Raw genomic sequence first — 121,896 nt, 5'->3', positions numbered from 1 at the left:
AGCAAATTCTATGACAGTTTGTCATTCTGAATAGGGGACATTCCAGAAACTCTTGTAAATAGGAAAAACCTGTCCATACAGGAAAAGAATGAGTGGTAAGACAGCTGGAGGTAAAACAGAAATCTGAAGGAATTCCCATGTTTTTCTGTGAATGATTAACACCTTAGGTGGTTTTAAAACATATGACTTGAAATAATCTCTGAAAAGGCTGATGGGCATAAACTCCCCCTGAAGGTGCCAAGTGGAGAATCACGGAGAGCTGCGGCCCTCCCCCGTGCCTCCAGGGACCCGTAAGAGACGCCCGTATGACTGCACTGAAGTCTCACGCAAACATTCTCAAGTCGCTGTGAAATGCGTGACGCTCTCACCAGGAAAATGAGCCCTGGTCCCCGGGCTGCTGCAGACAGGACGTCTGAGGTGCCTGCCGCTCCTGAAAAGCCAGGTGGGGGGAGCGCCCACCCAGGAGAGAGCTCCCAACCAACAGCTGGATAGCTACACAACAAATACAGAGTTTATGTAAACTATTAAACCAGAAAAGGGACGCACGGGCAGTCTAATGCTGTTTTCTTTTTCCAAGTCTCCCGAGCCTGCTGCGCCTGAGCACCAGCGGGAGGCTGTGGCCACAGACCCCGCGGCCAGGGCTCCCCAAGGCTGTGAACCGCAAGCGTGGGGGGCACCAACAAACACAGCACACCCTCCAGGAAAAGTCATCCTGACCCTTTTATTGTTGAAATTAAAAAATAAAAGGTACTTAAATACAATGGTGAACATATAGGGCAAAACAGAACCATAAAATTTAATGTTGAATTAAGCAGTGAATTGAATGTTTGGGTCTCAAATTGGCTTTGAACCCAAAACCGCTTAAAAATGGGTATGTTCACAGTTAACGGCAATTGGCTTATAGGTGAGAGAATGGTCGAAGTTGTTCCAGTTGAACTTCCAGGGAAATTCTCTCCTCGAGAACATCCTGGAAAAGATGCAAAGGTCAAGTCATGTTCCAAAGTATATAAATATAAAAGCACGTCTAACAACAGTTCTGCTTCCAGAACACAACGTAGATGTGTCAAGAAGACTGACAGGAGACTTCTATTCCTATTTTTAAGACACTTCACTTTCAAAACGTAGTTTCTTTATATGTTTGTAATATTTAAAATATGATCCTAATGATTATAATTCTTTTATTACATAAATCAGGGTAATAAAATATTTTTTATCTAATCATTAGAAAAGCCAATATTTGTAAATTATGGGCATTAATGCATGAATTTTTCATAAAGCCTGGCCTCCCCCTGCAGTAACTGAAGATGGTTAACACAGATTCTTTTCTACAGCAACTCCTGGATCTCACTTTGAGTTTCAGCGTCATGAAGAACAGTCATCTTGCAGTCAAGAATTTCTCATCACAGTTGACTTTGAGTAGTCTTTTCACACAGCCACCAATTCCTATTTTCTTTCCTTTCCTTCTTCTCTCTGTTAGTACTTTGTACTAAAAGAATTACCTCTCTGTGTTTGGTACCATACTTCCTATTTTCTGTTTTGAGAGGTAATGAAAAAACGGATTTTAAAAATAGCTCCTTTATACTTGTTTCTGTGGTTTTCCCTTGTTCTTTAGAAAAACATGCATTAACAGCATTTTCGTCTTCAAGGCACAGCACCAGCTCAAACCTGCCCTTAGCTGGCCTTCTTCCTTCACAACAGATGAAAGTTATAATCATACAATAGCTACAAATGTCTTCTCCTTTGATCAAAGCAGTACACAAGGATATCATTCATTCAGCAGACATCGATCAAATGCCCAACACGTGCAGGTTCGGGGGACAGAAACAAGGGGCCCGAGTCCCAGTTTACACCTGCTGTCCTGCCTGCTGGTACACACCCTCCGCCTGTTCTCACACAAGTGTCCCGGTCTGGACAACATGTTACATGGTCACCCTATACAGAAATGATTATGACCTGACCTCAAGGAATTCAGTTTAGTAGGACAGAGAGACAAATGGGTCATAAATAATCACAAGACAGTGTGATAAGTGCTAGATGAAGGACATGAACATGTATGAGAATGAATCTAGAAACGTTCATTCTGCATTTCCGGGGACTCTTTTCTTCTCATCTCTGTGGCTTATAACATTGCTCCTCAAAATGGGCTCCACAGGCCAGCAGCATCTCCACCACCTGGAAGCTTATCAGAAATGTAGGACTCTCAGGCCCCACTCCAAGTATGAATAAGGATATTTATCTTAACGTGACCCCAGGTTATCCGGATGCATACTTAGGTTTGAGAGGCACTGGTGTAGAAGACATGAGGGCGTAATGATATTGGTGAGTCATAAGTGACTTTGGGGGTAATTTTTTTTCCTTAGAGATTCAAAGAAATGGTTAACGATAAGTAAGAAAAGCAAGCCCACACCTCTCAAGTATTAGATAACAGAGGTGCCAAATGGTAAGAGGGTTAAAGAATACACACTAGCCAGAAGCGCCATTTCTATTTAACGCTTCTCCTCTTTCTCTTTTTCTACTTGCAAGACCTAAATCCCCCCACCCTTCCTCTTTGTTAGACCTGTGTAAGTCCTTTTAATCAAACCTGGGTTATCTTTGATAAAAGGATAAATTAGCTACTGTCAAATTCTCTAAGAATTAGAGTGCTGAGTGCTATGTATATGATCTTGAAGGTACCTGAACCATATTTCTTTTAGGTTATTTTTTATGAAAGTTAAGGAAGATAACAGTGATGCCTTATATATGTGTGTGTGTGTGTGTGTAGGATAAGACAATGCATACCAGAAGTCAGTATAAAAAATTTCCTTTAAAAGATCCAAAGGCTTACAAAACATTTCAGGTACACATTTCTCTTGCTACATGGAAAGTTCCAGACAAGCATAAGAATTATTATATCACCTCTAATTTCCCCTTCAACTGAGATGCTCTGAGTCTATGGAATTTCCCAAATAAAGATTTAGAAATCACATTACCTTTAATTGTTGCTGCAATTCACTATTCAATCTGGCCAAAACTGTGTTGGTTTCCTTATTGCGTCTAATTGATGCCTGAATAGCTTTCTTATCTTTCCCCACAGATCTGAGGAGATAAAGGGGCAAAAAAACATAACCTTCATTTCTTATCTTTACATTCTCTCCATTCTTCCTTTTCTATTTCTAAATATGGAGAGTAAAAGGAGCAAGCCTTTTCCTCCTCATCAGCAGAGGTCAATCTCACCTGCTCAGTTTCAATGGCCAGTCAGAAGTATCCAAGCTACAGAAGCTTTAATGTTGTTATTGTTTTAATTCTTATTTTTCTATCAAGTCACCTCAGTGTAAGTTAAATAGAGAGATGGTCTAGAGCAGGCATTGGCAAATGTTTTCTGTAAATGGGCAGATAGTAAACATTTTGGGCTTCATGGGCTCTACAATCTCTGTCACACATTCTTGTTTTATTTCATTTTTTTCTTTTCATTTTAAACAACAATGTAAGACACAGTCTTAGCTCATGGACCATACAAAGCCAGGCCAAGGGCTGAACATGGCCCATGAGCCCTGGTCTGCTGACTCCTGGTCTAGAACAACTGTCGTTAACATACCATTACTCCATACCATTTATTTTTAAAAAGTCTGCACCAGGACTGTGATAGGGAATACAAATGGAATGGGAATTAAACTTAATAATGGAGAGGAAAAAAGGGGAAGAAAATTGTACCAACACATAAAAGAGAAAACTCTCAAGAACAGTTAAGAACCTTTGCTCAATAAAGAACTAGTCTGACTATAATTTCTTTCAGTTTGCCATTTTCAGTTGTGCTTTTTGTTCCTAGCAATTAAATGTGTTTGGAAATAGCATTGACTACCGAGGAATAGATGGCTGTGAGGCAAGAACAGCAGCTAAGACACCAGTCTTTTGAGTATGTTCATCGACTTCTGGCCTCAATTCATCTTCTGATTTTAACCTTCTCCGAACGGGTTTAGGTGGTGGCGCAAGAGGTGTGGTGCCTTTGCTCTAGAAGACAAGACTTTCATCAATAATGAGCATTTCTCAAAGACAGTCACTTAGCACTCTGACAGCATCTTTTTTGCTTTCTTTAAGCCGCTTGCTCTCCAAAATTTAAAAACTGCTTGTCCTACTTTAAAACAATTTATAGGTTTATGGTAAGAGGTAACTTAAATTACAACAGGAAAGGATGTTCCTAGTTGACACGAAAATCATGAATGCAACCTATAATACAAATGTTTTGTAAAGAGTAAGAAGTTCCTTGAGGTCTGAGTCTGTTTCAAGACTTACAGTTTTAACATACACGATACTTGCTCAATGTATCATTTAATACATTTAAAAAATGGAGCCTCCAGAAATAGGCATTCATTATCCCCATATGATTTGCTAGCCAAAAATCCTAAAATAGATCATCTTAATGAATAAAACAATTTATTATAAAGAAGTAGAAATCTAGGCAGCTCTTTTTTTAAAGAAGTCAACCCCTCACTAAGACGCACAATAATTGTGATTCTTGAAAATGAGAGGACATTCTGTTGGGGATTACAGATCTGTCCCAAACAGAATGAAATATTTCATTTTGTGTACACTGATATCTGTAATTTCCTATGAAATGCATACAAAAAATAAGGATTGACAGAAAGAAAGAAGGATGGCTGGCTGGAGAGATCTGTGATAAGGCAAGTACAACGAAATAATACAAGCAAGGTGGTGGTTTTACTGATGCCAAATGTAAAATTCTTTCAGCTTTTCCATGTTTAGGAATTTTCATAATAAAATATTGGGGGAAAAACTGTGCCTAAAACCAGTTAGAGAAAAAGCGATGAACACAGAGTATAGCACTAAACTTAATAGGTTGATAATTTTTCCCATTCTACTCAAAGTTGCAATAAAAGAAAGTGGACTTGACCTGTAGGGAAGTTCTACTTGGCGTATTTGGAAGGTGTGAGAGCCGCATACGTTCTGAGAACCTGTAGTGTACAGCTAACGTAGGTTTATGGAAATATCAGCTCCTACAATTTTTAAACAGGCAGACTTGTTCTGCAAAGACAGAATCTTTTACAATTAAAGGCAGGGGAATGGGTTAGATGATCTCTCGTGGACTTTATTTCTAAGATTTTCATCATTTTTAAAGTTTTAGGAAGTAAAAATGGCCTCAGGTAACTTTCTGAGGAACAGCATGATCACTACTGTCACAGACTCGCATACCACATTGGCGGGTGCGCCAGCAGCCGTCTTTTCTTCCATTTTATTTTCCATTTTGGCAACTCGAAGAGAACTTGCAGGATCAGAAGACTTCTCAACCTAGAGATGTATATGTTATCGCTCTTAATTATATATGTAACATATAATTATGCATCAGTATTTAATAGGTAACAAATTATAGGGTAAAACATTAAGAAAATCTTCATCCCGACCAGAGAGTGGCAGTGAGGGTGAGCAGCTATGGAGAAGCCTGTTGATGGCCTGTCTGCACCCTTGGGGGCGGTGGTGCAGCAGGCACACCGAGTGGCAGGGCTGGGTAGGTCCAGGTGGGAGGGGAACCAAACACCCCGGGAGAGAGCACCTGGGCACAGTGGGGCCTCCCATAGGACCACCCTTCTTCCTGGAGGTGCAGCCCGTGCCCCTGATGGCACGGGGCCAGGCAGAAAATTACAGGTTTGAAGTGACTAGCAGAAAAATTTCCAGGGATCAGATCTATAAGAAACTTTCATCTAAATTGTGCTAGTAGAGTAAACATGGAGTTTTTGATCCACTAGGGTGCCTCAGTCTGGGTTGAGAAAATCAGTCCTGAATTTCAGCATTCTGTTGGCTTCGGTGGGGTCTGGGATGTCTAAGAACTTTGGCTCCGGGAACACTGTCTGCAGGACATGTCTGGCATCCTGTAAACCGTCTGTCTGTCTAACCAGGGCAGCACACTCTCACAGAGACTGAGGGTGGCCGCTCCTTGGCAACCGTCGCTCAAGCACAGGCTCAGATGCTTCGCCCCTTAGCAGTGTGTTGGCTGGGACCAGGAGGCTGCCTGTCTTTTCCCACCATCTCTTCATACTCCCTGCCAAGCAGCCCTCTGTGGCCCGCAGGCACCAGAGGCCCTCACAGAGGCTCAGGAGCCCCGACCTGGGGAGTCTACCCACTCTACAAGCAGCAGCAGCACGGATTTTTGTCACTGCTGCTCCTCTGTCACACACAGGCTGTGAGCCTGGTATGGGAAGACTCCCAGCAGAAAGTCCGATGAACCCTTGAAAACCGACCGGCAGGACCTCGGGATGCTGCTCAGCGTCATCACTGTGCTCTTCTTTCACACTGGATGCGGCAAATACTTCGAACTGGCTGAAATCCGCAAAGTTGGGCTGCTCCGGGATCTGCTGCGGAGAGGTGCTCGTGTGGGCCAGCAGGCCGTCGGCGTCCCCGGGGCGGTGCACGGCGGCACCCGGCGCCTGTGGGCGTTGGACAGAGGGACAGACGTTTTGTTCACGTCAGTGCACACTGCAGCCTTCTCTTACTCTGAAAATGCATATAAAGGCGCTCTATTTTATGATCTATAAACTCAGAGAGGTCCAACACGGTTAACTTGCAGCTCCAAAAGGCTGTAAGTGAAAACAGTAAGATGACAAACCTGCACTCAAGAAGCTGCTTCTGGAAGATCCTCATTGGCCACCTAAGGGCATTGTGGGGAGGGAGGGAGCCTGGCCACCCTGGCTCTGCCTGCACCCTCGTGACTGTGGCTTTGCTCCTCCGTGCTCCTTGTACTTGGGCCACTGCACAGCAGTTTGTTCTTTAGAAAGGCTGTTTTTGTTTATCTTTCTTAAAAGGTTTCTATTTCTACTTTTAAAGCATGAAAACCAGCGGCCAATACTTCAGGCACACTTCCCTTTGATTCGCTCTCCGCACCTTGCTGGACCAATCCCTCTAAAGCCTTCAATCCAGAAACACATTTACTGAGTATCCACTTTGTGCCAGGCCCTATGGATACAAGCTGACAGTCAAGTGCAGGACCAGAGATAGCAAACAAGGAGCTCAGCAGAGCATGGGAAGTCTTACGGCAAAGAAAAGCACATGGAGTCCGTCCCTGATCCTTACTGACCTCCTGGGTGTGACACAGAAGCAGCTCTGCCCCTTTCTCTCCTCCCACCATCCTCCTGCTCTCCCATACATCCACCCCCCTTTCTCCCAGGAGAACGTGCCAGGCTCACCCCCCATCCCCGTCTTTGTGAGAGTCATACCTTCTTCGGAACGCCCTCTCCCCAGTAAATGCACCTTATCGTCAACTCCCTGCTCCAGTCTTCCTTCCTTCAAGTTCCATTCGCCTCCTCAATGTGGCCTTGGCTTGACAAGCCAGGGAGGCCTCCCAAAGCATTTTTACAGACACTTGCACTGCAACACTGTCTCTATTATAGTTACATTTAAAGGTCTGATTCATCCCCTAGCCTGAGCTCCTTAGGCCCAGACCAGCTCATTGGGCTTCATAGCTTAATCCCAGTAAAAGGATTTTTGCTTGCCCTTTACAAATTTTGGTAATTTTTTGATTGAGGAGCCGTCTTCATTATAAGAACCTAACTCAGAAAAATCAACCAAATTCATTCATGTAAAATGTAGTCAGTTACATAAAACTCACAGCTATGACAGAGAATCTATCCTAGAAGATTACAGTTTTGTGCAGATCAAAACAATTTTGACCTGGAAGTGGCTCTGAGATCCGATGCACTAACTGACCCAGGGAGAGGCTGTGAGGTCATACGAGGCAGTGAGAGACCCAGGCAGGAAAGGCCACCTGCTCCTCCCACTAAGCCCTGCTTGTCAAGGTGTCATCATTTGGCTCACTTTTAAACTTCTTTCAAAAAAAAACAATCCAGATCATTATTGGAATTCTCTCTTTCAAAAGACGACTTAGCTTTACTGAATGAAATGCTCCTTAGGAAAGACCATTAGGTAACTGCTTAACTTGAAGATAATTCTAGATAGAATCAAATACCGAACAGATGAGAGTAGGTCACAGGGACTGTGACAAATGCTACCCAGTGACGAACGCCGAGGAGGCACAATTACCTGGGAGGGCTGTGGCCTTGGAGGCACTGCAGGAGGGTGGGTGACGGCTCCAGCCTGCGGTTGTGCTGTGGGAAGACATGAGCCTCCTGTTAGAGGGCATACGGTCACTCTGGTCACAGAAGAAGAGGCCGCATGACTGGGCACCGTGACAAGAGATTTCTTGGGGGGCCTGGTAAGCATCTGGAAGGTGGACAGGATCTCATGTAGCTGTGTGCCCTGGCCCTCATGGCCAAATCGCAGGCCTCTTCTCAGGGCTCACTTCTATCACCTTGACTGCACGAGGCCCTCCTGCCTGCTCCCAAATTACTAGACACTCCTGGTTTCACTGCCCACCTCTAACTGCTCTTTAAGCCATCAAAAAGGAGATGTCCACGTTTTCACTTTTCATGTAACACTTCATCCTACCATCTTTCTGGAAAAGACTAGCAGATAACACATGGATGTTTCTTGGCTTGTGAGTCCAGCGGCCTGGAGTATTTCCCCTTGTCCTCATGACTCCAGACTCATAATGACTGAAACAGAACATCATCATCCTCTCCCAAACTTCCCTATTTCAATCACTGTTAACAGTCCTACCAGTTACATAAAAACAGAAACCTTAGGGTCACTTATGACCCTTCTCTCCTTCATCAGCCACAACAAATTAGTGACCAAGACCTATCACTCCCCTCCCCACTTAGTATCACCCCACATCTTTCTTTTATAATTTCCTGTGGCATCTCTCAGTTCCCAATAGGAAAAAAATTCCCTCTCATCTGTTATCGATTAATCCAGATTTTTTCTTCAGATAAATATAAAAAAATTAAATAAGAAATATTAAGAGGAAAAGACCATGATGCTGGGCTCGCTGGCCCTACCTGTGGTGACCGCGAAGGCCCGGTTCATGTCAAGGGACGAGGATCTGGAATGGGAGGGCTGAGGCCGCGGAGGGGGCGGCGGGGGGGCCGTGCTGTCGGGCGACGCTCCCGAGTGAGACCTGCGAAATTCACCCATCAGAGCTGGTCACCGCTGCTCACACTGGAGCGCCTTTCCTTTTAAGCACTCAAACTTGGCTAAACAGTAAAGAACCTAACCAGTTGTGACATTTGCTCAAGCAGTACATAAATACTACAATAAATAAAGATAGCAATCTAAGATGTGCCCTAAATAAGTGGTTATTTAAGGTGGCAAACAGTTCCTTTTACAAAGTTATACATTAAGCAAAATTTCAAAAATTTTACAAAGAGAGTTTTTAACATGAATTCAAGATAGACTGAATCTAGCGCAACATTTTCCCATTTGGTTATCGGCAATAGTGGTCTGAAAAACCATTTTCAAAACAGAGAAACTCTACTTTTGTTTTTGATTTGCTTTCAACTGCTTAAGTTTGGGGTTTGCAATCCGTTCCTCATGTGCAGGGCCAACATGGACTGTGAGATCCAAGATGACTGAGAGCTCTGGGGCACACAGGAAGAGCACGACAGGTGCCTTCACCTCCCTGTGGGCTTTGGAGGCTCCACCACTCATCTGTCTCTGCATCCCCAGGAGTGCAGCCAAGGACACTGAGCACAGGCACAGAGAGGAGAAAGGCACCGCCCTGCATGCCACTTTCAGTGGCAGGGAGACCCCTTGCTGCCTACCTCTGGATGGCATTTTCCACAGAATTCTTTTGACACCTGCCATAAGGCTACAATGGAAATCTGTACATTTATTACTTAAACAGACACATGCTGTTTATCTCCAATAAGGACTATATTAAACTTCTAATGCCAAGAAGTAATCAGGTCTTTTTAAATCTTCCACAAAATAACCACTAAACAAATAAAAGTTCCTTTTGGATTTCTATCAACGTTGAAAAAAAATGAGAATGACTTGCCTTTTATATAACTCAACCCAATAGCCTTCGGGGAGCAGAATAATTTGTGCTTGGTTCTAAACAATTTTAACCGACAAAATGTAACATGAAACTTAACATGCTTTTTTTTTTTTTTTTTTGATGGAAACACTGACCTTTGACGAGTTACGTTGTTCCCGATCTGTTCTGGGTCAGAAGTGTACGAGTCTGAACTACTGTAACCATCTGCAGATAAATGGAATATATCCTATTTAATAATAATCTTTGTTTCCACTTATATACCCCAAACATAACTGATACATTTTTTAAAATCAGAGACATTCAAAGATTGGCTAAAAGGCTGTTCACCCCAGTGTCAATAAATGTAAAAAGTTGAATATTAATGAAATAAATCTCAGCATATTCATACAAAATACTATGCAGACCAAACAAGTTACAGTCTGGAAAAATTATTATTTTATGACAAAATATTCAAAATAACTTACAATGGGAAGAGGTTACAAAATAGTACATATATTATAATTTCATTTTATATAATAACTATTATATATGCATAGAATGAGGATTAAGGTTGACACCGAATGTTAATTGTGGTCATCTGTGGAACAATGAGAGTATAGATAATTTTTTGTTTTTGCTTATCTATGCTGCATTTCTATAATAAATGCAAATTACTTTTGTAATGAAAAAGTCATTCTGAAAGAACAAATTAGACATATTTTAAATGAAGAAAATATTTAAAATTGGTCATGATGAAATAAATTTAAAAACAGAAACTTGAGGGACAATTTGAAGAGATGTTATTTACTTTCAAAGGTTTTATAAATGAAAGGAACTGGTTATTTGGCTACTTTCACTGTAAAACTTATCCCTTTCCTTTTTCCTGTCAAATCACTGAATTATTTAATTGATCAAGATGACGACAAAACTACTGTATTTCTGTTGTGATGTCCTAATGGTCCCAAACTGAGCTCCTGCTCCTCCCTGCCACCTGCTCTGATCACACCCATCCTCACCTCCCAGCTGCTCATGTCAAAATCCCTGGGATCGCCCAGATAGAACCAGAATCCCACCACCTCTCGGCATTTCTACTGCCCCCTGCCTAGATCCAGCCATCACCTTCTTAGGCCTGGGTGACTATGACGGGCTCCTAAACGCCTCCTCCCAGCTACCACCAATCTGGCAGCCAGAGTGATTGTGTTAACTGGGAGTTCAGACCACGTCACTGCTCCCTTCAAAACCTGCCAATTTCTCGCCCCCTCATGCAGAAGTCCGCGTCCTTACACGGCGTCTTTACAGTGGCAGTGCTGCTGTTCTGCCACCACCTCTGCCCAGCCAAACTTGCACTTCTGTTCCGGGCAGTTGCCTGCTGCTCCCAGGGGAAGCCAGGTTGGTTCCTGGCTCAGGACTTCACATCTACTGCTTGTTGGGCCTCTCCTGTCCTTTCAGATATTTACACTGCTATAAATCTTCAAGACTTAACTCCAACTGCACCTTTCAGCAAGGCCCTCCTCTGACTACCTCACTTCTCCCTCTCCCCTTTCCCAGTTCTGTTTTTATCCACAGTGTTAATTACCTATTATACATGACTTACTGCTTTTTTTTTTTCCTTTCCCCTCATGTCTCTCCCTACAGAATGTAAGCTCCATAAGGGCAAAGACTTTTTTTCTGGTTTATTGCTATATCCTTAGTGCCTAGAACAGAGTCTGATGGACACTGGCTGAATGAATCTATCTGGACATGATTCTCCTGCGGGAAAGAAAGGAGCTAGTGGGGAAGAGCCAAAGGCTCAGACCAGCTATCCTGAGAGGGATGCACACAGGAGGCGGCCTTGAAGCAGGTTCACGAGGCAAAGGGCGATCGTCTGTCTACGCATGGGACGGGGAGTTTAAGAGGGTTGACTAGTCCCTATTTTATGCAGTGAGATGGTATCAGATGACCATACATTTGAATTATTCAGAGCCTAAATCCAGACTTAATAGTGTCAAATGGAAGAAGTAATGCTATGTTTCACTTACCTACAGTATTTCCAGAAGGAAATTTCACTGATGAATTTATCTTATTATCTTCTGAGAGGTCAGGAGGTTTCACAAGTAATGGGCTAGTGGGATTAGTATGATCTAGTAGAGAATTAATATGTAAAAATACAAGATGTAGATACTTGACTTGATATACCCATAGATCTCAGAGTACACTATCAGATTTTGTTTAGCTACTCTAAAGAAATGGAAGGTGAATTCATGGGATATCACAAAACAATATTTTTCATAAACAACAAATGTAAATCCACTCAGAATTTTGTTTTCAGCTACAATAGAAGATAATTCACAATGAAAAAGTTAATTTGCATGTTCATACTTTGTTAATTTTATCAATGGATCCCTGTAAACAAAATATCACACAATGGGCTAGCTGATAAATAGTTTATGTTGACTTATATAGAAAAGAATCTACCTTGGAAAAACCTTAACTAACCCATTTAGCCTAAAATAAGGGGAAATTTCAAGAGTTAGTATCAAAACATTGGTTTGTTTTAACTTACAATTCTTCAGTTAAGAGTTTGAATACACCTTAAATATAAATTCACAACAGTAACCATAAAAACCCACAGGTTATCAGGAAAGTCACATTTTCCAAATGTCTGTATTTTAAAACTTCATAATTTCAGTTACATAATTTCCTTTTAAAATTAAAATAGAAATAAACATAAATGTATGTATATATGTATAACTGTAGAAATTACTGGGTTAAAAATTAAGCAATTATGAAAGAATCCTGAGTCCTGACAGAATTATCATTTGTGCTTTTATTTTGATATTAAACTAAATTACAACCCAGCAACAGCACCCTCACCACTGCCGGTTCTTTTAAGCTCCATTTCCTGCATGTGGATTTTGCTTGGAGTCATTCGAATGGGAACCGGATGAACGATAGCAGTATCCTAGAGACAAATGGAAGGAAACAGAGAATTTGTATTTAAAACATCAAGCTAATACCCCGAAATAATCAAAACTAACAAGACTTAAAAAACTGGTGGATAACTTTCTCATTCACACAAAGGCATGACTGAAGACACAGTTTTTAAATTAAAAGTTCTAGAATTACATTAAAAAAATTAATTTCACTATACATGCCCAATAATCTGACTTATTTTCCAACAGATACATTTAAAATTTTGAGGACTTAAAATCTGCATGATTAAATTATCATATAAAAGTGTAGTTCATGACAATATTCAAAAGCAAGGTATGAAACAATCTGATGAAATTATCTAAATCTGAGCCTCTGATGTTAAAGTGAGCTATAATGAGAATCCAAAGACTAAGTACAGCCTGAAAACTCATTTTCACCACTCACCTCTTTCTTGCTCAAGAAAATTTGACAATTTTTTTACATATAAAACAAATATCTACTTTCTATAGGTTAGTTACAACTGTTTAAACTGGACTTCAAAGTTCAGCATAAAATTTCTACACAGGAATCCATTTCTAAGAGGAACAAGACCCCTTCACTAACACTCTTCCTCTACCTTCTTCATGACTGTAATATAGCTGGTATTTCTAAAAGCCTAGTTAGTGGAGTAAACGAATTGGCAGCAGAGACTTTAGAAAAGAACGAAAAGAGTAAAGGGAGGGGAGAGGGTGGAGACAGGCCAGGGCAGGGGCCTCTGGGTCCACAGACAGCCTGGTCCAGGGCTGAGACCCTCAGGAGGAGCCAGGGCCTGACTGGACATCTGGTTTACCACCAAAAGACCTGCTGAGAACATCTCCATAGGATCTCACAGGTACTTGGCTCCTCCTACAAGGAATCAATTCATATTTTTTTATGTGCTGCTGCAAAAAGACTGAACTAGACATCCTTACATTTTGAATATCAATTACCGAGCTATATTTATAATTTTGTATGCAGGATAGTAACTTTTACGTGATGCCAGAGATTGTCAAGTCTGTGCTGGAGAAAGTCAGGCCCTACCTACCACATCATCTCTTATTTGACAGGCTTCCTTGGCTAACTCTCATAACCTCTACATTCTAACAACTTACAGCAAATTTATTCCATATGGCTACTATATTGACAGACTCATTCACAGTAATGTCCTTTCCCCCAAATGGTGAGATTCTGGATGGGGTTCATGTATTTATCCAATTAAACTGAACTAACATTTTCCCTGCAATTCTAAAATTATAGTTATACGGATGTCAACATAAAAGATGGATGGACATTTAGATTTCTCATTTAATAATGAGTCAGTCTCAGGAAAATATTTATAACCATTCACTTATGATACTGTTTAAGTTATACTGATGGTTATGAAAATTGGCTTTAGGAACTACTATTGTTTTCTCCATTTAAAAATGTTAATAACAGAAATAATTTTAATGAGAATGAGAATTTACCATTATAAGGCAAGATCAAAGGAGAAAGAAATATCTCATAAGACAAAAAGTTTTAACTCAAAACCCAAAACAAGCTAGGAAAAAGCAAGCAAGGAAAATTTATTAGTAGATGCTTTAAGTTACAGTATTCATCTAAAATGTATTCAGTATGTGTGTATGTGTACCTACCTACCTACCTGCTTACTACCTACCTAATCAGATGTATCAAGTTTATAACTGTTGGAAATAAGAGCTAGCCTTGTCATATATTTTCAGTACAGTAAATGGATGTCACAATAATGACTCCAAGAAAATCGTAAATGTCACAAGACTTCATTCTTCAAATAATTTGCATGATAGTTTTTTGTACCAAAGAAGACAATTTTCTGTGATACATATTAGTCATACAACCACTGGCTGCCATTGGCCTGCAATGGCTTGAGTCCAGTGGATCCTGCTATTGGCAGAACTAGACAGTTCCAGGAGGAGCTTTACAGAGACGGCCACGCCTAACCTCAGAACAACAGATCAGGAGTGGTCCCCATGTGCAGCCAGTATTGAGAACTTTGACTTCAAATGTTTCAGCATCCAGATCAAGAACCGTGAATGTTTCTAAACCTCAGATCCTGACCACAAGATGCCAAAGTAATACCTTCTCTGTTTCAGACTAGTTTCCCCAAAGTAAAAAAGAGAAGGAGGAGAAGAAGTGATAGCAAACAAAAGAAAAAGAGTGGCACATCCTGCCCAGTTTCTTCTACCTATTCCATCACTCAGAGCTTTAGGAAGCCCATTCCTAATCACTTACGATACATTTGGATCTCATATTGGGATACCTGATTTTATAGAATTCAGCACTTCCAGGAGTAATGCCTTACATTATGCTCATCTACCTATATTCTCATCTATTCTCCATGCCTTGACTCCTGTCACTCCTGTCTGAATCCAGCTCTCCTGTGTCACTGACTTGGTCCAGGTACTCACCACCTCTAGCTCTCTAGATCCAGGCGGCCTTCCCAGGGCTACCTGAGTGATCTTCCCCAGCTACCCCGCCCTCACCCCCACCTGACTGCGGTACTCTGGGCTGGTTCCTATGGCTTCTGGGATGTGTGCAGAGCCTCAGTCTAGCACACAAGAACTTCCCAAACTGGTTTCCACAACATTCTTTAGCCCCATCTCCCACCCCGTCACTCCCCATACAATCTCACCACAAAGCAGACCCTGCTCAGGACATTCCCACTACTTGGAATGCCCTTGGCCACCTCTGCCAACTCCTAGTTCACTCAAGACCAGCAAACAAGTGCAACTGCTTTTGAGAAAACCTCCCCAAATATTCCAGGCTGAGTGAGTTAGCCAACCCTTCCTCCACCAGTTTTGTTCCCAGCTATAATAAGATAACATGACAGTTCACTCTGTTATAATCACTGACTTACAATAATTCAACTGTGGACTACTTAAGGCTGGAATCTTTGTTTTGGCATCCTTCCATCTCGAGAATGTTACAGACATCTAGAAGGGAGCACCCCCAAACCAGGTGAGTTGGAGGGCACAGCCAGTGATCAAACTAACTCTCTTTCATGCCCTGAATTAACACTTCTGCAGCTTTGAAGAACAGCTCAACCATGCCAAGGTCAGAGCATTACACTTCTCATCAGTCTAGAATTTCCCCCGAGTTTGGGTTCACGTACACAGTAGCAGAAGCAAATACTACCAGAGGCTATTAACTGATAAACAGTTCAACAAAAAAATTATCACATTTCATCAGAAACTCAGCTTCTTCAGAATTCTGGAAGACTGATAACTAACCACCCCAAGTTTAAATGTGAGGTCACTGTGCTGTCTGATGGGTGTCTCTAAGGGCTACAGAGCAGTTTAGAGTTTATCACAGACTCTGATTTTATTGAGCAAATGGCTATTTATCAAGTTTAGCTTCCTTTTTATATTCCGTGAAATGTTTCCAACACTGTAAGGTACGTTGGATTCGTCTTAGAATTGCAGTGGGTTTTTTTCTCCCAGGTGATCTCCATTCTAATCCGAAAGGGCCTTACTTATTTATATATAATCCTGATTTACATGAGCCTTGCAAAAAGGACCCTCGGGGCCTGGGGCGCCAGGCTGTGGTATGTAAACAGGCAGTACTTCAGGGCAGTATTAAATGAAGGTGAAGGAACTCAGACCCCTTGGTGCAAGCAGGGCATTCTCCTAATTTAAAACTGAAGGTAAGATTACTGGTTGAGGAACAACATTTAGATGTAAGTTTGCCACCATAAAAAACAGTCCTGGGTATCAGATTATAAATATTTAAGAATGCCAATGTTAAATATCAAAGAGAGGTCTAGAATCAAGTTATAAATGCCAGTTAATGGTTTTTTATTTTCCTAGAGCCTCCAGTCACACTATAGCTAACACAATGAAGTACTGATCTGTAGCATTTTAAACACCAGAGCTGACATTGATAAATTTGGTATTATTCCCATGAAGTAACAAGAAAAATCACTGTTATTAAGCCAAATATTTCCCTGCATTTCACTCCAGTCATGAGTCAACTTATTTTGCTTCTGAGTTCTAGGTGTTTATACATAATGTGTTTGCCTGGCCTGGCAAGGATCAGATTCCCACGAGTGATTATTTTCACTATTTCCTAAGTGTTAGAGAGTAGAACAGACTGTTTCTTTATTGCTACATCAAACTTTCCTTCCTGATGAAGCACGTTCATTAAGTACTTTAAATAAAATTAACTTGACTCTAATATGGTGAAATGACATTTAAAGCTAAGGTAAAACTTTCGTTTAGCTTTTAGCACCTGTCATTTCCCAAGCAAGCTTAATTAAATCTGCTAAAACGCAGCAAAAATTTTAAGCTCTGCCTTTTTAATTCTCCTGTTCTCAATTTGTCAGAGATTAAAATCAAAGAATAACGCCCTCAAAGTCAAGCAGCAAGAAAAGAGAAGCAAAAGGCACAATGATTTACATATTAATTTGCCCTAGAATAACAGACTATAAAATAAAAACTTCCATGCATTATCTGTTTGAATTGAATAAATATATTATCCTTTATATTTCAAATAGATACTAATATTGTAAAATTATAAAACATATGACACATCCATTAATGTAAACTTTTGAAGATATACTATTATCTTTAAATGCCACTTCTCCAAAATCCACCCTAAATGACAAGACCATTTTTACATTTAATTAATAAATGCTGGTTGTCTTTCACCAGAAACATCTAAAAAGAATGCCTATGTCACTTTCTCCATATCTTTCCATTCAACTCATTTTTTAAAAGCCTACCTTACACTCTTCTTCCCTTTCTACTTACTCTTTTTGTTTTGGAATGTGCTTAATAGCATATCCTTCTTTTTAGAAGAAAAAAAAAAGAAAAAGCAGAGGAATGAGCAGCAAGAAGAATGATTAACAGCTAAAGTTTTGAAGTTTTCAAGTAATTTGAGGGACAGGTCCACATATACGAAATTAGCTCTATGGGGATTGAATTTATTTGTTAAATCAGGATGTAAACTTTGTAGCATTTTTGAAGCAATACAAGAAATCACAGGAAGACAAGACAGAGGCTCGTGTGCACAGTGGGAATCTGCCCAACAGCTCTGCATACTGTTTTGCTGAACTTGATTCTTTCTAACAGAACCCAACATACTAATGAAATCAAAGCCATATCATTTGGATTGTAAAAATAAAAAATAACAATGCATAAATATTTACATACATAGTACATATTACATGATGTGTAAGCATACAAATACAATAGTATTTACATAAGTGTCGCTACACTGAAATAAGCAGTGTCTAATAAAACATACACTTAATTAGCAAATGAAAACAAGCTTAACTTAATCAGTTGTCACAAAATGCTTCTGTGGACGTGACAACACATGTACCAGATTTTAAAGACATAAAGTTTTCTCTTACCAAAATAACTAGAAAATACAAAGAATGGCAAATTCTCTTTCCACCATCAAGCACACAAAAATTGAAAAGCCCGGGCCACCACTTCCCTCTAAGCACTCCACTGAATCATGCACATCAGCCTAAAACCATAATGAATGGAAATCTGGGTTAATAAAATTAATTTCAAACAAGCAAGCTAAGTGATTGACTTACAGGATCAGCTGGTGCAATGTTAGAATCAAATTGGGTCAGAGTTTGTGAGCTTGAAGAGCGTTCGCTAAATGTCTCCCACTGCTGGACAGACAGAGGAGACACAAGTCAGCACGGTGAGAAAGATGGAGGCAAGGTCCCCGGAGAAGACTCTGCAAAGTCGCTCAGAGGCTGCACTGCAAGCGGCGCTGGAGAGGCCGGACAAGCTCCCAGGGCGTCTATCTCTCCATGAACATGTTATGCTAGGTCATCTTGGAATGTGGGCTGAGCAGCTTCCCAACCACATGTCTAGTAGCGTTTATTGGGATCTCTAAGGAAGAGATTCAGAGCCTTACAGACCTCATTAAGATTCAAAACACAACATGGAGACAGAGTCTAAGTGATATAAATGGCCACAAAGTAAAAACGGGCTTGTCTTGACTAGAGAATAAAACAATAACTTCACCTCCTTCTTTTAGCATTCCAGTGTCTGTGTATTGATTTGAAAAAGCTAATGAAATCTCAAGTCCCGAGTTTTGGTCAAAACAAAGCAAGTCAGTGCAACTTGCCAGTGCGACCCCTGAAAAATGATCCTGCTATGCACGTGTACATATTTTATACATGTGTATACATATTTAATAAAATATTGTTGAGGTAAGATGCAAAGAATTCTGGAATTAATATATGTTTCAGTCTATGTCAATCTTGGCAAGTCAATCCTGGCAATCAGCACTACAACAGGGCTATGCCACACCACAAGACAGAGATGCTAGTGAGACCCCCGCCCCCCAGGATGGGAGGGCAAAGTGCGGCCACCACAAGAGCAGTCAAGCGCCAGATGGGTGTTACATGTAGGAGATGCATTCTGATGTGAAGCCCTACTTCTCTGAAGGAGGTACAAAAAGAAATAGTATACCTCTTCAAATAGGTGGAGTGAGAAGCCAATATTAATTATTTAGTAATTTCGGAGATCTCAGCAATAAAATAGTACAGGATTTTTACATAAACATTGTACAGTTATCCTTTGAAGAGGGAAAAACACCCACACATATACAATCTATACACACAAACACACCTACTCCATTAACCAAAACCCTCTTTTTTATAATTTACTATGGGGAAGAACACATTTTTATGCTTTAAAGTTTGACTTACTATTTAAAATAGATATTCAATATGAGAAGATATGTAGAAATAAAATATTAGCAAATGAGCATATTTTTGAAATTACATATAAAAATGGTTAATACAACCATTCAACATCTTTTCCTACAAATTAGTTTAATATCATGAAAGTTAAGATATTATACTAAGAAATACGGATGCATTCAAAGTGCTTCTTGAATACAGCAAGCCCACAATAATTTATTATGTTACATCTCTTCAGGTAAGTGACTCACCAATATTTGTTAATATAATTAGTTTCTTCCTCAACAATTATTTTTGCATGATGGATACAGAAGGAATTTTTAAAATCCTAATTATCTAATTAAGGAGAAAAGTTTAGGTACAGGAGATTTCTGCCAACAAGAAGGCATTTACCTATATGCCTCAGTTGGGTGAGTTAACCTTGGTTTCCAGGACTGTGGGTGAGCCAGCCCCCCAGAGGGCAGGGAGACTTTATCTTCCTAAGGTCAGCATAAGAGTTAGGAGTGCAGGCTTGGAAGCAGGCGACTGGAACCCTAGTTGTACTGGAAGACCTTGGGCGAGTGATTTACCCTGCACCTCCATCTCACCACCTGTGACAGGAGATCCCCAGCCCCGGGCTCACAGGACAGTGGTGAGGATTAGGTGAAAACTCAGACATGCAAAGAGCTTGGTGAACAGTGCCAGGCACATCAGAAATGCTCAAGACCACAAGGGGCTTGGTTAGTGGTGCCCAGGCCATGCCTGAGAGCATCCTGGCCACAGCTGGCAGGCACCAAATAAATATTTATGGAAGGAGTATTAGTGCTCTGTGGTAGAAAACTAAATACCATATTCTAAGTAGGTTATTTTTTTAGAAAAATCTTTAAGATGTCTTAAAAATGTTAGTTTTATTAGCATTTTGATTTTTCACATATAGTAAAAAACAACGAAAAAAACAAAACAAAACAAAACAAAACCAAAAACAAAACTATGACATTCAGGACTGAATTGCCAAATACTACAAAGTAAAACTGAACAGGAATATTAAATAGGGAAAATGCAACTACTGAAATCAGAATTTAGAAAGACTCCCATCCCTAGTCTTTAATGATCACATGCAGTTGTATTTAGAATGAATATGGACTTTCAAATTGCGATGCTTTAGAAAGAGCTTTTATTTACAAATTGATTTTAAAAATGAAAGTAATGAATAAATGCAGTAAAAGTGGTTGCAAGAACAATGACCCTACACTCAATAAAGCCTCTCCACCACTAGCAAATTCTTTCAAGCTTTAATCCCTCCCTCTAAAAAAACATCCAAGTTTTGGCTTTACAACCAACATTATGATGTCTTGGAAACAAATGATGACAGAACACAGATGATTATCTTGGCTGGAATTAAGTCTTAAAGCTGCAACAGGTAGGTTAAAACTGCCAGTTACTTGTGTTTTCCACTGTCAAAACTAAAGTAGGCTGCTCTTTAATCCAGTACTTTTCTGCCTTTAAAAGACATGAAAAGCACAGAAGCTTAGAACTTTGTCCTGAAAGTCAGCAAACTTCTGTATTTGTAGCACTACCTAAAAGTGATAAAAAAATCGTAAGGAAAAAATTGTAGCTTGCTCACAAGGAAACCGCTTTAACAGGCAGGAGCTGGGGTTTTCTAATGGAGCTCCAAGAGCAACAAGGCTTTACAGAAGGACCTCTGGGTGCTTTTAGGGAGGCAAGGCCTCAGGCCCTCTTCCCTTATTCTAATCAGAGCGGCTCTACTTTTTTTCATATTCGAGTTCCAAAATAATCAGGGAGCAGTGCACTTGTCTCAAGTTCTGTTTTATACACTGTGCTTGGTCACGTGTGACAGATCGTCAGCCACTGCATTTATAATGGCTAAATCACCCCATTCTGTATGAAATAAAACTTAATTATTATAAATAGCCTGTGTTGTGGAAAATCCTTTTTTTTTTCATGTGGAAAGTGAGTTAGTGGTTCCCTATATCCTTCCAACACTGATTCCCACGCACGCCCACCACCCTGCCCATGGGGACATGAAGGCAGTGGGCAGTGAGTGTGGCAGCTGACTGGAAAGCTAAGGCCTCGGCTCTGCCCTGCACACTGGCATCTTGGCCAGCCAGGCACCACGCTGACCCCTAACTTCATGAGTCTGCCCTGCCTGGCTCCTGGGGTGTTCATGGAGGTGAGGGCTGGGAACCTGATGAGAGTTAATATACGAAAAGCATTTTGAACACTTTACAAAGTCATTTATTTATCATAGTCACATGGGGTACATTCTGTCACCTAAGCATGCATGCCAACGAGTTATCTGCAGAAATGAGCCTGTTCGGAACCTCTTACCTTAACACAATTAAGTTTTAGTGAAAAGAAAGGGAAGCTCTGCTAACCTCACTGCTCTGATTCAGCTCCGGCCAAGTCTGGTTCAGTGATGGCATTGATGGCGACTTGCTGGGAGGTGCTTCTGCAGGAGAGCCTGAATAACCTACCTCACCTGGCTGATCCCCAACACCTGCAATTTAAAAATAGAGCAACTCTATAAACAATCTATTGTTGGCCTAGGAAAGCACTAACAGAAGATTTTCAAAAGTGGTGAGCATTTTAACACTAGACAATACTTATTCCTGCAACTTATTGTCTTCCCGAAACCAGTCTTTTACAAAAATAAAATCTAGTTAGGAAGAAACAGAAAGAGGAGTGTTATACATGGTAATAATGCAGTAGGGCACGTGCTTTGAATCCTTTTCTATAACCCAGATGGATATGTATCAATATTTCTCAAAGTGTATTTCACGGAATACTAATCAGGAAGATGGCTTTAAAACATTAGGTACCCTGTTCACATAAGTTTGGTGATACTGTAAGTCCCTGTTGGAGCATCTCCATGTATATATGTACATCAAAGACTTCTGATATCCTAAGGTAAACTTTGTTTAAACCAGTTTTTCTCAAAATATATTTGTCCTCTGAACCCTTTTTATCAGATAGAATCACTCGTTCCTTGGCATATATTTTGGGGAATATATTAGTAAACTAATACTAATTCACTCATATTTTCTCTACGAGTCTCCCTTGTTACCAAAATGCAGCATATATTTGCAAGACAGGACAGCAAAAGAGGAAGAATCTCCAGCCCTGGGCAAAAAGCAAAGTCCATGGGCCCACGTGAGACTGAAACCTCCATGACTAAGGTTCCCTGTACTTAGAGTCTTAACTTGAGACAGCTACATATCCATGATGCTATTTCAAAATGGTTTTTAAAGTATTTTGAGGTATCACATTCCATTTCAAATTATAATTAATCCTTAGTTAAAAACAACTCTTAGATTACAATTAAAAAACAAAAAGAATTTCATTAGTAACTAGATTCTCATTCTAATCGTCCCAAGTTTTACATAGCTTTGAATATAATCCCAAAGTGAAAAATCATTATCAACTGTCAAATTAATAGGGAGGTCCTAACGGTTTTGAACCCACAACAAAAATTTGATTCCAATATCTGTCACTATCTCACTCTTTTGACCACAGGCAAGTTGAATAAAACAGCACTTGAGTTTCTCCACCAGAAAGGGAGGTATCTGCCATCATCCATTAGCTCTGTCCTTCAGGTTCCCAGACAGCAGCCCCCAAACCCAGCAAGATACAGGTTTTAACCTTATGACCTATTCAGAAGGAAATCCTTCAAGTTTCAGTGCCCAGTTTAGGCTCTCAAGTATTTACTGAATGAGACGCTTTCTGGGTTCTTCATTTGAATTCATTCTCCTCTACCGTCATTCTCCTAGAACACTGACATCAAAATTAATTATTAATATTTTTAAAAGTTCTCAAAATTTGTCCTTCTTCCTATTCAGTTACACGGTTGTCTCAAAATATTTCCATGCCATTTAACCTGCCCCTGACATTATTCCTTTATAACAATACCACAGTGCAAGCATCATATTGTGATTAATTTTTGTTTTGTAAGATCAGGAATTGTTTTTCTTTCTTTCCGAATCCTGTTCCTTTTCAAGAGTGTCAGAGTAGTACAGAATCCGTAAGAGGCAGAGAAGTTTCAGATTCCTAAGACCTCTGAACTCAAAGTTCTTTGAGAACAACTAACGAAAAAGTCATCCATTACAAATACTAGCAACAAATTCTGCAGGGGATAGCTTGGGATTTTTCAGTGGAAACAAAAACTTTGGGTTTTCTTCTTCATGATAGCAAAAGAAAAGGAAGTTAAAGACAGGTGGACAGTAGCTACGAATTTGATGCTTTACTGTAAGCGGGGCTCTGTCAAAAGGAAGGCGAATAAAGAAGTATATCTTTTAGATATCCCCCAAAGCAGCTACGTATTGAAGTAAAAGAACTGAAATTTAACTAATAGGGTTAATTTTCAAAAGAACCTGTTTGAAGCCAGACTATAGTACTCAAGTTTTAAATGTCATTTTAGAGCAATCTGGGGTGCTGGTTTGGCTTTTGAGACCTCAGTTCCCATGAAGTCTTCTTCTGCAGACAAATTTCGAGCCAGACTGTATCCCACACCCTCCTCAGGGCAGCTAGGATTTGGGATAGATTCTGGCAACCTCTCTGATTCACCAGCGCAAAGCTACACTGGGTGCAGCCTCTTGAGGCTGAGAACTGAAATGTTATTCACCCAAATAATTATAGTTCATAATTATTCCAATACAGTTATTTTTCTAGAGTAGCGATTCTCAAACTGTGGACCGTGGACCCTTGGGAGTCCCTGAGACTCTTTTAGGGAATCTTAAAAGTCAAAACTATTTTCATAATAATAATAATGCTTTTTCCCTGTGTTGACATTTGCACTGATGGCAAGAAAGCAATGGTGGGTAAAACTGCTAGCTAATCAGCAAGAATCAAGGCAGTGACACCAAAATACACTAGTCATTGTTCTCCTTAACCCCAGGAATCCCAGTTTTAAAATATATATGCATTCTAGCTTCAGTGAAGAATGTTCTTGATGAAGCAGTAAAAATTATCACTTTTATTAGACCTCAGCCCTGAAAACACCTCTACTACTCTGTGACAAATGGAACACTCGTACAGAGCACTGCTGCTGCACACCCCAAGTGCTGTCTCAAGGCAAAGGCCCGTGATTCCGTTGTAAGCTGAACAGGCCACTTTTCTCATGGAACACCATTTTTCTTGAAAGAGTAGCTGATAAACTGTAATTACTCAGATTTGGGTATCGGGCAGACACAGTCTCAAAAATTAATGAAGTGAGCCTTTCCCTTCAAGGGAATCAACTGTATTTGTTACTAATGACAAAGTTTCAACTTCCAAGCAAAAATCAGAATTTTGGAAAGTATCTATTGGTGGCCATAAGCTCAAGAGCTTCCCAATACTACAGACTTCTCTGATAAGATGGGTTGTGATGTGAACTAATGTGCTTTTTCAAAATTTTATAACAACATGTGTCAACATTCAGAAGATATGTATAATTCAGTGAACTGGTATTTTACAAATAACCAATGCATGTTGTTAGGAAATCATGCATGGTTAAAAGTTCAAAGCGCAAGAAGGAACAATGAACTTTAATGTAACAAGGCAAAAAATCCACTGATGCAGTTTCAGCTTTCACTTTGCAACCAACCTTTAAGAAATTACCATTTGTTTTTTGTGTAGTATCTAAGACGATTATCACAATTATCTGAAAAGCTATAAAATAGTCCTCTGTTTTGCTTTTAAGACCAGATTTTCCTCAAGTACTTCAGGGATCCAACAGAGCCAAATAGTATGCATTTTAGGCTTTGTGGGCTACGTGGTCTCTGCTACAACTTTTCAACTCTGCCACTGTAGAGTGAAAGCAGTATTAGATATATGAAAATGAATGAGCATGGCTGTGTTTCAATAAAACTTTATTTGTGGGTACTGAAATGTGAATTTCATATAATTGTCAGGTGTCATAAAATAATCTTCCTTCGATTTTATTTTCAACAATTAAAATGGGGGGTGGGGTGGGGGGGAATCAATCTTAGCTGTGGGCAACACCAAGACAGGGAGCAGAAAGGATCTGGCCCACAGGACTTAAGTCTGCTGGCCTCTGACGTAGTTCAGACAGAACAAATCCAGCAGACCGAATGACATCCAGCAGACCGAATGCAGGAGCAAATGTGAGATACCGGCTTCTACTAAGCCAGATGCAAAAATGTAAAGCAATGCCTCCCTTCTCATTTTCTTTTTTTAAATTTTGGAGACTATGGTTATTTTACTAAAAGTATTTATGCTAATATAGAAGAGGTTTATTACTGATATTTTTAAATAAAGTAATAAATATTTTAAACAAAGGCTCTTGGAGTTTTCCATAATTTTTAAAAATGTAAAGGGATCCTGAGACTAAAAATTTGAAAATCACTGTTCTAAAAAATCCAAAATTTATTTCTGGAATAAACAAGCCAAATGACACACTGCTTCGCACAGCATCTTGGTTCTTGAACCTGAGAGTCTGTGGAGAGGTGCTCGATCTGGACTTAGAGCGCATCCCCTTCAAGGTTGCTTCCTAAAACCCTTCTGCAAAGAGCTCGGAGCCCGGCGGCAGCAGGGAGCCACACACCGGGTGTCCTTTTGGAGGCTGGTGCCACTGCACCCTCACCCGCTGCAGCATTCCAACCAGCCCCTGGTGGGGACCCGGTGCCAACCCTGACACCCACCCACCCCTGGGTTCTTCTGCCCTGGATAACAGCAGAGTCTTGGGGCTGGAAAAGAGGAAGGAGAGCCGAGATTATTTTTTAGAGTTAACCCCAAAGGGCTCCCACTCCCAAAGTTCTTTCATGCATAAAAGCAAGTGTGGAAGAAACAACCCGGTGTGACCATCTGATGTACTGTCAACTCACATTTAAAAGTTAGTAATGAAGGTTAAATGAGTGCAAACCATATTTCAGGATTGCACTAGAAAATAAACACATTGTCAGGTGTTTTCACCCTTCTATCCTCCAAAGAATCTAACAAATTCATAGATTCACTTCAGTACAGTGTACCTGTTGAACAATCTTTCTTAGAGAGCTTCAGTTTTATTATAGGTTTAGTCTTCCCATCCTAGATTGCTCTTATTTTCCTAAAGTATTACAACTGATACACCAAAAACTTGCTTCAAAAATGACTGCCAGCTATTACTAATCTTACAGAAATATATACATTCCCTAAAATCTTATGGTTAAAACTCTGCTTTTAAGCTGCTAGTCTAACCTAGGAAGGGTTCTTCAATCACAAAGGTTCAAGGCTCCAGCCTCAATGTAACAGCTTCGTCACAGAAAAATTAACTATATCTTTTATTTATTTAAAATATGAATATTCATTCTTCTTACAAGAAAAATATTTTAAAAATATAAACAGGTTTAAATGAACTTTGAATGTTCAAGGAAAACTACAAATGGTACCTTTTTCATTCATATTTATAAGTCTGAGATATCAGCAATGCATAGGCAGAAAGCAATTAAAGGCTGAATTTAAGATATGCTTTGTTTTGTCTTGAGTGATATTATAAGCAGCAAGAAACTAAGTTCCATTTCCAAAATTAACTCCACTTCTCCCAGCATTCCACACAAAAGAAACCAATTCAGTAGCAGATCTTAAGAAGGCCTATGTAGAAGTCTATTCATTTAAATTAAAACCAGAAGTTTATTAAGGCTCGAAATGCAGAGTTTCTATTTGGGATGATAGAAAAGTTTTGGTAATGGATGATGGTGAAGGCAGCACATTGTGAATGTAATTAACAATACTGAGTTATATATTTGAATGTGGTTAAAAGCGGGAAATTGTAGGGTGTATATATGGTACTAGGAAAAAAAAAATCCATGGAACTGTACAACACAGTTAACCCTAAGTTAAACCATGGAGTACAGTTAATAGAACAATTACAAAAATGTGCTATCACTAGTTGTAACAAATGTTCCACACCAAAGCAAGGTGTAACTAATAGGGTAGTGTAGGGCAATCCTGTATTTTTCACGACTGTTCTGTAACCCACCACTTCTCTAACAACAACAACAAAAAAACAAACAACAAGAAACAAAGGTTTAAAAAGAAACATGAAAGTAAAAATGTGTCAAACAAGGTTTAAAAACAAAGCATTGAAGGAGGTGGGGCAAGATGGCGGACTGGTGAGCTGTATGTTTTAGTTACTCCTCCAGGAAAGCAGGTAGAAAGCCAGGAACTGCGTGGACTAGACACCACAGAGCAATCTGACTTTGGGCATACTTCATACAATACTCACGAACATGTCGAACTGCTGAGATCAGCGAAATCTGTAAGTTTTTGTGGCCAGGGGACCCGCACCCCTCCCTGCCAGGCTCAGTCCCGTGGAAGGAGGGGCTGTCAGCGCTGGGAAGGAGAAGGGAGAACTGCAGTGGCAGCCCTTATCGGAAACTCATTCTACTGATCCAAACTCCAACCATAGATAGACTGTGACCAGACACCAAAGAATCTGAGAGCAGCAAGCCCAGCAGAGAGGAGACAGGCATAGAAAAAACAGCACGAAAAACTCCAAAATAAAAGCAGACGATTTTTGGAGTTCTGGTGAACATAGAAAGGGGAAGGGCAGAACTCAGGCCCTGAGGCTCATATGCAAATCCGAAGAAAAGCTGATTTCTCTGCCCTGTGGACCTTTCCTTAATGGCCCTAATTGCTTTGTCTCTTAGCATTTCAATAACCCATTAGATCCGTGAGGAGGGCCCCCTTTTCTTTTTTTTTTTAATCCTTTTTTCTTTTTCTAAAACAATTACTCTAAGAAGCCCAGTACAGAAAGCTTCAAAGACTTGCAATTTGGGCAGGTCAAGACAAGACCAGAACTCAGAGAGCTCTGAGACAAAAGGCAAAAATCCAGTGCCTGAGAAAATTCACTAAACACCACAACTTCCCAAGAAAAGGGGGGTGTCCGCTCACAGCCATTATCCTGGTGAACAGGAAACACTCCTGCCCATCGCCAGCCCCATAGCCCAGAGCTGCCCCAGAGAACCCAATGTGACGGAAGTGCTTCCAATAACAGGCACACACCACAAAACTGGGCGTGGACATTAGCCTTCCCTGCAACCTCACCTGATTGTCCCAGAGTTGGGAAGGTGGAGCAGTGTGAATTAACAAAGCCCCATTCAGCCATCATTTCAGCAGACTGGGAGCCTCCCTACACAGCCCAGCAGCCCAGAACTGCCCTGGGGGGACGGCACTCACCTGTGACATAGCACAGTCATCCCTCAACAGAGCACCAGGGGTGCACGGCCTGGAAGAGGGACCCACTTGCAAGTCTCAGGAGCCATACGCCAATACTAAGGACTTGTGGGTCAGTGGCAGAGACAAACTGTGGCAGGACTGAACTGAAGGATTAGACTATTGCAGCAGCTTTACAACTCCAGGATCACCAGGGAAATTTGATTGTTAGAGCCATCCCCCCTCCCTGACTGCCCAGAAACACGCCCCATATACAGGGCGGGCAACACCAACTACACACGCAAGCTTGGTACACCAATTGGACCCCACAAGACTCACTCCCCCACTCACCACAAAGGCAAAGCAGGGGAGAACTGGCTTGTGGAGAACAGGTGGCTCGTGGACGCCACCTGCTGGTTAGTTAGAGAAAGTGTACTCCACGAAGCTGTAGATCTGATAAATTAGAGATAAGGACTTCAATTGGTCTACAAATCCTAAAAGAACCGTATCAAGTTAAGCAAATGCCAAGAGGCCAAAAACAACAGAAAATTATAAAGCATATGAAAAAACCAGACGATATGGATAACCCAAGCCCAAGCACCCAAATCAAAAGACCAGAAGAGACACAGCACCTAGAGCAGCTACTCAAAGAACTAAAGATGAACAATGAGACCATAGTACGGGATACAAACGATATCAAGAAGACCCTAAAAGAGCATAAAGAAGACATTGCAAGACTAAATAAAAAAATAGATGATCTTATGGAAATTAAAGAAACTGTTGACCAAATTAAAAAGATTCTGGACACTCATAGTACAAGACTAGAGGAAGTTGAACAATGAATCAGTGACCTGGAAGATGACAGAATGGAAAATGAAAGCATAAAAGAAAGAATGGGGAAAAAAATTGAAAAAAATCGAAACGGACTTCAGGTATATGATAGATAACATAAAACGTCCGAACATAAGACTCATTGGTGTTCCAGAAGGGGAAGAAAAGGGTAAAGGTCTAGGAAGAGTATTCAAAGAAATTGTTGGGGAAAACTTCCCAAATCTTCTAAACAACATAAATATACAAATCATAAATGCTCAGCGAACTCCAAATAGAATAAATCCAAATAAACCCACTCCAAGACATATTCTGATCACACTGTCAAACACGGAAGAGAAGGAGCAAGTTCTGAAAGCAGCAAGAGAAAAGCAATTCACCACATACAAAGAAAATAGCATAAGCCTAAGTAGTGACTACTCAGCAGCCACCATGGAGGCAAGAAGGCAGTGGCATGATATATTTAAAATTCTGAGTGAGAAAAATTTCCAACCAAGAATACTTTATCCAGCAAAGCTCTCCTTCAAATTTGAGGGAGAGCTTAAATTTTTCACAGACAAACAAATGCTGAGAGAATTTGTTAACAAGAGACCTGGCCTATTGGAGATACTAAAGGGAGCTCTACAGGCAGAGAAACAAAGAAAGGACAGAGAGACTTGGAGAAAGGTTCAGTAATAAAGAGATTCAGTATGGGTATAATAAAGGATATTAATAGAGAGAGGGGAAAAATATATATGACAAACATAAATCAAAGGATAAGATGCCTGATTCAAGAAATGCCTTCACGGTTACAACGTTGAATGTAAATGGATTAAACTCCCCAATTAAAAGATATAGATTCGCATAAAAGATTTGATCCATCTATAAAAGATATAGATGGATCAAAAAAAATGAACCATCAATATGTTCCATACAAGAGACTCATCTTAGACACAGGGACACAAAGAAATTGAAAGTGAAAGGATGGAAAAAAATATTTCATGCAAGCTACAGCCAAAAGAAAGCAGGTGTAGCAATATTAACCTCAGATAAAATAGACTTTAAATGCAGGGATGTTTTGAGAGACAAAGAAGGCCACTACATACTAATAAAAGGGGCAATTCAACAAGAAGAAATAACAATCATAAATGTCTATGCACCCAATCAAGGTGCCACAAAATACATGAGAGAAACACTGGCAAAACTAAAGGAAGCAATTGATGTTTCCACAATAATTGTGGGAGACTTCAACACATCACTCTCTCCTATAGATAGATCAACCAGACAGAAGACCAATAAGGAAACTGAAAACCTAAACAATCTGATAAATGAATTAGATTTAACAGACATATACAGAACATTACATCCCAAATCACCAGGATACACATACTTCTCTAGTGCTCACGGAACTTTCTCCAGAATAGATCATATGCTGGGACATAAAACAAGCCTCAATAAATTTAAAAAGATTGAAATTATTCAAAGCACATTCTCTGACCACAATGGAATACAATTAGAAGTCAATAACCATCAGAGACTTAGAAAATTCACAAATACCTGGAGGTTAAACAACACACTCCTAAACAATCAGTGGGTTAAAGAAGAAATAGCAAGAGAAATTGCTAAATATATAGAGACGAATGAAAATGAGAACACAACATACCAAAACCTATGGGATGCAGCAAAAGCAGTGCTGAGGGGGAAATTTATAGCACTAAACGCATATATTAAAAAGGAAGAAAGAGCCAAAATCAAAGAACTAATGGATCAACTGAAGAAGCTAGAAAATGAACAGCAAACAATCCTAAACCAAGTAGAAGAAAAGAAATAGCAAGGATTAAAGCAGAAATAAATGACATAGAGAACAAAAAAACAATAGAGAGGATAAATATCACCAAAAGTTGGTTCTTTGAGAAGATCAACAAGATTGACAAGCCCCTAGCTAGACTGACAAAATCAAAAAGAGAGAAGACCCATATAAACAAAATAATGAATGAAAAAGGTGACATAACTGCAGATCCTGAAGAAATTAAAAAAATTATAAGAGGATACTATGAACAACTGTATGGCAACAAACTAGATAATGCAGAGGAAATGGACAATTTCCTGGAAACATATGAACAACTTAGACTGACCAGAGAAGAAATAGAAGACCTCAATCAACGCATCACAAGCAAAGAGATCCAATCAGTCATCAAAAATCTTCCCACAAATAAATGCCCAGGGCCAGATGGCTTCACAGGGGAATTCTACCAAACTTTCCAGAAAGAACTGACACCAATCTTACTCAAACTCTTTCAAAATATTGAAGAAAATGGAACACTACCTAACTCATTTTATGAAGCTAACATCAATCTAATACCAAAACCAGGCAAAGATGCTACAAAAAAGGAAAACTACCGGCCAATCTCCCTAATGAATATAGATGCAAAAATCCTCAACAAAATACTTGCAAATTGAATCCAAAGACACATTAAAAAAATCATACACCATGACCAAGTGGGGTTCATTCCAGGCATGCAAGGATGGTTCAACATAAGAAAATCAATCAATGTATTACAACACATTAAAAATTCAAAAGGGAAAAATCAAATGATCATCTCAATAGATGCTGAAAAAGCATTTGACAAAATCCAACATCCGTTTTTCATAAAAACACTTCAAAAAGTAGGAATTGAAGGAAACTTCCTCAACATGATAAAGAGCATATATGAAAAACCCACAGCCAGCATAGTACTCAGTGGTGAGAGGCTGAAAGCCTTCCCTCTAAGATCAGGAACAAGACAAGGATGCCCGCTGTCAACACTGTTACTCAACATTGTGCTGGAAGTGCTGGTCAGGGCAATCCAGCAAGACAAAGAAATAAAAGGCATCCAAATTGGAAAAGAAGAAGTAAAACTGTCATTGTTTGCAGATGATATGATCTCATATCTGAAAAACCCTGAGAAATCGACGATACAGCTACTAGAGGTAAGAAACAAATTTAGCAAAGCAGCAGGATGCAAGATTAATGCACAGAAGTCAGTAATGATTCTAAATGCTAGAAATGAACAAACTGAAGAGACACTCAAGAAAAAGATGCCATTTTCAATAGCAACTAAAAAAATCAAGTACCTAGGAATAAACTTAACCAAAGATGTAAAAGACCTATACAAAGAAAACTACATAACTCTACTAAAAGAAATAGAAGGGGACCTTAAAAGATGGAAAAATATTCCATGTTCATGGATAGGAAGGCTAAATGTCATTAAGATGTCAATTCTACCCAAACTCATCTACAGATTCAATGCAATCCCAATCAAAATTCCAACAACCTACTTTGCAGACTTGGAAAAGCTAGTTATCAAATTTATTTGGAAAGGGAAGATGCCTCGAATTGCTAAAGACACTCTAAAAAAGAAAAACGAAGTGGGAGGACTTACACTCCCTGACTTTGAAGCTTATTATAAAGCCACAGTTGCCAAAACAGCATGGTACTGGCACAAAGATAGACATATAGATCAATGGAATCGAATTGAGAATTCAGAGATAGACCCTCAGATCTATGGCCGACTGATCTTTGATAAGGCCCCCAAAGTCACCGAACTGAGCCATAATGGTCTTTTCAACAAATGGGGCTGGGAGAGTTGGATATCCATATCCAAAAGAATGAAAGAGGACCCCTACCTCACCCCCTACACAAAAATTAACTCAAAATGGACCAAAGATCTCAATATAAAAGAAAGTACCATTAAACTCCTAGAAGATAATGTAGGAAAACATCTTCAAGACCTTGTATTAGGAGGCCACTTCCTAGACTTTACACCCAAAGCACAAGCAACAAAAGAGAAAACAGATAAATGGGAACTCCTCAAGCTTAGAAGTTTCTGCACCTCAAAGGAATTTCTCAAAAAGGTAAAGAGGCAGCCAACTCAATGGGAAAAAATTTTTGGAAACCATGTATCTGACAAAAGACTGATATCTTGCATATACAAAGAAATCCTACAACTCAATGACAATAGTACAGACAGCCCAACTATAAAATGGGCAAAAGATATGAAAAGACAGTTCTCTGAAGAGGAAATACAAACGGCCAAGAAACACATGAAAAAATGTTCAGCTTCACTAGCTATTAGAGAGATGCAAATTAAGACCACAATGAGATACCATCTAACACCGGTTAGAATGGCTGCCATTAAACAAACAGGAAACTACAAATGCTGGAGGGGATGTGGAGAAACTGGAACTCTTATTCATTGTTGGTGGGACTGTATAATGGTTCAGCCACTCTGGAAGTCAGTCTGGCAGTTCCTTAGAAAACTAGATAAAGAGTTACCATTAGATCCACCGATTGCACTTCTCGGTATATACCCGGAAGATCGGAGAGCAGTGACACGAACAGGTATCTGCACTCCAATGTTCATAGCAGCATTATTCACAATTGCCAAGAGATGGAAACAACCCAAATGTCCTTCAACAGATGAGTGGATAAATAAAATGTGGTATATACACACGATGGAATACTACACGGCAGTAAGAAGGAACGATCTCGTGAAACATATGACAACATGGATGAACCTTGAAGACATAATGCTGAGCGAAATAAGCCAGGCACAAAAAAGGGAAATATTATATGCTACCACTAATGTGAACTTTGAAAAATGTAAAACAAATGGTTTATAATGTAGAATGTAGGGGAACTAGCAATAGAGAGCAATTAAGGAAGGGGGAACAACAATCCAAGTAGAACAGATAAGCTATTTAATGTTCTGGGGATGTTAATTTCTGATGGATATAGTAGGAACAAGTTCACAGAAATGTTGCTATATTAGGTAACTTTCTTGGGGTAAAGTAGGAACAGGTTGGAAGTAAAGCAGTTATCTTAGGTTAGTTGTCTTTTTCTTACTCCCTTGTTATGGTCTCTTTGAAATGTTCTTTTATTGTATGTTTTTTTTTTTTTTTAATTTTTTTTTTCATACAGTTGATTTAAAAAGGAAAAAAAAGTTAAAAAAAATTAAAAAAAGGAAAAAAATATGTAGTGCCCCCTTGAGGAGCCTGTGGAGAATGCAGGGGTATTGGCCTACACCCACCTAGATGGTTGCTAACATGACCACAGACATAGGGGACTGGTGGTTTGATGGGTTGAGCCCTCTACCATATGTTTTACCCTTGGGAAGACGATTGCTGTAAAGGAGAGGCTAGGCCTCCCTATAATTGTGCCTAAGAGCCTCCTCCCGAATGCCTCTTTGTTGCTCAGATGTGGCCCTCTCTCTCTAGCTAAGCCAACTTGAAAGGTGAAATCACTGCCCTCCCCCCGACGTGGGATCAGACACCCAGGGGAGTGAATCTCCCTGGCAACCTGGAATATGACTCCCGGGGAGGAATGCAGACCTGGCATCGTGGGACGGAGAACATCTTCTTGACCAAAAGGGGGATGTGAAAGGAAATGAAAAAAGCTTCAGTGGCAGAGAGATTCCAAAAGGAGCCGAGAGGTCACTCTGGTGGGCACTCTTATGCACAATTGAGACAACGTTTTTTAGGTTCTAAAGAATTGGGGTAGCTGGTGGTGGATACCTGAAACTATCAAACTACAACCCAGAACCCATGAATCTCAAAGACAATTGTATAAAAATGTAGCTTATGAGGGGTGACAATGGGATTGGGAAAGCCATAAGGACCACACTCCACTTTGTCTAGTTTATGGATGGATGTGTAGAAAAGTAGGGGAAGGAAACAAACAGACAAAGGTACCCAGTGTTCTTTTTTACTTCAATTGCTCTTTTTCACTTTAATTATTATTCTTGTTATTTTTGTGTGTGTGCTATTGAAGGTGTCAGGGATTGATTTAAGTGATGAATGTACAACTATGTAATGGTACTGTGAACAATCGAATGCACGATTTGTTATGTATGACTGCGTGGTATGTGAATATATCTCAATAAAATGAAGATAAAAAATAAAAAATAAATAAAAAAAACAAAACAAAACAAAACAAAAAACATTCATCCAGAATACTAATTAAATGTCACCTGCTGATTTTTTTGGCAGTAGTGATTAATATTTTATCATAAACACTATTTGACTCAGCTATTAAACTTCAAAGAATATAACCTACAGATATATAGGAGGTTCCCATTATCAGAGAACAGCTAACAGTGGAAGAAGCCCATTTAAAGTTGGTCCTCTTAAAATAAGGACCAAAATTTCATCAGGAAAAAAAAAAAATTGGGGTTTTGTCTTTAAAAAGAATGGACTATGTTAATTTTTTGTGTAATCTGGTAGCAAAATTAACAAAAACACTGCTGCACTCGGTGCACATCTATGGAGGGCCACACAGTTTTCAGCTCTAGAAGGCACAGGACTTAGCAAGAAGACAGGACTCATTCCTGTGGGGTTCTCCTTCTCACAGAGGCATCCTTCATGTCACTTCTGACTTTCACAGCACAATCATAAGGAAAAAGGTCATTTCTACAAAAATAACTAAGGGTACCATTAATTATTCCCAAGGACCTTCACTAATCCACTGATATCTAAACCATAATCTTTTAAAGCTTCTGTGTCAACATTCTTGTAAAGTTTTTCTTCTACAAGTATTATCTAGCTTTGTTTGTCAATGTCTGCCAGGGATTTGAGCAGTTCTAATTACCCTGGCCAATTTTATTAAATGGTGTATCTTTGCCAATATTTGTAATTTAATTGTGCCATTCAATTGTACTGATTTGTCAGCTACAATACCCTATGATCTGGGAAGAAATGAGAGTACGGTTAAGAAATGTGTGTGCATGTGTGTGTGTCTGCGTGTGTGTGTGGAGGTCAGTGAGAACCTTAAGTAGAGAGTTCCTTAAGAACTTTCCTTAAGTAGCAAGTTCTCAAATTTTAAAAAGCAAAGATCCTGGATACTTTGTACAAAACAATGAGATATGTGTAAACATGTTCCCTGCAGCACTGTTTTAAGGGTAAAGCCAGGGAACAATCCCAAAATCCATCCATAGAGAACTGGTTAAATTAAGGTACATCCATATTACGGAACACCTTGTGTGATAAAGAATGTGGTGGCTCTGTATGTGATGGTCCAGATGCCCAAATTTACAAGAAAAAAAAAAAATCAAGGGTGACACTTGTGTAAAAACAGATGTGAGTAAGTGTGTGGGGGCTTTTATATGCTAAAAATTTCTGGGTGGATATGAGAGACTCTTAATAGTGATTAACTGGCATCAAGCTAGTCTCAAGCCTGGATTTACACAGATTTTTAGTAAACTATTCATGGAAGCTCCCATGTGCCTTCTCTTTCTCGGCCTTTTAAAATATTCATGCTGGAAGTACTGCTTAGAGTTTGTGGATCTAATCTGTGTACCACACGAACAACAACAAAACATACGCCCAACCTCAGTGTGCAAAGCAGTGACCATGGGGGAGAAGGAAGACTCCTTCCTCTTTCAGCACCTCACCGGATACTGACGAGTTGCTCATGTGAACAGTGTGGTGTGGAGCCAGAAACAAGTAAGAACCATGGGTTCCATCATTTAGGCATTGTGAAAATGTGAACACCTACTTATGTGCTCAATCTGCACCCTGCCAGGTACTGGGATAGAATGAACAAAACCGATCCACTGACTGCCCTCCCAGGAGCCTCTAGATTAGCCTGAGAGAGTGTGACTATTACTCAAATGATCAAAAAATACACGTAAAATTGCACCTGTGCCACAAAGGAGAAACCTCTCTGGGGACTGAGTACATGATGTGCAGCACCGCAACACATCTGTCTTTCTCTCCCTCTAAGATATGGTATTGTGGGAGGCTGGCAGGTCACCGTAGTCCTTTTTTTTAAAGAAGTCAACCATTCTTTCTTGAATTCATCTGCAGAAAGTTGTCTCTGCAGATAAATTTTTGTATGCTTTCTTTTGTAAGACAACAAACACCAAGTTTCCTTCTTAATTTCCTTTAGCTGCCAAATTCAGTGCTGGTGTGTATATTAAGTATTTTAATTCAGGTCCACATAAGTACTTTTACTTATGCTCCTTAGTTGTTCTATTTTACCTGCTATTTAATCCCACAAGCCTGTTCAAATGATTTTGGTGAAAAAATGCATATCCACCCCACCCATGTTTGCATGACTACAGAAAGCCTAGCTTGTTACTCCAAGCAGCTGTCACTCATCACCACTGTTTACCACCAATGAGCCTGTGAGAGCTACTTAAACTATAAGTACAGAATACTTGCAGAGTTAATATTTTAGTATGTCTCAGCATCACCAACTTATGGTAACCAAAGACTATCTTCTCAAAGATAGAAATATGTGAAGAAAAATATTTCCTATTTTGAAAATGACACACATTTAAAATTAATTCACTAATATTTACTGAGCAACACACTATGTGCCTGGCAAAGTGCCAGGTCCTGAAGCTACTACAGTGACAACGATGATCCTCCTTTTTCCAAGGAGCTCAGAGTGCAGTGGCAGAAAGAGAAAAGGAGAAGCAGGATTCCGTGTGATGTGTTCCCTAACAAACAGCATGTGAGGACACTAGAGGGCAGAGGAGGGAGAGCCCACCCCTGCTGCCGTCAGAACGGCCCACAGAGCACTGACTCAGCATAAATTCTCACATGAGCCAAAAGAAACTGTTTGGGTTGTTCCCCGTTTAACAACAGTGTCTATAAACACAGCTATTTATAACGATATGTAGGGATACTGACAGACCCCCAGTCCGCTTGTCAGAGGACAAGTTCTATAGCCAAAGAACCTTGCATCATATGAGTCTCAGGCTTACAACAGGTGGGGGAAAAAAGATTACTTATCCATTTAGGCTTCCTCCACCCCAAATTAATCTTTTATGAATATGCAAAACAGATCTGAACTTAATGTTGTGTGGTCAAAATGTCTACAAAAACTTGATCAGGAAACCGTATACTATCTTGGGTGGGGAAAAACTATCTGAGTCTGTGGTATCTTTAAAATTATAGTCAGAGCAGGTGTGCATAGATATAAGCAGGCAGCCAATCAGTCTCCCTTTGCCAAAAAGATTTAACGATATAAAAGTAGACAAAAAGACAAATGCCCAGAAAAGAACTTCTTTCTGAATGATCAGGCTTAAAATTCAGGCAATAAACAAAATTTTCAAAGAACCAGACTTTATTTAAATTGAATAAAAGAAAAAGAAACACACCAACCACATGCAAAGCCAGATTCATCTGTCTGAATGCCACAGAATCAGACAAGCCTCCACAAACCACACACAACTAATTAAGCTTGATTTAAATTAAATGTTTAAATCAATGATAGTCTAAAGATACCACAATTTCTTTCCTACTATCAAATGAGCTAAAAAAGAGAGGCTGCTTTCGTTTATTTCTTAAGCACAAAAATCAATATACTTTGAAGCAAAACTGCCTAAAAAACATACTTAACTTTCAGCTCAAGCTAGAGGTTAACCAATGCTTAATAACTCCTGAGTTAAGGAAAATCCTAGGATTCTCATGGGAAAATGTTGGCTAAAAAATTAAAACCACGCAAATTTTGTCATCAATCTATTGATAAATTTCACAGAGTCCGATGTACAATCCAGGTCCTGAAATATAAATGGCATCGAATCCATATCTCAGGTGGAGATATAGCAAGGGAAAAGAGAATGAATGGTCAAAATTTGCCCAGAGTCACAGGAATAATTAGCAAAAGGGGAAGAAAACTGAGCTTTCTGACTGAGGAGAATGATCTCTTCCTGCCAGTGATTACAGGCATTTGGTTCCTTCTGTACAATTGAGATAACAAATAGCCCATCTGCATTTCTGGGTTAAAGAGATTCTACCTGATGGATAAACGCCCTTGTGAGCACCAAATCCAGATCTTAATTCCCTTTTAAAAGTATAAAATTCAACTGTTATATACAAAAGAGAATTTAGATAGGAACACTGAAGACAGTAATTTGGTTTTAGTTAGGCTCATTAAGCATTTAACATTAGATTTCCTTTTATTTATGCAGAATTTAAGAAAAATGTATAATTTTTTTACCCTTCAGATTCTGCTTCCTTTTTCAGAAAGCTGATAAATATGAACATTTAAGGACACATCCCGCGTAAGGTTCTATTTCTCTTCCCTTCTCAATAATATGATAAATAGCAATATCTAAAAATCAAACACAAAATTTCCAGAATTCTTTAGAGCCTGCAAAAAGTTTGGTTTTTTAAAGGAAAATGTCTGCATATATACTTTATTTCTCTTTTTTAAAGTTGAATAAATAAGGCAAATCATGAATCCAAGTTTAGCTTGTATATTCTATTCTGACAGCATATCTGCATGTTCTTGATGACATTTCTAAGCTATTAAGCTAAGTTTTACATCTATCTTGGTTGTGCTTAGGAATCAAGTGTCACGTTTATCAAAGCATGTAACCCTTCAGCTCCCAATCTTACCTGCAGAATCTTCCAAATCAATCAGTTTGGGCATTAAGCTTTCAGGGAGTTTTTCAGGTAAGTCGTAGCCATTTTTCCGAGCAACTACCAGATGAAAAGCAGCACAAAACTCATCCAGTGTCAGTGCACCATCTTTATCAAAGTCTGAGAGCTCCCTAGAAGACAAACTTAATATGAATATAATCAAATTCCGCTTTGGAACCCTTTACCTTCTCAAAAAAGAAGAAACACTTTCCCAGAGAAAGTATAAAAAATAAATAATTTAAAAAATCCAGTAGATGGAAAGATGTATAATAAAGTAAATAAGGCAAAATATTAACTGCAGAGTTTAGGTGGTGGGCATATGGGAGTTTTGGGTACAGCTTTTCAAATTTTTCTGTATGCTTGAAATTCTCATAATAAAATGTTGAAAAACAGCCCTAATAAATATGATCACAAAAAGATGACCTTTGGTCTAGGATTTAATTAAAGCAAGGCTTATGCAATAGGTCATGAAAATGTTTTTAAATTTTGTCTTTATTATCAAAATTCTACATAGATGTACTTTAAAGCATCAAATAGTACCACAGGGCTTGATTTAAAAAAAAAAAAAAATAGGAACACCTCCCAGCTGCTCTTGCCATTTTGTAGATGCTAAGGCAACCATTGTTTGTCCTTATCTCCAGAACTATAAATGGCAGGTATACATTTATTGCTAGTTCTTGATTTTTCAGTTTAAGGCATTGTTACCTACCTCCTACTATACCACCCTATGCTACTAAAAACCTATTAACAAAATAATATGGAATTCAGAGAAATATACTGATATTAAAAGTAGGATTAAATAAATTTATGTTTATCTGATAATTGTTTTAAAAGCAATGTGTGGATGTAATTTGTGATCTAATGACCAATCCCAATGACATGGCAGTTAGGCTCGGTCTGTGTTTAAACGGGAGCTAAGCACCAAGTGTAAGCTCATGGCTTGGTACAGATCGTATCAAACTTGTTAGAAACCAAATGAGATAAACAAAACCACGTATGAGCAAACTAGCTTTTACTGCACGTGTTTAATAGCATTATGCTAGCCATAAGAATAGCTGATACAGCTCAAAGAATTTTAGTGCTTTGCAGAACTACTGTACCATATCACTTATTTCCTTTCCAGAAGCTGGCTGTCCTCAAGCAGTACTGGAAATAAGGATTAGAGGCTAGATAACAGTTTAGTTTTTAAGGGTCTAAGCCACCTGCCAGAAACTCCTTTAAGACCACCCACATAACCCAACTAATGGTATACCATACTTACCAAATATGAGAAAGTTCAAGAATAGGAAGTTTTGATTTTGTAAAAAACTCTTTAGCTGCAGATCCTGAAACATTAAAACAGCGGTGTTTAAATGTTGTTCTGAAGTAATGGGTCCAAGAATAAAATGTGAGGTAAGAGTCATGAGATGCTTTTCACTGGGAGAAAGGTGGGCTTCATATGTGCATATAACATGCTCTGGGTTCCCAGGGATCATGAATTCTTTTTAGACAAATAATTTGTGAATGAATTGTCTTTTATAATTATGTAATCCGTGACCAATAAAACAATGTCTGAGGTTATGAAATTGAGAACTTGTCCTGTCACATCTAGAAGAACTTCTGTTTTTAACAACTCACCTGGAATAAATCCGTTTAGATCAGGCTGAATGGTTTTAAACTGATTTACATAATACTGTCTTTGCTCGTCTGTTATTTTCCAGGGATCATCGTAACTACTGGATTGCCTACGAATTTCATTGGCAGTTGTAGCTGAGGCTACAGTTCGTACTGTTGTCTGGTCCTGTAATGAAACATTTTTTTCCTCAGTACAGTATCTATCGGTATGATGTTATGGACCGTGGCTGCTAGATTACTTATCTTTGAAAATAAAACATACTTTCTGTGGATGTTTAAAATTTAAGAAGTCGTCACAAACTCATCAGCAAACTACATATTTGTTACAATCAGGTTACTGGGTATGTTTTTGCACAATGATATATAAATGTATAGAATGAAAGCAATTATGTGAAGCAACAGAAAGTTATGAAAAATGTGCTAAGAAAGCCAGGCAAATATATTCCTAGATGCAGAAACCTTTCAGAACTTCATTAGGGAGTCAGAAAAAGAAAAGCAGCCAAAACCTTTAGCGAAACATTCCAGTGATAACAGACTTGAAGAAAAGGCCCAGAGCATAGTTCCGTTCTTCATAAAAGAATGAACTTGCATTTATAAAATTTGCAATGGCAAAGTATAAAAACAAATGACTCCAGCAATACTTTGAATGAAGCAAATAAAATGCAATACCAATAAAATGTCACACCTGGACAGAAGCAGGATGCATGGCTAAAAGAGTACTGGTTGGTGGAGTATCTGCAAAACTGACCCAGTTTTCTTGAGGTGGAGGTGGGGAGCGCCCTGACCACGCGGCATCGCCAGCAGGAGGACCTGGAGGCAGAACAGGGAGCATGCTGACTCTCTTTCGAGAAGAAAAAGGGCATCAGGTATTTACCTAAGACCGTAACAAACCAATGCAGCACTCATATCACAAAAGTTTTCTTTCAAACTAACTTTGAAGGAATTCAACAATTTCCAAAATGGAGTCTTTTCTGCTCAATTTAAAATTGTACCTCATTTAAACCTCTGTAATTGTTGTGTGCTTTCCTCACCAACACTGCAACTGATAATACATCTAATATGCTGTGAAATGATTATTTATTCAGCATACTGTCAGAGAATCCAGTATCCATAAACTAAACACCATCGCTGTAAGTACATGCAATGACCACTTTTCAAAATGAGAGATCTATTTAGAAATTTTCAGCGTTGACTTTTGTTTTTGTTTAAAGGAAAGTTATCAAGTTTCTTTCAACTTACAACCCTAAAATTCTAAAGAATTTCTAAATACCTGATTGTGCTTCACCAAAGGGAGACCAAAATGGCCCGGGCCCGGGCCCCGCGAGGGGCCTCTCGCTGTTGCCCCCGCTGGGGTGGCGGCTGTGTTTCCGCCATGTGTGTGGAGAGGCCGGCGGGGACTGCTGGGGCGAGACGACCGGGGATGCAGGTTCCTAGAAGGACAGTATCATTTTCAAAGCTAATCATTTAAGGGGGGCATGGTAATTATTAAGGGAAACATTAAGGTTAGGTGTAAGCACCTAAACAAGACAACCAACAGCACTGCCGCGGGCGCACCGAGTACCTGTTGCTCCGCAGCTGCGCGAGGTGGGCCGGCGTCGTGGCTCAGGGGTCCCTTTTTCACTTGTCCGCGGCCGGGTGGGGGAGGAATCACACCAGAGTAAGACCCCGGGTTTTCAGAATCTGAAGAATATGAGGCCGCATGGCGAGATTCCTGTTCATTCTTTGAAGTTACAAATCTTGGCAGAGGAAGGTCCTTTACTGTTAACCACACAGATAACTGTTACTTTAAAATAAAAATGGACACATACACTAAAAACTGGAACCTGAGATTAGTTACGTATTAGAAAGAATTTTTTGCCAAAACTGGTACAGAAACAACAGGTACAAAATGTCTATCACTGCAAAATTCAGACCCTCATCTCCCTTAGACTGTTTAGGGTGACTCCACCTAGAAAGAAGTGGTAATGCCAAATTGTCCTCTTAAATGTAGCGACAACAGGTATGTGAAATGTCCACTCACGTGTGTCCAGCCCTATGCTTGCCTCCTAGTTACCTCATCTCATATCCCCACTTTACAGATAAGGAAACTGAGGCTCTGGGAGGCCAAGGCCACAAGAGTAGTAGCTGACGGTTTCGACATGAACACGGATCATCAGGATCTCAAAGCCTAGGCTGCTTCTACATCATCCCCCTGGCTCTCTAAAGTGCCAGACTTAGAACTCTCTAAGTAAAATACAGATGATGCCATTAAATTTGAGACTAGATTAATTTAGACATTTTCATGGCAGAAATTCCTGAAAATTCCTCACTATTCACCTACTGAAGACATGTCCAAGGTGTTATTTCAGTCTGGCCATGAAACTCCTACAGCCAGATATTCCACATTCAATTCAAAATAAAGGAGGAAAAGACTAAGAACTTCTCTGCAGATGGATCATAACTCACATCTTTAGAGCAATTCAGCTGCAGAGTAATTTTCAGAGGAAAGTATACTTCGCTCCATTATGATTACCTTTTGTCTCCCTCCACACCGAGAAGGGAAAAGATTAAGCTCATTCAGTATTTAGGTAAAAGAATTCAAAATGACCTGAAACGAATGCAAACTCTCAGGTCTAGAAGAACGAGACAACCAGAGATCTATGGAGAAAAATGTGGCTGACCATACCCTGAGCAGGACTAAAAACTATTTATACAAATGCTAATGATATGAAAAACCGCAGCGGTTCTCTTTCCCCCTTTCCCTATGGAAACCATGAAATTCTTGGCATTCAAGTGCCCACCTTAAAAACAACAAAGGGATTTCCATCTTCGTCCACCATCAATAAGCCTCAAATGACTGAAAAGCTAATTAGTAGGTGATATTTCAGTGAGGAGGTCAGATTTCTGTAATCAGGTGCCAGTGTGCTGATATTTCAACATTTGTCCCTATTAGTAAGAGAGTTCTGGCCAACAGGTACTTTCCAACTCCGGGTGGAGGCTTCACAGTCTTCTGAACTACAATGTTAGACTTAGTTATCAGAAAAGATGACAGTGAGGAAGGTTGAGTTGACGTTTACCACAATACAACTGTTCACCTGAATTCTTTCTGAGCAATTTTCAGTGAACTGATTCTAAAAGCTTACCACTTGACCAGTATTTATATGATCATTAAATAGGTATGAAGTCTGTCCTAAATGCCCTCACAGCTGGAAGGGACATAATTTTCTAACGCTCACAGTGAGCAGGGTGTGGGGTGGCATAAAGCCAGGTCACTTCATTGGGTCAAAGGCGCCACTCGCACATCAAAAGGACTCACACTTCCTACAGACTTGACCTCACTGTGATTAGAAGTTTATTTTCATTTCAGTTACTCCCATATTTCTCATTTACCTGAATTTATACTTTCCACTCTTAAAGGGAACCCAGATTGGGCAACAGCTACAAGTTTCAAAGCAATATAGAACTGACTTCTTCCAAAATAACCAAGTCTTTTTGCACCGCAAAGCTCCATAATCTACAAAAGAACACAATGTTAACATTAGGATTTACGACACAAGTCTCCATTCAAATAAGCAGCTATTTAATGTCAACTCGCAGCTTCTCCACATATTGGATAGATGGTGTACTACTCTCAACTGACTACCAGCTTTCTTGGTTTTCAGGCTTATACATTTGAAAATAAAAAGGCAATGACCTTACAATAAGAAGGTTATCATTCTCCTATTTATCAAAAATCCATAGAATAAATAATTTTACTTTCTCAGAATAAGTGTTTTTCTTCACATACATATTTCTTAGAAACAATAGACCACCCATAAGCAATGCGCATACAACAGGGCAATGCAAATAGCAGGCTCTTATGCAGCCACTGAAAGTAATAGTCTTAAGTGATACAACCTGGAAATGCTAAGAATAGTAAATGGAAAAAAAAAAAACAAAACAGGATACATAATTTTAACCACATAAACACAAATGTGAAAGTGATCAGTAATATATACGAATTCTATCAGCAATTTTTTAGGTGCGAATAAGAGTAGGGTTTTTTCTCTCATTTCCCAAATGGTTTTTAATGAAGTTATACTACTGTTCTTTAAAACAACAATGTTTTTTCTTTGTTTTGTTTCTTTTAAATCATGAAACTTTGCAAGGATTGACACTGATTGTTCAAGTCTTTCAACAAGTATTTCAGACTGGCCACTATTAGGTACCTGAGATGTTGTGGTGTTAAGTCTGAAGTAAATTATTTAGTAGAACTGCGAGAAAGCACCTACCGATGGTTTAGCAATGTATCACCCAACAACCACCACCACCAGAAAAGGGGGCAAAGTCCATTTTGTAGGCACTGATCAGCATGGGAAGAAGTTCTCTTTTCTGTCGCTAGAGGGCAGGCAGGCACTCATGAGTAACCCAACAAGGGCAAGGGGGACACAGGCAGTGCAGCACCACTGAGGGGCCGTGAGGAAGAGGAAGGAGAGCTCAGCAAGCAAGGCCCTGCAGCCTGACCGCCGGCAGATATTTCTACTGTGATGACTGTCCCCTCCCCCCGCCCTTTTCCACCCATAGGAATCTCCCAGGGGACTGTTACATATCTCAGATACTATCCTCCCAGGCATAGGCCAGATAAGGGGGACCTGGAAGAGATCACGCACTGCACGCACAGGATGCACAGGGCCATCCTCCTATGGCTGCAGGTGCCCACGGGGCGTTAGGGAAGATGCCCAGCAACAATGGCAGGAGGAGAGTGCACCGTGAGGCAGGCCGGGTCCACACCTGGGGTCCAGACAGAGCAATGACCGAGCTGGAGGAGGGACGAGGTTGCCTGGACCCCCAAACCCACAGCCCCAAAGGCAACACTGGGGACCACCAAAACAAAAGGGCAAATACAAAAGGGAGCCTGGGAAAGAGGCCCTGGAGGAAGGACCGGGAGGAGGGAAACCAAGGGAGAGAAGTGAGTTTGGAAAATGGGAACAAGCCTTAAAGAAAATAATCATTGCACACGCAGATTTACGTACGGAGGTGATCAAAATGAGAAGCAACTTATTTACCACAAGAAAAAAATAGACAAAATTAATTATGGAATAATCACATGAAAAAAAAACTACAGCCTTTAAAACTCACTGCTTACAGTGTGTTACAAAAATAAAAAGGATACGAAGCAGTGCACATATTCACACTAATCCCAATTTTATTAAAATATGTACATATATATGGGAGTAAATATGACAAACATTATTTATATCAGGGTGCTGAGATTTAGAGCTGTTTTTATGTCTTCCTTACACAAGTCTGTATTTTCTACCATAAATATATACTATCATCTAATCAGAAAAAATGTTTAAAAAAAGGAATTTTAAAACAGAGATAGCAGGACCAGATAAAAAAGGTGTGAGCAACATACTCCACAGTTTGCACTTGGGAGGCTCTTGCTGCCCAAGCAGTTGAGGAGGCATAGTGGGTAAAAGCCAGCTGGCGACGGGTTGAGGAATGAGCGCGAGGAACTCTGGTGTAGAGAGTCTCAAACACCTGGTTCTGAAGGAAAGTAGGTCTCAGAGGTAACCTCACTTCGCCAAAGTCTCAGAGCTGCCGCCCAGGGGAAAAACCAGCTCGAGGGATTTGGATTCCACAGCCACAGCTCCTGCCCGGTGGGGGACGGCACCTTCCTACTGGACCATGGAGTAACAAGGCTCCCAGAGTCTGCACGCCCCTCTGCACCCCAGGAAGCAGGGAGGAGGCTGGAGGGGGAGATATGCAAAGGCTCAAAGGCAATTTCTCTCCAACTTATCCTGGCCTCACCCCCTAAAAAGTCACTTGGTGGGCCTGTCAGGCACCTGTGTCCCTAATGACCAGATTAACCACCCTACAGGGGGACATTTAGGGTTTAGTTTCTTTAACTAATAATGCCATAAATGTTCTGTGCATGCATGTTTGTGCACTTGTACCACTGTAGATAAATTTCTAGAAATGGACAATGCTTTAAAATGTAACTCAGTCACGTACTAAACACTCTGAGTGACTTTCCCACCTTCCGGAGCAGCACAGGATCCCGGCTGCATGGTTTGGAGGCAAGAGCAGCAGGACAAAGTTTTCATTTGTTTTACTGGCTTCACAACGGTGTATTCACTTCTTTTCTGAATGCTGACATTCCTAGGTATTTACCCAAGAGCCTGACTTACAGGACAAAAGAGAAGCCAGATTGTAGTTCACTTTAAGACCTGGAGAGGGCAATGAGCCTGGAGAAACCTGGCTTGTATGGTTCATACAGCATTGAGCAGGTTAGTCTCTCATATGTAAGCAGGAGACAGTAATATACCCACCTCATAGGTTGCTGCATTTGATAAAGCACTTACAGTAGTGTTTGGCACCTGGATTCACTGTAATTGCTTTGCATTTACTACCCCCATCACAGTGCACTTTATATAGCCAGGGACTTCAGAGACTCAGTCTTTCCTGAAAACCACATTTCCTGAGGGCAGGTAGTACCTTTCAGCACCAAAATGAGTTTTATTACAATAATTTTTTTTTTTTTTTAAATTCAGTTTTATTGAAATATATTCACAAACCATACAGTCATCCATGGTATACAATCAACTATTCACAGTATGATCATATAGTTATGCGTTCATCACCACAATCTATTTCTGAACATTTTCCTTACATCAGAAAGAATCAGAATAAGAATAAAAAATAAAAGTGAAAAGAGAATACCCAAACCATCCCCCCATCCCACCCTATTTGTCATTTAGTTTTTACTCCCATTTTTCTACTGATTTTTTTTCAATTTTTTAACTTTGTTTATCAAAAAATTAAAAACAAACAGGCAAACAACAACCAAAAAAACCCCACAACATTTCAAACAAAGCAATGGATTAAGGAAAATAACCTAAAATAACTACTTTGCTTCCAACATGTTCCTACCATACCCCAAGAAAATTAACAACCCCTAAGAAAACAAGGGAATAAGAGAAAAAAAAACCTAAAATAACTCTATTGCTTCCAACATGATCTTACTATATCCAAGAAAGTTTACAAACCATAATCATTCCTGAGCATTCCCATAACATTGAGATTACCCTCCATAGTTTATCTGTTCTTATTAGATTATCATTCCCCCTCCACTAATTGGTATCTCTAGGTCCCCTACATTCTACAGTATAAAACATTGTACATTTTTCACAGAATTCACATTAGTGGTAACATACAATATCTCTCTTTTTGTGCCTGGCTTATTTTGCTCAGCATTATGTCTTTTTTTTTTTCTAATCTTCATTTTATTGAGATATATTCATATACCACGCAGTCATACAAAACAAATCGTACTTTCGATTGTTCACAGTACCATTACATAGTTGTACATTCATCACCCAAATCAATCCCTGACACCTTCATTAGCACACACACAAGAATAACAAGAATAATTAGAGTGAAAAAGAGCAATTGAAGTAAAAAAGAACACTGGGTACCTTTGTCTGTTTGTTTCCTTCCCCTATTTTTCTACTCATCCATCCATAAACTAGACAAAGTGGAGTGTGGTCCTTATGGCTTTCCCAATCCCCTTGTCACCCCTCATAAGCTACATTTTATACAACTGTCTTCGAGATTCATGGGTTCTGGGTTGTAGTTTGATAGTTTCAGGTATCCACCACCAGCTACCCCAATTCTTTAGAACCTAAAAAGGGTTGTCTAAAGTGTGCATAAGAGTGCCCACCAGAGTGACCTCTCGGCTCCTTTTGGAATCTCTCTGCCACTGAAGCTTATTTCATTTCCTTTCACCTCCCCCTTTTGGTCAAGAAGATGTTCTCCGTCCCACGGTGCCAGGTCTACATTCCTCCCCGGGAGTCATATTCCACGTTGCCAGGGAGATTCACTCCCCTGGGTGTCTGGTCCCACGTAGTGGGGAGGGCAGTGATTTCACCTTTCAAGTTGGCTTAGCCAGAGAGAGAGGGCCACATCTGAGCAACAAAGAGGCATTCGGGAGGAGGCTCTTAGGCACAACCATAGGGAGGCCTAGCCTCTCCTTTGCAGCAACCGTCCTCCCAAGGGTAAAACCTGTGGTAGAGGGCTCAACCCATCAAACCACCAGTCCCCTATGTCTGTGGTCATGTTAGCAACCATGGAGGTGGGGTAGGCGAATACCCCTGCATTCTCCACAGGCTCCTCAAGGGGGCACTGCATCTTTTTTTTTCCTTGGTTTTTTTTTTGTTGTTGTTGTTGTTTTTAACTTTCCCTTCTTTTTTAAATCAACTGTATGAAAAAAAAGTTAAAAAGAAAACAAACATACAATAAAAGAACATTTCAAAGAGACCATAACAAGGGAGTAAGAAAAAGACAACTAACCTAAGATAACTGCTTAACTTCCAACATGTTCCTACTTTACCCCAAGAAAGTTACCTAATATAGCAACATTTCTGTGAACTTGCTCCTACTATATCCATCAGAAATTAACAGACCATAGTCATTCCTGGGCATCCCCAGAACGTTAAATAGCTTATCTGTTCTTCTTGGATTATTGTTCCCCCTTCCTTAATTGCTCTCTATGGCTAGTTTCCCTACATTCTACATTATAGACCATTTGTTTTACATTTTTCAAAGTTCACATTAGTGGTAGCATATAATATTTCTCTTTTTGTGCCTGGCTTATTTCGCTCAGCATTATGTCTTCAAGGTTCATCCATGTTGTCATATGTTTCACCAGATCGTTCCTTCTTATTGCCGCGTAGTATTCCATCGTGTGTATATACCACATTTTATTTATCCACTCATCTGTTGAAGGACATTTGGGTTGTTTCCATTTCTTGGCAATTGTGAATAATGCTGCTATGAACATTGGTGTGCAGATATCTGTTCGTGTCACTGCTTTCCGATCTTCGGGGTATATACCGAGAAGTGCAATCGGTGGATCGAATGGTAGCTCTTTATCTAGTTTTCTGAGGAACTGCCAGACTGACTTCCAGAGTGGCTGAACCATTATACAGTTTTACAAACAATGAATAAGAGTTCCAATTTCTCCACATCCCCTCCAGCATTTGTAGTTTCCTGTTTGTTTAATGGCAGCCATTCTAACCGGTGTTAGATGGTATCTCATTGTGGTCTTAATTTGCATCTCTCTGATGGCTAGTGAAGCTGAACATTTTTTCATGTGTTTCTTGGTCATTTGTATTTCCTCTTCAGAGAACTGTCTTTTCATATCTTTTGCCCATTTTATAATTGGGCCGATTGTACTATTGTCATTGAGTTGTAGGATTTCTTTATATATGCAAGATATCAGTCTTTTGTCAGATACATGGTTTCCAAACATTTTTTCCCATTGAGTTGGCTGCCTCTTTACCTTTTTGAGAAATTCCTTTGAGGTGCAGAAACTTCTAAGCTTGAGGAGTTCCCATTTATCTATTTTCTCTTTTGTTGCTTGTGCTTTGGGTGTAAAGTCTAGGAAGTGGCCACCTAATACAAGGTCTTGAAGTTGCTTTCCTACATTATCTTCTAGGAGTTTTATGGTACTTTCTTTTATATTGAGATCTTTCATCCATTTTCAGTTAATTTTTGTGTAGGGGGTGAGGTAGGGGTCCTCTTTCATTCTTTTGGATATGGATATCCAACTCTCCCAGCCACATTTGTTGAAAAGACCATTATGACTCAGTTCAGTGACTTTGGGGGCCTTATCAAAGATCAGTCGGCCATAGATCTGAGGGTCTATCTCCGAATTCTCAATTCGATTCCATTGATCTATATGTCTATCTTTGTGCCAGTACCATGCTGTTTTGGCAACTGTGGCTTTATAATAAGCTTCAAAGTCAGGGAGTGTAAGTCCTCCCACTTCGTTTTTCTTTTTTAGAGTGTCTTTAGCAATTCGAGGCATCTTCCCTTTCCAAATAAATTTGATAACTAGCTTTTCCAAGTCTGCAAAGTAGGTTGTTGGAATTTTGATTGGGATTGCATTGAATCTGTAGATGAGTTTGGGTAGAATTGACATCTTAATGACATTTAGTCTTCCTATCCATGAACATGGAATATTTTTCCATCTTTTAAGGTCCCCTTCTATTTCTTTTAGTAGAGTTATGTAGTTTTCTTTGTATAGGTCTTTTACATCTTTGGTTATGTTGATTCCTAGGTACTTGATTTTTTTAGTTGCTATTGAAAATGGTATCTTTTTCTTGAGTGTCTCTTCAGTTTGTTCATTTCTAGCATATAGAAACATTACTGACTTATGTGCATTAACCTTGTATCCCGCTACTTTGCTAAATTTGTTTATTAGCTCTAGTAGCTGTATCGTCGATTTCTCAGGGTTTTCTAGATATAAGATCATATCATCTGCAAACAATGACAGTTTTACTTCTTCTTTTCCAATTTGGATGCCTTTTATTTCTTTGTCTTGCCGGATTGCCCTGGCTAGCACTTCCAGCACAATGTTGAATAACAGTGGTGACAGCGGGCATCCTTGTCTTGTTCCTGATCTTAGAGGGAAGGCTTTCAGTCTCTCACCATTAAGTACTATGCTGGCTGTGGGTTTTTCATATATGCTCTTTATCATGCTGAGGAAGTTTCCTTCAATTCCTACCTTTTGAAGTGTTTTTATCAAAAAGGGATGTTGGATTTTGTCAAATGCTTTTTCAGCATCTATTGAGATGATCAACTGATTTTTCCCTTTTGACTTGTTAATGTGTTGTAATACATTGATTGATTTTCTTATGTTGAACCATCCTTGCATGCCTGGAATAAACCCCACTTGGTCATGGTGTATGATTTTTTTAATGTGTCTTTGGATTCGATTTGCAAGTATTTTGTTGAGGATTTTTGCATCTATATTCATTAGGGAGATTAGCCGGTAGTTTTCCTTTTTTGTAGCATCTTTGCCTGGTTTTGGTATTAGATTGATTTTAGCTTCATAAAATGAGTTAGGTAGTGTTCCATTTTCTTCAATGTTTTGAAAGAGTTTGAGTAAGATTGGTGTCAGTTCTTTCTGGAAAGTTTGGTAGAATTCCCCTGTGAAGCCATCTGGCCCTGGGCATTTATTTGTGGGAAGATTTTTGATGACTGATTGGATCTCTTTGCTTGTGATGGGTTGATTGAGGTCTTCTATTTCTTCTCTGGTCAGTCTAGGTTGTTCTTATGTTTCCAGGAAATTGTCCATTTCCTCTACATTATCCAGTTTGTTGCCATACAGTTGTTCATAGTATCCTCTTATAATTTTTTTAATTTCTTCAGGATCTGCAGTTATGTCACCTTTTTCATTCATTATTTTGTTTATATGGGTCTTCTCTCTTTTTGATTTTGTCAGTTTAGCTAGGGGCTTGTCAATCTTGTTGATCTTCTCAAAGAACCAACTTTTGGTGATATTTATCCTTTCTATTGTTTTTTTGTTCTCTATGTCATTTATTTCTGCTTTAATCCTTGTTATTTCTTTTCTTCTACTTGGTTTAGGATTGGTTTGTTGTTCATTTTCTAGCTTCTTCAGTTGATCCATTAGTTCTTTGATTTTGGCTCTTTCTTCCTTTTTAATATATGCGTTTAGTGCTATAAATTTCCCCCTTAGCACTGCTTTTGCTGCATCCCATAGGTTTTGGTATGTTGTGTTCTCATTTTCATTCGTCTCTATATATTTAGCAATTTCTCTTGCTATTTCTTCTTTAACCCACTGATTGTTTAGGAGTGTGTTGTTTAACCTCCAGGTATTTGTGAATTTTCTAAGTCTCTGATGGTTATTGACTTCTAATTGTATTCCATTGTGGTCAGAGAATGTGCTTTGAATAATTTCAATCTTTTTAAATTTATTGAGGCTTGTTTTATGTCCCAGCATATGATCTATTCTGGAGAAAGTTCCATGAGCACTAGAAAAGTATGTGTATCCTGGTGATTTGGGATGTAAGGTCCTGTATATGTCTGTTAAATCTAATTCATTTATCAGATTGTTTAGGTTTTCAATTTCCTTATTGGTCTTCTGTCTGGTTGATCTATCTATAGGAGAGAGTGATGTGTTGAAGTCTCCCACAATTATTGTGGAAACATCAATTGCTTCCTTTAGTTTTGCCAGTGTTTCTCTCATGTATTTTGTGGCACCTTGGTTGGGTGCATAGACATTTACGATTGTTATTTCTTCTTGCTGAATTGCCCCTTTTATTAGTACGTAGTGGCCTTCTTTGTCTCTCAAAACATCCCTGCATTTAAAGTCTATTTTATCTGAGATTAATATTGCTACACCTGCTTTCTTTTGGCTGTAGCTTGCATGAAATATTTTTTTCCATCCTTTCACTCTCAGTTTCTTTGTGTCCCTGTGTCTAAGATGAGTCTCTTCTATGCAACATATTGATGGTTCATTTTTTTGGATCCATTCTGCGAATCTATATCTTTTAATTGGGGAGTTTAATCCATTTACATTCAACGTTATAACCGTGAAGGCATTTCTTGAATCAGCCATCTTATCCTTTGGTTTATGTTTGTCATATTTTTCCCCTCTGTCTATTAATATCCTTTATTGTACCCATACCGAATCTCTTTAGTACTGAACCTTTCTCCAGGTCTCTCTGTCCTTTCTTTGCTTCTCTGTCTGTAGGGCTCCCTTTAGTATCTCCAGTAGGGCAGGTCTCTTGTTAGCAAATTCTCTCAGCATTTGTTTGTCTGTGAAAAATTTAAGCTCTCCCTCAAATTTGAAGGAGAGCTTTGCTGGATAAAGTATTCTTGGCTGGAAATTTTTCTCACTCAGAATTTTAAATATATCGTGCCACTGCCTTCTCGCCTCCATGGTGGCTGCTGAGTAGTCACTACTTAGTCTTATGCTGTTTCCTTTGTATGTGGTGAATTGCTTTTCTCTTGCTGCTTTCAGAACTTGCTCCTTCTCTTCTGTGTTTGACAGTGTGATCAGTATATGTCTCGGAGTGGGTTTTTTTGGATTTATTCTATTTGGAGTTCGCTGAGCATTTATGATTTGTGTATTTATGTTGTTTAGAAGATTTGGGAAGTTTTCCCCAACAATTTCTTTGAATACTCTTCCTAGACCTTTACCCTTTTCTTCCCCTTCTGGGACACCAATGAGTCTTATATTTGGACGTTTCATATTATCTATCATATCCCTGAGGTCCATTTCGATTTTTTCAATTTTTTTCCCCCATTCTTTCTTTTATGCTTTCATTTTCCATTCTGTCATCTTCCAGGTCACTGATTCGTTGTTCAACTTCCTCTAGTCTTGTACTATGAGTGTCCAGAATCTTTTTAATTTGGTCAACAGTTTCTTTAATTTCCATAAGATCATCCATTTTTTTATTTAGTCTTGCAATGTCTTCTTTATGCTCTTCTAGGGTCTTCTTGATTTCCTTTATCTCCCGTACTATGGTCTCATGTTCATCTTTAGTTCTTTGAGTAGCTGCTCTAGGTGCTGTGTCTCTTCTGGTATTTTGATTTGGGTACTTGGGCTTGGGTTATCCATATCGTCTGGTTTTTTCATATGCTTTATAATTTTCTGTTGTTTTTGGCCTCATGGCATTTGTTGAACTTGATAGGGTTCTTTTAGGATTTGTAGACCAATTGAAGTCCTTATCTCTAATTTATCAGATCTACAGCTTCGTGGAGTACACTTTCTCTAACTAACCAGCAGGTGGTGTCCACGAGCCACCTGTTCTCCACAAGCCAGTTCTCCCCTGCTTAGCCTTTTTGGTGAGTGGGGGAGTGAGTCTTGTGGGGTCCAATTGGTGTACCAAGCTTGCGTGTGTAGTTGGTGTTGCCTGCCCTGTATATGGGGCGTGTTTCTGGGCAGTCAGGGAGGGGGGGGTGGCTCTAACAATCAAATCTCCCTGGTGATCCTAGAGTTTTAAAGCTGCTGCAATAGTCTAATCCTTCAGTTCAGTCCTGCCACAGTTTGTCTCTGCCACTGACCCACAAGTCCTTGGTATTGGCGTATGGCTCCAGAGACTTGCAAGTGGGCCCCTCTTCCAGGCCGTGCACCCCGGGTCCTCTGTTGAGGGATGACTGTGCTATGTCACAGGTGAGTGCCGTCCCCCCAGGGCAGTTCTGGGCTGCTGGGCTGTGTAGGGAGGCTCCCAGTCTGCTGAAATGATGGCTGAATGGGGCTTTGTTAATTCACACTGCTCTACCTTCCCAACTCTGGGACAATCAGCTGAGGTTGCAGGGAAGGCTAATGTCCACGCCCAGTTTTGTGGTGTGTGCCTGTTATTTGAAGCACTTCCGTCACACTGGGTTGTCTGGGGCAGTTCTGGGCTATGGGGCTGGCGATGGGCAGGAGTGTTTCCTGTCCACCAGGATGATGGCTGTGAGCGGACACCCCCCTTTTCTTGGGAAGTTGTGGTGTTTAGTGAATTTTCTCAGCCAATGGATTATTGCGTTTTGTCTCAGAGCTCTCCTAGTTCTGCTCTTGACTTGACCTGCCCAAACAGTAAGTCTTTGAAGCTTTCTGTATTGGCTTCTTAGAGTAATTGTTTTAGAAAAAGAAAAAAGGATTAAAAAAAAAAAAAGAAAAAAAAACGGGCCCTCCTCAGAGATCTAATGGGTTATTGAAATGCTAAGAGACAAAGCAACTAGGGCCATTAAGGAAAGGTCCACAGGGCAGAGAGATCAGCTTTTCTTCGGGATTTGCATATGCGCCTCAGGGCCCTTCCCCTTTCTATGTTCACCAGAACTCCAAAAATCCTCAGCTTTTATTTTGGAGTTTTTCGTGTTGTTTTTTTTCTATGCCTGTCTCCTCTCTGCTGGGCTGGCTGCTCTCAGATTCTCTGGTGTCTGGTCTCAGTCTATCTATGGTTGGATTTTGGATCAGTAGAATGAGTTTCCGATAAGGGCTGCCACTGCACTTCTCCCTTCTCCTTCCTGGAGCTAACAGCCCCTCCTCCCACGGGACTGAGCCTGGCAGGGAGGGGCGCGGGTTCCCTGGCCGCAAAAACTTACAGATTTCACTGATCTCAGCAGTTCCACGTTTTCATGAGTGTTGTATGAAGTATGCCCAAAGTCAGATTGCTCTGTGGTGTCCAGTCCACGCAGTTCCTGGCTTTCTACCTACTTTCCTGGAGGAGTAACTAAAAGATACAGCTCACCAGTCTGCCATCTTGCCCCGCCTCCTCCTACAATAATTTTTGATGGAAGTCCTTCTAAAACGTAGGATGCTTTCATATCGTCATAAGAATTTTGACCTTCTGGTATAAGGCAAACAATGAGCACAGGAATATACCTCTTCTCCCTCCAGAAAGCTTATTAAATTGATACCAAGAGAATAAATGCACTACAATACAAAACCCACTACAATACAATCCATTGACAGGAAATTTCAATAAATTTTAGGCATCTGAAAGCAGACAGAGTTGTAATTAATGAAATAAGATGGAAGAAACAATGACAAGAAGTCCCAGGGAGAAGAATCAACTTGCCCTGCAGAATTCCGAAGACCCACCCAGAAATGGGACGTATGACTAAGGCTGGGTTGGACCGGGGATGGAGCCAGGGTTGGCTGAAAGTCTGAAGGCACTCCCACATCCCTACTCGGGCTCCCAGAATACTGGAAACCAGACTTCACCCTCTAAGCAAAACTCAAAACAAAAACTGTAAGGTATACTCTAAAGAATGAAATGTCAGGGAAGAAACAGGACAGCTGGTACAGGTAGGGTGTATACCAGAGGAAGCCTCAGTCTCTAGCATTTGATAGTCTCAATTAAGCGTCAGGTGCCCACCTCCAGCCTATCGCTTAATGGAAAGTAGCCTTTTGAGAAGTGTGCCCAAGTACACAGAACGCAGTGAGGTTCTCCTATTTCCTCATCCTTAAATATGAACAGGTTGCCGAGGACCAACAAGCAATGGAAGAAAGCCTACAACATGGAAGAGAATGGTCAATTTTACAAACAGAAGGAAAAAAAAAAAATCCTGTGAGGGAATCTTGATAATTCAGAGAACAAAGAGCACTTAAAAATACTCTAGGGAATATTCTCTGACAGATTTAAGACAGTACTGCATTCACAAAACAAGAACAGGATACTAAGAAAAAGGAACAATCAGGGAAGATCTCTAGACATACACAATGTTCAATAAAAAATACAAAAGATAAAATAGAGAAAAATCTCTCCAGAAGTAGGAAGGAGAAAGATGAATTACAAAATATGAAATAAAAGATAAGAGACAAAGAAGATTAATCTAGAAGGTCCAAACTGTTATTAAAATGGGGTCTACAAGTACAAAGAAAATGGAAAAGTAAATAAAGAAGTAATAAGAGACTTTCTCTAAAGTTAAAGAAAAAAAGGACGTAAGTTTTCAGATTGAGAGGATCCCGAGGACTCACCACAACATGTGGGTGTAGAAAACTCCTAAATGCATTCTGTGGAACTTGGGAACAGTGAGGATAAAGCCAAGATCCTAAGGGCATCTGGAATAGAGGCAGGGGTGGAGAGGTGGGGGGGAAATAAGATCACTTAAAAAGAAACATGAACTGAACTGTATCAGACTTCTCATCAGTAACACCAAATATCAGAAAACAATGAAGCAACATCCTCAATGTTCCAAGGAAAAATTGTTTTCAACCTAGAATTCTGTATCCAAACTATCTTCAAAAATGATGGAAAGAACAGACATTCATACATACAAAAATACAAATGTTTATCTCCTATGAACCTTTCTGTGGGCAAATATTTGAGGATGTCCTTCAGCAAAATGTGGTGATAGGTCAGGAGAAAGTAGATATACCCCCAAGAAAGCAGGGAAGTAAAGCTGCAAAATGGCAGCATGCAACTGGGCTAGAAAACAACCAATCCCGATTACAGTAAAATAACAGAAGGCTCCAGGAGGAAGAGTTAAGGAAAAATAAAGGGGAAGGAGCAGGGTTCAATGTATATGAAGGAAGGAAAAAAAAAGGTATGATGGTTTGAAGCTTTATGGACCCCAGACGACCATGTTCTCAAAGCTAATCCATTCCTGTGGGTGTAGACGTATTGTGGGTGGGACTTTTTGATTAGGTTATTTCAGTTGAGGCATGACCCAAGTGAATCTTAATCCTCTTTCTGGAGTCCTTTATAAGAAGATGAAATTCAGAGAGAAACACACAGAACCTAAGAGAGAAAGACACAGAAGCTGAGAGAGAAAGCCACAGAAGCATAGAGGAAGTCACTGAAGGCTGAAGCTGGAAACAACAGAGCCCAGAAGAGAAGGCAGAGACCAGCAGATACTGCCATGTACCTTGCCACTTGACAGAGGAGTCTAAGGATTGCCTTAATGATGCCTTGATTTAGACATTTTCATGGCCTCAGAACTGTAAGCTTATAAGTTAATAAATCCCCCTTGTAAAAGCCAACCCATTTTATGGTGTCTGCATTTCAGCAGCTTTAGAAAACTAAAACAGATTTTGGTACCAGAAGAGTGAGGCGTGCCAACTGCAAGTACCAAAAATGCTGGAACAGTTTTATAAATGGATAAGGGGAAGATTCTGGAAGAACTGTGAGATGCTTGATAGAAAAGGCCTACATTGCTTTGAAGAGACTATTGGTGGAAATATGGATGCTAAAGGTACTTCCGATGAGGCCTTAGACAGAAATGACGAATATGTCATTGCCAACTGGAAGAAAGGCAATCCCTGTTTTAAAGTGGCAGAGAATTTGGTAAAACTGAGTCCTGATAAGAAGGAAGGCAGAATTTGAAATTGATGAGTTTGGATATTTTGCTGAAGAGATTTCCAAACTAGATGTGGAAAATGCAGCCTGGCTTCTCCTTGAAGCTTACTGTAAAACACAAGAGGAAAGGGATAAGCTGAGAACTGAACTCCTGGGCACAAAGAAACCAAAAACTGATAGTTTGGAAAATTCTGAGTTCCAGAAAGTGAGTCCCCAGAGAACAGTGCCCAATGTGAGGGTTTAACTGAACATGGATCCAGTTAGCCCTTTCAATGTGAGTCAGGACTGGAAATGCAATTATCCAGAAAGGATTTGTGAAAGTCCTACTGTCTGGCAGTTGGGACCCCTGTGTACTACACACAAAACCAACAAGTTTTTTGCGAGATCTGTATGAATGGAACCACTGCCAGCCCAGATTAAAAGGGACAGATTGAAGGAAAAACGACTTCAAAGGCAGGACCATGGAAGCCAAAGTCTGGAGCAAAGACATCTTCTGGGGCCAAGGCGACCCACCCATGTATGTGGAAGGGGATGCCTCCGAGCTTGCAAAGGGCAGGCCCTCCACCGCACTGTTCCACCCGGGGGTTCTCAGATGCCTGGGGAATTGTGGAGAGCCTGGCCACCAAGCTGTTCAGGAAGAGTGCTGCCACCCTAGGCTTCAGAGAAGGTGGAGCACCTTTCCTGGGAACTGGGGAGAGCCTGGCCACCTACTGTTCTGAGGGGGCTGATCTTGTGCCTCAGAGATTACAGAGAGTCCAGCTCCCACCCTGATACTTGAGAAGGTTGGGGCCAAGAGCTTGGAGATTTGGACTCTTCACCCAAGTGTTTGGAGAGAGCATGGCCACTGCATAAGCCCCTGCAAAGGGCGGGGGCTACTGCTCCATCAGGTCCCAAGGACAAGGCATGGTTCTACAGATGACTCTCACACCTTGAAATCTATTGGAGTATGCCCTGCAGGATTTCAGATCTGTCTGGGACCCAGACTCCTGTTTTCCTTCCAATTTCTCCCTATGGCAATGGAAATGTTTACTCTCTGACTGTCCCTCCTTTGTATATTGGAAGCAGAGAACTTGTTCTAAGTTACCCAGGTCCACAGCCTGAGGAGAACTGTGCCCCAAGACAGGCCACATCTATAAACTGACATGGGCTCATATTTTCAACTTAAGACAAGAAGTACATAATAAGGTTTCAAGGGTCAAAGATAATAGTATAAAATTGGGGGAAGAGAGGAGAGAAGTAATTTAAATGAATGAAATCTTTATTTACTATAGCAGGTTAAGGTCTAAAATTCATAAACCAAGTAAAGTGGGGATTTTTTTTTAGAGATAGGTAAGTAATCATTAAAGAAATGGTTTTATTATAAGCCCTTGCCATCTATTTGATTTTTAAAACCATGTACAGATATTATTAATGAAAACAAAAAGCATATACTTCTAAAAGGTATAATAAACATAGATTCATATAATTTTGACAATGCAGATTTCAGAAACAAATTAGTACACTGAACTATATTGCAATTATGTATTCAGGGCCTTTCACCTAATGGAATAACATAATTAAAGGACTGTTTGTTTAGTTTTATTCTTTTTAATAATTTGTGACTTTTCCTTGCTGCCAAGTTATCATTTCTTGCTCTTGCAGCTGTCTTTCAGTTGTTGCCCTTCTGCCATATATGTCATGGGCTTAGAAATATAACCAAGTTTTTAAAACAGTATAAAATAAAAATAACTCATTCTTTAGTAATGACCTGGAGAACTCTGCAACAAGCAAAGTACAGGAACATCGTTTTTAACTACTGGATGGACAAATACGCAGGTGGTGGGGGTGGGAATTAACATTTATTGAGCACACAGAATGCAAAGTATAGTGCTAAATACTCAAGGTGTTCCCATCCAATCCTTTAAAATAATGGAACAGAATCGGTATTATCATCATTTTTTATAGAGGAAGAAAAAAAAATCAGATTGGCCAAGTAACTTGCCTAAGGCCAGAATGGCAGAGGTATAATTCAAATTTAGGCCTTTTTTCTTCCACCACGACATGCTGTACACTCTGTCCTCTTCCCAGGGCGATGCTGGCTTCCATAGGGCAGCCAGCACCTTCAAGAAGCCCTCCAGCATGTTTTAGCTTTCACAGTGCCAATGGAAGAGGAGCTGCATGCAGAAGGAAAGCTCTTTCATTCCACACTCAGATAGTGAGGGTGAGGGACTGCTACCAATAAAGGCTATGGAAGCTACTGCTTATTCGAAGTGAGCAAGGACCAAAGTAAGTTAGATGCCAAAATGCATGTATGAGCTTGAATCCATGGACCGAATCATGGAACAAAAGGACTCCAAACACAGAATGAGGAATACATTTAAACTCTACCTAGTACTGAGATATGCTCACTCCAGCAAGCTGTCAATGTTCTCTCAAAAATGAAATTTTTATGAAAAAGTTGAATGTAATAGAAAGTGTAGGATCTACCTTTTGCAATCATTATCTGGTTAAAAAAGAAGAAGGTGACTCCCTTGCTTTCTTTTTTGTAAAAATTCCTCAGTTTAAGTGGGACTGGGTCAGTGGACGTAACGACTATACTTTTGGTTTGAAATCCCTTGCAGTTTGGTCTCCCTTCCCACATTCACCATATATGTGCACCACTGGCTAGCCGACAGCACCATGGCCATCGTTCCACTAACTTGTTAGGCCAGTCTCTAACTTCTCTCTGACTCTCTGGCATTAGTAACATGAGAACACTTGAACAGAGATTAACATCGAACAGAGAAGTTAGAAGAGAGCAGGGAACAACTACACTGAGGGCCTATGTTATCAGGAAGGCCATTTACTGAAGGCTACTGGAGGCCCGGAGTGATCCTGTAATGTCGGCTACCACTGCCCCAGTTCCTACGTGAGGGGACTCAGGCTAACTGGCAGCGTCAGGACCCAAAGCCAGGCTGGCGGGCCCAAAGCCTCAGTTCCTGGTGGCCTCCCAGCGGTAGGAATTCCTCCCGAGCAGAAGTTCTAAAATGTGTTCCTCAAAACACTGGGCAAGGTAAAGGCTCTGTAGGCAATTAAGTCAAGGTAACTTACAGCCCCCCTAGGAGATCTCACAGTACAGTTTTAGCCCATAAAAGACATTAAAAACCCTGCAGTCTAGAAATGAACTGGTTTTGGTTTAATATCTATTAGAATGCTTCACAACTAGTGATTCTTAGGTCAAATGCTCTATATGACACACTGTGGGGATCAAAGAGGGTCTAAAACTTTTTGGTCTCAGGATCCCTTTAGATTCTTGAAATTACTGAGAATTCCAAAAATCTTTTGTATTTGTGGGCTCTATTTATTGATACTTACCCTATTAGAATATAAATAGAGATATAAAAGAGTGTATGTATGAATTCACTTAAAAACAGTAACAATTCTATTACAAAGAATAGTTTTATGAGTATAACTATTTTCCAAAATTAAAAAAAAAATTGAGTGAGAAGAGTACAGTACTTTACATATGTGCAGATTTCTTTAATGTCTGGCTTAGGAGAAGATTCTCCCATCTGCTTCTGTAATCAAACTTATTACAACACGTTGCTTTGTTTAAAATATAAAAGGAAACTCCCACTTCACACAGATATGTGCTGGAAAGAATGACTATTTAAATAGTCTTTTCAGATAATTGTGATTTTTCTTTGATACAAAATCAAAACAACACGTGGTAGTTGCTTAAAGGTTAGTTGCAATATGGAATCTGAAACCTCATCAAGAAACTTTTTGCAAACACATCGAAAGCTACTGGTGTGACTTGGTGCACTGCATCCTCCATTGGTCACTGGTAATATTGGTTGCATTATGCAGATCTTCCAAATGTTGACACATTTCATTTGTAAAATGTCTAAAACTCTCATTTCTTAACAGCACCACTGATCTCATTAGAAAAGTCATCAAGTATTGGAAAGCAGTCTAGCACATGATAGCAAATGTGTTTCCCAAAATTCTAATTTTCACCATAAAGCTTGAATTTTACCTTTACCAACAAATATAACCAGTTGTTTCCCTAAAAGTGAAAAGCACACTTCCTTCATTTCCAAGAAAATGTCTGCCAATACCTCAGTCAGCTGTTCTTTAAAGTGAATAAATGGTGTTCCGTGAAAATACAAATGGTTAGTTCAGCTCACGACTCAAACAATAACCTACTTTTTCTCAAGGCAATCACTTCAGCATGCGGCCCAAGTGCTTTATGCATACTATCCATTTCATTACGTAGAATAGCAAAAAGATGTATGCTCAAGGGTCAAGATTTAACAAACTTACTGCTTTTTACTCCTTCACAAAGGACGGTGTTAAGTGAAGCTAGCTTCTTGACTGCACAGCCATGAAGAATGCAATACTAGCACGGTTTGGTGACACAGCCTCAATTCGTATGAAGGAGCAGCAGTTTCACCCACCGTGTCTTCTGAACCATCAGCGCAAATGTCAGCACAGTGAAAAAGGCAAATGACTTCTTACTAATATTATGAAAACAACTTTGGCCTTACAGACCAGGAGTCTGCAGATCCCACTTTGAGGAATGCTATAACCACACACTCTTCTTCTAGAGGGAAAACTGAGTGTGGTGATAGGAGGTTCTCTTGCTTTGATGCCACTGCTGTATACTCCCTTCCCCAAGCAGCCACTAAAAACACAATGTCTGCAGGAGTGCGCAGATAACACTAATCAGAGAAACTAGCCAGGTAGAAACTACAGCTGGAAATCAGTAATTTTCTTTGGCAAGTTCCTATTTTTAAATGTTAATGTGGACTCAAAATAATTTTTTTAATATGCAGACCAAACAAAACACTTGGATCACCTCTCTGAACCTTCTGTCCCAGAGGGTGTCCTATAGTCAAAGCAAGAAAAGGAGCAAAGATGCTGCCAGTAGCAACTAGGCAAAGGCATGTTTCTCGTTTAGACCTGAGTTTAAAAGGGATTTGGTAGGGAAAAGAGGGTGAGACCAAGCTTCATGAAAGGTATTCATCTATACGGGCATTATTATACGGTAATAATACCTATTAACCTGCCCTACTGGAGAGTTTCAGCTGTCTAAGATACTGGATGCCTGCCCCTCCTCCCCCCAATTACTCTCAGGCCATCAATGATTCCTTACATAGTGGCTTTATATAAGATCTTGTTATTTGGCAAAGTGACTCAAGGTACCAAGACAGCTGAACACTAACCAAAGGAAATTAATTCAAAGAAAACACATGGTCTCGTCCTTCACCAGTCAGGTATGGTCCTTCTACATGTTCCCATAGTACAAGTAACCCAGGAACTCTAAAGCATGCCTCCCCAGTCTTCAGTAAGTCAAGGCTGCTCCTGTTTGGGGCCTCTGCACCTGCTGCTTCTCAGTCCGTTTCCCCCACAGATCTTCACTGGGTGGCGGCTTCTGTCATTCAGGCCTCAGCTCCAATGCCCTCCGAGGGCCTTCCCGGAGCACCCTACAGTTCACTTATTTACTGTCAGTGTCTCTCAATGGAATGAGACAGCAGAGAAGAGGGACCTCCTATAGCCCCAGCACCAGAAGAACTCCTGATGCACAGTGTCAAGATGTTTGTTGGCTGAATGAATAAATGAATGAATGAAATATTATGGATCAGTTTTGATGCATTCTCTCTCCACTCCTATACACGGACTAACAGATTAACAGACTAACAATTAACTAAGTATAATTCCACGTAATGTTTACTAGAGTTTAATGAACAATCTTTTAAGTCTAGCATTCAAGGCCCTTCACCCTTCTTTCTTAGCCTTACGTTGGCCAATTGAGACTGGGCTCTACACTTGGTGTTTTACACTAACAGGATTGCTCCTGTACATATCCTTGCCTACGAAAATTTCACCCTTCCTTCATGACCCACCTTAAGAGCCTCTTCCTTTCCGGAATGTGGCAAATTGACTTATGTACCCCAGAAAAAAAAAAACATGTTATCTTAACCCACATGCCTGTGGATGTAAATCCATTGTAAATAGGGCCTTCTGAAGATGCTATTTTTAGTTAAGGTGTGGCCAACTGAATCAGGATGGGTGTTAATCCTATTACTGGAGGCTTTTAAGCCACAGGGAGGAGCCAGAAGACAGAAGTCAAGGGAACCAGAGATGGGAAAGCCATGTGACAGAAAAGCCAAGAAACCCAAGGACTGGCAGCCAGCCAGAAACCTACCGGCCCCATGAGAAGCCAGCCGTGTAGCCTCTGAAACCGTGAGGCAATAAATTCCCACTGATAAGCCAAAAACAGATTGTGGTATTCGAGGCTGCAGCCTAGCAAAACTGAAATATATAGCATTTTCTATCTTTCCTTTTCCATAAGCAAATAATCTCTTTCTTCATACTAGAGCTCCAACTTCTACCACTTGAGCGACTTGAATTATCTGGGTAATTGTGTTAACCAAGCTGCACACTCCCTCCCCAACCGTGTCTCCCTACTCTACTTGGGGGTAGCAACTAGGGCTCGGTTCTCCTGGAACCCTCCGGGAAGTCACATACTCTACTTTGCACATGGTAGGTATTTAATCTCTGTTGAAGGGAATCGCTGGCCCACGGCGTCTATACTTTCCTGGTTTACCAAATTCATTCTGTCAGACAGTCTTCATTTGAATGAAACCTTTCTTATCTGGAAGGAACATTTTCACCATTTCTTTAAAAATTAAACATCTTCTAAAAATAAATATTATTTGCTTTGTCCATCTTGGATTGGACATGATCCAGATACACCTGCAACTTATCTTCACCAATGCAGTACCACGTGGCAAGGGGAAGTCAACAGCAAAAAGGACAGGGCTATACATCATATGCCCAGCCATTCCAAGATGATTTAATTTCCTCTCAAACATTGCTGTCAAAGGAAAATATGTGTAGCTTGTTTACAAGCTATGTGGAAACACCAATCTCTAACATTTTCCTTTGTCACAAAAACAAATTAATTTAAATACTTAGCACAGTCCAACATACAAATGAGGGACTCTCATATGCCCATTACCACATGCGTGAACCATGTTTGCATTAGTAAAATGATTTTTGCTATCACTTTGTGACGAACTCCATTGTTAATCCCTACTAAACTTGGGTCTAAAAGTGAAGTGTAACCTTACCAGCCCTTTTGAGATACCTAGCAGTTGTACTAGAGCAAATATCTCATCTCACTTTCAGAACATTACCTTCTTATCCAAAATCTTTCATGGTTTATAGTTTTGCTTACGTAACTCAAATGATCTTTGATCTCAAGCCTGGAAGTCAAGACAACATTGCTTCTTTCCTATCTCCTGCTATGATTTTATCTTAACACTAATGTAAATAAATAGGCATTCTCTTGCATACTTTCCTTCCTTTCACCCAAAGCTCATCTTTATCTTCCACTTTACATTCCAACCGTTTTTCTACCTCAATGAAGAGTGAGTTTTCCAAGTCTTTCCCTTACAGTATGTCCTTAGGTAAAATAAGAAACTTTCTATACATTGTCATGTTGATTTATATTATGCATTATTTTACCGAAGACCTAAAGATTAAGAACTGCATAAAACTTGTATTATATAAGAATGACCATAGCTAAACAGCAATATCAAACTTTTATTGAGCCCTTTACTATGTATCAGGCACTGAAATATTAGAAATACTAGGTAAATACTGGATAAGTATTAAATCACCTTTCTATACTACAAGTATTTGTAAAAGGTATTTCCCAATATAAAGAAAAACTAAGAATGTCTTCTAAAACTTTTCAAAAGAAAAAGTTCAAATATACAAACATGCTTTTTTTCCCTACTAACATTATCATAGAAAATCATCAAAAGAACATACCATAACAATACAGATTATTGCTATAGGAGCTAGAAGCTTCTCAAATTTTGGAAGGCAGATTTTATTCTACCTGCTAAGGAAAGGAACTATAAGGAATTTGTTGAGTCAAATAATCAACCTAAAAGAGACTGAGGTACCTTTTAAAAGTTTATGGAGGTAATCCACTGCCATCCATGGACGGCCATGGTGGCTCTCGCTCTGGGGGACCTCGAGGCTTTCCCAGAGGCTGAACAGCAGCCAGAGAGGGGAAAAAGAGGGTGTGGGCCCCTTTTCCAACTTGGATCTGGAGACACCAAAGTGGGGAGGGGAGCCAAAATGAAGTTCAATCCCTTTGTGACTTCTGATCGGAGCAAGAACCGTAAAAGGCATTTCAATGCACCTTCCCACATTCGCAGGAAGATTATGTCTTCCCCTCTTTCCAAGGAGCCGAGACAAAAATACAATGTTCAATCCATGCCTATCTGAAAAGATGATGAAGTTCAGGTTGTACGAGAACACTATAAAGGTCAACAAATTGGCAAAGTAGTCCAGGTTTACAGGAAGCAATATGTCATCTACATTGAACAGGTGCAGCGGGAAAAGGCTAATGGCACCACAGTCCATGTGGGCATTCACCCCAGCAAGGTGGTTATCACTAGGCTAAAACTGGACAAAGGCGCAAAAAGATCCTCAAACGTAAAGCCAAATCTAGCCAAGTAGGAAAGGAAAAGGGCAAATATAAGGAAGAAACAATTGAGAAGATGCAGGAATAAAGAATCTTATGTACAGCTTCCATTAAAAACTGCTAAAATGAAAAAAAAAAAAAAAAAAAAAAGTTTATGGAGTTCCTGACTTGAAATTCTGGATAGTGTAGGTAGTTAAAGGATTCCTCTTAGCACAGTCTATTATGTACGATAAGAATAACACACATGGACCAATAAATATATTACTGCTTATAATCAGTGTCACAGTCAGTTATCTAATCAAAAAACACTTCTGATAGCCTCTGATAAGACTCATATGAAAAATGGTATGCTGCCTATAAAGTTTATTGACGACTCAACTCAATTAAAATCCCAATTAAAATAATTCTTTGTATAATTTAATTAACAACAAAAACTAAAAGAGAAAAAAAGAAATTGAAATACAAACTAAAGAAAGGAAAAAACCACAAATGCAAAAGTAGTTTGAAAAATACTACAAGCCATCTAAAACTTAAGCTTAAAAGACTAGTAACTGTTTTCAGAAAATTTGGGGGTATGAGGATAGTCTGATAAAATAAATCTGGTCAGTAACCTATACTTAGGGTGACAATAAAATTTATAGTCACCTGGGACATCTGTCAGAGTGAAAGGGGCACTATTTATAATTTTGCCAGGACAACAGGCATAAGCCTGCCTCCATAAAACCACTTATAACTGCCCTTCTACAAGTCCAGTAAAGGTACGCAATCCCATTTCATCCACAGGCACACAGGGTGACATGAAATGCCCAGACTTGCAACCTATTTCCTTGCACTATATCATAGTAAATATTAATGTTTTGATTAGGATTAATGTTTTCCAGGAACGAATTACTCTGTTTACTCACATGGAGGCCTAACTGACCATTCCAGAACCACAGCAACACCTACTTAATCAAAATTTTAAAAATAATAATTTTAAGTTAATCATTTAAGCATGTGGGCCAGGCATCATTCTAAGCACTTTATAAATAAGCTCATTTAATCACTGAAACACCCAAAAGACAGGAGCTTTTATTTCATCCCTATTTTATAGCGGAGAAAACTGAAGAGATTCAGTAGCCCATCCATGGTCACATAAGTGATGGATGGAGTTGAGGGTTCTAGGGTGTGTTGCCCATGGTTTTCATTAACAGAAGAGCACAGAGCTCAGAAGGAGCTGCCATGGGTGCATCGAGTCAGGGCTGACAGGGTCAAACACCTGGGACGTACGTTCTGGTATAAATTCTTCACCAGTGGCCAGGCACCAGCAAACACGGGCTGGGAAATTTCTGTTCTAGTGATAAAGAGGAACCCATTTATTCCACTCTTTGGTTACAGCACTAACCTGTGCTATGGGTTATCACATCCACAGGGTGCAGTTGATGGCAAAAACGGTGGTGATGACGATGACAGCTGATGTTAAATGTGTGTACAATGTATCAGGAACTGTTACCAGGTCAGTAAACATATTAACTAATCTAATTATCAAAACAACCCTAAGAGGTAGCTAATGTTTTACAGATGTTAGAGGTAACTTGCTCAAAGATGCACAGACAGTAACAGAACTTGGATGAAACCCATCCTCTTAAGCACTGTATTACCCAGTGGTACATTTATATAAGAAGCTGTATGAAATCAGAGTTCTACTATGTTATATCATAAAACAAGAGTAGGACATTGTGGGTGGTTGGCCACGGAATCAAGTTTTGATGGTTGCCTGCTATGTGAACATAGGTAAGTCATTTAATACAGCTCAAGTTTCTTCCTTAATCCAATGAAAGGGTTGGACTCTATCTCTGAGATCACTTCTAGTGCAAATACTATTTCTCTGAATGCAAATTACACATCTAGTGAAAACATAAAATTAAAAAAAATCTATTTCTGCCAAAGTGCCAGTCAGAGATCAGACATGTGCCCCTTTTAAAAATGATACACTCTAATATTTATTATGTCTTAGGGTCAATCACCGCTGCCCCCTCCCACAGGAAGAGTACTATTTAACTACACAAGAAAAATGGGGAAATGATTTGGTTTACCACATTTGTTTTATAACTAACGTTTAAAGAATATAACTAACCGACAGAATAAAAAACACTACTTTTCCTGAAATCCAGACATTTCTTACAAAATATACAAAACTTGAGAAATAAATAGCAGTAAATATATCCATGCAACTATTATGAGCCCATGAATATTCCCCTGAAGACCTGCTGATGGATTACAGAGATCAACACTGAGTGTTCATCGGCACTTCACTCAATTAGAAAGTGCTCTGAACACAAACGGTGACTCCGTGCCTTCTGAGTTTCTGTATCCGCATGCTGCAGTATCTCTGGGGGAGCAGCTCTGCTGAAGCCCCCTCTTTTCCTGCACCCCTTTGACCGTGATCCCAGGAAAGCGCGCCACACTCAGTAGGCACTCAGGGGACACATTCTTTGTAAGGGAATATTAATAATAGTAGCTAACAGCTCTATGGCATTCTTCGAGGTACTTCACAGATTCATTCTGTCCTTAAAGCAATCCCGAGCCAGGTACTACATTAATCCCAATACGCGTATGAGAAAACCAAGACCCAGAGAAACCAGGGACCTGAGCAGGTAAGCACTTGCTCAAAGGTAAGAAGTCCTTAGGATTAAACTGCATCTTTAGAATTCTAGCAAAGTTTTTAGCTGACTGGCTGAGAAAATAGACAATACACAAAATAACAAAAATGAGGATGATGAAAAAGCTACCATTTATTAAGCAGTGTACTATTCCCTAATTAAGGCAATCCCCTAAATACTCTTAAAAGTAGTATTATTTTCATTTCATACTTCAAAATAGAGGCAAAGAGAAAGTTCTTGTCTAAGACCACAGACCAGTAATCATCAGTGCCAAGATATGGGCCCAGCTTTGCACAGCAACTGGTAGACAGCTTTTTCCATCTCCTAGTGTTTCTCAAACTTCGGACACTTGCACACCACCTTCACAAATTTTGCCACATCTAACCTATTCTATTATGTACTTAATATTTCTGTTTTCAATGAAGGTAATTTTTTAAAAGCTAGTAAACTTATTTTAAAAGGAACTTTGGATCACTACATAAATGGAAAATAAGTATCACTTGAAATAAATAATAACCATAATAAAAAATTCAATGAAAACAAAATTATTCTTTAATTTTAGCCAAAGACTGAAGTCTGCTAAATATGCATGTGACCACCTCAAAGCCTACCTGTATTTATTAAGAGGGTAATCAGTGTCAGAAAGGGTGAAACTTAACAGCATCAAGCTGAGACTCTCTCCTTTGAAAAGCAACTAAAAGGGAGCAGCTCTCCCCACTGTGTGCTTCCATGTCTTGTTGGGGACACATCCCCCACTCTGGGCAACAGCAGGAGGCTGCCCAGCTGCAGCCCTGACTCCAGGAGGCAGCCATGCCTGTAGGCTCACAACCCGAACAGAGTGTTCCAAGGACTGGTCTGGTTGCTGGAATGAGCAGCACCACAGGAAAGCCTCATCAGAATGTTCTCTGCAGTACCCAGACAGTGTTCAAAGTACATACAGTCTAAAACGCATTCCCTGTTCTCGGGAACTTCCAACCTCACCGGAAACATAACACACACATTGAAAAGGTAAGCAGTGACAGGATCAGCCTGGAATCTTAAGGCTGTTGTCCTGAGCACAAATTTTGCCACCTGATGGAGCTGAATTTGAATCCCAGCTCATGCTGATCATGTAGCCTCTGGGAAGCTCCAGTTTCTCAGCTGTGAAATAGAAATACTAATACCTATCTCTGGGTTTAATTAAAAATCAAACATGTCACAAGCTCAAAGCCTTGTATACAGTAAGTGCTATATAATTGGTATTTGTTATTGTAAGAATTAACAAGGAGGTTACTATGGGTTGGAAATATTTTTGTTTTTGTTTTTGTTTTTTAAAAGGGCACTTGATTTGGATCTTGAAGAATGGATAGTTTTTTGGTAGGTGAAAACAACATGGGCATTTCAAATGGAGACGTCAGCAGGCCAAAGCCTGAAATACAGTGGTGGGGAGGGGGTAAACTGGGGGCTAGGCAGTGACAGCTCTAATTTCTGAAGAGTGTCAGATAATTTATTTTTTTTGATGTTAACTTTTTTTGTTAAAAAAGCAAATTTCAAAGAATATTATAAGTTATAGTTCCATAGTTTCAGTTATTTCCTTATTGTGAAATATATATACGAAAAGGTGATAACTTCCAAATCACAATTTAACAAGTAGCTACAGAACAAATTTCAAAGGATGCTATGGGTTACAGTTCCACCATTTCAATTCTTTCCTTCTAGCTATTCTAGTACCGCAGCAACTAAGGGAAAGAAAATATATATAGAGATATTGAGTATTCATAATTCTTTGTTAAATTCCATCTTGTCTGTTGCTAACCGTTTCTCTAATTTAATCACTTTCCCAATATTCAGGGATGTCTAGGCAGTGACCACCCTAACTTGTTCTTATAGAAAAGGGATGTCGACATTATAGGAAAGGGGGACACATCTGGCTGATGTTCTTGAAGAGGCTATTGCTGCTGGGTTTTGGGACTTAGCTGGCATAGGAGTTCTCTAAAGGATTTAAGTTTCTGAAGAACAAGCTTAGTGAATGAAACTTTTATAAAGCCTCAGATAGGGATATGGGTATTCTTTAGGGTTTTCAGGACTACTGTTAACTTGGGCTTATCACACTGTGGTTATTTGGCATATCTAGGTGAAGCTTACATAGAAGTAACCTCCAGGATAGCCTCTTGACTCTCTGAATTCTCTTAGCCACTAAAACCTTATTTTGTTGCCTTTCTTTTCTTCCTCTTGGTCAAAAAGGCATTCTCAATCCCTCGATGCCAGGGTCAGGCCATTCCCAGAATCCATGTCCTACATCGCCAGGAAGACTCATTCATCTGGGAGGTCCTGTACCACGTTGCGGGGAAGGGTGATGAACTTATTTGCAGAGTTAGGCTCAGAGAGAGAAAGTCCACATTTGAGCAACAAGAGCTTCTCTGAACGTGACTCCTAGGCATAATTATAGGTGGGCTTATCCTCCCTTTTACAACCATAAGTTTCATCTGAGCAAGACTCAAGATCAAGGGCTTGACTTATAAAGTAGGGGTTCCTAAATTCAAATAGCGTAAGTTATGTCCATGATAATCCATCCATATTTCACAGTTATCATCACTTGGTTGTACAATCCTCATCACTTTCAATTTGAAACAATTCTCATGACCCCAGATAATTTATTTTTAAAATCCACTTATGTGCTTTAGCAATTAAAAAAAAAAAGGCAGTTAGGATTTAGGACGCTACTGAAGTAGTTCAGCAATGAGTTGGTGGGACTTGGGATTAGAGTAACGCCAAGAGCAGAAAAGAATGGTTAGATGAGACCTTTCAAAGAAAGAATCTAAAGGACTTGGTAGGTGGGATATAAGGAAAGAAAGAGGCAAAGCTGGCTCTAAAAAAGAGAAAGAGACAGGACACTAAAGACATATTATTGCTTTAGCATCATGGTGAACTAAGGGAACAGATAATACCCACCAAGAAGTAACTCAGTGTCAGTTGCAAGGGAGGTGGTAAAACAGGATAAGACCTAGAAAGAGGTCACTGGATTTGGTAACTAGAATAAAAGTGAGCTTTAAGAATATCTTTTTTAAAAATAGTATATACGAAAGATTACTAAGGCTTAAGGAGAGAATAGGGAGGGTACAGACAGAAAAAAGAAATTTGCGTCATTTGTAATCTGGCAGTAAAGGAAAAGAAAAATAGGAAGGCAGCTGGATGGGTGTGCAAGGTCAAATGGACAATACAGGAAGCAAAAGGAGCACCGAGTAGGAAATAACCACGATACAAGAGAATTATAATACAGGAAGCAGAAAGGAACACCATGTAGGAAATAACTGTGATATGATAAAATTAGGAGCTGAGACAATTCTGGTTTTGCCGTTTGTTAGGTGTGAGAAACACTAAATTTGGATTACCTCCAGAATCAAGTCTCAGGAGAAACTGAAGAACTGCAGTTAGGGAAATAAATAATTTCTATCTCTAGAGGCTCAAAACTGTGGGCAATAAACGGAAACCTCACCACAGACTCCCCTCTACCAGCCACTAAACCTCCAGCTTTCTGCAGGCCAGCACAGGGCACAGAAGGCTCTTAACAAAGGTTTAGGATTGGCAATTTCTGCCATTCCTGGAAGACTAACGTGGACCAAGATAAGTGGTGCCATCTATAATAATGTTGACGTGTCAATGGCCTGTCTCGGGAATGTGCTGTCATTGTGTGGGCGCATGTGAGTGTGCGATCACCCTCGTCTTTAAACGGACTGCTCTGTGTTCTTCACTTGCAGATGGAAGTCAACAGAGGTTGTGCATGGCTGCATTTTACAAAAAAGTGTATGTCCCAATGGTAAGATACGCAGAGTCTATCATAATTTATGTCTTTAGTTGCAAATAAAAGCCTAGTTTTGTTTCTTTTTAAACTTCTCACAGTCACCCTGCTATAAAAAAGCAACAGGGGAAAAAAGGCTCTGAAAGGGAGGGGACTGGCAATGTTTGCCAGCAAGGCAGCAAAGACAGCGCTTGGAGAATTCCACGCTCTTTGTTCCTGTTCTTGTGGCCTCCTTCTCTTCTTTTCTCGCGCCCAGCATGCTGACTGGGTGGTCCTAGGCAGGAGAACTTCCAAGGCTGCAGGCCTCGCCACCCCCACTCTTTAACTCCCTGGGTAAGGAGCCAGAGTTCTTAACTCATCAACCCAAGCACGTCCATGAATGCAGAGCAACAGTCAGGCTAAGCACTGGCTTTCCCTAAAAAGTTGCCTATGTTTTCTAAACATCAATGATGTGCTTCTGCTGCTCTAGATGTCATGAGGTCATGCAAGAAAAGAAACCTGAATTTTTTTCACAAACTGCTCACAGTATCACTGGGATATAAATATACTAGAAGAGCAGCTAAGCAATGGCATAAATGAAGAAAAACCAATATGGTGAAAAACTCTTTAAAAGGATGGGTGGGGCAAATGAAAGTCTCAGAGTAGGGCTGAGGATGTTCAAATCATGACTTCCAAAGCCTACAGAAGCCAAGTGACAGTTTCAAAAAGAGGGGGAGGGTTTGCAGATGAGGAAAGTAACACGATGAAGAGGAACTGATAAAGAACAAGCAAACCATGTGAGAAACAGAAAACAGATCTGCTGGGTTGGAACATAAAGTCCATGTAAGGAAACTGTCAGAAACAAGATTGTGAGATGGAGAGCAACTGAGTGGACAACTTTTAAGTCTGGATAGGTGTGACTATTCAGATATTCAGATGTGATATGCTCTCTTGACCAACATGCATTTTATGAGAATGCTAGGCTTTCCTTCCAAAAGAGTTAACTAAATTAAACGAGACACTCCACTGACCTGTTTCCTAGATAGATTACTTATTCACCATTACTTGCTCACCATCAAGTTCAAGAATTATAATTATGTCTCCGAAGGGCAGCAAAACACATGTGAGTTTATTACCAAAGTGAGTCATAGTGTCTTTTTTTCTTATGAAATTAGGAGAACAGCCTTGAGATAACAGCGCCTTAGAGGAAAGTTATTAATATGCATGCTCACTATATCTGACTAGAGTCACCAGAACACTTCAAAGTATTAGCTAGCACACCCAGATTCTACTTGAAAGAACTGAACAATCTGTCTCAGAGGTTCCATATTGTTCATTGTTTGGAGTTTCTAAAGTGGTATGATAAAAATGAAGAGGCTAGGCTAGGAGCCACCAATATACTGATGAGGAGTAAAGTCCTGAAGCACCAACTAACCAGTCCAATATGTCTGGGGTGCCTGCCATGAACAAAGTGATATGAGGGAAAACAAGCAAAGAGAAGTTAAAACTTGCCCTCAACTTGCTCACAACCTATTAAGCAAACCATATACACACGAAGAGGAGGCAAAAAGCACAAGTTGTATACAAGTACAAACATCCAGAAGAGTACTGTAAGATGACAGAAGAAGGAGTGTGATCTGGGTGGGATGATTAGGGAAAGGAAAAAGAAGTAGTACTGTAGTATGTCAAACTAAAAAACCATGAGTGGTATTTAATATGAAAGTATTTGAACTATTATTTCCAAAACCTTCCTAATTCCATGGAAGACAATCCAACATTCTAGACAAGTTCTTTGATGATTCAGATTATTTACATTTTATGTCTGGGATAAAAATTATGAAGGAAACCAAAAGATTAATAAAAATGAGGGTGTTCACAAATATTTCAAAATAGAAAAGAACTCATCATGAGAACAACTTTCTCATTCTCTACTCTCTTTCACTTAACAAATCATCCCAGCTATCTTAATCATATTCATGGCATAAACTACCACCCACATGGTAAGGATAACCAAGTCATGTTCTTACGGAACTTTCTCTCAAGTTTCCATCCTCTACATCTGTCTAAGAAGACCCTCAAAAAAGTCAAATGGATGAATAAATGTTATCTAGATTTTCTAGAGGCAGTCTTGATTAACTCGGCTTTTTAACAGACAAGAATATTCTGCTTAACAGTCTACTAAAATGCCATTTGTCTGTAAGTTTTAAAGAAAAAGTTTTAAACATGGCTCCTTTATTTAATAAAACTATTAATCTACTTAGAAAACTACTGAAAATATTCAGTGGCATCCAAATAAATGTAGCAGAAAAACCTATTATAAGTCTTATTTACAAGAGTGTTCCAAGACACGCGCCTAAAAGACAATGGTAGAGAGAATCCGTTAGAACCATTCGATTCCAAGAGGAGTCACACAGTGCAGTTGACAACGATGCTATACTACCCAAGATGCAGTCCTCGATGTGGTCTCTAAGTGTCATATCATTTTAAAGAAGAAACTTGGGAATTTAAACAGAATATTTTAAAGGTATGTTACAGGGCAAAGGTATGCTCATGGAAGTGGGAGACAAGTATTAACCATGTAATATTTAGAAAGTAGAGCACAGTGATCAAGAGCAGGACTACTCAAATCCCAGCTCTATCACTTACAGCTGTGTGACCCTGGACAAGTTACTTACCCAACCTGTGCTTTAGTGTCTTTGTTTTTAAAATAGGGATGAACTAGACCAAGTTCACAGCATTGAGAGTTAAATTAACATACATAAAGCGCTGCAAACAGTACCTTGGCATGCAGCAGAGTCTACATCAGTATTTATTATTACTATTATTATTTGAATTGGTTAGCAATATGTATTAAGATTAGGGATAAGCAAACAAACTTTTGGAAACAATGATAAATTCATGTTCACATTCATTCAACAAATGTTAACTACCTACAAATGTGCCAGGGTTACAGCTGTGATGCAGGCAGGCACAGGGACTCCTGCTAGATTCTTGGAGCTTAGGGGAAAAGATTAAGTTTTCCAGGAGGGTGGAAATCATGTCTCTTTCAGTTACCTCAGCATATCCAGGGTCCAGAACCTGGTACAAAGTAGGTGTTTAATAGAGTTTGCTGAATTAATGAATGATGTAATTATAAAACATTAAATAGGAAAAAATGGTGAAAGAGGAATATATGGTGCACAGAATTCAATAAAATTATCCCTAAAGAAATGATACAATAAGGCTAGGGGATAATAGACCCTCAGGGAATTTGTTCACAAACCTTCAAGAATCCACCAATTTTGAGTATCAGAAGCGAATTCATTTTCTAATTAACAAATTGGGGATAACAATACCTGGTGGGTTTGTTACAAGGATTAAATAAGACCTGGTGTTAAATGAGACCCACCAAAGCTGCCAAGACATGCCGATGGCAAGGCGCAGACTAGCCGCTCGAGCTTTCCAAGGCTCACTTCCCAGCTAAATGCAATTACCATGTGTCCAAAGCTTTGAGGGTCGCTTGCAAATAGCTGAAGCCTCTTACATTAAATGTGCAAGTACCTTTTGGGTTTAACATCCAAGGTTCAACTATTTGGAATTTAACCTCTGAAGCTCAACTCTTTGGAGGCCGGATTAATTTCAAGCGAGAGATGTACTTCCACATTCTCCTTGCCTTCCTAAGTCTCAAGAAAGTTTCAGAAAAATTCTAAGGTCTTAAGTGAGAAGACAAAACTAAATCCGTGCAACAAAGTATGACTGACCACTTACTCCGAAAAGACATTTCAAATACAAGGTTAAGTGTGCAGCTCTCAGTTTTACTGAATGGCCTCATTCAGGAGCCAGCAGGTCTGCAGCAAGCCTCTCTAAGCTTCAAAACGCCCATAAACCTGGTTGCCAGACGAACTGAAGGTGGCATCTCACTTAGCTCATCTCAAATTCAGCACATCGTCTTCCCACAAAACCAGCCCCTACCCCTCCTCCCTTCTTTATTTCTGTCAATGGCAGCACTATTCTGTAGACTCAAAACCTCAGAATCACCCTTTGATTCTTTTGGCAGTAAACTTCACTTCAGAAGGACAAACCCTCAAATTAAGTACACAGTAAAAGAGCAAAACAAAAGGCATTACCAACAGGATCAAAGGATTTGGGGCAGCATTATTAGATTCTCTCCCCAAAAAGCAAAATTCTAATGCCAGGTTTGAAGAACAATGGAGGGTTTTTACTACTAAGAAAACCAAAAAATTGGAGATTTTTTCTACTACGAAAGACCCTCTTAGGTGCTGAATTTTCTCATCAGATGGCCTTCGAACAACCAGGCACTGTACTAGGTGTCCACACATTTTACCTCGGCTTGTTAACAAGAAATCTTTGGAAATGGTATCGTCCTCGGTCTGCGGATGGGGGCAGGGTGTCTTGGGGAGGTGACATGACTTGCCCAGGACAAGAGTGTTAATGAACACCCAGTGAAGATTCAAATCTAGAATGGCCACATTCCAAAGTATACACTACTTTGACTCTACTCAATGCTTGCTGACAAAGAAAATTATAAGGGGCTTGTAGTTAAACACTTTTTTATGGAAGAGAATGAAGCACTTTGGGAAAATATGAATTCTTCCAAATTGCCCATTAATAAGACACAATACCAACAAACTCTCCGTTAGCCAAACCTCTGATCCTTCTAGTCACATATGAGACATCAATAAAAACCAGTAAATAAGTCTTGGAAGGTTTCTGGATAATTTCTTTTTTTCAAGGATAGAGATATTTCTGTTTCCACATAAAACATTTTACATGAGCCATGGACAACAAGAAACAACAGTTACCCTTAGATCAGCACCTTTGTAACTACTTTTAACCCAAAGGAGCATATTGATGTAATTGTGGGATTAGGCCAAAGATTGATCCACTTATACAAACTCGGACTGAATGCAACGGTTTAGAGATACAAGGATACCAAATCAGTCCCTCTAAGTAACATAAGAAGCTTTCAGTCTGCAAAAAGATTTACGATAGGGACAGTGATTATTCCAAAGTACATGAACACCTCAATGTAGTCCTATAGATTGAAATGACTATTTCATTAAAATTATTCGTATTTGTAGGGCACAACTATTTTAAACTCAGATTATTTTTAAGGTGTTACATTTCTGTGATTTTCCAGAAAATTAAGGTATCTGAGTTAAGTGTGTATAAATTCAGCATACCAGCCAAAGTCAACAGATAAAAATTTTCTCCATTCTCAGAGTATTTTTAACGCTTTCTAAATCTAATAAAATATTGTACTTAGAAAATAAGTTAATAAAGCACGCAAAGCAGTGCCTGCCAAACAGAAAACAGTGAATGAATGTTGGCCAGAATTATTATTTCAATATTGACACTTCACGTAAATATAAATACTCCATTGTAACAAATCTTCATATGGCAATTATCTCCTCCACACACGAAGTCTGTCAGTCCACCACCTTTCATATGAAGTTCAGAACAAAGTCCCTTACCAACTGCCAGAAAATATTACAGTAAGTTACACTGAGGTCTGAGAATTAAAATCGTCTTATATGAGCAGTCCAGAGTCTTTTCTTCTCCAATGCACTCACCTTCACATTCTCCAAATGATTATTTCATGCATTCCCCTCACCTCCCACACTGTTAAATTCTTTTACAGCTTTGAGGTATAGTTTAAACACCACAAAATTCAACTATTAAACAAGTCAATGATTTTTAGTAAATTTATAACATTTTGCACCAGTGTTAGAATTTTCAATCACTCCAAATATTTTCCTCCAACCTGTTTCCACTCACTCCCAACTCCTACCCCAGGCCCAGGCAACCAATGATCTGCTTTCTGTCTGTTTAAATTTGTCTTTTCTAGGCATTTCATGTAAATGGAATCACTTAATGTGCACTCTTTTGCATTTAGCTTCTGTAACATAGCAAATTTTTGACATTCACCTATGTTGTAGCATTTATTAGTAGTTCATTTCTTTATACTGTAGAATACATTATATGGATATACCATATTTTGTTTATCCATACATCATTTGATGGACATTTGGATTGCTTTCCAGTACTTGACTACTATGAATAGTGCTGCTAACAAACATTTACATAACAATTCTTTGAGTGTTCATGTGTTTTCATTTCTCTTGGGTAAATTCCTAAGAGTGGAATAACTGGTTTGTATGGTAAGCTTATGTTTAACTTTTTGAGAAACTGCCAAATAATGTTCCAAAGGGGCTGTTACCATTTACATTACCAACAGCAAGCTATAAAGGTTCCAGTTACTCCACGATACCAACACTTGTTATTGTCTCTTTTTAATTACAGCCATTCTAATGAGAGAGTGATAAGATCGTACGCTCTAATTTGCAGATTACTAACAAGCATTTTTTCCTGTGCTTATTGGCCATTCATATTATCTTTGGTGAGTATCAAAGTTTGTAGCCCATTTTTTAATGGTTTCTTTTTTTCTTATTACTGAGTTGAAAGATTCTTTATATATTCTAGATTAAAGACCTCTACCATCTATGTATTATGCAAGAATTTTCCTCCAGCCTATGGCTTAGCTTTCGACTTTCTTGAAGATGTCTTTTGAAGTATGAAGGTTCTAAAATTTTAATGAAATGCAATTTATCATTTTTTTCCTTTTATGGCTCATACGTTTGGTGTCATGTCTAAGAAGTCTACCTAACTCAAGGTCTCAAAGATTTTTTACTATGTTATCATCTGGCAGTTTTATAGTTACAGGCTTTACAATTAAGTCTGTGATCCTTTTTGCAATAATTTTTGTGTATGCTATGAAGTATATACAACAATATGTGAGTTGAATTTCTTTTGTTTGTTTGTTTTTTACATATGATTATCCAATTGTTCCAGCATCATTTGTTGACTAGATTATCCTTTCCCCATTGAACCATCCTGGAACTTTTTCAAAAGTCAATTGAGCATAAATGTAAAGGCTTATTTCTGGATTCTCAATTCTATTCCATTGATCTATGTGCTTATCCTTAGGCCAGTCACACTGTCTGGATTACCTGTAGCATTATAAGAATTTTTAAAATTGGATAAGTCTTCCAATATTTTTTTTCCAAAACTGTTTTGGCTATTCTAGGTCTTTAGGTTTCCTTTTCAATTTTTGGATCGGCTTCGTAATTTCTATAAAAAAGCCTACTGGGATTTTGTATGATCAATTTAAGGGAAGCTGCCATCTGAACAACAGTGAATCTGCCAATCCATGAACACAGACTGTCTCTCCATTTATTTAAATCTTCATTCATTTCTCTCAGTATGTTCTGTAGTTTTCTGCATAAAAACCTTGGTACTTTTTTATTAAATTTATTCCTAAGTATTTTATTCCTTTGATGCTACTGTGAATGCATTTTTTTCTTAATTTCATGTTCAGACTGTCTATTATTACTAAACTATTAGTCTTGCCTCAGTTTGTACAGAAAATAGAAGCCATTAGGCTAGAACCTCCTCATTTCCTCCCTACAAATCTATACGCCTGCCTCTTGACTTATGTTCTTCCTTCCCCCTCCTGTCAAAGGCTTGTCCCTCTGTGTAGCCAGAATCCTGGTCACTCTTGAATTCTCAGGAATTTCTCTCTTTGTCCTCCCTCCCTCTCTCCCTTATCAAGCCAAACAATTAAAATCATGCTACAGCATGTCTCATACTCAAAAAATGAACAAAAGACTTTATCCCCCATAGACCTCCAGCTTGTATTCCACATTTGTTTCCATTCATAGGTAAATTTCTTTAAAAAGCTATTTCTACATTTTATTTCTAGTTCTTCAGCCACCATTCACCCCTCAAGTCACTCAAATCTGGATTCCTTCTCTACCAGTCGATGAAACTGGCTCATCAAAGCCACTGATGACCCCTAGGATGGCAAGTCCAATGTCCATGCTTCTGACAACATGTTCTCAAGCTCTCAGCCAAACTCAATGTAGCTGACTATCCTTTCTCTGAAACACTTGCATCACTTGGCATCGTGATGTGATTCCAAGTTTCCCTCAAACCAATCTGGCTGTCTTTCTTAGCCTCCTTCCCAAAGGCCCTCCTGTTTGCCCAACTTCGAAATGTTCAGCATTCCTGAGGGTTCCATTTCCAGCCAACCCTGTTTTCTTTTCTATGGTCCTTTTCACAGTGATATCATCTATTTTCATGGCTTTAAATATCACTAATGCACTGACAACCCCCAAATTGACATCTCCAAGCCAAATATCTCTAAGCTTCTCAAAATTTGTTGATCCTCTGTGGAGGAGGCCTACTTAATATCTTCCTTTGACTATATCATGGGCTTCTGAGAACTTAAGATGTGCCAAAGAGAGCTCCCAAATTCATCATCACATCTTTACCAAAATAAAACTAACAAAAACGAAAAAATCCATTCCTCTCCCAGCCATCCAACGATGGCAAATTCCAGTAACATCCTTGAGTTTTCCCTCTTCCTTAAATTATATTCCATCGCCAATCCATCCCACTTCTACAATCTACAACCTAAAAATTTCTCAAATATGTCCACTTCTCTCCATCCTACTGCCACATCATTAATCCAAACCATTTTCATCTCCAGTCTGGACCTGTGCATGCAGTAAACATGATGCTACAGGAAAACCATTAACTGTGACTTCTTTCACAAACATTATGACATGTTTTCAACTGTGTACAGGAAAGTATCTGATTAAATTAAGATTAATTCTGTAGTTTATTACAAGTATTTTAGTGATTCCAAAAATCATAAATGAAAAGTTACTATTTCAGAACAAACTTGACATTTATTTTTAAGTTTACAACTTTCAATACATAAAGTATCACTATACACTGACAACCTCCAAATTGACATCTGCTTCCCTATTTTAAACTTATCACTAATGAATAGACTTTACAATTGAATTGAACAAGTTCCAAGAGAAAGACATAATGGTTTATGTTTCATGGTTATTCCTTTTCCCCATTAAATGTATGTGTAAATTCAAATACTCTATCAAGGTATTGCTCAACACAAATGATCTAAGATTTTTCAGCTTCATTAACTGAGTATGTTACCTATAATCTTGAATAACAGAACACTCAGTACTAGAACCTCTTATCAAACAATTAAGCATTCAAAGACTATATGAAATCTGAAGACATTTCCCAAAATAGAGGCTTTAAGTAAAAGCCAAGAAATATACTGATTAGTGAAGTAAATATTAAAACTTCCCTAATTTTAAAAGATAAATAGCTTCAGGAAAAGGTGATTTTTAAGCCACAGCACATCTTGCTCAGCAGACAACAAAATCTGTAAGAACTATGGACAACTCAAAAACAGACTGATTGAATTTTATTCCTCTTGTTGCTCTCCAACCACATACACAGTGAAAGTAAGAAAGAGCTGGGAGGTGGCAAGGAATAATGGAAAGGGAGAAAACACACAACTCACTAGTTAGTTATTTAACCTCTCTGCCTATCAAGTTCCTAGTTAACAAACAAGAACAGCACCCACTTCACAGGGTCGTTGCAAGTAGCCAACAAGTTTCTGCATGAGTACGGGTCGCCCAGTAGAAGGAACATGATAGGCACTCAATAATGCCAGCTCCTTCCCTCCTTCAGTTCTGGGTCCCCTGTTCTTTGTTCTCTACACTCATCCCCCAAGATGATTCAGCCTTCTCAAGACTTTTATCACCAGATGCTGAAAAGAACAAACTTGATCAAGGGCCTGATGTACCTGTGTGTGCCCAATGTGTGAGGCACTGTGAGAGAAAGTGACTCTGGAGTCACCTGCCCCCAAGATACTTGGGTGAGGAATCCACCCCAAACACCTGAACTGTAAGGACTGGCATTCAGGAAGGACGAATCAGCGGGACTAATTCTGTCTCCATCCATTTCCAATCTTCTACTGGAGATGTGCACTGCCATCTCAAAATGCCTGAAATTAAATTCAGAACGAGCTCTTAAAAAAAAAACCACAAAACAGTAGTTCTTCTCTCCTGCCTCTTGGCTCATCATAGGTGGCATCTAACAGAGTATTATCCTTGCCCTATACCTTTCTGGCCCAAAGATCATCAGTTGACCCAAACCTATCACGTCTACCTTCATAATCTTATCTCCACTCTATCTTGTAGCCCCACCTTCTGCCCCACTGCCTCCACAAAAATCCAGGCCAGGGATTCTCGGGATTCTCAGTCTTCTCACTGCTGACATTTTTGGTTGGACAGTCCTTTGCTGTGGTGGATGGCCTGTACATTGCAGGATGTTTAGCAACATCTCTGGCCTCTACCCACTAGATGCCAGCAGCATTGCCCCCCAAGTTATGGCAACCAAAAACGTCTCCAGACATTGCCAAATGCCCTCCTAAGGGGAAAAATTGCTCTCTTCCTCACCTTTCCCCCACCCCTGACACTTGAGTACCACCGGCCCAGTTCCTTACCACTGTGTAGCTGAGATACACAATCATCCCACTTTGTCTGCAGCTTCTTCCCTCTCATTCCTGTTGCACTGAGAAATGCTTCCGACAGCACTGCCTCTATGAGTCATTTCTCTCCCTGTTACCTTCACAATCAAAGGTCTCCACCCAGCCTTGATAATCCGGCCTCAATCTACTGACTCAATTAAACATTATACCACAAAGCACCTCACATAGTGGCTACCCAGCAGTCCTTCAATAACATATACCTGTTCATCCAGCTTCTCTTTTTCTATCTAGCTGTCACACTGGTTTGGACAGCCATCAACTGGTAACCATTCCAGGCCACTGCAAGAGCCTCCTTCCCTAGCCTCTAATTTCTCCCCTACATAAAGTCAAAAATTACCAGTGGGTCCCACCATATACTGAAATACGAAATCTTCAGCCTGTTCTTTAGACTTCATAATATGGTCTCCTTCTAACTCTGTTTTCCATTATTCCCAATACATTCTCTAGGTTTGGCAAAACCGGACCATACCCCGGTCCTTGAAAAGGTTCCTGTACTTTCCACTGGGGGTCACGTTTTTTCTTCTGCCTGGAAGTCCTCTAATCACTTTCCGTCCCAACACCCTTCAGGGAATTAAGCCCATATTGCCCCTGTGTCTCCCATTTCTATGTTGGAGGCCAATTTTTAAGTAAATTGCTTTCAAGACATCCAGACTCCTATTTAGTATATAATACTGTCAGAATTCTGCTTTAAGTAGTTCCTACAGCTTCCATCTTGTAATTGAATCCTGAATATTTATGCTATTTAAGCTCTCTATAAAACAAGGCAATGGAAATATCTGAATGTTAAGAAAATTAAGCAAAGACATGAAAATTAGCTTGGATTTGATTAAGTCTATTTCAAGAAAAACCTAATTAATGCTAATTTATCTAGTCTAAAAAATACATTTAAAGTACTATCAACTTTAAATGTATTTAAAAGACTAAAGAAACAAACCCAAACAGAACATGGGAAGTTTCTCCTTAATCTTGATTCCTATGGAATTTTTTTGTTAGTTCTACAAAAAGTTTGGTATTCTTAATGAGCTTGTTCTGACCAGACTCTGTAAGTCTAACTCCAAAGCCGTGTGAGGAGAAGGGTACAGTACTCCACCCTACCACCACCATTCTTTAGCAGGAGACAGCAAACTGCAGGACCTGTTTTGCATGTTGCTGAGCTAAGAATGATTTTTGTGTTTTTAGAGGGTTGCAAAACAACCAAACAGAGAATATATGTCAGAGATTGTATGTGGCCAGCAAAGCTGAAAATATTTACTATTTGGTCCTTTTTAGCAAAAGTTTGCTGACCTTTGGGCCGCAATGAATTTGGGACTACTAGCTGTACTTCACTGATAACACAACCAGCTTTTCCTCCCAGGGTTTTAAAAAAAGAACGTAAAACATGCAAGATTATGTAGGAAGACAGAGCTCATTCAACTCAGCCTCAGTTTATGCACAGGTAACTACTACAGCAGAGGCTTGTGGGTGGACATTTTGACATCTTTATACCTCACAGACTTTTCCTTAGAGGGAACTGGACTCAGTTCTGCAGCTGAGCACACTGAGGCTTGGAGAGTGAAAGGGCCTGGCCCACAGTCACGCTGCTAGCTCACAGCAGAGCAGGGAAAAGAACCCAGAATCCAAAGCTCCCGGTCCAGTGCTCTCTGCAGAACACTACACCATATCTATGCATTTGGCTTTACGTTTTGGAGATTTTGATAACTGTCTTGAATCAACATAAAGATGAAAGCTAACAACCTGTTCCTGATATGCTGCTTAGACAGACTCTTACTAGCAGCTATGAATCATTAAACAGAATAGCAATAATGCTCACCACAGAAAGAAGATAAGAACTTCTAGGAAGCCTTCTATTTTAAAAAACGGATACGATAAAGAAGGCTTAAAACTTATTTTACTTGCCCCTCTGGGCCTTTATAGGTTGAGGCAAATATATTTACATTCCACTTTGATCTGTTCAGTATTTGGTACCCAACCCAAATGCAGAAGTTACACCAAATGTTACTGAATGCCAATCAAAAGACACTGTCTAGTTCATTCTGTAGATAATTACAAGTTCTTTTCACATCTACATGCAAACTATTAGCTAGAAGTTCACGCTTTAAATCTTTCCTAAGATTTTAGCTTCCTTTAAGCTGATTCTTTGATTCTTGAATCTATAAAACCCACTTTATCACCTCTGTTCAGTAATTCAAGAATTAAAACATTCGATCATATTATGCTGATCATATTATACTGATAACTTTACTATTGTGCAGGATCAAAAGAACTCTGTAAACACTAGGATCTCAAAGATGAGATCCCAAGGGCCTTCATCTGAAGTTGCTCTCCCAGTGGCCCAAAATTCAGATCTTGAGGACAGCGAAGAGAGTCAGCATTTAGGCTCTTCGGGGATAATATACAGCCCCACCCCCACCCCCACTCCCACCCCCCTCACACCATATTTTTGCACCTGAGTTTTGTCCTCTAGGAGCGACCCACCGCCACCATCCCAGTGCGAGTCCCCTGGCCGGGCACCTGCGGCCACTAGCCCGCAGGGTGGGAGCCGGGAGGCCCTGTCCACCGCCGGCCCTCGGCCAGCGGCGCCCCTGTGCTCCTGGCCCTCGGCGGCCAGCTCCGGGCGCAGCGTTACCTGCGGGACCACGTCGTTGGGCAGCTGCGCGGCCCGGAACAGCTCGAGCACGCGCCCGTTGGCCGCCACCTTCTGGGTGCTCTCGATGTCGCAGTAGGAGAAGAGATCCAAGTAGTATTTCTGCTCCGCATCGCTCAGCGTCAAGCCTTCCATGTTCGCGCCGGCTCAAGGCCGCCGCCCGCCCGCATGCACCGCCGGCCCGGGGCTGCGCGCGGCCTCCTCCCCGCAGCGAGCTGCCGGGAGGGGAGGTCCGGGAGGGGGAACCCGGGCGGGGGGCCCGGAGGGGCCGGGGCAGAGGAGGGGAGGGGGCCCGAGGGCGAGAGGGGGGCGCGGCCGGGCTCGGCGGCCGCGGGGCGCGCGCGGCTTCAGTGGCCCGGTGCCCGCTCCGCCGCGGGTTCGAGTCTGCCCGGCCCCCTCCGCGCCGCCTCGGCTTCCCCGGCCGCCCGCGGCCCCCGAGCGCCGGCGCTTGCCCGGAAAGTTGCGGGGCGGCGAGGCTAAAGTTTCGGGAACGCGGGGCTGAGCGCGACGGCCGCCCCGCCTCCCTCCGCCGCCATTTAGCGCCCGCCAGGCCCCGACGCCCGCCCGGCTCTGACAGGCCGCCCAGACCCGGATGTGAGGCCGCGGAGAGCGCGGGCGAGAGCGACCCGCCGGCGCGGCCCGGAGAGGCGCAGCGCCCTCTGGCGCCCGGAGCGCGGCCACCTCCGAGCGGCCCGAGCGTGCGCCGCGGGCCGGGTGAAGCGGCCGGCGCGCAGGTTGTCCTCGCTGCCTCCGCGGGCGCCTGACGGCTCAGGTGTTCCCGAGGACAAATCCTCCGCGCCCGCAGCTGCTCTGAGAGCCCGTGCGCGGCATGGACGCCGTCATCATGCAGACGCCAGCGCTGGGACTCAGCACCCCCTCTGGGTTCCAGGCCATGCTTACCTGGCGTTGTGGTTGAACTGTGTCCCCCCAAAAGATATGTTCAAGCCCTAGCCCCCGGGACCGGGGAAGGTGGCTTTATCCGGGAATAGGGTCCCTGCGGATGTGATCGCGGTAGGTGAGGTCCTCCTGAGAGCCCTCAGCCCAGCGCGAGGGGCCCGCCTGAAACTGACCGCTGCCTGGCTCCTCTCGCGTCATTCGGAGGACTTCCCGAACACCTGGTCGAAATTAGCCCCTCCCTGTCTTCTATCCCCTCGTCCGAAATATTCGTATTTATTTTTCCTCATGGCACTTTTATATGTGTGTTTACACTACAATTCTTAATAGTCAATAGTTACTAAGTACTCACAATATTTCTGGCACTATTCTAAATACATTAATTACACTATTAACCATGACAACTCCATGAAGTAGGTACTATTAGTATTTTCGTTTGACAAATTAGGAAACTGAGGCACAGATGGGTTAAATAACATAAATCCTGTTGTTATTCAGTGTCTGGATCTGAGATTCAAAACCCAGGCATTCTCAACTCCCAAATCACTACCCTATACTGCCTTTCTGACTTGCATATTAAGTCCCCAGCCACCACTCCTTATTTACCCTCCCTCCGTCCCCCACCCCACCATGAGTTTCCCTGAAAAGACGCTCCATGAGGGCAGGGGCCTCCTCCATCTTTTCACTGCTGTAGGTCCAAGGCCAGTATCTGGCACATGGTGCACATCAGTAAGTATCTGTTGAATGAGTGAATGAACAAATGAATGAGTGAACTTCCACATTGATGTGATGAGCCAGTCCATATCCTAATCTCCTCGTTTGGCTCCTTTAACTCCAGGAAACTTCAGCTCCAAACCTCCTTAGCAAGTCAAAGTAATGACAGGATCGCTTCACTTCCAAATTCTGGAATTTTGAAATTTCTGGAATTCTGAAATTTCCTTCTCAGTTCATAATGTGCTGTTTACTCCCGCCTTCCATCCTCTATTAAGCATGCTTATTAAGCATCCTCTATTAAGCAGCCTTCAGGTTTGCCCCTCCCAATCCCAACACATATTTCATGTATTCAAAAACTATGCAGTGAGCATCGTGTGCCATCCCGAAACGAATTGCATGATGTTGTCCTCAGGGATTGCGCAGCCTGGGGACTGTGCGAGTCATCCAAGAAAGCCTCTGCTACCACCTCAGTCCCTTCGGGTGAGAAACAGCAGTCTACCAGCCCACTCATCCCCGTTTCCTACTGCCCAGAGGCATCAACTTTAAACTTTTAAAATTGATTTTTCTGTATTTAATTCCAGTCCTCTTATTTCACATACTTATATTGGTTGGTTTTGATTTTTTGGCTTTAGGCATTATCTGTTGAGATCCTACAACAAAGGATGTGGACACACGTGCACACAGACTCAGTGCACCCCTTCTACACACACCTCATCTTTTCATCTTCCCAATATAGGCAAGTTCAATATTTAGGGTTCATGTTACTATGAATATGTAAATACTGTTAACAGGTAAGCTTGTGATGTACTACAACTAATTTCCCCTTTTAGCACAACTTGTTATTGTCCGTGAACTTAATGACTGTTGTCTTTTTGCTTGCTTAGTTTTCTATGCACTTTTCACTAAAAAATTCCCCTAATTACATTGATATATAAAGCTCCTCTCTATCAATTTGAGTACATAAGATATGCTATCAGTTTCCTCTTGAAGAAGTGTCTCCCAGCCATCTGACATGTCCCAGTCTGGACTGGTTATCTCTTGGACTACTGAACAGCTGCTGTCTTGGCTTTTCACCTTTATCCTGAGGATTACCTTCTCTTCTCTCCTATGCTTCTTCTCGTTATTCCTATAACCCTAAGTTTTCCTCATTCTTGGTTTACTCATTCATTGTGGTGGAACGTATCCTCTTACTGCTTTCTGAGAATGGATGCATGTGTACATTTCTTGAAAATTTGCAAGTCTGAAGTGATAGAAGTCTAAGAAGTTTAAGTCTAAGGAGATGGAGTCATTAACATTTCAAGAGCAAGTATAAGCAAAAAAGACACGACAGGAAATTGCTATCTCAAGAGCAAGTATAAGCAACATTTACAAATCTAAAGGAGTGGAACTGTGCTAGAACCAAGTTAATGGTTAGTTCTGAGCTAATTCAAGTTCCTTACCGTTAGCATTAGGGGTTTGCCTTTGTGATTATAAGCAAGGTGTTTTGTTTTTTTGTTTTTTTGTTTTTTTGTTTTTTTTTTACAATCACAAGGGTGCAAGATAAAGGCTATACAATCATTATCAGAGATCAAGGCAGCTGGGTTACAGTTCAGAGATTTCAGGTATTTCCCTCTGTCTACTCTAATACACCAGAAAGTAAAAAGGAATATCTATATAATGATTCAGTAATCATAACCATCTCCTAAATCCTAACTTCTGAGTTACAACAGTGTCTTTATTCTACCCTTTTATTCAATTGGTGGTTTAGCTGGGTGTATAATTCTACCTTGGATATTGTTTTCTAGTTTCCACTGTTGCTATTGAGAAATCTGATGCTTTTCTGATCGCTTACACCTAACTTGATATTTTTTCCTAAGGTTTTAGATCTTCTCTTTGTTCCCGGTATTTGGATATTTCACAGTAATGCTCCTTCTTATTGTAGGTGTAGTGGTATTCACTATGTGACCACTTCATGTCGTCTATTCTGGTTATTTTCTCAAAATGTGTTGTTGACAATGATTTCCCCTGTTATCTCTTTCTGGAACTTCCATTATTTCTACATTAGATCTCGTTGATAGGTCTTCCAGTTTTCTTTCCTATTATCCATTTCTTTGGCTCTTTGGCAGGAAGACTTCAGCAACTTATCAGGAAGTGAATATTTTTGGTTATAACTTTATGGGAAATGTTACTGAAACCTGGTTCAGAGGACAAGTCTTGGAACTTAAAATGTGACTGGATAAATAAGATTTGCCTCTTTGGAGGTATGTGTTTACATTTCAAAGAGGGTGGAGTTTCCTGAACCATGAAGAGAACTCAGGGGGTATAAACTCAGAGATGGTTGTGCATCTTCCCCCAAGAGATGTTTATTTACATTCCAAAGGATAAGGACCCAGGACTCTTCCTCTTCAATTCCCAAGGAGCATTTGTTTACACCAAGGAACAAAAATTTTTCTCCCTCTTTCAAGAGGGAATGGAAGAGAGCAGTCTCTCTCCTATATATGCCCCAGAGTCATATCTTTAAGGTTTCTCTCCTTTGTTGCAGACCTTTTTTTTTCTATGTGTACCTGACTCATTGCATTGTTCCAGAAAGGGGACGTTGGGGACTGGTGCTTCAGTAATGGTGAACCAGCATTGTTATCACTGAAAATAATAGTAAATCTGTCCCTGCTCTAGAAACCTAATGTCTGATTTAAAAATAATGTGAATAAAGGTAGACATTAAGCTTTTTACAAATTTAGCTTTCAGCCCCTCGGTAGATTTGACCATGCACACTCTTTTTTTTTTTTTTTTTTTTTGGTTGTTCTCCGAATGTTCTCTTTTTATGACATCCTGTTCCCATTTCATAGATAAATATTTTTTCATTCTGAGCATACAATATTTTTTTAATGTCTTCTCTTTTCATAATGTCTGTTTCCTCCAGATATTCTTTTTGTTTGCTTGTTTTTGTAACAAAAAACTTAAGAATTAACAAATGATTATGATTACTGAATCATATAGATTTTTTCTTTCTATATTATAGAATAGGCAGAAGTTAATACCTGAAATTACTGAAACTCAGCTAGTCTCACCCTTGTTTCTGCTTCCTATTGTAATGTTTACAACTCCACCCACCCACCCCTTGTTTGAATCCATAAAAACCCTGAATTCCTTAGACTGGGAAGACAGACTTTTGAGCCATTTGGCCATCTGCTTTCCTGCTTTGCACGTAGCATTAAAATCTTTCTCTCTTTGAAACCTCAGTGTCATGGATTGGCTGTTATGCCAATTGGGCAGAGAATCCACCATTTTTGTCCGGTATCATTTTTTTTTTAAAACGTAATTGTATTGCGATATAGTCACACACCATACAATCCACCCAAAGTATATAATCAGTGGTTCACAGTATCATCACATATTCATGTGTTCATCACCATGATCGTTTTCACACATGCGTTATTCCAGAAAAAGAAGTAAAAAGAAAAAAGAAGACCTCAAACATCCCATACCCCTTAATTCTCTCTCTTATACATCACTGGTAATGCATTGCACCCAATTTTAAGATTTACGATAGGGGTTGGTTAACCAAGACAGTGTAGTATTGTCAGGGATAGATATATAAATCAGTGAAACAGAACAGAACATCCAGAAGTAGATCCATGCAAACATGGGCAAATGACTTATTTATTTATTTATGTATTTGTGTATTTATTTATTTATTTATTTGCTACATAGTTATATAATCATTATCAAAGATCAAGGCTACCTGATTACAGTTCAACAATTTCAGGCATTTCCTTCTGGCTATTCTAAAACACCAGACACTAAAAAGAAATATCTATATAATGAGTCAGTATTCGCAGTCATTTGTTAAATCCAAATTTCTCAGTTACACTTCCTCCCTCTCATTTGATATTTTTCTCAATCTTTAGGGATATCTGAGCAATGACCACTTTAACTTCTTCATGCTGGAAAGGGGTGTGGACCTTTTAGGGTAGAGACATGAAACTGGTTGATGTTCTTAGAGAGACTGGTACCCTTGGATTTCAGGGCTTATCTGGTAAAGGATCAATCTGAAGGTCTTAAGTTTCTGAAAAAATAATCTTACTAAGAAAAACTTTTATAGAGGCTTAAGTAGAGCCCAGTGCACTCCCTAGAGTTTTCAGAAATACTGTTGGTTGGGGCTTGGCATACAGTGGCAGTTTGCAAATCTGGCTAAAGCTTGCATAAGAGTAACCTCCAGAATGACCTCTTAACTCTATTTGAAATCTCTTAGCCACTGAAACTTTATTTTGTTCCATTTCTTTTCCCCCTTTTGGTCCAGAGGCATTTTCAATCCCACAATGCCAGGGCCAGTATCATCCCAGGAGTCATGTCCCACATTGCCAGGGAGACTTATACCCCTAGGAGTCATGTCCCACGTAGTGGGGGAGTTTAGTGAGTTTATTTTCAGAGTTGGCTTAAAGAGAGAGGCCACATCTGAGCAACAAAAGAGGCTCTCTGGGGGTGATTCTTAGGCATAATTACACACAGATGTGACTTCGCCTTTGCAGGAGTAAGTTTCGTATGGGCAAGCCTCAAGATCAAGGGCTTGGCTTAATCAATTGTGAGTCCCTGGTGCCTGAGAGAATATTAGTAATTCCCCAGGTGGGGAAGTTTAATTGTTCCACATTTTCCCCCAGTCCCTCAAGTAGACTTTTCAAAAACTTTTTTATTTTCTGCCCAAAATACTCTGGAATGTCTCCAGATATTACATTAACCTCTACAGAATAACAGGATCTCATTCCCCATTCCAGGTTCCATGTAATTATGTTGTTTAAATAAACTGACCATACAGGTTAAATTAGATAGTGTGCTACATAAAATTTAAATTTTCTACCAAACAAGCGTCTCTTCCTTTGGTCTCACACAGAAGTTGAAGTTTTAAAATACTGTCAATATCATCCTTTACCCTGTATTCCGATTACCATGGTCCTAAACAAGTCCATTTCATTCACATCTCTAACTGAAGTCTGACCTCTTTTTCAGCTTCTTTAGCAATTGCCGTATGGGGTAATGCTCCCTTCCAGAGCTGCAGAACTCTCGAGTCTCAGGTGTCACTCAGATACCCTGTGTTCCCGGGAACTACCAGGAGTCTGGTGTCACTCTGAGCTCTGTCTTTACTGGTGAGGCTTTCCTCGCTTTCCTGGTGGTGCTTGGCTGCTGCTCAGAGTGTGGCCCCAAAGGGCTGATTGGAAGCTCTGAGGGTGTGGCTGCAGCTCATTGACTGAGCTTCGTTGTTCGGTAATCCGGGTCCTCCATTTGTTGGTAAATCCTCGATGACTCTTTCTCATGGGTCTTTTCTTTGGGGTTGTGCAGTTCCCTAGAGAAAGGCATTCCAAGCCTCAGAAGGGTAGATGTACAGCTGCCAGAGTTCCGGGAGACAAGCATTCTGGAGGACAGCTGAGGGTCTCAGCACTCAGCATTCAGCATGCATGCTATCACAGACTCCTGTATTTGCACGTTCTCAGGCCCTTAGCTCTACCTGGAGGCTCCCAGTGTGGAAAGGAGCAGTAAATCCAGGGGTCTAGCATTGGGGTGGGGAACTACGGATCTCATTATTTCTTAAATAGCTTTACTGAATCTTCTCTCTTTCCCCCAAACTTTTACTCTGGTTCTGTAGGTACCTGGTACTGAAAGTTCCTGAGTCTTTTCTGGATTCCAGAATTTAGATTATATTGTTCAGATTTCCTAACTCCTGGCTTGAGGTCTACCTTTCCAGGGTTTTTTGGGTTCCTTCTTATCCATTTGCTTTCCCAGCCCCAAAGTATTTTCGATGCTGTCAATTCTCCCATTCTCTCTATCATAGTGGCTTTATATTTTTTATGGATTTCAGGAATGAATAGAAGCCAATAAATGCACTTAAACCACTGTCTTCAGTGCGAATCTATTGATTTCTTTTAGATTGTGAGAGAACATTCTCCCTGCTTACCATTCCTCCAGTTTGGGGTACTAAAGGCCAAGAGAAATACATAAAACAAAACACTGATAGGTAGGATGGTTTAGAGAGAGATCTGAAGAGTCAGCAAAAGAAGAATTGAGAAGTACGGACTGGTATTAATTTAAAGAATAATTTGGAACATAATGATTAAGAAAGAAAAAACTTGGTCTATTTGTAGTATTGTTTAAGCTTTGGCTTCACTTAAGCCAGGAATCCTTTCCAGTGGGAGCTGTTGTCAACTGATGTTTTGAGGCCTGACCAAGAGGCCACGAGGTAGAATGTTTCCCAATTGAATGAGACTTTTCTCTGGGTCTGTCACTTAAATTTGCATTTCCAGTTATAAAGGGCAAGAAACACAATTTAACAAATGGGCCTTTTGACATATCAAGACTATGCATATCAATTTTTAAAAGGGACATCATGAGAAAACTATTTTAAAACAGGTGGTCTATACTATATAGGAACAAATTTAAAGTGCTAATTTTCAAGTGAGATCATGTAGTTGGTTACTGGTCCATAAATGTATCAACTCTTCTTAAACTTATTTTTTTTTAGTAAATTACATATGACACAACTTGTTTTTGTTATACAATGCATATAGTCATGTAACTCCCACCAACATTAAGAGGCAGAAGTGTTCCATGATCCCAAAATATTTCTTTGTACTCAACCATACCTGGCACCCTCAATTCTTGACAACTGATCTGTTTCCTAAGCCTGTATTTTTGCTTTTTCCAAAATGTGCTTGTTCTAGTTTGCTAATGCTGCCAGAATGCAAAACACCAGAAATGGATTGGCTTTTATAAAATGGGGTTTATTTGGTTACACAATTACAGTCTTAAGGCCATAAAGTGTCCAAGTAACACATCAGCATCAGGTACCCTCACTGGAGGATGGGCAATGGTGTCCAGAAAACCTCTGTCATCTGGGAAGGCACGTGGCTGGCGTCTGTTCCAAAGTTCTGGTTTCAAAATGGCTTCCTCCCAGGATGTTCCTCTCTAGGCTGCAGTTCCTCAAAAATGTCACTCTCAGTTTCTCTTGGGGCGTTTGTCCTCTCTTAGCTTCTCCAGAGTAAAAGTCTGCTTTCAACGGCCGTCTTCAAACTGTCCCTCATCTGCAGCTACTCTCTCAGCTTCTGTGCATTCTTCAAAGTGTCCCTCTTGGCTGTAGCTCCTCTTCAAAATGTCACTCTCGGCTGCACTGAGTTCCTTCTGTTTGTCAGCTCATTTATATGTCTCCAGTGATTTAATTTAGACCCACCCTGAATGGGTGGGGTAACACCTCCATGGAAATTATCCAATCAGAGTCATCACCCACATTTGGGTGGGGTGCATCTCCATGGAAACACTCAAAGAATTGCAATCTAATCAACACTGATACCTCTGCCCACACAAGATTACATCAAAGATAATGGAGTTTTGTGGAACATAATACATTCAAACCGGCACAGTACTATAATGTAGTATGTAGCATAATACATTTGAGATTCTTCCATGTTGTCGCCTGCATCAATAGTTCATTCATTTTATTACTGAATAGTATTATATTATATGGTTGTAATACAGTTTGTTTATCCATTCATTAGTTGAAAGACATTTGGGTTGTTTTCAACTTGGGTGTTAGTTATAAAGATACTATAAACATCTGTGTATAGCTTATGTGTTAACTTAGGTTTGCATTTCTTTTGAGTAAATATCTGGGAGTGGGATTGTTGGGTCATATGGTTTAAGTGTATATTTTACTTCATAAGAAACCAACAAACTGTTTTCCAAAATGACTGTAAAATTTTGCGTTCCCATCAGCATAGCATGAGAGTTATCATTTGCCTACATTCTCATTGAAGCTTGATATCATCATTTAAATAAAAGATCATTCTAATAGATGTGTATGGTATCTCATTGTGATTTTAATTTGTATTTCCCTAACGACAAATGATATTAAGCACCTTTCTATGTGCTTATTTGCCATCTGAATATCTTCTTTTCTATACTGTCTGTTCAAAACTTTTCCCATTTCTTATTGGGTTGCTTGTTTTCCTATTAATGAGTTTTGAAAATTCTTTATATGTTCATGATACGATTCCTTTGTCAGACATATGACTTAACAAATATTTTCTCCAGTCTATGGTTGGCTTTTTATTCTGTTGAGAGTGTTTTTTAAAATTTGGATTAGGTTAAATTTACCGTTTTTTTTCCTTCATGGATCAAGCTTTTGGTATTATATCTAAGAACTCATTTCCTAACCCAAGGTCACAAAGATTTTCCCCTATATTTTCTTCTAGAAGTTTCATAGTTTGGGATTTTACATTTAGGTCTATGATCTAAGTTAGTTTTTGTATAAGGTATAATATATAAGTCAAGATTTGTGTCTTTACATTTCAATATCCAATCGTTCCAGCACCATTTGTTGAAAAGCCTATCCTTCCTCTGCTGAATTGCTTTTGTGCGTTGGTGAAAAACCAACTGACCATATTTGCATGGGAGTCTATATAGGATTGGATCTTGATGGTGCTGAATCAAAGGGGATAAAACTTGAAGCTGGGGAAAGGAGAGTTTGTTAATATGGAAACAGTTTCCTGTGATACAGATTTAACACCCTATAAAGACTCTGAAAGATGGCGCTAGTATGCAGTTAGGATGACTCGAAGAAAATCGATATTCCTCGTCAGGTGTGCTCCCATGGTTGATGGTGGAGGAATGGCCCAGGGCTGAGCATACTTCATAGATGGGCTGGCTTAGGACACGAGAGCAAGGAAAGGGGGCTGCTGCAGCACTACAGCCCCACTCAGGTTGGCCCTGGAGGATGTCAGTGAGGGGAAACCCTCCCAATGGGCAGAGTTTCAGGTAGTGCACCTGGACATCCACTTTGTGGCAGAGAGGTGGCCCGACATAGGAATATGCACAAACCCATGGGCTGTGACAAGTGGTTCAGCTGATAGGTCAGGGGCTTGGAAGGAGATAGAGTACAAATAAGATCAGGGAGGAGGCAGTCTGGGGAAATGCATGTGAATGGACGTATGGCGAGGCACATGCAGTGTGAATATCTTTGTATAGTGGGTCCACATCCACCAGAAAGCACTCACCATGGAAGAGGTATTAGTCAACCAAATAGACCAAATGACCTGGCCAATTTTTGTCAGCCAGCCTCTGCAATCAGCCTCCCCAGTGTTGTCACACTGGGCTCAGAAACTGAATAGCTATTGTGGCAGAAATGGAAGCAATGTATAGGCTCCACAGTGGGGGTTCTCATTCTGTCCAACCAGTTGGCCAACTGTCCAACCAGCCAGCAAAGTTAAGCCCCTGATATAGCATCATCCATCAAGGGGACAATCAGACAGTGACAAATGTTCATCTTTACTGGAGTCACAACATATTCTGGGTATAAGTTTGCTCTCCTGCCCACAGGGCCTCAGTGAGCACCACTGTCTGAGGACTTAGGAAGGTTGTTGGTAACAGCAACCTGGGATTTGCATAACACCCTACAGATCAAGAGACCCACTTTACAGCGGTAGACACACAGTGGATGTGTGAGGTGGGATCCACTAGACCTCTCACTTATTACACCATTCACAAACTGCTGACCTGAGGGAGTGATGGAATGGTCTTTTGAAGCTGCATTGTCAGCTTGGAGATGATCTTTTGAGAAGATGGCCTCCCATACTCCAGAATGCAGTATGCACCCTAAACTGATGACTATTATGGGGTACTGTGTCCCCCAAAGGTAGGGTGGAAATAGGACTGGCCCCATTTGCCTTCACCCTCAGTGGACCCACTTGGAGAATTTGTACTTCCTGTGCCCTCAATTCTTGGCTCTGGGTGTCCCTCCGGTCTCAGAGGGGCGCTCCTCTACCTGGGAGCTCACTATGAGTCCCATTAAACTCGAATCTACAACTTCCGTCCAGTCACTTAGGGATCCTCGTGCCAATGGATAAATAGGGAACAAAAGAATCACCCTTTGGACAGTAGTAAACCCTGCCTATCTGGAGGAAATAGTGTTAAGCTTACCCAGCCAGGATGGGAAAGAATGGATTTCACCCCCAGGTGATCCACTAGGATATTTCTTGGGACTCGTGTTCAGATTGAATGGTAAATGGATGAGTGTGGCTGCCATGGTCTAAGAAAGGCATGGTGACAAGGGGCTCAGACCATTCTGGGATGAGGGTCTGTGTCACCACACAGAGTCAGCCACCTGGAGCAGAGGAGATAGCTGAGGGCAAGGGAAATCTAGGATGAGAAGTAAAGAAGGAACAATGTGTACCAATGTGGCCTTGAGATGTGCTGCTATGGTGGCAGAAAGAGTTCACTTGCTAACCTTCCTTTAGCAAGTTTCTCCAGGAAAGGAGACCAGTCAGAGTCCTGGGGGACTTGTCCCCATGTGGGGCAAATGTATTCTCTGAAGCAAATGGATCTGAACAGCCCAAGGGCAGAAGAGGGTGGTGGTTGGTATGGATGCCACCCAGGTCCCCCAGGAGACCCAGGCACTCATATTTTTTGCTGCTGGGTGTGTTGAATGCCAAGGGCTCACAGCTGAACCCCTCCCCAAGAATTGCCCCTGGGAGAAGGAGGTTGTCTCACCCACGCTTACACCCCTGCCCTGGGGGCAGCCCACAGTCAACAATTGTTCCCAGGTCCTTGAGCTGCTTGGGGCCAACTTTGAAGACTCATCTCAGCTCCCATATATATTCCATGTACATTCCCATATACACTCCATTGTTGACACTTTGCATTAGTGTGGTTCCTTTGTTGCAACTGCTTTTCAGTTCTCCCTTGGCCCAGTTCTGGCCTCTCTCCACCCCTTATGGATGCTGTTCCTGAGAGCAATGATCAATAAACTTCGTGTACCCAAGATTTCCATCTCAGAGTCTGTTTCCTGGGGAACCCGGCCTCAGTCACCCACACACTTCTGCTCCCATGCGTTGAGTCAGTGCTTAACCAACCTGTTATGCTTCTTGCTGTAATTTTTATAACGGGGTTAAACATTACGTAAACAAATTAATTATGAAAACAAAAGGATAACTTATTTCTGTGAAAGACAGGAATAACACTTTGGAAAGACATGATGAATGGCAAGTTACTAAGAAAAGTTGCTGTCTACTTAGCTGTGGAACTGCTAAAAATAGCCTTGGAGTTGAAAAAAGTGACACAGGAACCACATCATGGGCACACGGTATACTCAGTCTGCCTCTTTTTTTAAAAAGCAATTTTATTGAGATATATGTACATACCATACAATCCATCCAAAATATACCTTCAGTGGCTTTTAGTGTAATCACAGAGTTGTGCATCACCACCACAATCAATTTTAGAACATTTTCATTACTCCCGAAAGAAAAATCCCGTACCCCTTAGCAGTCACCTCTCTCTCCTTCCCCAGCCCTACGTAACCATTAATCTAATTCTGTCTCTATGATTTATTTATACTGACATTTTATATACATGGAATCAGATAATATGTAGTACTTTGTGTCTGGTTTCTTTCATTTAGCATAATGTTTTTAAATTATTCTTATTTTTTTTTAATTAGAGAAGTTGTGCGTTTACAGAAAAGTCATGTAAAAAATACAACATTCGCATATACACTCCATTGTTGACACTTTGCATTACTGTGGTTCCTTTGTTACAACTGATAAAAGAATATTAAAATGTTACTGTTAACTATAGTCCATAGTTTGCCTTAGGTGTATTTTTTCCCACACACCACCCTATTATTAACATCTTGTAATAGTGTTGTACATTTGTTATAATTCATGAAAGGACCTTCATATATTTGTACTATTAACCCCAGTCCACCATCCACAACAAGGTTCACTGTTATATAGTCTCATGTTTTATCTTCTAACTTTCATTCCAGTAACATACATGACCCAAAACTTCCTTGATAGACCACACTCACACACAGAATTCGGCACTGTTAATTACACCCACAATAATGTGCTACTGTCATCACTATCCATTTCCAAACATTTACATCAACCTAAACAGAAATTCTGCACAAATTAAGCATCAGGTCCCTGTACTCTACCTCCATTTTATCCCCTGGTAACCTGTATTCTAGATTCTAACTACACGAGTTTGCTTATTTTAATTAGTTCATTGTTTTAATGAGATCATAAAATATATGTCCTTTTGTGTCTGGCTAATTTCACTCCACATAATGTCCTCAAGGATCATCCATGTTGTTGCATGTATCAGGACTTCATTCCTTCTACAGTGGAATAATATTCCATTGTATGTGTATACCACGTTTAGTTTATCCATTCATCGATTGATGGATACTTGGTGTTCTGGTTTACTAATGCTGCTGGGATGCAAAATACCAGAAATGTATTGGCTTTTATAAAGGGGGTTTATTTGGTTACACAGTTACAGTCTTAAGGCCATAAAGTGTCCAAGGTAAGTCATCAACAATCAGATACCTTCACTGGAGGATGGCCAATGGTATCCAGGAAACCTCTGTTCTGGGAAGGCATGTGGTTGGCATCTGCTCTGGAGTTATGGTTTCAAAATGGCTTTCTCCCAGGACATTCCTCTCTAGGCAGAATCTCCTCTTCAAAATGTCACTCACAGCTGCAGCTGCATTGCACTTCACTGCACTGAGTTCCCTCCGCCCATCAGCTCATTTATATGGCTCCACTGATCAAGGCCCACCCAATGGGTGGGCCAACACTCCATGGAAATTATTGAATTAGAGTCATCACCCACAGTTGGGTGGGGTGCATCTCCACAGAAACACTCAAAGAATTACAATCTAATCAACACTGATAATGTCTGCCCACACAAGATTACATCAAAGATAATGGCGTTTGGGGGACACAATATACTCAAACTGGCACAGTTGCTTTTTCAATTTCATGACATGGTCCTTTGAAGCAAAAAAGTTCTTAATTTTAAGGAGATGGGTGAAGAACTATTGAAGGCGGGACCTTTTGACTAGGTTGTTTCAACTGAGATGCAACCTGCCTCATTCAGGGTGGGTCTTTATCTTCTAGCTGGAGTTCTTTATAAGAGGATAAAAGACCTACAGAAGCTAAGAGATTAAATTCAGAGATGCACCCAGAGAAGCTGAGAGATGGAGCAGCCAGAAGCTGAAAGTGATGAAACCCAGGAGAGAAGGACCAGCAGACACTGGCCATGTGCCTTCTCAAGCAACAGAAGTGCCCTGGATGCCAGCAGACTGTCTTCAGAGTCCAAGTATCATCCTGTTGATGCCTTGGGACATGTTCACAGCCAAAGAACTATAAATTGTAAGTTAAGAAATCTCCATTGTAAAAGCCAGTCCATTTCTGGTATATTGCATTCTGACAGCTTTAGCAAACCAAAACAAGTTGCATTTATGTACTTTTTGTTTCATTGCTTGTGTTTTGGGTATAAGAAAACTTTGCCTACCACAAGATCTTGAAGATGCTTCCCTACATTTTCTTCTAGGAGTTTTATGGTCCTGGTTCTTATATTTAGGTCTGTGATCCATTTTTTTAAAAATAATTTTTGTATATGGTGTGAGATAGGGGGTCCTCTTTCATTGTTTTGCATATGGATATCCAGTTTTCCCAGTGTTCTAGTTTGCTAATGCTGCCGGAATGCAAAACACCAGAGATGGATTAGCTTTTATAAAAGGGGGTTTATTTGGTTACACAGTTACAGTCTTAAGGCCATAAAGTGTCCAAGGTCATCAGCAATCGGGTACCTTCACTGGAGGATGGCCAATGGCGTCCGGAAAAGCTCTGTTAGCTGGGAAGGCATGTGGCTGGCATCTGCTCCAAAGTTTTGGTTTCAAAATGGCTTTCTCCCAGGACGTTCCGCTCTAGGCTGCAGTTCCTCAAAAATGTCACTCTTAGTTGCACTTGGGATGTTTGTCCTCTCTCAGCTTCTGCAGAAAAAGAGTCTGCTTTCAACAGCCATGTTCAAACTGTCTCTCATCTGCAGCTCCTGTGCTTTCTTCAAAGTGTCTCTCTTGGCTGTAGCTCCTCTTCAAAACATCACTCACAGCTGCACTGAGTTCCTTCTCTTTGAGTCAGCTCATTTATATGGCTCCACTGATCAAGGCCCACCCTGAATGGGTGGGGCTGTGCCTCCATGGGAATATCTCATCTGAGTCATCATCCACAGCTTGGTGGGGCACATTCCAAGCAAATCTAACCAGCACCAAAATGTCTGCCCCACAAGACTACAGCAAAGATAATGGCATTTGGGGGACACAATACATTCAAACTGGCACACCCAGCAACATTTTTTGAAGAGGCTATTCTGTCCTAGTGGAATGGACTTGGTAGCCTTAACAAATATCAAGTAGCTCTATATGTGATGGTCTGTTTCTCAAGTCTCAATTTGATTCCATTGGTCAATATATCTACCTTTATGCCAGCACCAAACTGTTTTGACCACTGTATCTTTGTAATAGGTTTTAAAGTCAGGACATGTGAGTCCTCCAACTTCATTCTTCTTTTTCAAGGTGTTTTTGGCTATTCAGGGCCCCTTAAACTTCCAGATAATTAGCTTTCACATTTCTGCAAAGTAGGCTGTTGGAATTTTGATTGGTGTTACACTGAATTTGTAGATCAATTTTGGTAAAATTGACATCTTGATGACATTTAGCCTTCCAATCCATGAACATGGACTGTCTTTCCATTTATTTAGTCTTCTTTGATTTCTTTTAGCAATGTTTTGTAATTTTCTGTGTACAAGTTCTTTAGATCCTTGATTAAATTTATTCCTAGATATTTGATTATTTTATTTGTATTGTACATGGAAAATTTTCTTGATTTCCCTCTCAGCTTGCTCATTACCAGTGCACAGAAACACTGCTGATTTTGGGGTGTTTATCTTTCATCCTGCCACTTTGCTGAACTTACTTATTAGCTCTAGTAGCTTTGTTGTAGGTTTTTGGGTATATATATTCATGTCATCTGCAAATAGTGAAAAATTTACTTCTTCCTTCCCAATTTCAATGACTTTCATTTCTTTTTCTTGCCTAACTGCTCTGGCTAGAACTTCTAGCACAATGTTGAATAACAGTGGTGACAGTGGGCATCCTTGTCTTATTCCAGATCTTAGAGAAAGCTTTCAATATTTCCCCACTGAGTATATGTTATTATTTCCATTTTATAAAGGCAATATCTGGTGTTTAGAGATATTGAGCCCAAGGATGCACATTAAATGGTAGAGCTCAGTTCCAAGCAAGGCCTGTTTACACTGAACTGTGTGCGCTAATGTTTCACCAGGCACCAATGGCATGGGACCCATTTTTTCTGGTAGAAAAAGAAATTTTTGGTAAAGTTATTGGAGTGAATAAAAAAGCTAGAGTAAATTTCTAGCTTGAAACATCTAACTTACTTTATAAGCAGATAAAGAGTTATAAATGCAATTTATGCATTCTAAAAGAATAATGTGTACATTATAGAATAACACAGTAAGTTACTGTATTTAACCTATTAAGCATGATGAAAGTTATAAATTTTTTATTTTTTTCATAATTACATTTTTAATTCATTTTTATTGAGATATATTCACATACCATGCAGTCATACAAAGTGTACATTCAATTGTTCACAGTACTATTACATAGTTGTGTGTTCTTCACCAAAATTAATTTTTGAACGTTTTCATTACCACACACACAAAAAAATAAGAGTAAAAATTGAAGTGAAAAAGAACAATCAAAGTAAAAAAAGAACACTAGGTGCCTTTTTTTTTGCCCCCATTTTTCTATTCATCCGTCTGTACACTGGATAAAGGGGAGTGTGGTCCATATGGCTTTCCCAATCACATTGTCACCCCTCATAAGCTACATTTTTATACAATCATCTTCAAGATTCATGGGTTCTGGGTTGTAGTTTGATAGTTTCAGATATTTACTGCTGTTTCAATTCATTAGAAACTAAAAAGGGTTGTCTATATTATGTGTAAGAGTGCCCACTAGAGTGACCTCTCGGCTCCTTTTGGAATCTCTCGGCCACTGAAGCTTATTTCATTTCCTGATGAAAGTTATTTAGATAGTATGGATGCACTGGGGGCATATCATAAATTAAATGTTACCATACAGTAGATTTGGAGCATTGTCAGGAACACAAATCATTTGACAATGGCTTACTGGAAAATTATTGACCTTAAATAAAATTGATGCAAATATACAGTGATACACACTCCACTAGTAACAATGTACTTAACTAAAAGTCTTTATAATTAATCATAAATATGCTTAACAATACAATTCTGATCATTAAAAAGCCAAATAACAGTAATGGAAAACAATCATCACCACAAGATAACAAAGATGCTTCACCAATAACAAAATGGCCTCCCTGATATGGCAAGAATTCCAGTTCTTTGCTTGTGGGAAAACAAGTAGGCTCTTTGAAACATAGCATGGAGGCCAGTATTCTTAGTAGAATATAGAATTTGAGTCCTAGAGAATTCTAGTAAATTGCCAATAGTCCTTAATAATTCACTAAGATTGAATTAGGTGGTTGATTCTTGGATATGACACCAAAAGCATGAGCAACAATAGACAAATTGAACTTGATCAAACTTAAAAAGTTTTGTGCATCAAAGGACATTACCAAGAAAGTGAAAAGACAAATGGATGGACTGGGAGAAAATATTTGAAAGTCATATGTCCGGTAAGTGTTTAAAGTCCAGAGTATATAGAGAACTCCTACAACTCAACAACAAAAAGACAAACAATCCAATTAAGCGTGCAAAGGAGTTGAATAGGTGTGGTCTGAAGAAGATATACAAATGCCCAAAAAGCACATGGAAAGAGGCTCAGCATCACTAGTCATAAGGGAAATGCAAATCAAAACCACAATGAAAAGTTCTAGTAATGGATGGAGGTGAGGTACTGCAACATTATGAATGTGATTCATTCCACTGCTTTGAAGGGTTTGCAATGGGAGGATTTATGTTGTATGTATGTTGCAGCAAATAAAAATGAAAAAGAAAGAAAGAGAATTGGAATACAAAATGTAAGCTTTATATCAACATCAAATTTCTTGAACTTGTTAACTGCACTTAAGGTGATTATGTAAGTGACTATCTTTGTTCATAGGGAAGGTACATGGAAGTTTATGTGTTCAAGGAGTATGATATTTGCAACCTGTTCTCAAATGCTAAGAAAATTATATATATATATATATATATATATATATATATATAGAGAGAGAGAGAGAGAGAGAGAGAGAGAGAGAGAGATAAATGATAGAAAGAATGATATGGCAAAGGTGGCAAAAGAGTAGATAAGGGAATTTGGGGGAGGTGAGGGTATATTGGAGATCTCTGTATGGGCTTTGCATTACTTTTGCAACTGTCTTCTAGGTTTGAAATTGTTTCAAAATAAAAAGTTAAAATAAACCATAATGAGATACCACTTCTCACCCACTGGGATGGCTACACACACACCCACACATAACAGAAAATAACATTTGTTGGCAAGGATGCGGAGAAATAGCAACACTCATGCTTTGCTGGTGAAAATGTAAAATGGTGCAGGCTCTCTGGAAAATGGTTTGGTGGTTCCTCAGAAAGTTAAACATAGAATTACCACATGACCTGGCAACTCCACTTCTATGTACCTACTCCAAAGAGTTGAAAACAGGGACCCAAGCAAGTGTTTGCACAGTGTGCCGGTTTGGATGTGGTATGTCCCCCAGAACACCATTATCTTTGATGCAATCTTGTGTGGGCAGACATATTAGTATTGATTAGATTGTAATTCTTTGATTGAGTGTTTCCATGGAGATGTGACCCACCCAACTGTAGGTAGTAACTCTGATTGGATAATTTCCATGGATGTGTGGCCCTGCCTATTCAGCGTAGACCTTGATTAGTTTACTAGAGCACTATATAAACTCAGACAGAAGGAGCGAGCTTGCTACAGCTAAGAGGGACACTTTGAAGAATGCACAGGAGCTGAGAGAGGAGCTTCAGCATACAGAGACATTTTGCAGATGGCCTTTGAAAGCAGACTTTTGCTCCAGAGAAGCTAAGAGAGGACAAAACACCCCAAGAGCAACTGAGAGTGACATTTTTGAGGAGCTGAAGCCTAGGGAGCAACATTCTAGGAGAAAGCCATTTTGAAACCAGAACTCCAGAGCAGATGCAAGCCATGTGCCTTCCCAGCTAACAGAGGTTTTCCGGACACCACTGGCCATCCTCCAGTGAAGGTACCCAATTGTTGATGTATTACCTGGCACACTTTATTGGCTTAAGAATAATTGTGTAACCAAATAAACCCCCTTTTATAAAAGCCAATCCATATCTGGTATTTTGCAAAAAGGCAGCATTAGCAAACTGGAACACACACTAATGTTCACAGCAGCATTATTCACAGTAGCCTAAAGGTGGAAGCAACCCAAGGGTCCATCCACAGATGAATGGATAAGGAAAATGTAGTAAATCCATACAATGGACTATTGCTAAGCTGTAAAAAGGAACGACTTTCTGATACATGCTCTGGCGTTGATGAACCTTGAAGATATCATGTGGGGTGAAATAAGCCAGACACAAAAGGAAAGCTATGGGATGATTCCATTTATATAAAATACCTAGAATAAGCAGATACATAGAGCCAGAGAGTGAATTACAGGTTATTAGGGGGTGAGGCAGGTGAAGGAGTTAATGATTGACGAGCACAGAATTTCTGTTTGAGGGGGATAAAAATGTTTTGGTAATGAATGGTGGTGTTGGTAGCCCAATATTGAGAATGTAATTAATATCACTGAATTGTACATGTGATAGTGGTTAAAATGGAAAAGTTTATGTTGTATTTATGTTACTACAATAAAAAGAAAAAGAAACTCACTGAGGAGTGTTTTTGGAAGTCATGTAATTATGAAAGTTTGTGGAAATGTGCAGCATTTGCCTAAGAAGGAAAGAAAGGACTTGAATTGCTGGATCTGTGTTTTCCACTCAGAACATCCCGTGCCGTGTGTGGGTTGCATTTTGAGAGCTCCTGGCTCAGAGAGAAGATTCCTGCTCCTCCAGGAAAGCAGGAAAGCTCTGGATCCACAGCCCTCCCCTACCCCGCTCCCTTTCTGTCTTAGTCTCCCAGGGCTGCCATGGGACAAAGGACCATAAGTTGGGGGTTTAAGTCAGCAGCAGTGAATTCTCTGACAGTTCTGGAGACCAGGAGCCCGAGGTCAGTGCCTGCAGGGCCAGGCTCCCTCTGAAAGCCCTAGGGGAGGAGCCTTCCTGGCCTCTTCCAGCTTCTGGAGACCCCGGGAGATCCCCTGGTTTGTGGCCACCTCACTCCGATCTCCTCCTCCATCTGCACAGTTCTCCTCTCTGTGCCTGGATCTGCCCCTGCCTGCAACCACATCGGTCCTATTGGATCAGGACCCACCCTGACCCAGTTTGGCCTCATCTTAACTAATCACTTCTTCAAAGACCCTATTTCCAAATAAGGCCCCGCTCATGGGACTGGAGGTAGGACTTGAACGTGTCTTTTGGGGACACAAGTCAACCCATGACTGCCATGAAGGTAAGAGAGGAGAAGACTATTAGGGAACAGGATCTAGTTCAGTTTGACTGATTCATGGTTTTCACAGATGGTGGCTCAGGAATCTGGAAGGCAGTGGGGCCAAGTAGTAGAAGGCTTTAAAAGGCAGGGTGAAGAGTTTATTCTCCATTTAATACACCACAAGGAGACAGAGACGGTTTTTAAGCAGCAGGTAGCACGATTAAAGCTGGACTTCCAGAAAATAACCAGGCAGTGAGGAGAAGGCTGGCGCAGACCAGGGCATCCCCAACCCTAAGGCAACGCAGGATCAATTGTAGGAAGCCTGCGAGCCGCGTCTCCACCGGGCGCTCCTCAGAGGCTCCTGTGCAGGGCGGCTGGGGAGGGCTGGGCACCCTGATGGAGAGAAGGAAAGGAAGAAGCCAGAAGTTCAGGCGGGTGAAGATTCCCTTTGTTTAGGGCCTGGGGGTTAGAGAAGGAGGAAAGAGCACTGGGAGAGGCATGGGGGTGACGCTATATCCCGTCCCTTGTACAGGAAAGGGTCTGAGCTTGTGTGCTGCTCTGTCCCCTCCCAGCCTTCTTTCCCACGCAGGTGCATGTGGGCATTTTCTGGCTGGGAGTTGAGGTCTTCTGACTCCAGCCTCTCCCAGAGACCTCTGTGAAGGGGAGTGTAGCCATAAGCTCAGCAGTGTTCCCCGAAATCCCTTGGAGAGCTTCAGGGGTACCTGGTGGGATTGGCCCGTGATGTCCTCTGCCCAGGCCCTGCCCTCCTGCTTGGATCCCCTCCACCAGCCCCAGTCCTGGACCCAGTGGCCATTCAGCTTCTGGGTGTGCACCTGGCCCAGGGCAGAGAGAGCGGTGGATGGAGATCGGTTTTGTCCTGTAAATGTTTACTTAGTGCTTTCTGGGTGTTAGACATGCAATCCCTTAGCGTCCCCTCCTGGCCCCAAAACCTCCGGATCAGAATCCAGCGCTGAGCTGCTCCAGCTGCGCCTCTTTGGGACTCAGCCTCAGACCATCACTCCCTGCCCGAGAGGCGTCCTGCGTGGCCTGCGCCCGGCTTGCCCCTCTCACCCACCTGGATCTCAGGCCGGCACCCGGGTCTCTCAGTCTCCCTGGTGAGGGCATGATTGGGACAGGGCCTTGGCACCACGTCAAGCGTTGTAGAGAGGTGGGGACAATCAGTGCTGGGACCAGGACATTGTGTTGAAAACTGGGGTCATTCATGACTTCAGTCCAGAGGGAGCAGCTTTACCAAAGGATGAAGGCAGGAGCCAGATTATAAGTGGCGAAATGAATGGTGGACAGTGAGGGTGAAAAGTGGCAAATTTAAAGTGCTCTGAAGGAATCTGTCAAGGAAAAGAGCAAACAGGAGCTCAAGGAAACAAAGCAGTAGGATCAAAGGTAGGATTTGTGAGTAAACTGGAGGGATTTATCAGGTTTGTAGAAAAAGAAAAATGTTCCAACAGAGGCCTAAGAGAAAGGAACCTCTGCGGCTACCCCCAGGGACATTTGCACTTTGGGAAGGGACTTTCCCAGCCTGCAGACAAGTTTCATTTTGCCTGGACAGTGTCTTAAAAACATTTTAATGAGTTGCTTCATTTTTTTAAAACGGGAAATTTCATTAAAAAAAAAAATCCAGATTTCTATGTTGGCTTGAAAAATGGTAAGATCCAGCAACACAGCAACCCCCGTCCTACACGCAGCTGCGCTACCCTGAGTTACCGTGAGTTATGGTTAGTGCAACTGGCAATCTGAATTTTTAATGTTGTTTTAATTCAATTAATTTATATTTAAATTTAAATATCCATATGTGGCTAGTAGCTATTGTGTTGGACAAGGCAGTTCTATAGGGTTGTTATCTGTGGGAGACATAATTTGGGGTGCGTTCTTTCCCACACCTCCCTCGTGGAAAAACTATCTCACAGCTTTCTTTTGGAAGGAGCAGCCCTATGTATTGGATATAGCATATTTGACTGGGTATAATAATCTGAACTAGGTGAATTCAATTCTCTCTTCCAGAATGTGGAATGGAGACACTGAAAGACTGCATCCATTTGGTAAGGGGGAACTGAACAAGTAGTGTTGGCACCAGAGACAGTGCCGTGGAAAGCCAAAGTCATGAGCCATGTGAAGTTGAATGGGGAGCAGGGACTAGAACTATGCAATCAAAGAAGGACAACAGAGAGGGAGAGAGAAGAAACCATGTTGTCTCATGAGCCATGGACAAAATAACTTGATCCTGATTCTTCCATTCTAAGTCCATTTTATTTTCTATCCTTGGAAGTCCATAATAATCTCTATTGTAATCTTAAAAGACTTCAATTACTGGAGTTAGTTTAATGTGTTTCTATTTATGGCAACCAAATAGTTTTGCTGAAGACATTGTTTCTGATTTGGGGGTTGGAGAAGAAAAAAAATAAATAATAAAGAAGACATGAAGTGTGGCAGACTGAGTTATGTATCCCAGAAAAAAAATGATCTTAATTTTAACCCACATTTCTGTGGATGTGAACCCATTATAAATAGGACTCATTATAAGTAACATTTGAAGATTAAGGTGTAACCTGCTGAATCAGGATGGGCTGTTTTTTTTTTGTTTGTTTTTGTTTTTTTTTACATTTCATTTTGAAATAAATTCAAAGTTATAGGAACAGTTGCAAAAAAAATACAAACCCCATACACAGAACTCCAGCATTCCCTGACCCCCCCGATACCCCGATCCACTAATTTTAACATGTTGTCACACTGCTATTTCTTTCCCTCCCTCTCTCCCTCCCTCCCTATCTATCATCCATCATCTATTGCTCTGTCTTCTGAACATATGAGAGCTAGTTGCACACATCCTTGAACATACACTATAATTCACATATACAATTCCCATGAACAAGAACATTTTTTTACGCAATCCCGTTAAGCGCAGCTAAGAAGTACAAGAGATTCAACAATGATACAAAGCTTACTTTCTAAATTTCCTTTTCCTTATGTCTCAACTGTGTCCCTTTGAGCCTCCTGTCCTCTATCCTCAGATCCCATCCAGGGTCATCCTTGGCATTCAATTGTCATCTATTTGACTGTCTTTTTTTTTTTTTTTCCTCAATTGTGGAAACATATATACAGCCTAAATCTTCCCATTCCACCCCCTCTCTAGCATTCCATTAGTGGGATTAATCACATTTAGAATGTTGTAATGCTATCACCTCCCCACCATCCATTAGTAGAAATTTCCCTTCACTTCAAACAGCAACCCTACACTCATTTCTTGACTCCCCATTGCCCCTTCCCCCATTTCTCTTAACCCATACTCTACTTTTCATATCTATGGTCATGTTCTCTGATAATTTCTTTGTGTTTACTGTGGGGCTTAAAATTAAATTCTTAAATCCATAACAATCTTGTTTTTCTTTGATACCAACTTAATTTCAATAGGACACATAAACTATGTACCTATACTCCTCCATTCCCCCACCTTTATATATTTCTTGTCAAAAATTACATATTTTATATTGAGTTCAAAACCACTGATTTGTCATTAGAGTTTGTGTATTTCATATCATATAGGAAGTAAATAGTGGAGTTACAATTCAAAAATTATTGACTTCTATTTGTATTCCATTGTGGTCAGTGATTGTGCTTTGAATATGTTCAATTGTGTTTTTTTTTTGTTTGTTTGTTTGTTTGTTTGTTTTTTAATTGAGGCTTGTTTTATTTCCCAGCATATGGTCCATTCTGGAGAAAGATACATGATCAATAGAGAAAAATGACTGTCCTGGTGATTTGGGATGTAAGGTTCTTGTTCTAGTTTGCTAATGCTGCAGAATGCAAAACACCAGAGATGGATTGGCTTTTATAAAAAGGGGGTTTATTTAGCTACACAGTTACAGTCTTAAGGGTATAAAGTGTCCAAGGTAACACATCAGTAATCGGGTACCTTCACTGGAGGATGGCCAATGGCGTCCGGAAAACTTCTGTTAGCTGGGAAGGCACGTGGCTGGCATCTGCTCCTAAGTTCTGGTTTCAAAATGGCTTTCTCCCAGGATGTTCCTCTCTAGCAAGCTTGCTTCTCTTAGAAACGTCACTCACAGCTGCACTCCGTCCGGTCTCCTTGAGTCAGCATGTTTTATATGGCTCCACTGATCAAGGCCCACCCTGAATGGGTGGGGTCATGCCTCCATGGGAGTATCCCACCAAAGTCACCACCCACAGCTGGGTGGGGCACATTCCAAGCAAATCTAACCAGCACCAAAACGTCTGTCCCACAAGACCACAATGATAATGGCATTTGGGGGACACAATACATTCAAACCGGCACAGTTCTATATATGTCTGTTAAAATTCTCTATATCTCTTTCTCCTTTCTTTGTTTCTCTGTCAGTAGGGCTCCTTTAGTATCTGAAGTAGGGTAGGTCTTTCATTGGCAAACTCTCTCAGCATTTGTTTGTCTGTGAAAACAGGATGGGTTTTAATCCTACTAACAGAGGAGCCAGAAGCTGAAGTCAACAGAATCTGGAAGAGAAAGGACAGGACATCACCATGTAACAGGAAAGTCAAGGAACCCAAGGATTGCCAGCCAGCTGGGACGCTACTGACTCTGGGAGGAAGCAAGCCTTCCAGCCTCCGAAAACATGAGACCATAAATTCCTGTTGGGAATAAACTGGAAGATTTATTAGGTTTGTAGAAAAATTCATTGTGTGGTATTTGTCATAGCAGCTTGAAAACTATGAGGAAGGAAGGAAAGAAAAAAAGACATAAGGAAAACACTTTAATGTTCTAGAAACAACGGTGATATATATTGTATATTAAGATAGTTTGGAAGAATCAAGGAATAAAGCAGAAATGGGGAAGTGGAACCCTTTCCAAGAGCATTCAGATCAACTCTTTTCTTCAACAGTTGTTTCAGCCAAATCATCTGTATTTCCTGCTGTCTGGTTTAACTTTTAAATAAGAATTGTCTGTAGCAGATATAATTATGTGCCCTAACACGGGTGTGATCTTAATCTTCATTCCTATGGGTATGAACTCATTGTAAATAAGACTTCTTGAGGATGTTATTTTTAATTAAGCTGTGGCCAACTGAATGAGGGTGGGTCTTAGTTCCTATTACTGGAGGCATTATAGAGAAGAAACCAGAAGCCAGAAGTCAGAGAGGACACACGGGAAGAAGCTAGCTGTTGGCAGAACCCAGAAGAGCCAAGAAAAGGAGAGGATGTCACCATGGGGCAAGAAGCAGAGATGCAAACCAAGAAACCCAAAGATTACCAGTAGCCAGCACCAGAATGCTCATCTCTGGGAGAAAGCACGCCTTACTGTTATCTTGATTTTGGACTTCTTCTAGCCTCAAAACCATGAGCCAATAAATTCCTGTTGTTAAGCCAAAACCAGTTTGTGGTATTTGTTATAGCAGCTCTGGCAAACTAGAACATCATCTATTAACCTTCTCTTTACTGTTTTATTCCCTTAATTTTTCAATCACGATGTAAATTACACACCATAAAATCCACTGTTTTAATGTATATAATTCAGCAGTTTTTAGTATAGTCACAAGATTGTGCAAACATCACCATGATCTAATTCCAGAATATTTTTCATCTTCCCCAAAAGAAACCCCATCCCAATAATCCCACGTCCAATACACACCCTGACTTAGTTTTTCCTAAGCTGCTATTACAAATACTACACCTGGTTTCAGAGGTTAGAAGGCTGGCTTCCTCCTGAGTTCAGTAGCATTCTGGTGCTGGCTTGCCTCAATCCTTGGGGTTCCTTGGCTTGCACCTCTAGCTCATGTCACAGGGCAATATCTTCTCCTCTTCCTGGCTCCTGCTGACTTCTGGCTTCTCCCTGTGGCCTTCTCCTTCGGCTTCCGGTCTCTTTGTCTTGATAAAGGCTCTAGTAATGGAACGGCATTCAGGTGGGCCACACCTGAACTTAAAATAACATCTTCGAGAGATCCTTTTACAATGGATTCACACCCACAGGAATGTGGATTAAGATTTAGAGTATGTCTAAATCAGGATACCTAATCCAATCTACCATACCCCCCTCCTCTCTGGCTCTAGCAGCCATTAATACACATACTATCTCTATGGATTTGCATACACTGGAAATTTCGTACAAATAGAATCATACAGTATGTGGTCATTTGTGTCTGATCTCTTTACCTATGTTACAGCACCTGTTGCATTGTATGGATATACCACATTTACCATATTTGCCAGTTGTTTATCTGTGGTTTATCCATATCACCATGTTTATCCATTCATAAGTATATTTGAATTTACACTTTCTATAAATAACATAAATAATGCTTCTATGAACGCATGTGCACTAGTTTTTGAGTGAACATACATTTTCAATATTCCTGGTTATGTACATAGGAGTGTAATTGCTCATTCATATGGTAATTCTGTTTAACTTTTCGAGGAGCTGCCAAATTGTTTTCCACAGAGACTGCTATTTTATATTCCTACCAGCAATGTATGAGCGTCTCACTGTCTCCACATCATTGGAAACACTTGTTATTTTCAGTTTTTATGATTCTAGTCATCCTAGTGGGTATGAAGGGGTAGCTCATTGTGGTTTTAATTTGCGTTTCCCTAATTGCTAATAATGCTGAGCACTTTTTATGTGCTTGTTGGCCATTTGTCTATCTTCTTTGGAGAAATATCTATTCAAGTCCTTTTCCCATTTTTTAAATTGGGTTGCCTTTTTATTGTTGAGCTGTAAGAGTTTGTTCTAGTTTGCTAATGCTGCGGAAACATATTCCTCATTTAGGTGTGCTACTCCGGTCCATTTACCGAGTGACTAGAAAAGCTTCTAGTTTTGAATGGGGACTGGAACAAGATGAGGCTCTGCGACAGGTCCAGGCTGCTGTGCAAGCTGCTCTGCCGCTTGGACCATATGATCCAGCTGACCCAATGGTGCTGGAAGTGTCAGTGGCAAATAGAGATGCTGTTTGGAGCCTTTGGCAGTCTCCTATAGGAGAATCACAACGCAGGCCCTTAGGGTTTTGGAGTATAGCTTTACCATCCTCTGCAGATAACTACTCTCCATTTGAGAAACAGCTGTTGGCCTGCTACTGGGCCTCAGTAGAGACAGAACGCTTAACCATGGGCCACCAAGTTACCATGAGACCTGAGTTACCTATCATGAGCTGGGTGTTGTCTGACCCACCAAGCCATAAAGTTGGCTTGGTGCACAGCAGCACTCCATCATAAAATGGAAATGGTATATATGAGATAGAGCTCGAGCAGGTCCTGAAGGTACAAGTAAGTTACATGAGGAAGTGGCCCAAATGCCCATGGCCCCCACTCCTTCCACCTTACCTTCTCTTTCCCAGCCCACAGCTATGGCATCTTGGGGAGTTCCTTACAGTCAGTTGACTGAGGAAGAGAAGACTCGGGCCTGGTTTACAGATGGTTCTGCACGATATGCAGGCACCACCCGAAAGTGGACAGCTGCAGCACTGCAGCCCCTTTCTGGGATGTCCGTGAAGGACAGTGGTGAGGGGAAATCCTCCCAGTGGGCAGAACTTCGAGCAGTGCACCTGGTTGTTCACTTTGCTTGGAAGGAGAACTGGCCAGAGGTGTGTCTGTATACTGATTCCTGGGCTGTTGCTAATGGTTTGGCTGGATGGTCAGGGACTTGGAAGGAACATGATTGGAAGATTGGTGACAAAGAAGTCTGAGGAAGGGGTATGTGGATAGACCTTTCTGAGTGGGCAAACAACATGAAGATATTTGTGTCCCATGTGAATGCTCACCAGAGGGTGACTTCAGCAGAAGAAGGTTTTAATAACCAAGTGGATAAAATGGCCCATTTGGTGGATACCAATCAGCCTCTTTCCCCAGCAACTCCTGTCATTGCCCAATGGGCTCATGAACAAAGTGGTCATGGTGGTAGGGATGGAGGTTATGCATGGGCTCAGCAACATGGACTTCCACTCACCAAGGCTGACCTGGCCACGGCCACTGCTGAGTGTCCAATTTACCAGCAGCAAAGATCCACACTCAGTCCCTGATATGGCACCATTCCTTGGGGCGATCAGCCTGCTACCTGGTGGCAGGTTGATTACATTGGACCACTTCCATCATGGAAGGGGCAGCGATTTGTTCTTACTGAAATAGACACATACTCCGGATACGGGTTTGCCTTCCCTGCATGACATGCTTCTGCCAAAATTACGATCCGTGGACTTACAGAATGCCTTATCCACCGTCATGGTATTCCACACAGCATTGCTTCGGACCAAGGAACCCACTTCACAGCAAATGAAGTGAGGGGATGGGCACATGCTCATGGAATTCTCTGGTCTTACCATGTTCCCCGTCATCCAGAGGCAGCTGGGTTGATAGAACAGTGGAATGGCCTGTTGAAGGCTCAATTACGGCGCCAACTAGGTGGCAATACCTTGCAGGGTTGGGGCAGTGTTCTCCAGGAGGCTGTGTATGCTCTGAATCAGCGTCCACTCTATGGGGCTGTTTCTCCCATAGCCAGGATTCATGGGTCCAGGAATCAAGGGGTGGAAACAGGAGTGGCACCACTCACTATCACTCCTAGTGATCCACTAGGTAAATTTTTGCTTCCTGTCCCTGCAAGCTTAAGCTCTGCTGGTCTACAGGTCTTGGTTCCAAAAGGAGGAGTACTACCACCAGGAAACACAACAATAATCCCATTGAACTGGAAGTTAAGACTGCCACCTGGCCACTTTGGGCTTCTTATGCCTCTGAATCAACAGGCAAGGAAGGGGATTACTGTACTGGCTGGGGTGATTGATCCTGACTATCAAGGGGAAATAGCACTGCAACTACACAATGGAAGTAAAGAAGAGTTTTCCTGGAATACAGGAGATCCCCTAGGGCATCTCTTAGTACTACCATGCCCCGTGATTCAAGTCAATGGAAAACTGCAACAACCCAATCCAGGCAGGACTACCAATGGCCAAGAAACTTCAGGAATGAAGGTTTGGGTCACCCCACCAGGTAAAGAACCACGGCCAGCTGAAGTGCTTGCTGAGGGTAAAGGGAACATGGAATGGGTAGTGGAAGAAGGTCGTGATAAATATGAACTACAGCCACGTGACCAGTTACAGAAACGAGGACTATGATGATATGAATATTTCCTCCTTGTTTTGTTATGATTATGTTTGTATTCGTAAAGCAAATATCTTTGCTTTCTTCTCTGTCTTATCCCCTTATCATATGGCATAAGCTGTAATGTTCATTTTGAAAGTATGGTTTTAGGTGATGTGTATAACTGCCAAGTTGACAAGGGGTGGACTGTGATGGTTAGGTTCATGTGTCAACTTGGCCAGGTGACCCAGCTGTCTGGTCAAGCAAACACTGGCCTAACAATTTCTGTGAGGACGTTTGAGGCTGGTTGATAAACCAACAGGCTGGTATATTGGATCATCAGTCAATTGACTGCAGCTGTGACTGATGACTCATCAAAGGGCGTGTCTTCCACAATGAGAGAATGCAATTGGCTGGATTTGATCCAATTAATCAGTTGAAGACTTATAAGCAAGACAGATAGAGGACCCTCACTTCTTCTTCGGCTGCCCGGTGAAACATTTTCTGAGGAGTTCGTTAAAGTTGCTGGTTTGTTTCCTGAGGAGTTCATCGAACACGTTCGTCGAAGATCCCAGTTCATTTCCTGAGGAGTTCGTCGAAGTTGCCGGTTCGTTTCCTGAGGAGTTCATCAGACATCTTCCTTGGAGTTGACAGTTTGTTGACGGCTCTACAGAATTTGGACTCATGCATACCCACAGGTGTGTGAGTCACTTTTATGATCTGATAATCAGAGACACCTCTCATTGATTCTGTTTCCTTAGAGAACCCTAACTAATACAGCGTTCTTTATATATTCTAGATACTGGATCCTTGTGAGATGTACGATTTGTAAATATGTTTTCCCATTCTGTGGATTGTCTTTTTACTTTCTTGATGGCATCCTTTCAAGCCCAAATGTTTTTAATTTTCACAAAGTCCAATTTATCTATTTTTTCTTTTGTTGCTTATGCTTTTCGTATACATATAAGAAATACCTAATTCAAGTTTACAAGGAAGCCTTTGGCTTCTTCTAAGAATTTTATCCTTTTAGCATGTATGTTTAGGTCGTTGATTCATTTTGAGTTAATTTTTTTTGTTTAGGTATGATGCAGAGTATAAATTCATTCTTTTGTTGGTGGAATGCGCTGGTTTGAATCTATTATGTACCCCAGGAAAGTCATGTTCTTCTATTCAATATTGCGGGGGCAGACCTATTGGGGGTGGGACCTTTTGATTAGATTGTTTCCATGGAGATATGACCCCACCTAGTCAAGGTGAGTCTTAATGTTTACTGGGTTCTTTAAGAGAGCTCACAGAAAGAGACAGCTCAGAGAAGCTGAGAGAGACATTTTGGAACGATGTTAAATATGTAATCCAGAGTTTGCCCCCCTGGAAAGGCTAAGACAGAAGCTAACACAGAAGCCCAGAGACATTTTGGAGAAAACCACTGAAACCAGAAGCTAAACCTGGGAGAGAAGCTGCAGCAGAGCCAGTCATGTGCCTTTCTATGTGACAGAGGAACCCCAGATGCCAATGGCCTTTCCTCAGATGCGAGACACTGATTACGTGCTTCAACTTGGCGGGCCTGGGCTGGGGGACCTGATCAGCCCCTGGGGAGGGTGGTGGGCACGGGCGACAGCGCCCTCCGCAGCCCCCCGGGCCTGGGAAAGTGAGGCCGGAGGCAGGCCCCATTTCCTCACCCAAAATACCACTGTTAGGGGAGGCTTGCCGGAGGGAACCGCCTTTTCCCCACCCCCTTATCTTGCCCGGACACTCCCCGTTGCCAGTGCAACTCCCATCACCACCAGTGCGCATACATTGTTGCCAAACACCGTTACCGGAGCAACTCTCGCCCCTTTTCAATCAACCTCCGCGCCCTCTCAGAACCAATCCAAGCCTTTAACCTCTACAGCTACCCCGCCCTCTAAACGCCCGATATAAGCTTGTACTCTCCCCTAATAAACTCTCTCTCTCTTGGCTTCTTCATCCTAAAAGAACCGTGTCCCGCCTGTTCCTTTCTCGCCGCCCTCCATACTTTGCACGCCACCCCGCCGGGGACCTGGCCAAGTCCCCCGCCTCGCCCTCGCCTCCGGGAAAGAGCCCCCGCCGCTGGTACCCTCCGAGCAATCCTGGGAACCTAGGATTTAGCAACCGGCCGCCACCCCCCCCCCCCAGACGAATCAACTGCGACCGCAACTGGCGCCCAACGTGGGGCCCCTGGAATTAAAAGTCCTCTCCACGCAGCGGTCCAGTAAAACCACCCGCTCGCCCGGACGCCTCTCCAGCTCCCCTTCTCCTCGCCTGCAAAGTAAGGGCCGCCTCTCCCTCGCCACCCCGCGGAGCCGCCTCTCCCTCGCCGCTCCACGTCCGGAGCCGCCTCTCCCACGCCGCTCCGCGCCCGGGCCGCTCTTCCTTTCCCGCGTTAACCTAACTCTTACCCCCGACTACCTTTCGTCTTCTCTTCCTATGTCCCCCCATTCCTCCTAACACTCTTCCTCCAGTAGCTTTCCCTCTTCCCCTCCATTACTTTGCTGTGGTCCTTTGTGTCTTTGTTTCTTTGTTTCGCGTGGTGTGCCTCTTTGCGACCGCCCCCCCCCCAAACTGCTCTCGCTACTAGAGGCTCCTGCCTTCTATTCTCGCCGTCTCCTTCGGCCTCGCGACCACGGTTTACCTCATTTTCTTTACTCAATAATCAACCCCCCTTTTTCTTTTCTCACTCCGCTATGGGTAATCGTCTATCTGCACGCCAAGCACCCCAAGTTCGTGCTCTGGCTGGTCTCCTAGACACACATCGCTGTAAGGTATCTGTCCGGCAGCTGCAAGTATACTGGGACCTCCTGCTGCCCTTTAACCCATGGCTCACCACTTGCCATCTTTGGGACCCTGTTACTTATGATCGCCTTATTGATCGGGTCACCAACGCCATGGAACATGAGAGCAAGCGCTTCCCTCCCGGCTTGCTCCCCACCTTAATAACCGTCCGCTCCTGCCTTCAAGGCTCCCTTCCCCCTGATCGAGGCCCCATTAAATCCAAGGAGGCCCTATCAACCCAGTCTACAGATTCAGACAGCGATACTAATGTAGACCACGATTCGGACACAGAGTCCTTAGTCGAGCAGATTAACAACGCGCTCGAAGTGACTCCCAAAAAACAAAATAACACTGAGCCTCGCCAAGATGGCGAACTTCCTCCTCCTCCTTCTTCTTCCATCGAGGGGAGGAAGTGCTCCGGCGATGACGTCAGCCCTAAGCTGGGCCGGAAACCGCAAGCGCTTTACCCCGCCCTTTCACAGGGCGGAGCTAGTCCACCATCTTATGCCTTAGCCACTCCCACCGCGCCGCCGTCTTGCGACGCTTGGGGCCTCCCACTTCCGCCTCCCCCTCCGGCGAGCTCCCCCTCGGAGCCGCTACCGGCAGCTGCCGCCGCTCCTCCCACCCTGCCGACTAACAACCCCTGGCTGCCTTCTACACCTCAAGGCAACCCTTGGGGCAACGCTCCCCCTACCCCCACTCCCGCGCCAAGCCGTCTGCAAGCGCGTCCTCCTTTCTCTCGTGCTTTTCGCTGCTTTCCTCTTAACCTTACCCCCACACCACAGAAACCGTATGACTGGTATCCCATTAACTCTAATACTATTAAGCAGCTTCGCAGGGCCGTCAAGGAGGACGGGTTAGGTAGCCCATACGCTTCCCAAATACTGCAGGATCTCGGCATGAACTTTTGCATCCCCCAAGACTGGGCCTCGCTTGCCCGTTCCATTCTTAACCCCGGCCAGTTTGTTAATTGGCGTGCTCACTTCCAGGCGGAAGCAGCTAAGCAAAGTGAGCAAGACGCAGCCACTAGAGTCTATCATCACCCCGAAGCCTATTTAGGCACGGGAGCGTTTATAAATGCATCTGCCTATATTAATGCACCTGCCACCTTTTGGCCTATCCTTTGGGGAATCGCCTTACGAGCGTTTGCCAACTGCTCTGCCTGTCGGCCTAATAAATTCACCAAGCTCTTCCAGGAGCCGAGTAAGCCTTTCACCACCTTTGTCTCCAGAGTCGAAGAAACCTGCGCTCGAAAGGTAAGTGATCCCCAAGCCCAGTATTACATGTGCCCGTCCTCAAATCCTAGAAAATCGTACTGCAATTCCCCCAACGAGTACTACTGTGCATACTGGGGGTGTGAAACATTAGCCACTAATTGGAAGCCTCCTGTTCCTAATCATTACCTTACCTTAAAGTGGGCCCCTACAGGGTGCAAACTCCCTACAGTTAACTGGCTCAGCCAAGAAAGCGAGGAATCCTGCACACATCTTAATCTTACAGTGCAGCTCCCCACTAATCCCTCCTGGTTACTCGGTCAAACTTGGGGCTTCAGAATCTATAAGAAAGGAGCCGACCGAGAATCACTTATTCTCATAAAAAAAGAGGCTGCAAACCAACCAGACCAAAATACTGCATTAAAAACACCCTCTGGCATAGGTCCCAACCAAGTCATTAACCCCCTTTTTCCACAGCCCCCCAGCCGCACCTCAAGTACAAGCAGCACACCCGAAAACCGTACCTCGGCTGCAAACAACGCATCGCCAACCCCACCACCCCGACCTCCTCTACCCCCCTCTCGCTACTCCTCTCGCTACTCTTCTCCCCTCCTCGGCCTTATCCAAGCAGCCTTCACCTCAGTGAATTCCTCCAACCCCAATCTTACCTCCTCTTGTTGGCTTTGCCTCTCCACTTCCTCCCCTCTGTATGAGCCAGTTGCCTCCAACCTCTCCTTTTCAGAAAACACAGAGGACAGCCCCTCGGAATGCAATTGGAATACCTCTGCCGTCCCCCTAACCTTTCATTCAGTCTCCTTTACAGGAAAGTGCATCCGCCCTCGCTCAAGTAACTCTCCCAACCTCACAGCTTGCGCCGACTACTCATCTCC

General features: G+C 40.8%; 1 protein-coding gene and 1 pseudogene across 4 annotated transcripts; one reads left to right on the top strand and one right to left on the bottom strand.

The window, feature by feature from the left end:
• Positions 1 to 696: 696 nt before the first annotated feature.
• On the bottom strand, positions 697 to 87,525 carry REPS1 (RALBP1 associated Eps domain containing 1). 4 transcript variants are annotated; one of them, XM_037844210.1, is made up of 20 exons: positions 86,924 to 87,525; positions 44,805 to 44,928; positions 42,997 to 43,193; positions 42,706 to 42,865; positions 42,121 to 42,245; positions 41,439 to 41,601; positions 41,083 to 41,146; positions 39,798 to 39,952; positions 21,854 to 21,975; positions 18,354 to 18,431; positions 12,713 to 12,800; positions 11,878 to 11,979; positions 10,015 to 10,084; positions 8,883 to 9,001; positions 8,026 to 8,090; positions 6,231 to 6,416; positions 5,188 to 5,283; positions 3,839 to 3,987; positions 2,970 to 3,075; positions 697 to 967 (listed from the first exon to the last, which is right to left on the bottom strand). In XM_037844210.1, exons 1-20 carry the CDS (start codon positions 87,074 to 87,076, stop codon positions 899 to 901), a joined length of 2,391 nt encoding a protein of 796 aa, XP_037700138.1. In that variant the 5' UTR covers positions 87,077 to 87,525; the 3' UTR covers positions 697 to 898. The 4 variants fall into 4 exon arrangements, with proteins under 4 accessions (XP_037700138.1, XP_037700139.1, XP_037700136.1 ...); XM_037844211.1 differs by having other exon boundaries at positions 18,354 to 18,434; positions 42,184 to 42,245; XM_037844208.1 differs by having other exon boundaries at positions 18,354 to 18,434; positions 86,924 to 87,524.
• Positions 67,114 to 67,554, top strand: LOC119540152 (annotated as a pseudogene).
• Positions 87,526 to 121,896: the final 34,371 nt, after the last annotated feature.

This window comes from Choloepus didactylus, chromosome 7, assembly GCF_015220235.1.
Source record: "Choloepus didactylus isolate mChoDid1 chromosome 7, mChoDid1.pri, whole genome shotgun sequence".
Lineage (NCBI taxonomy): Eukaryota > Metazoa > Chordata > Mammalia > Pilosa > Megalonychidae > Choloepus > Choloepus didactylus.
This window is presented reverse-complemented; position numbering and strand designations above follow the sequence as displayed.

Excerpts from the sequence above, each read along its gene's own strand:
- REPS1 (XM_037844208.1), bottom strand. The coding sequence starts at position 87,076 with ATGGAAGGCTTGACGCTGAGCGATGCGGAGCAGAAATACTACTTGGAT. Across the intron at positions 44,929-86,923 it reads CCAACGACGTGGTCCCGCAG|ATTATGGAGCTTTGCGGTGC; the intron begins GTAACGCTGCGC and ends GTTCTTTTGTAG. Across the intron at positions 6,417-8,025 it reads CAAGGCCACAGCCCTCCCAG|GCGCCGGGTGCCGCCGTGCA; the intron begins GTAATTGTGCCT and ends CAACGCCCACAG.